This window comes from Amphiura filiformis, chromosome 4 (assembly GCF_039555335.1).
Source record: "Amphiura filiformis chromosome 4, Afil_fr2py, whole genome shotgun sequence".
Classification (NCBI taxonomy): domain Eukaryota; kingdom Metazoa; phylum Echinodermata; class Ophiuroidea; order Amphilepidida; family Amphiuridae; genus Amphiura; species Amphiura filiformis.
The window spans coordinates 67632554-67776732 of record NC_092631.1 but is presented as its reverse complement, the minus strand read 5'-3'; the positions used below and the strand labels follow the sequence as shown (position 1 = coordinate 67776732).

Genomic DNA, 144179 nt, shown 5'->3' with positions numbered 1-144179 from the left:
ACTTACCAAAACAAACTTTACATACCACAACCAGCAGACAACACAAGGGAAGGGAAGGTGCTCACGGAAAATATTAATTTTTATTTAGAGAAGAGAACATGATAATGCCAGTAATAAACTATTAAATAGTGTAAATAGTGTAAATAGCCTACCAGCTTGGTGTATACTATAAAAGGCGGAGAAAACTAACTTGAGGCCCTTGTGTTACTGTCACGGTATGGTTATACATGCTCTCAAAGCAGTGCATTTGGATCCAAATAATAATAGTAGTGACATAACTACAATCAACTGCTGAGAGTAGGAAGATCTGGATAACGTCAAAAGTGCTCATATTTCCAAGAAAGGGATTTTATCTTTTTCGAAAATCTGAAGTCTGGTGTATGAATATTTTCCAGTTCGGACAAGAAGAGCAGATTTGGATAAATAGTATGTTCCTGTAGATAGGAGTGTACTTCGCCAGGATATATGTGATGTGTCATGTCAAAAGGAGATACTTGGGCAGGATCGTAAATGGAGAATAGCCAAAAATCTGCCCGGGGTGATTTTTTAACAATTTGGGTTTGTTGCGAATTTGTGATCTTATTAATGTTTAAAATTATTGTCTGATAGTTTCAGACCGGAATGTAACTGGCATCTTGTATTTTTTGAGACATTTTTCAAGGTAATTCCTACTCTCAACATTGTCAATAATATTTTGTAAGGCCGATATCTCAATTTCCAATTTTACAATACCATAACTTACGAATTCAATATCTTCGCTTATGAATGTCCGATTTCATTGAGGAAAACGGCGGTGTGGAGCAAAATATCTCGATATTTAAGATATGTAAAAACCTCAAAATTTATAACATGCCCAAAAGTGTCTCCTTTTGACATGACACGTCACATATAGTTGTGACTGATGAAATCAAAACTCGACCGGCGCGGCGGTTGACCGCCGGTTCCGGGCTGTTCCGTCCGGTTGGAGCCGGTTTCTATTGTTCTGAGCAATGGAACGCGGTTCGACAACCGCCGAGTTTTGATTTCATCCCTAACAGGATATTACTGGAACTTGTGTTTATACTCTCTGTGGGTGAAGCTACGTAACTTTTACGGAATAATAATGTTGACATCTACAATCCATGCAGTTAGAAAGTATACTGCGCCAATAAAGTATCCTTACACTTGGAAAAATAATCACAATTTCCAAGCTGAACAATGTTGGGGTAAATTTGTTTTTTCAATAGATGCACTATCTAATCATGCACATTTTGACACCACATTGAATCCAATGTGACCTCAAGAAGCAAAGTTACAAGTATTTGATTAGACGCAGGTCCAGTTTTAAAAGTGACAAACTGGCCCATTCAAAACTCCACAGACTAGACATCTGGTTTGAGAGTGGTGAATGGCAATTTATGCGTTTGGCTTTAATTCAAAACAAAAGGAACAAAAGAAAACTGAAACAAAAGAACTGACAAATAAAATGAAAGTTATGAAAATTACAGAGAAGTAAAAACTGAAATAAAAACTGCTTTAAATAACGCTTTATTGAAGAAACTGTGTTGTCTCTTTGTTTCGCTTGTTGGAATCTTTTTGCACCTTGTATAGGCCAGTTTGTCACTTTTAAAATGGGACCGTCGTCTATTCAATTGCTTGTAACTTTACTTCTCGTGGTCACATTGGATTCAATGTGGTGTCAAAATGTGCATGATTAGATAGTGCATCTATTGAAAAAATAAATTTACCTCAATATTGTTCAGTTTTGAAATTGTGATTATTTTTCCAAGTGTAAGGATACTATATTGGCGCAGTATATATATAGGCAAACAACGTTTCAGCACCGACATGTCATTAGACCGTATTGGTAGTTGGATAAATGGATCGGTTTCAAGTTTTACGTATAGTATAACAAAATCTCCCTTCCCTTTCTCGTTTGTACTTGATTGACAAGCTCTGCAAATAAGCACGAGATGGGTGAAACTGTTGTTGTGGGACTTGGTTGAGAAACAGCATTCGCATAATAAAGCAGAGTGGAGGACAAATCCATTCGTCTATCGTTTTAATTTGGTGCTGTCATGCATACAGATATAGAATCTACTGTAGAATGATAGAGATGCTCAACTAGGAGAAAATGCTTCAAGGGATTCTGTACAAAATATTTTGTCTTAATCCATCATGATGCAGTCATGTCTACAGTAGAATTCATCTCGACCTTTGCAGGACTTAACCCCATTAAAAGCTATTAAACCAAGATAACACTCATTGAAACAGCTCAACTGATTAAATCGGATCTTCTCTGGCTGTGCACATGTGACTGTTTTCATGTGCGATATCGCAATAAAGTTTGTATTATAGCTTCAGTTGGGTAACCGATTATAAAGGAAACGAAAGGAAACAATGGTATGTGTACTTTTATTCACGAAATGAGACAATGGCGTGCTTTTTGTAAACCAGCATTCTTGAAAATGAGCAACATAATGATTGTTGACTTAACACGGTTTGGAAATTATTTCTTCATATTTTTGGTGTTATCTGTCGTTTACATATCCTTCCTAAAACACAAAAGTACGACCCTCTCCAAACACCTAAATTAGCTAAAAATTTAGGACATGTTACAAAACTATATTGTCTAGAATTTTAGAAGAGTACTTTTAATATTGGCCGGTTATTTTTCACACAGCGACGTTAACTAGGCAATGTACTATTAGAGTCACGCGGTAGCATGACCAGCAAGTTTTAAAAAAAACGACTGATAAAGAAGAATAAGAAGATGCACCGCGGGACTATATTAGAGTCACGCGGTAGCATGACCAGCAAGTTTTAAAAAAACGACTGATAAAGAAGAATAAGAAGATGCACCGCGGGACTATATTTACACGAAACAAAACGCTATTGTTCTATGATATTTTTCGCTGGGTACAAAATATATCTAAAACCATGCTAAATCGTATTTAATATCCAAAGTGTAATATTTTAATAACTCATTAATTCAAAAAGTTACACCAATCATACAGTCAATCCGATTGTTTGATAATAAATAAACATTCTTGCTTTATTTCACGCGGTATTTCATAGCCAAAATTAGTGGAAAATCATAGCTAATCATACTGATATCCACAATCTTTCGTCACTGCTACAGCCATACATGGCTGTCACTGTCGCACTACCTTTTGAGATTCACTTTCAAATATACCCTAGTATATTCCTGGATACCCTACATACAAATTCTGGATCCCATTCGCCAAAAAATCAAGTTTTTCGCAATTCTTTTATTCTTTCCGGACCACAGCATACATTCATATTAATAAATACTCCACTTTCACACGTCGTGATATCGGGTCGTCCCGTGGCGAAGCGGTTAAGGTCCTGGACTTCTAATCCATTTATGAATTTTTGCTCAGGTTCGAAACTTCCCACCACTTTTTTTTTTTATTGTTTTATTAACCAATTTATTGTCATAAATCAAGAATAACACCATCTCGAACATCCATTGCTATTATGATATTTTTTTTTTTTCATCAAACAAACATGTTTGATTTTTTATTCTCATTTAGGCCTAGGCCTACTTTCACCATCCAGATGCTTTCACCATGCCTGACTATCATGACATCTTCGTCATTTAAAACACATGTTCACAGTTCAATCTGAAATTATATTTGCAATAAATATTATAAATTGTCACAAATTAAAATCACAAACCGCGAAAGATCGCCAACAACTGCCGCTGAATATTGATATCCAACTAGATTTCACCGCAGGGCTATAAAGAACCACAAACCGCGACATTTGGATATCCAACTAGATAGCCCAGCAGGGCTACAAAGAATCACATACCACGAAATATGGTTATCCAACAGGCTTAAACTATAAATTAGCTCCCGATAGAGGGCAGGGCCTGATAAGGGAAATTAAAATCACAAACCGCGAAAGATCGCTGACAACCGCCGCTTAATAGGGATATCCAACTAGATTGCCCCGCAGGGCTACAAAGAACCACAAACCGCGAAATTTGCATATCCAACAAGATTGCCCGCAGTCTTATCGATTATAAAGAACCACAAACCGCGAAATATGGATATCCAACAAATTAAGACCACAAACCGCGAAAGATCGCCAACAACTGCCGTTAAATTTGGATATCCAACTAGATTGCCTCGCATGGCTATAAAGACCCACAAACCGCGAAATTTGGATATCCAACAAGCTTAAACTATAAATTAACTGCCGATAGAGGGCTTGATAAGGGAAATTAAAATCACAAACCGCGAAAAATCGCCGACAACCTCCGCTTAATAGGGATATCCAACTAGATTGCCCCGCAGGGCTAAAAGAACCAAAAACCGCGAAATATGGATATCCAACAAATTAAGACCACAAACCGCGATAAAATGAAATGAAACGAAGAGCCACAAACCGCGAAATTTGGATATGCAACTAGATTGCCCCACAGGGCTACAAAGAACCACAAACCACGAAATATGGATATCCAACAAGCTTAAACTATAAATTAGCTCCCGATAGAGGGCAGTGCTTGATAAGGGAAATTAAAACCACAAACCACGAAAGATCGCAGATAACCGCCGCTTACTAGGCATATCCAACTAGGTTGGCCCGCAGGGCTACAAAGAACCACAAACCGCGAAATTTGGATATCCAACTAGATTGCCCACAGGCCTATAGATTATAAAGAACCACAAACCGCGAAATATGGATATCCAATAAATTAAGACCACAAACCGCGATAAACGAAATGAAACGAAATGAAGAGCCACAAACCGCGAAATTTGTATTTGCAACTAGATTGCCCCAGGGCTACAAAGAACCACAAACCACGAAATATGGATATCCAACAAGCTTAAACTATAAATTAGCTCCCGATAGAGGGCAGTGCTTGATAAGGGAAATTAAAACCACAAACCACGAAAGATCGCAGATAACCGCCGCTTAATAGGCATATCCAACTAGGTTGGCCCGCAGGGCTACAAAGAACCACAAACCGCGAAATTTGGATAGCCAAGTGGATTGCCCCGCAGGGCTATAAAGAACCACAAACATTCAAACACGATTATCTTGCCCAGTCGGGGCATTTAGACGTTTCCGTAGTATAGGCTTAAATATATGCGCATTTACCAGTTCCAACTTGGAAGTAAATCGGACTTACTCTCCGTATCTCTCTGGCATTGTCAACATTGGGTGTGTGTTGTTCATATTTACATTTTCTGTACATATTTACGTTGCCTTGAATAATTAAAGTATATTAAAATATATATTGATCATTGTGTACGTCTCAGTCACGCGTGACGAGCAAGTTTTAAGAATAAACGACTGATAATGTTTTGTTTAATTATTTATTGTCATAAATCATGAACAGCAACTTCAAACATCTATTTTTCGTTTTATGGAGCACTTTGTAACCTGATGACTTTCCAAGCTTGGAGCTGCTTGGTTACATTCATAAAAAGAAAAGAAATCTACCAAAAAACGTTGACAACGTAAAGAAATCAGCAAGTTTAAAAAACCCACCTCGGCTCACTTTTTGAAACTTGGTCCCATTTTGAATACCAACAGCAAATCAGTGTTTTTATTTTATTTCAACAGAATACAGCGTTTCCAACAAGATTACAAGCCTACTACACTTCTGGAAATGTTTTAAATTTATATAATATGATGAAGTTTAAATCAATACCTTTTACAAATGGGACCAAGTTTCAAAAAGTGAGCCGAGGTGGGCTTTTTTAAACTTGCTGATTTCTTTATGTTGTCAACTTTTTTTGGTAGATTACCTATAACATTAACTAAAACACCAAAGTACGAATATTTCCAAACATCTAAATTAGCTACAAATTTAGGACATGTTAAAAAGCTATCTGTTTAGAAGAGTACTTTTAATATTGGCCGGTTATTTTTCACACAGCGACGTTAACTAGTCATATCCCCATACTTTTAACGTAGGGCTATTTGTAGAGGTCATGCGTCAATGGGAAAGAGCACTGTGTATTGTGTATAGGAAAACGGACAGTAACTGCAGTATGTAGCTATCCATGTCACCATTATTATTTTCATTTGATCACATATCAATGTCTATGGTGCACATAAAGCTGTCTGTGGGTATGAATAATTGCTATCCTCGCCGTCACCTCGGACTGCTATAATCTATAGAGGTTATCCATGTTCTATAAGCTGCATATCCTATCAACGACTGCTATACCTTGTTTAGGACATTCTAAAGAAGTACCTGCATGTGCAACCATGACTGTTTCAAAATAGCCCGCCAAAGTCATGCAGATAACTCCGAGGTCGTGCATTGAATTAGTTTGAATGAGGAATACTACGGGAACCAGTGCCTTTTGTTAGAAGTCACACATGAGTGAAGTGGATAACCTCTATATAAGACCGACTGATTAAAAAGTTTGCGTCTGACGTCAGGACAAACGGTTGTTTGATGTGATCATTTATTATTTTTTCTTACAAAATATTATATAATGTTCAATTCTAGACCTGAATTATACCAACAGCTATCACACTAATAAACTGTATAATATACATTTATTCATCTTTTTCTGCCTTTTTGGGGTAATTTTTATTCTATAAACTGTACATTTGTGTGTAAATTGAGGGCGCTATTTACATATATTTTAAATCTAAATTAGCCAAATAATATGAGTTATTCCTTACATTTAATAATCAAAGGTTTTTTGAAAATTCCCTTGTAATTTGTCAGTCTTTTTGCTGATGTTCTAATACAATTGTACAAGTGTCTACCCCTTGTAGGGATGCAAACAAGATTTAAACTAAATAGCGCCATCATTGTTCAACTTTTCTTTAAAATGACTCCGTTTTACATGCTATCAAACAACCGTGCGGCGAGATTGTTACTGACCTACGCAGTACGATATTTTCGGTCTTGTTGACAGCACAGGCAGGACGTCATACGCAAAGTAGTCTTTTTTAATTCGGTCTGAAATTATAGCACACTAGGTTAACCATGGTGCGATAATCAAAAAATATATATTAGACGTTCTTTTATCCTACATTTCTATGTCAGATTTTGTCTTTATTGGATTGTTTTCACGTTTGGCGTTTGCTCGCTGATGAATGTATGTTACGGCGTTCTGATTTAGCAAAGCCCTGATATTCCATTCAACGAATCTGGCCCTGATATTCCATTCAACGAATCTGACCTGAATACTTGCGGTAATGCCGAAAATGACTCAGCAGTGCTTTCCTGTCTTTAATATAATTTTTCTTCTACGGGGATCGAACTAGGTATCTGCTGGACCATGCAGTGTCAAATACCTTAACCACTGGGCCACGCACGCTGCTCTCTAGCGTAATGCTGGTTTCATACTTTCTGCCGCTTGCTGCTGAGTGGCGTGACGCTTCATCATGCCGCATGTACTTGTCTGCAAGCGGAGTGGCAGCGGCATGACTCTGAAGGCCACTCTTGCCGCTTAGCACTGCTCCAAAATCGTATTTTGTTCTCATACGTCAGAGCGGCACCGCTCCGAGTTGACTTGAATTCAACACGATGCTGCCGCTTGGGCAAAGCGGAGGAATGATTGATATCGGTTTGCCGCTGGTCGCCGCTAGCGTTTCCGGTGCGACTGCGCAGTGTAGCAAAACCATCTTCAGAGCGGCAAGCGGCAGGGAAGTATGAAACCAGCATTAGCGTTGATCATGTTGATTGACAGGTTTTGATCAGTGAATGCTGGCTATAATGTTGAAATATTCACTTGAAAATGAAAGTTCCAGGACAAGGCCCTCAATTATCGATACCACTCGTACGGTCATGAATAGAAAGTATAGACAAACGAACTAAACAAAAACATCAACAATATACAAAGTGTGACATGCATCTAGGGGGCATCGGCGCACCTTCTTCCTCAGTCTTGGGCTTTCCTCCAGTTTCCCCTGTTAAATAAGGGTGGCATAAAGGCGAAATCGGAACTTTTGGTTTTCCCACGGTATCCATCTCCCTGTCAAAAAGGAGCCGGAGCGGCACGTATGAGCATCAGGGCATTTCCCCCCTTATTCTTGGGCTTTGCCACCAGTTGTTCCCTGTTAATAAGGGGCGGTACAAAGCAAGCATCGAGGCATTTGCACTTCAGTCTTGGGTTTCTTTCCCCGTTGCCCCTCTCCTGTCAGGGCCGGATTTACCATTGGGCCAGATTCTTGAAAAAATAAAATGAACTCTAATAGCCTCTAATTAATTATGCAGAGTAAAATTAGCAAAATGCTTAACGTAATATACTTCTATTTTACTTGTACTACATAATGTACCAAGTCTGAGCTAGATAGTCCTTATAGATACTTAGCAAATTAACTTTGCACAATTGGGAGTATGTAATTAAATCTTTGACCTCCCTTTCAGTTTTCTGCTCCGCTAAATTGGAGTCAACAGAGCAAAACGCCGCCAACGGCGACGAAGTGGTCAATTACGAAAATTGTCTATATCAATTACAAAAATAGTCTATAGCTCTTTGATAAAAGTGTTATTCATATTTCAAATATCAAAACACGCAAACCATGTGTGTTGAATCCATTATTTTGTCTTAATTACTCAAATAATATTCTACAAATGTCCTAATCCTTGCACATACATAATTAAGCAACATTTATATATAAATATGTCTATTACCGTTGGAGGATTAAAGGCTCTAGCTAGCTGGAAAATAAAAGGAGAGAAGGCAGACAGAGTAGAATAGTAAATGACCGGGACATAATAGTAAAATGATGGGTTTAAAGCCATATTATAACATTTCCATAAGAAATAGAATTGTATTTTTTGGGGTATAAAATGTTAGTTTTCACTTTCAATTTGAGCCCAAACAGACGAGGCAACACAAAGAAAATCGCTATCGCATATGTCGCCAATGAGAGCCTCTCATTCGAATGCGAGTCGTGTCGATTGTTTTGATATGCCACGACTGCCCGCACGCCATGTACGTACTGTGTTATGCACATCGTGTCCCGGCATTGTGTTCGCGTTCGACTAATATTTCCATCGTAATAATAAAGCGTCTTACAAAAGTGGGCTAAAAAGCACAAAAGGTCCAAAGTTCTTAACTATCGTCCTCGTCCTGTGGGGAGGGGGCATAAGAGGGGCAATATTTATTGGGGCGCAGCTACCCCCTTTCCCCCACCATATTGGCTATGCCACTGTGCTATTCTTTAGGCAGGTTATTAAACGAGTGAGGAGATGTGATGGAAGATCAAGAAGCCCTCACATGCTCGGGATGTTTTTGCGATATACGTCGCATTACCGGTTCTCCAGCTATGTAGCGATTTTCAGTTGTTCGGTACGAGCTTCTATTCTTTCTGCATCATTGATCAACTTTGTTCGCAGCGGAATACGCTTCGGTAAACTGCGTCTGCCGCAACGGTAGAACGTCCGCAGACGTCGGAATATAACTGCCTTTATAGGCCATTGTATAACTAGTTTTTTTTACCAATCCATCCGCCGGGTGGAATCAACGAGTCAAACTGAGCGCAAAGAAAGTTAAAAACTAAAGTGATTGCCTCTAATGAAGATTTACGTTTATTGTCCACCTCGGTCATTTTTCTTTCAAGAGATGGTATGAAAAATTAATAGATTGGTTCCGACATCGGTTTGTTATAAGCAAAAGTACTACATGGTGCATTTTGATAACTATTAGATCTTTCAATATGCTCTATCATACTCTGGTATTCACTGCTCTCAGAAACGTTAATGTGAATGAAATTCCTCTGAATTGTATCCATATCTTCATAATCTTCCGAATCACGCAAGTTCTTGATTCCTCTAATTCCATTGTTGACACCGTCTTTGGATAGGTTTGAGGCGTGGGAGGAAGATTGATCATCATGCGATTTTGGTTGACCGATTTACTGGTTACTCTATAACTTGTGTGAGAAGCTTCAGACCGTTCCTTGTCCATGTTGTGGCTAGGACAACCATTGGATCCGGGAGTTGCGTTCTCAGCAGTGTAGCTGACTTGATGTTGTTTCTTACTACCGGAACACTTACTTTTTGCTACTACTATTAACCAATACAACATCGCAATGATGACCAGAAGACACAACACTCCAAGGATTGGAAGAATGATTTTCCATTGGTCAAAGTCTTCGTTTGATAATTAGATTTTGACATGGCATCAGATGGTGCGCTGGCCGTTTCTGTCTGAATCACGAAGAGTTTCGCGCGTGCAACTCTCTCTTGTCCATCAACCGATACAACACACGAAATTGTGGCGTTGTTGTCCATGATATCTACTTTCCGCACGCTAAGCCGTTTTGTAGAAATCCGATTGATTAAGAATTTATCAGACGTGGTTTGCGGAGTTATTTCCGTATCGCAATAAAACCACTTGTATTTGTAACTGCTCCTGTACGTACTTCCTTCGCATGTAAACGTCACCATATCTCCCACAACAACCTTTGCTATCACAGGCTTCAAAGTCACTACAAATGGAGGAACATAGATTCCAGTGGATGAACCGAAAGTCTTAACAATCAATACGTTCTTCTCAAAGTTAGTTCCGAGAAGGTTCTTACTGCTACATATGATCTCCATCCCGTTATCACTTGCTGTTATATTACTTAAAATAAGCATTGAAACCGAGTTACCGTCGTATGCAATTGTTTTATTTCTTGCAACCAAGGCTGGAACAGACGTCCATGACAGATCGTCCGACTTAGGTTTAGCATCTACAGAGCACATATAAACAGCCTCGCCACCTTCAATAATTTCTTTATTTTCAATCGACAACAAAATCTTTGGAGCGTTCAACTTGCATCGTCTATTAATCTGCTCGGAGCCAGAGGTGTAATTTGATATACACACATAATCGGATGAAGATGGTATCGCAATATCTAAATAAGCTTCAGTAAATTGGTTGAATTGTGTATTCGGAACTAATCTACCTTTAGAAGATATCCAATAAAGACGTACTGGGGGATAGGCGGTTTCCGATCGGCATTTCAACGTAACCAATTTTGCGTCACTCGGATTCGAATCAATGGTGCATTGTGGATACAACTGGTCGTCTGGTGGGTATTGTACGTGAAGGATCGACGGGCGCGATTCTGCCTGGATGTCATTTAGCGCAGAAACAAGGACACATTGATATGATTTGCTATCATCAATTGATACACGCGAGATTTGCAATGAGAAATAATCTTCATTCAAAAGAGGATAAGAAATATCCAACCGAATAACGTTGTCTGTCCGTAACTTCATGATGAACCCGTGTAGAGTTCGCAATTGGTATGTCGTCTGCTAACCACATTAGTTTCCCGCCATTTGCAAACCAGTTGTCGCCTCGCTCATCAATAGCAGGCCCGTGGCACTGGAAGTCCACAATAGATCCAACTTGAGGTGAGATATTGAATGCTTCGAGGCTCAGATTCCTAGTGGATACAGGGTAATAACTTGCGGAAAATAGGAATGGAAACAGCCAGATGAATGAAGAACGGTACATCATCGTTAATGCTGATTAGGTCGATCAACAAAAATATCAGAGCGATTGAAAACAACTTGAAGACTTGAAGTTATCATTACCGTATGGTTGCACCTGACGCTTTAGAAGTGAAAATGAATTGAGAGCAAAGTTGTTTGTTTAAATATATTAAAGATGAAATTAAAAGTTGTGATCGTAGCTGATTTGGGGATTTTCGAAACCTATATCCCTGGGTTTATATTGTTCTACATAATATGAAAGTATAAAGTTACTTCATGGCGTGTTTCGATGCAGGTTACACAGGCCTATTAGATGTCAATGTTTTAGTAAACAAGCGTGATACATACAGGGAAGTATCAACGAGGAACCGAGTAGTGATACAGTAATCAGTCAGTTTTATGTGCGAAATTAAATACATTAAAGTAATAATTAACTTTGGCTAGTTATTTTCTCTTATGTACAAGGTGTCCCCAAAAAGGTACATGTAGAAAATGAACCACATTTTGTGATGGTATAATATAACAGTGTGATTTATTTCAGATATTATTTATTGAGCCTTCTTGTAATTGTCTGCTAAATTTCAACTCCGTATCTTAAGAGCAACTTAACATATGAACGTAAGATGACAGGTGTGTCTAGAGTGGCTAACACAATCACACCTTTGGTTTGATATTTTTTCTTTCATTACTTTTTCTTTTTCTCTTTATTTTTTCTTGGTTGAACTTATTGCACAAAATAAACATAATACAAATATGAGGCCTTCTAGACTCTTGTTGGTAACTGTTACGAGTCGTTAATGACTCGAGGCCATAAACACCCAAGTAGAGGTCGGGTCATTTGAGGTAATTGAGGTATTGCGTAATCCCCTCATGACGTCAGCATTTGTCTATTACGTAATGGTTAGGAGATGATGTAATCGTTGTTTTGAGCATAAATTTATTTGTTTGTGTGGTTGCTAGGATACACCCTATCCTCATTTGGCATAGTGATAGAATTGAATTAAATTTGTTCATTCACTTTTTATTTTTGAAAATATTAGTGTGCTTTTTTTCTTGTGTCTTTTTTGCCTGTGACATTACGATTTATCAGTTAAAACATCATTTTCACTGGTTGACAATAATACCTCAAATACCTCAAATGACCCTACCTCTACTCACCCATTTTCCAAATTCACTTCAGAATCCACAACAAAATACACAAAGTTAACAATATCTGAATCTTTTAATCAAAAGAAAACTATGATTTAACAATAACTTGTGAGTGGACATAAATACATACAATCGGTTAGAATCAATCAAATACACGATATGTTTGATAATGTTACTTAGCCAGCAGCCTTCTTCTACTTATCGATTTCAAAGTCCTAATGAATACTCTGATTCACTAGTCCTGCGAAGATCACTGTTCAGCGAAGTCCACTGAAGGCTTATATAATCCTTTGCATAAAACCCTCGCGCGCAGTTGACTATCTCCAAAATGGTGCTACCTTTCACACAATTTCTTTAGGAAAACAGGCTCCCTGCTTCCTTATCCGCTCTGTTTCAACTAATATTGACAGATGTGTTGTTTCAACGTCAACTTGAACTGCTTCTGAAAATCAGTGCTGTGAATACTGGTGAAGCAGGTGAACTTGCTATCTCTGAAAAGTTTGGACAGAACTTTCTGTAATAGCCAACCATACCATTCCTATAATTATAAGAATCTTATGAGTGCTTTCTTGTGTACAGGTGGGGAGTGTTGCTCAATTGCTTCAACTTTGGCTTTGATAGGCTTCACCTGACCTTGACCTACACCACATCCCAAGCATGTGACTGTGGCATGGCAAAACTTACTTTTTACCAGATTGATTGTCAATAATTGTACTTCAGACAGCTTCTTAAACAATTGATGGAGTTGTTCCATGTGTTGTCCCCAAGTGTGACTATAAACAATCAAATGAATACCTGAGTGGAAAAAGGGCCCAACTCCATCAAAGAGTTTTTGAGATATTAAGAAAAAAAATGTAATATTTGGAAAAGTTTTATGGGCAGAATGTTTTCATCTTCAGGGGACCTTTAATACATGAACATACAATATTACATACATTCAAAATTATATATGATGTTTCCATGGCAACGGTACATGTCTTAATACGAGCTGGAGTTCGGCACTTCTTCCACTAATATGTAAGAGGTCCCAAAATCATGGTCCATATTATATGATTATTATAAATATGATATTGATAATAATAATTTACTGCATTGTACAAATCGTAAAGATAAACACAACTGATGTTTCTCTCTCTCTCTGCCCCATCAGTCGCTGTATATTGGCAAGTTGATCTTACTTAACTGACCATAACTAAATGGTGATGGTAATGGCATTGGTATCAGTGTCATATCAACTTGTCATAACACTGGTGTTATTGGAGTCTGGTACATAGGTGGTGGTAATGGCTACTGAGAAGTAGGCCTAAGGGGTTTATCTGGATGGGGAGGAGGACAAAGAGAGACCTGCCTGGGATGACGTAAACACAGATGGCCCCTCATATGTAGGTCTATCTTTGTTCTCCAAGACCACCAGAAGATCCACCATGCCCAGTCTTGCCAACAAGCCTGGTTCTCTGATTGGACAATTGCCGCCACCTGACCAGATTCCCTAAATGCCAGTTTTAAGCGTATAAGATGGGCACAAGAGGAGAGAGTAGTCAGTTGTGTGTATGCCACCATTGAGTGAACATCCAAGTCATCGATATATCTACTCTGTAACACTTATACCAGAAAAGAAGGATATCAGAGATCCAGTACCAAATGCAGCTATTTCGACTCTGTGTGTTTTAGTTTATACCTGGGACTGTGACGACCAGAACCCTATGTGGTAACCATTATACCTCATTGGGGGCTGGCGTACAAATATACTGCAAGTGTCAGTTCCGTAAGCAGATATGTTATAAATATCTACAGAAATTGGGTAATTATCCATTAATTACACAAGTAATATTTAGCAAAGAAATTTATTGTAGTGAAAAGCAGATTTCATGGATTAACAAAAAATTAATTCGTTTTTAACCCAATATTTGTGGAAGAAGGGCCCAACTCCATGGAGTTGGGCCTTTCTTCCATGAAAACTATGTACGTGTACGTGGAAGATTTTAGTTGATTTTTACACACAAGGAAGAACAATCTGTTGGCAATAAAATCTTTATTTTTGTAAAGAATTGGAGTTGGGCCCTTCTTCCACTCAGGTATTCAAATCATCTATATACTCTTCACAGCCCTCTATATCTGCTTCAATTTGGTTTAGCATTCTCTGAAAAGTTGCGGGTGCATTTTTGAAACCGAATGGCATAATTTTGTACTGGTAAAGACGTTCAGCAATTTATTGATACTTCGGAATGATATTAATTGGAAGTCAACGAATAATAAATAACCTTAGGTACGATGTTGACACCACCATCATATCAAGAACAACAACTAAACTTCAAGACCTAATAAACAGGGTAAAGGAAGCTTGTGCAAGAGTATGGGCTGTTCCTTAATGTCAAAGAGACAAAGGTCGCGATTTGTGGAGGGAAAGCAGCCCAGCAGTTAAAGGCTGATGGAGAGGACATAGATGTGTTTAACACTTTCAACCTTCTTGGATTGCTCATTGTTGACGGAGGAGGCAGCGGTCAAGAATTCACCTTTTCGGTAATCCCATATACCCTGTGCGAGTACACCTGAGAACTCGTCATTTTACGTCACGCCGTTCTGCGTCGATGCGCACATCGTTTATCGAACATCGTTACTGCGCATTGCAAGTCGGCGTGACGTAAAATGACGAATTCTCAGGTGTACTCGCAAAGGGTTATGGGATTTACCGAAAAGGTGAATTGAAAGACGACTGGTCATTGCTAGTCTCGATCCCTAGCCGGTTTGTGCTCCTTCGTCAATAAACAAGCCGTCTACATGGTTTAGCGACAAACTCTAAAAACACGTCCTTTTTGGATTGGCCCGAACTGAAAACGGAATTTGTCAGTGTTTTATCAGCTGTCAATCAACAGTGATTGATTGACAGCATTGTGGTGATAAAATTCCACACATGCACGCGAGTACGCGCTGTGTTTTTTCTGGCATGAAAGGTGATGTCACCCTAGTCTAGTCCTATCATTCTGTTACACTTTGCAGCTTGCGGTTTCAGTTTCGCTACAAATCTGTGCGTATAGAGGTCAGATTCTTGTTAAACAAGTCACGTCCTAATTACGTACTCACGTGGTTCTTTTATATGGAAATTCATAAGCCAATCTGCGAATGTTATTTCGAGGCTGTCGGTTGTTTAGTGACGAAGGAGCACAAAATTAACGGGTCAGTCAGTTGCTTGTTTTTCTGTCTGTTTGGTTTAGGGGCGCACCATTAGATTTCCAGGGGGGCATGGGAGTTTTTGAAAAAAAAACTTTGCCCACTAGTGAGAAAAAAAAAAAAACTTTGCCCACTAGTGAGATGAAAAAAAAAAATTTTGCCTCACTGATGAGTAAAAAAAAAATTCCCCACCCAACTTTGTATAAAATGTACATTAAAATTGAAAAAAATAACTTCCCCGCCGAAGGCGGCGAAAAAAAATTTTTTTGTGCTCTTGGAGGCGAAAAAAAAAATTCCGCCGCCTTTGGCGGCGAAAAAAAAAAAATTCTGCCTGACCCAAACTCCCATGCCCCCCCCTGAGAATCTAATGGTGCGTCACTTAGTTTGTCTGCTCAGGTGCACATATTTTGCATCTATTGTTCCAGTGCCCTTTTATATTGTTCACTATGATTCTTGTTGTCATACTGCAGTTACTGTTCATTTTCCTATACATAAAATTGACGTACCGTGCCCGCTCCTACCCTCGGGGGGCTGAAGGAAATTCAATTTTGCCGCCCCTTCCTCAACAAGCCCGAAAAGGTTGCCCCAATTTTTTTTCGGTGGTTTGAAAAAGAGAACAGCAAAAAAAAAAATAATAATAGGATTATAAGCGCTAGCGCCCTAAAAGCAACACATTTTGATGTATACAGGGTGTAACAATAAAATTTGTACAATTTTGAAAATAGAATGACACAAGTATGCCGCTTATTTTTGGTTTGATATTTATATGTCTATCAAGATAATTTCTTTAGCCACACGGTAAGCTTTATTCCAATGGTATACAAGTGAAGATATGGCCAATTATGTAACCTAGTTTTAAAACCGCTTGGGCCAATTTTGTCTATAAAGTGAACCATGGACCAGTTGGACGGTGCTCTTATGATAGGTAGTTTTAAACAATGGGGTGTTAGAGAAATGATTACATAATAGAATATCACCTTGCGTTTTTGAAAGTCACAACTAAGCACTGATATAACAACCTCATTTACTAGACATCGTGGCTGCAGCTCAACTACTTCAACCCCAATTCACGTCGGAAGAGCGTATTTTTATGGTTGTGACATTCGGTATAGCCCATGGAGTCAAGCAGAGACCGTAAGATTGTTTATAGCTCATTTTCCAAACTCATGTCTTCCATCAAGGCATACAATTACATACATGTATAACATGTTTGACATTTTAACACTTTTTCCACGCAAATCATTTGTCCCTGCCTCTGAGTAATATTGAGCTTTGCCTGACTTTGGTCGAATGTTATTAATAAATTAAATATTATGTTTACAGGGAAATGCTTCTCAACATTTATGTGATTTTGTCTCATAGGGGCGGAACAGGTTCTGTCCACTTACTCAGTTCATGTTGGTAAAACAGCAACAGTAATGAATTTTGGTCGAACTTGGTCGAAATATTGTAGTAAGTAAAATGTGTAGCTGGTTTTGCCAAACAAAAATCCAAAATGTTTATTTAATGAACAACCCTGATGAATCTATTTAATGAATATACTTACAACAATTCATCATATTTTTTATATAACATTACTGACAGGAACACTAACGATATCCACGTGGTCACTCTGTCAGCAGTCCCATCATGCAGTTATTGTTAACTACATGTATGCACACAACACAGGGGCACTCACAATACGCAATTGACCCCTACTGGTAGCGCTGTATTGTAGATATAGGAGATGAACTAGTTAGCATCATATATGAAAAAGTATAAAACCTATGATTTTAGTACATGTACTTGCTCGTTCTTTCAATTACTTATTCTTTTCCAAATATCTGAATTTTCAACCCGGTACAAGCTTTAATAACGGGGACCATACATTTGTATGAGAAAGAAATATACCATCTATATCCAAACTCCCGTGTTATTAAATGCACATTTTGCTGTCTTGGTCGAATTTGCAAGAGGGGCGTCACGAAACCGTAATAGGTACAAATTTAGTACTTTCTATCAATCAAGTATGGATTATTCTCTACATGTCAATCTTTAAATCATTAGCATAGTCCTTATAATAACGGGGACCGCCTTGATGAGTAAATGACAGCAAACCAGTGAAAAATACCCCAAAACTCAGTCAGTGGATCTCCGCCCGCACATGTCAATAGCGTCATTATCCATTACTGGTCGAATACGATAGGATTTCAGTCTTAGGCGCCTTAACACGGCTACCCAATAGGCCCGGGGTTTGAACTTAGTCTCCGGTCGAGGCAGGTGGTTGAATTCGACAGGCGATCATGCAAGGAGACTTTAAGACTTGAAACAGCCACTGTCATTGATTGGTTAGGCATAGGCCTAGTTTAGGGTTAGGATGAGGGTTAGAGTTAGGGTTAGGATTAGGGTTATGAATAGGCTTAGGGTTAGCTTACACAAAATAATTACTTGAAGGTTGTACCCCCCCCCAAAAAAAGTAACTTGTTGAATCAAAAGCTAGAGGGCTGCAGACAGGTTCAAAGACCTATGAGAGCGCTATCAGAAAACCTTCTATTTATTATTAACCGAAATCTTATCGTGTTCGACCAGTAATGATACAGAGAAGATCATGCTAGGCCCACATAGCGGGTCCTTTCTCTCCTCTTTGTTTCATTTTGATCGTTTTAATTAGGCCTACTAATCATGTGTTCATAGGATTCTAATGTAACAAATTATCCACTTGTCAAAGCTCTTTTTTCTTTCCTTTCCCAGTTTTCGAGATAATCGCAATTTTAGGAAAGAAATCCCTATTCAATGCTGTATTATATGCAAACTTCAATTTGATGTTTCTCCTAAACCGAATGTATTTCACCCTTGAAAATCTGCGATCACGTGGGTGTTGTCATGGAAATTGATATAATTGAAACTGGCATTGACCCTTTTTCAACACTGGAATGCGCTCCATACAAGCCCTGCAATTTTCGAGTTCAGAACAAATATTTGAACAAAATTTTGCACAAAATGTTCATTTTATACGCATGAAGGTGAAAATGGGAATTTTAGAAATTTTAAAAAGTTCAAATTTGTTTTAATATTTTTTAAAAATTATTTCTTTAGCATTCTGAAAATTGAGATTATCTTGATTGATAATCGATTACTGATAATCGATTATTGATAATCGATAATCGATCATTGATTTTCGATAATCAATTATTGATTGACACCTCCATACAAATAGCCAGTAGGCCTACGTAAGGAAAAGGCATGATTTGAAAATCACCCCAATCATTTTTAATGCTATTTGAATAGCGGGCCCAATCATGATTGATATTGATAATTGATTATTGATAATCGATTATTGATTATCGATTATTGATTATCGATTATTGATTATCAATTATTGATTATTGATTGACACCTCCATACAATCACCCCCATCCACATCATTTTTAATGCTATTTGAATAGTAGACCTAACCTTGATTGATATTGATTATATTGCCTGAATATTGATTATCGATTATCAATCGATCCATCATCGATAACAGATAAACACTGGTTGCCAAAATGCAAACAAGATCATGCTGACCGGCATAGCCATCTTCTTCCATTCCTGTCGCCGCATTACTGGTCGAATACCATAGGATTTCAGTCTTAGGCGCCTTAACACGGCTACCCAATAGGCCCGGGGTTTGAACTTAGTCTCCGGTCGAGGCAGGTAGTTGAATTCGACAGGCGATCATGCAAGCATACTGCAGTTACTGTCCGTTTTCCTATACACAATACACAGTGCTCTCACCATTGTCGCGTGACCTCTACAAATGATGTATGTTGGGAGAATGGACACTTGCCTAGTTAACATCACTGTGTGAAAAATAACCAGCCAATATTTTATTTATTCTCCAAAACTTCTAGCAAATATATTTCTCTAACATGACCTAAAATTACAGCTAGGTTAGATGTTCAGAAATGGTCGCACTTTTGTAAAATATGAGTGAGGGCAAGGCATAGCTAGCCAACTCCCCGTGTTAATTGAATGGAGATTTGACCGAAAATATTGGTATCGGACCGCTCACTTCTGAAGGATGCCACAAAAAACGGTAAAATCTACATTTAAATTATTCTAAATAGGTTCTAGAAAATAAAGTTTTGTAACATGTCCTAAATTTTTAGCTAATTTAGGTGTTTGGAGAGGGTCGTACTTTTGTGTTTTAGGAAGGATATGTAAACGACAGATAACACCAAAAATATGAAGAAATTATTTCCAAACCGTGTTAAGTCAACAATCATTATGTTGCTCATTTTCAAGAATGCTGGTTTACAAAAAGCACGCCATTGTCTCATTTCGTGAACAATAGTACACATACCATTGTTTCCTTTCGTTTCCTTTATAATCGGTTACCCAACTGAAGCTATAATACAAACTTTATTGCGATATCGCACATGAAAACAGTCACATGTGCACAGCCAGAGAAGATCCGATTTAATCAGTTGAGCTGTTTCAATGAGTGTTATCTTGGTTTAATAGCTTTTAATGGGGTTAAGTCCTGCAAAGGTCGAGATGAATTCTACTGTAGACATGACTGCATCATGGGAGACTTTAAGACTTGAAACAGCCACTGTCATTGATTGGTTAGGCTTAGTTTAGGGTTAGGATGAGGGTTAGAGTTAGGGTTAGGATTAGGGTTATGAATAGGCTTAGGGTTAGCTTACACAAAATAATTACTTGAAAGTTGTACACCGCCCCCCCCCCAAAAAAAGTAACTTGTTGAATCAAAAGCTAGAGGGCTGCAGACAGGTTTAAAGACCTATGAGAGTGCTATCTATTTATTATTAACCGAAATCTTATCGTGTTCGACCAGTAATGCGATTGGATTAGTCGACCGTAGCGGACAATTCGATCATTGGATTAATATTATCACGTGGTAATAAATTTGCATTGGACAATGGATTACTATAATGGTTTAGTATTGCATATTTCGGTTATCTTCACTAAGCGGGTTTATGGCTGGAAAGGTCACGGTGAATTTGCCGTGGACATAACTGCACTATGCGATGTGATGTTTTCGGTCATTCGTACTCTCTAAACCTAAAAGAGTGAAATAACACTCTTTTATGGATAGCCTATCGCTCCAGTGTAGTGAATTTTTAATTCATTGCCCTCCACTCATTTTAGAGTAACTTTCATGTTTTTCACTCAATTTTCACTCTTTTATTTCACATCACTGTAGTGATCACTATATAGGTAATCTTTTAAAGTGAACATCTCTCCTTTTTTGGATATCGATATGATGTTCCGCTCTCAGGGCATCACTCCATATCAATTTCTAAGCGCTCTTTAAGGTGGTACTACACCCCTTGTTAAATATGTGAATATTTTTGCATTTTTCTCAAAAAATAATAACACACTGGTAACAAAAGTTATGAATAATTATTGTAGGGCAAGGAATCCAGTTACTACACTGGAATTTCAGTGTAGACTGACTAGACTCAAGACCAAGACAAGCGGTTATTTATGATAAGAAAAGAGGTACCGCTAGAATGTACCTCATTTTTAGTAGTACATGTAGTAAGAGTATGAACCACTAGTATTTTCTCTAATGCAGGGGCCACATTGTACATACGCCCTCTGTCTTATACCTGGCATCAGAGAAAATTCATTGATCAAGGATGGCGTGAGCTTTAGCCTCAGTCGTTGCTCTTGTAGCAAGTATCGAATTCTATTGAACTGCATAATATTATTCAAACAGCTCTTTGAATAAGACCATAATGTTAGAACACAGAGTAAAATCAGGTTGTCCAAATTTTATATTGTAATATATATAGCACCCAGCAATTGAGTAACACTTTTCCTGTTGAGATATTAGTTGCTTAACCAGTAGAAATGCAAAAAGCAAAATTAAAAATTGAATATCTTTACATTTTTCATAAAACAAAATTATTACAGAATTAATAACCATTGATTGTACTCAACCTATGTGGGATCCAAATTATGTCACTCGACAAATACCGGTATACGTGCAAAGGTGCAAAGTGCTTTATAAAATTAAGATTTGATTGGTTCAAACAGCTGTCAATCATATTCGCCAGCGAAGTGTTACGTGTAATCCGATTATCACTATGTCAACTGGATCACGCTTTTGAGTTCTGCACCACGATCGAAATGATCGCAACACAATGTCTATGGCATGTACTACCAATTCCAAAAGGTGCGTGATCCAGTTACCATAGAGTTACGTAACCACTTCGCTGGCGAAATGTCACTACATATATCGGGCATACTTTTGTTTTGGAAGTAGGCCTATCTAGCCTATTTTCATCACATTTACAAAAACATAAAATATCCTGGGTTTGTTTTGTTCAATCATAGACTGTAAAAGGTTCAACCATAGACCGTGAAGAGATGGACGGTCGTCTAGATCGTAATTCTACAGAAATTTCACATTATGCTGAGACCATGTACGTCTCGCTCGCACCTGTTGGATTAGCGTGTTTGAAAGAAGCGGCATTCAATCGAAGTATATACCACAGAGAACCTATTCTTGAGATGGCACTCTATTCACGTGGTTTCTTTTCCAACGCTAAAAGATCACGAATTTTGGTGGTTTACAAATGAAAAGTGTCCGCACTATCGATTGATTACGTAACTGTTATGAATAATTTATTAGGTTTTTCAATGCAATCGCCTCGGCCCATTAATACATATTATCTGTATTATCAAAGTACTTGGAATAGCAATCCGGTGAGTTCACTGAACTACGCCCTAATACTGATGGAGTTTTAATGGCGTTAATCCTCTCCATACACAGATGAACAAATACAATAGATGAAGGTCAACACGTATGACCTCCTATGTGACATGTTATACGTGATGTACAAAAACCTGAATATCATGTATTCGTTTGTGCATATGAACTACACGTTTGCGTTGCTAAATATTACTCATTATATATTATGACAAATATTGGTATTATGACAATACGGTATATACATTGTATATAAAACGACTAATAGATCCTGCTATCATGGCGTCAGGTCAATGTTCATTAGACGTTCGCTTTTCGTATCTCTTTCCTTGTTGGAAAGGTATAACGTTGAGGAGATAGGAACATGTACCGTCATCCGGGACCTACTCTGTCATGTTTGGCTGAGTAACGGTACATGAACACGGTCTTTTGTGCCTATGTAAATTAGTCATTGTGTAAAGCTGTGTTTATACCCATTGGTTGCTCATCATCAGACTGAATCATTGTCGTTAACTGCACAAGTTATGTGTGCAATTCTAGAGAACGTTGACCGACAGAGGGTGTCAATATAGGCCTACGTGTCGCTTTTGAAAAACAGCGATTCATGCGCATGCTCAGCAGGCAAATACGACGGCGATTTAGTACACTGATCATGCGTGCGATTCAGATTTCTGCAAAAGCGATTGAGTATAAATGCATCTTTAGAAATGACTGGCGATTGTGTGTTCTCAAGTGGGTTTTATCATGTTAATTAGTGACCTGACACATATTTGTATTGGTTCGATCAAGCATTGATTTTTTGTACTGGATCGTTCAAGCATCTCCAACAAATTTTTCAATGTAAGTGCCTCTGGCCCTAGTGGAAGTAAAAACGGATACTATGGCCAGAGTTCTAGGGCTAATGTTCATCATATCCCGTATGTTTCTTAAAATTCACTCATATTTGAGACAAATTGCTGTGCCCATTTTATAGGTACACAGGTAGATCCGTGATGTTTTTTATTTTCATTTCTTTTTAATGAACGAATTAAGGTTTTCCACTGCACGGGGGCCACAAGAGTGATACTAATTTTAATGCTTTATTTTCAAAACGAATACGTGTTCCCGGTTGGCTCTATAGCGATTTCACAGAAAGGTATTTCTAGTACAATGCAGCGTCGGACTCTAGCTGAGAGCGTAGCCTAAGTCATTATAGACTCCAATAATGGCTCTCCATACACAAATGAACAAACACAAAGGAGGGTAGTCTCCTCCGTGGCCTGCTTGATTTCGATAGAGCGAAACCAAATTGGCTGCGGAGGAGACGGGTAATTTTGCCATGCAAATGAGCTGAGTGTCGTAGCCCTGTATATACATTGTCTGTGACACAGTTACGACTGTAATGTAAATTCTGTTGTCACAAAACAATTATAGTAAAAAACGCTTATTTGCTGCAGTTTAAGTTAATTAAATAAATACATATATTCACCGTTTCGATTTATCTAACACTACCTGTTACTCTGGCATTGGATGAGTTTCAATTTGCGTTACATAAGCCTTGGTCTCAACGTCATGCTTGCACGGATGCTCAGAGCACAACATTCCATTCGATGGCAGGTTTGAAGACTATCTTGTCTTTGTGTTCAGGCGAGACGATCATAGCTTCAAAGGATATGCTGCAGATGGCCGTCCATGTATGATGGCATGCACACCACTCTTCGCCATACATACATTCTCCCAGCCACATTTCCCTAACATAATATGGAATTAAAAAGAAAAACTTTGTATATTGTCAGAGGCACCGGCGGGGCTCGAACCCACGCTGCTGCACTGCGCTGCTCTCATATATACCATAACACCAGCGCCTTAGACCGCTCGGCCACGAAGACTTGGTTGATGTCATCGTGAAAATTTAAACATATAATATTAATAAATCGCAACTTCATTACTTCAACATACCATGTGACAAGCAAAGACATAAAACGTATCATATTTTGGAATTTTATCTGCTTAAAACATTAAGAACACTATGCAGTAAAAATCAGATATTTTCAAAAAATGTTGGCAGACTTCAAAAAATGATTTTTCTTAATACTTTGTGTGTGGATGCACCTTGGGTCAGAGTCTACAGGAGTGACAGTCATATCGCCTCTAAACCCTTGGTTGCCATGACAACAGCGAAAATGTCAATTTGCCCAATTTTCAGCATTTTCAACATTTTCCCATGTAGCAAAATGTAGAAATGTCAGGTCAGATTTCAGGATGAAGGAAATAATGTTCAGTACCCTTCTTTTATACAGTGAATAAGATATCCTTCCTCTCTATAAAAATCATGTAAACACAAACAAATCATTTTCAGAAGTGGGTGAAACCATTATGTAAAATAGGGGTGTTTTTCATTATTTTCGGCCATGCCAAAACTTGTGTTGGAAAAATTGATGTAACCCCCAAAGTAACACTTTTCTCACAATTATCTGTTCAGGGTAGGTAGATAAGATGTTGGTCTAGTAATATCATGAAAAAAAAGTTTTGGTAAATTTCATACGTGGGAGCAGTGTTGCCAGAAAAATGGCACAATTTTCAGTTTTTTAATTTAATATATTATGAAAAATAAGGGCTTTTATCCACCTAGGGGATGATGATGCATTTTTATGATATTAGTATGAAGACATTACCAACTGTAGTGCATGAGTATCAAGTATTTCTACCTAAGTGTTGCCAGAAACCTCACTTTTTTGACGCTTGAGATTTTATTTCAAATGGAAAATGCTGATTTTAACAGACAACTCTCTTGTTAATTTTATGCAACACTCTAGTATTGTTATTTGGATTAAGTGCATGGTGTGACATGATTTGCATTGGTTTCAACACCAGTGTTGCCAGTAGCGTTGCCTTTTCAGGTGCTGTTATAAAGTAATTTTCATACGTGGGAGCAGTGTTGCCAGGAAGATTGCACAATTTTCAGGTTTTTAATTTAATATATTATGAAAAATAAGGCTTTTATCCACCTAGGGGATGATGATGCATTTTTATGGTATTAGTATGAAGACATTACCATCGGTAGTGCATGAGTATCAAGTATTTCTGCCTAAGTGTTGCCAGAAGCCTCACTTTTTTGACGTTTGAGATTGTATTGATGATGGAAAATACTGATTTTAACAGACAACTCTCTTGTTAATTTTATGCAACACTCCAGTATTGTGATTTGGATTAAGTGCATGGTGTGACATGACTTGCATTGGTTTCAACACCAGTGTTGCCAGTAGCTTTGCCTTTTCAGGTGCTGTTATAAAGAAACAGCGAAACCAGTGTTGCTAGTAACATTGTCTATTCAAGTCAGTTTACAGGATAATGACACTCTTACTGATAAACTTACAGAAAAGGAGGTTAACAGCACTGGTATACATAGTATACCCAATTGTTTCAAACCGTGAAGTATAGCGGGCCCTGGTCTGCTATTATTAACATGTCAACAACAGTATTGCCAGAAAACTCACTTTTGTATTATTGAGGTTAAATTTACTGTTTAAATTAAGTGTAGCATACCTTACTTTGCTCACTGTGATTTCAACACCTGTGTTGCTAGTAACATTTTCAGCTATTTTGAAACAATTGAGAAAGCTACAGAAGAATTTAAAGAGGTAACATGGTTAGCTATGTCTGTTGCAGTTCATACACTAGATATGATGCAGCAGGGTACCCTTTTTCATCTCATTTGATGACTCACATTACGGAAGATACAAGATTGCCAACTGACATTTACAGACATAGTGCTTAAAAACATTACATGTTTTGAAATTGTTCAAAACGTTGTTTGTAACTAAACAGGAACAACCTTCCACAAAGCTTTCAATTTTCTTGATATACTGACGATTAGGTGTCGATGTTGATGTATATACATATTTCCTTAAGTTTTGAAACAGTTTGCTTGATCAGACTCTTGGTTTTTACAAGTTTACAAATATTACACGGAAAAACAGTGGCAGGATCGACGGGAATTATATAAATAAACATTGTTATTCATCAGGTTCGCCTTCTCAAATAATAAAGGAGACAAGAAGAAAAAATGATCCCGCCTGGGAATTGAATCCAGGACCTCGAGGTTACGAGACCTTCACCCTAACCGCTTGGCCACAAGAGCTTCATGATTAGGCTGGTTGAAATTCGAACTCATCGGGTTCGCCGTCGCAAATAAACTGACACGATTACTAGTAACACTGGTGTTGAAATCACGGCGAGCAAAGTAAAGTATACTACACTTAATTTAAACAGTAAATTTAATCTCAATAATACAAAAGTGGGTTTTCTAGCAATAAAGTTGTTGACATGTGAATAATAGCAGTTCAGGACCCGCTATACTTCACGCTATACTTCATTGAATAGAAAATGTTACTAGTAAAACTGGTTTCGCTGTTTCTTTATAACAGCACCTGAAAAGGCAAAGCTACTGGCAACACTGGTGTTGAAACCAATGCAAATCATGTCACACCATGCACTTAATCCAAATCACAATACTAGAGTGTTGCATAAAATTAACAAGAGAGTTAGTTGTCTGTTAAAATCAGAATTTTCCATTGTAAATAAAATATCAAACGTCAAAAAAGCGAGGTTTCTGGCCATATTTAGGCAGAAATACTTGATACTCATGCACTACAGTTGGTAATGTCTTCATACTAATATCATACAAATGCATCATGATCTCTAGGTGGATAAAAGCCCTTTTTTCATAATATTTTAAATAAAAAAACTGAAAATTATGCAATTTTTCTGGCAACACTGCTCGCACGTATGAAAATTACTTTATAACAGCACCTGAAAAGGCAGCGCTACTGGCAACACTGGTGTTGAATCCAATGCAAATCATGTCACACCAAGCACTTAATCCAAATAACAATACTAGAGTGTTGCATAAAATTAACAAGAGAGTTGTCTGTTAAAATCAGCATTTTCCATTGTAAATAAAATCTCAAACGTCAAAAAAGTGAGGTTTCTGGCAACACTTAGGCAGAAATACTTGATAGTCATGCACTACAGTTGGTAATGTCTTCATACTAATATCATAAAAATGCATCATCATCCCCTAGGTGGATAAAAGCCCTTATTTTTCATAATATATTGAATTAAAAAACTGAAAATTGTGCCATTTTCCTGGCAACACTGCTCCCACGTATGAAAATTACTTTATAACAGCACCTGAAAAGGCAACGATACTGGCAACACTGGTGTTGAATCCAATGCAAATCATGTCACACCAAGCACTTAATCCAAATAACAATACTAGAGTGTTGCATAAAATTAACAAGAGAGTTGTCTGTTAAAATCAGCATTTTCCATTGTAAATAAAATCTCAAACGCCAAAAAAGTTAGGTTTCTGGCAACACTTAGGCAGAAATACTTGATAGTCATGCACTACAGTTGGTAATGTCTTCATACTAATATCATAAAATGCATCATCATCCCTAGGTGGATAAAAGCCCTTATTTTTCATAATATATTAAATTAAAAACTGAAAATTGTGCCATTTTCCTGGCAACACTGCTCCCACGTATGAAATTTACCAAAACTTTTTTTTCATGATATTATTAGACCAACATCTTATCTACTTACCCTGAGCAGATGATTGTGAGAAAAGTGTTACTTTGGGTTTTACATCAATTTTCCCAACACAAGTTTTGGCATGGCTGAAAATAATGAAAAACACCCTATTTTACATAATGGTTTCACCCACTTCTGAAAATGATTTGTTTGTGTTTACATGATTTTTATAGAGAGGACGGATATCTTATTCACTGTATAAAAGAAGGGTACTGAACATTATTTCCTTCATCCTGAAATCTGACCCGATATTTCTACATTTTGCTACATGGGAAAATGCTGAAAATGCTGAAAATTGGGCAAATTTACATTTTGGCGGTTGCCATGGCAACCAAAGGTGCAGAGGCGACATGAATGTCATTCCTGTTGACTTTGACCCAAGGTGCATCCATGCACAAAGTTTGAAGAAAAATCATTTTTTGAAGTCTGCCAACACTTATTTGATTTATACAGCAGACCAGTCTTAATGTGTATTATAATAGAGCTACCATTATTTATATTGTTGAATTCTCAAGCGCATAGAGACAATTAATACGGGCGGCATATGATACATACACAATACATAAAATCGATTTTGATTTCGGCACGGTGCCCTGCTGTGGTTTCCCGCAAGTTGGCGGAAGTCGTATTACGAACTGCATCCGAACTCCATTTTGAAGTAAATGCTTTTGACAAGGCATTGGATTGTTCCAGTTTGCATCCAAAATCCGCATTAGACCCCTAATTTTATTTACGAAATCAAAAGATTAGATTATCATAACAACAAAGCGTTAATCTTTTGTGGGGTCTAATGTAAAATTTACATAAAAAATTTACCGTTTTACAGAATTTATTTTCACTTAATTCCAAAAAAATGGCGTATATAAGATTGAAATAAATTCTCTACCTTCTCTTCAATTTTGACGCAAGTTGTTATCAAAAATTGTTATAATAGATGTATAGTTAATATTCATATATTCCATTACCTATCTCATGGTACAGTTTTTACACAGAAAATATTTATTTGAAAAACCTGCCACTCGGCTTTACCCGGAAAGGTCACAGGGCTGCCGTGACCTGTGCAATAATTACAATTAAAATTTTTCTTATTCTAACAGCAAGCGTTTCTAAAATGCAGTATGGCGAAATGTGGTGTAGATGGCATGTACTACAGCTCAACTTACCGTACTTTGCCTAACCAGACAGTCCATGCCAAAATTGTTACTACACCTTTACATTTCATCGAATCTCTTTTTGATGTCTGTCATTTTGAACATCACACTTGAAAGATGTATGCTATGTAGAAACTTTATTTTGCAATTTCATAATTTGCATATTATAGCATATTTGCAAGAAAAACATGAAAATCAATAAATACCTATATTTTTCACAATTTCAATATTTTATTAGAAATTAAGCATGTAGGCCGTTTGTTATGACTTGATGAATAAAACTGTTAAAACAGATTTTGATATTTTTGCTTATTTTTCCTTTTTTGCCCCAAAATGTGTAAAAATCAACATTTTTGGATGACCTATATTTTCTTTGAATATTTATCAAATTTCTTAATTTAGGTATAATACAGTGCAGAAAAAGATGTCAAAAAATCTGTTAAAACAGATTTCCAATAAATTGTTCCATTTTCCATTTTGGGTTAAATACTCAATTTTCATGCGCGGGATATTTGAAACATAAAATGAAAACATGTCCATTGCACTTTTTCCTCGAGATGTACTATAATATCAAGGTTACGATATATTATAATCCCTTATTATCTTCCCTGATCCATCAGATACCTATTGTTATGAATGATCAATGAAAAGGTTCAGAACTGGGCTACTAATGGTCTGTAAAGTATCTATAGTTATTTTCATGACTTTGTCAACTCAAAAATCATGCAAGGTCGAATGTAGGAAAAGTATGATCAGTTGAGCTGTACCAATTCCAAAAGGTGCGTGATCCAGTTACCATAGAGTTACGTAACCACTTCGCTGGCGAATTGTCACTACATATCGGGCTACACCACATTTCGCCATAATATATTCTAGAAACGCTTGCTGTTGGAATAAGAAAAATTTTAATTGTAATTATTGCACAGGTCACGGCGACCCTGTGACCTTTCCGGAAAAAGCCGAGTGGCAGATTTTTCAAATAAATATTTTCTGTGTAAAAACTGTACCATCAGATAGGTAATGGATAATATGAATATTAACTGTACATCTATCACAACAATTTTTGATAACAACTTGCGTCACAATTGATCTAGTATAGAAGGTAGAGAATTTATTTCAATCTTATATACGCCATTTTTTTTTGGAATTAAGTGAAAATTAATTCTGTAAAACTGCATTTTTTATGTAATTTTCACATTAGACCCGACAAATGATTACCGTTTTGTTGTTATGATAATCTAATCTTTTGATTTTGTAAATAAAATTAGGGTCTAATGTGGATTTAGGATGCAAACTGGAACAATCCAATGCCTTGTCAAAATCATTTGCTTCAAAATGGAGTTCGGATGCACTTCGTAATACAACTTCCGCCACTGCGGGAAACCACATGCACAGCAGAGCACATGGCCGATATCAAAATCGATTTTATGTATTGTGTATGTAGGCCTATTCATAGGACCCTCGTATTAATTGTCTCTATGCGCTTGAGAATTCAACAATATAAATAATGGTAGCTTTATTATAATACACATTAATGTTTTAAGCAGATAAAATTCCAAAATATGATGCAGTAATGAAGTTGCGATTTATTAATATTATAGGTATAAATTTTCACGATGACACTATCAAGTTCTTCGTGGTCGAGCGGTCTAAGGCGCTGGACGTATGGTATACGTGATACTAGCCAAAGCCGTGAGTTCGAATCCCGCCTCTGCCGAACTTTAAAAGAATTAAAATTAAAATTTTACTTTTTAAAAATTTCATATTGGGGAAATGTGACTGGGAGAATTTATGTATGGCGTGGAGTGGTGTGATATCGGGCAAGGGGGTGACACTAGATTCACGGTTGTTCTATTAAGCACGCAAAGCAATGACAAATCCCGCTGGTTTGCTTGGTAGAAAATGAGTCCAGTTATCGATCGGTTATGTTCGACCCCTCGATCATGTTAATTACGGTTGACAAATAAAGTCGCCATTCAGTTTGCGAACTTTGTCTGTTCAATGCGAGTACCAAGCTTGAAAGTGCGCCCGCTATGAGAGCTGAGACCACTGACCTCTGCACCCGTAATGACGGACTGGTATTTCCATTAGGCACCAGAGATAATGTTTTTATTGAAAGTCTACTAATTTGAGAAGGGAATGACTTTTTGCAATAGCAATGTCGAAATTAGGACTTGCTGTCAATAATGCGATGGAAATTCGAGACAAATTTAAGGTATGATATACAAGTAGTATTTCAAGTAAAAAAAACTTTTACACCACATATCTGACCGATCAGAAATGAAGACTACTTAATCCCTTATTCATAGGTCTATCACTAAACGTTGTTATGGGAATTACGTAACCAATGTCCTTGAATATTTTAAGATCTACGGCTGTTTTGACATAATATAATGACACTGCCTCATTTCAAATATATAGTTTTAGTTTTGGTTTTGGTTTTGGTCACGTGGTTTCCTATTGTCCTGCCTAACCACTTGAATCATAAGATATCGAACTCATTGTTTCTACCTTTTGTTTAAAACCGAATATTTGTGTCAGTCAGTTTCGGTTTTGGTTTCAGTTTCTTATAAGTGGTGTGGATCGCAAAATTATTTGATTTGAAGTTACCTACTCTAAGTATACAGAAGAAATGTTTAAATTTCGCAGTGCAATATTCACGAGCAGAGAAGTCGAACAAAGCAGTCTACATTTGAAAGCATTGATTTAGTTTGAAAGCATTGACTTGAGACTACGAATTAGCCTAAGCTGATTTCACTGTGAAAATATATAGACCATCGAAATATTTCCACAGACATTACAATTCAGTATCGAAGTTACGTAATGTTACCAGGGGCGTAAATCCATTTTTGAAAGTGGGGGGGACACAATGAAAATTATTAGTAATTGATACTTCAGCGCGACAGCGCCGCGCCTTCGCGACGTAGGGGGGTGTCTGAGGGGGGATGTGCCCCCCTCAGAAGTAAGAAACTTGTGCAAAATGAAGACCTAATTGAAGCCATTTGGTGGACCATTTTGGCACTATTATTGTGTAAAATTTTAGCTTGAAACAGCTGAAAAATTGTGAAATGACGGCCTAATAAGCGATTTGTGGACAAGTCTTCACTCAAACAGAAGCGAAAGCGACCACTTGTTTATGTATACGCAGGGGGGTGTCTGAGGGGGGATGTTCCCCTCTGAGAAGTAAGAAACTTTTGCAAAATGAAGACCTAATTGAAGCCATTTGGTGGACCATTTTGACACTATTATTGTGTAAAATTTTAGCTTGAAACAGCTGAAAAACTGTGAAATGAGGGCCTAACTTGTGGACAAGTCTTCACTAAAACAGAAGCGAAAGGGACCACTTGTTTATGTATACGCAGGGGGGTGTATGAGGGGGGATGTTCCGCCCTCAGACGTTGGAAAATTTTGCAAAATGAAGGTCCAATTGAAGTCATTTGGTGCATAATTTTTACACTGTTATCATAAAACAAACAAAAAAGGACCGAACTCAATTTGCAAAATTTTACTTGAGATTTGAGATTCGGAATTATTACTAAAGCATGCATGGATTGATGTTGAAGTCAGCATTGAGTCCGTCTTAAAACTGACTTTGGTGATAAAATGTCACGGGCCCTGCATATCGACGGGCCCGCAGTACAGGCTTTTGGGCAGTGGACCCGCCTTCAAGCAATTTGCCCAAAATAATCACAAGCCTATAATTTATACGATCGACCCAGCTGTGCGGATTTTTAGGTATGGACAGTGATACTGATGGGGGCCTACTCAATTACGTGCAATTTAACATTTTTTCTTCTCTTTTTCTCTTCTCTTTTTCTCCCTTTCTCCCTTTCTCTTCTCTCCTTTCCCTTTTTTTTTTTTGGGGGTGGGGACCAAAATGTGGGGGACATTTGATATTGTGTCCCCCCACTTTGAAAAGTGAGGGGACGTGTCCCCTGTCCCCCACCCGATTTACGCCCTTGAATGTTACTATGTCAACGGGATCACGCGCTAGAGTAATGAACCACGATCGAAATGATCACCACATAAAGTATATGGCACTCGAAGGCATACCAAAGTAGCGTGATCCGGTAACCAAGAGAATTACGTAACCACTTCGATGCTGAATAGGCACTTGACAGATTATGACTTCAGTGATATAAACACTATTGTACACCATTCTATTTATGTGCATGTCGCATGACGGAAGATCAATATCATAGAAAGCTGGTTTAAACTAACTTTTATTCAATTTATTTATTAGAGAATAGAGAGAGAGATAGATATAGAAGAGATCGCCAGGGAAAGAGGGTATGTGTGTGTGAGGGGGCGGGGGTAAGGGCAGGGAGAAAGAGAAACAGAGGGGAGAGAGCATTGGAAGTGGGAAGGGAAGGAGGGGAGAGGGGGCTCAAGAGTGGAGTGGAATAATAGGGAAGAGTCGATATCGAGTGTGGGGAGGGGGAGGGAGGAGGTTATATATAGGTGGCGGAGGAACATAGGTAAGAGGTATGGGTTGTGCTTTCCGGGGAATAATCTAATTCATAATCAAATCATCTACATCATCATGCATCGTTTATATTTCAGACAAATAAACAAAACACCCCCACCCCCACCCCTCAATATATGCACATGATGTATATGCATAACTTATCAAACGAATCTCGGAACTCGGCTGTAATTTTATGGTGTCATGGAAGTGTGCCAGCTACGGCAGAGAACATCAAAAGTCGTCCGCGTTGATAGATATCGATAATGAAAATGTTAGCACAATAGGCTATTATATACGGTTATAGGCCATTATACTTTTGATTATATATACCCTCTTGTGTCCTCCTAGCACAATAGTGTTATGATTGCATACCAGTTCATCTCCACATTTTAATCCCTTGATTTTTGGTTTCTGAACAATAGAGAAACCAAAACTATATATTTGAAATGAGGGATTGTGATACTCGATTATATATCTTTGGGAATTAACATTTCTTTTAAATGCAGACCAATGGTGTATGCTTGAAATGAATCTGATATATTTATTGGAATTGAATTCTACATGTAGCCAGGGACGGCCACGCTGGCACCATCTATAGCTTCAGTCGGCGGAGCTCTGCACTACAGACAATAAAAAGGCACGTAAATGTCACATTTTATAAACTTCATACATTTTATATCACCCCCATTCAGTTAGCAACCTGGACAACCGATTCTTTAGAAATGCTTAGTCGCGCTGAAAGTCGATCGATACATGTTAAAATCAGCACAATTCAGAGATACACCTTTTTGCTATGAAATTAATTTTCTCGGTCAAATATAAAGCAATATTTTTTTTTTCTTCAGTAATGTCAGTTAAAAACTTGGTGCTTGGATATACATTTTTTTTACAAATCCTGGTGTTAAAATTAAGCATCAAATTGTGTCTTTTAGTGTGATATTTTTGATTTTTATAGGCCTTCAGTTCGCCCGCGAGCTTTTTACGGAATTCATTTTTTAGCGTCTCAAACTAATATAGTTTGCTAAAGAAAGATATTTCCCACCTCTGTAAAGCACATCGTGTGGGTCTATATATTATAGTTTTGTTAGAATTTCCGTTTTTATTTTACCCTTCATACTCCGAAAATGTCTAACTCAGTTCTTTTTATCTCGAGAGCAACCAGCAGAAATAGTCGATATTTCCTTTGTTGTTTATCCAGGTCAATTTTCCATTGAAAGCAAATTGCCCGACCAGCGATTTGGTAGCCCAAATCCCCAATTGAGTGTTCTGGTTAAACATGATCAGTAGGAGCGCTATAGGCCTGGGAATTTCTTTGCTATATTGAAGTTCTAGCAACACTGTAGCCATGCCGGTATTCCTATTAAACCCAGGGATATCGATCCACAATGCTAGTATTACCCTTAGATTTCACTCGTTGATTTTGAAAAATGGTCAGCCGGCAGTAAAAATGGTGAAATGAAAACGCAAATTCTGACAAAACTATGATATATCGCTCACGGTGATGTGCGTTAGAAAGTTGGGGAAAATCCTTCATTAGCGAACTATCTTACTTTGAAAAGCTAAAAGGTTGATTCAAAAAAAGGCTCGCGGGTAGAGTTTAAGCCTATCAAAATCGAAAATCTTACACTAAAACGACTAAATTTCACGCCTAAGTTTAACACTAGAATTTGAAAAAAAAAATACAGTATCAAGCACTACAATTTTTCCTGACATTTACTGAAAAAATGAAAATGATTGCTTTTCATTTGGCCGAGAAAATTAATTTTACATCGAAAAGGTGTAACTAAAAATTTAGCTCATTTCAACACCAAATTCGATCGTTTGTATTGCCTCATTAAATGACTGAGTGAGCCTTGCCAAACAAAAGAATCGGTTGTCCAGGATGCTAACTGCATTGTTGTATAAAGAAATCGTGTACAAAATAATTATACCAGCTTATACCTGGTCGAATCCAACGAAAAGTGTACACGGCATGTTCAGGGCCATAACTTAAAAGTATAATCAATTGGCATTCGTTTTTATATTGTGTTTATTCGCCTTGATCATACGCTTCGCACCATATATAATAAGACCCCCTTCTGTGAAAAACTTAGACACAGAGACCCCAAAACATGCTATTTTACCCATTTTTTCAAAATATTTCTTAAAGTATTTTTAAAAACATCTAAATCAGTTATGAAAAGAAGTCATTGGATTGAATCTAAATTGATTTTCTGAAAGGTGTGTATTCAAAGATTGCCTGTTCAATTTTTCACATATTTGTACATAATTATGATTTTTTTTGTGATAATTTTTTGAGTGGTATTTTTTTACATTACCTACGAATACAATTTTTCATAGCACTAGATATAGCCTATCTTTAAAAAATGGAAATCACTAATAAATGCGCAATTGATACAAGCTTTGATATGTCCAATACTGAAATGCATTGCATTCGGACATCTTTATTATTGTGTTTAGCTGCCAGAAATTCTAAATGGCACAAAGGTAGGTTTGGTAAAAAATATGCATTACCTCCGAACACATGTTAAAAGCTGTGTCATTTCCACAAAGTGAGAGAATAGTAAACAGTAGTTAAGCAATAGGCGCAGGGTAATACACTCTTTATTTCTACCAAGTTTCAATAGCCTGCGTTTAAATATTTCTGAGATGTCAACAATAAAAGCAAGTATTCGTAGGTAAATTTCGGTAACCGAATGTTACCTGCGAATACAATTTGACATCATGACAGTATTGTGAAACACCGCCATTCATGCCAATGCCCATATTGATACATAACGAAGGCCTGTGTGTTTGCTATCAAATCATATGTCAATGAAAGTTGGGAATTCACATACATGCCCACCATGCAAAAGTGAATACGGCTTAATTGTTGAAAAATATGTACTGAAATAGACGACGGTCTGCTCATTTGAAAGAAAAATCAGATTCAAAGAAGATTAGAAGGGATAAATACTTGGATTTGTCAACTGTCATGTGTGCTTCATTTTAAATGTTTACCGACCTTCTGGTTTCTGAGTAATTTGTGTCCAAATTGATTTATTCGAAGGTAACTTTTGACGTTTTCGCTAAGGTTACCTACGAATACCATGGAAAAACGACTGTTCTCGTTGTTTCATGATCTAGACAACACAGTGATGGACCCTGGTATAAAGCTAATTGTAGTTGCCCTCAAACGAAAGGTCACAAGACGTAACTGACTCCAAGATGGACTTCACAAGTCTGCAATAACGGTTTTAAGCGATTTGTGTGCAATTAAGCAAATTAAAGTCACTTTAGTGCCTTTGTTTCTTACTTCAATCCTCTTTCAACCGCTGTGAACCGACATTATTAATACATGATAGGGTCTAAAGTATCAATAAACGCACATAAAGAAAATAATACATTGTCATAAGTGCTTTATAAAATGAAGTTTTGATTGCGATATCCACCAAAAGTCTAATTCTTACCTACAAATACTGAAATGTTACTTACGAATACAGCATAATACATGACATGTGTAATGAAGTGTCCCTACCAATGGAAATTAATTGTCAAAAACTTTAAGCGGTACCCCAGGACACTATTATTACCCATATACGGATTCATTCAACAATTATTTATAATGTAAAATTGCTGATTAACTACTTGTATATCAAAATGAAGTGGTCAAAATCTTGCTAAAAGCATCAATTTTTTTTTAAATCTAAGGTAATAGCATTTATTCATTTGGACGTACCATCTGAAAGAGATCTAAAACTACCATTTTATTAATTCATTACCATAATAGCAAAATTTAAACCTCTAAACTCAATATAGATATTGTTAAATCGCTCATGTTACCTACGAATACCCGGGTTTCTTCACCTTTTCATTGTATAAAGCGTTAGGTGTATGCGTATAATTCCTAATATTCTTGAAAACATATATCCTACTCGTTCTTATACAATGTGTAAATTGATTCATACTCATTTGATAAATAAAATACAGAAACTGACCTAAACTTCATTTTCAAAAATAAACTAGCATAAATTGACTAAGATCATATTGATCGCATTTTAAAATAAAACAAATATTTTCTGGCTGAGCTAGCATTTTCCTGACACCCTGTGGTCTACATTACACGAAAAAAGCGTATGGGAATATTCCATTTGTTTTAGGTTGATTAGTATTGCGATAGTGAAAGCATCCTAGTGGTATTCGTAGGTAACATTGGGTTTTGATATCACATTTACTATCACACGTCCTGGATTTATTTTTCAAGATTAGTAATGGCACTTTTGGTTCCTATAAGGCCAATATGTCATCAATCAATGGGCAAAAGGAAAAAATTGTGGAGACATTTTTATTTCGGACTTTTATTTTTGGCCCGTGGACATTTTTGGTTGGATTCGACCACCTATATACAGAACGGTGATTTATGCATCAATTAAACATGCCTGTACGCTTCCACTGGTTCGAACAAGATCCGTCTGCATGCCATGACTAGCGCCAGCTATACGAGCTGAGGCCAAATTTAAATAACAATACGCTATTTAAATGACAGTGCAGCCTCATGCTAATTAGGAAGTGCCTCTTCCGATCAATTATTCCATGATATCGGGCCGGGTATCGGGCATACTTTTGTTTTGGAAGTAGGCCTATCTAGCCTATTTTCACCACATTTACAAAAAACATAAAATATCCCGGGTTTGTTTTGTTCAATCATAGACTGTAAAAGGTTCAATGCACTGTCACAATAGTTTTAGAAGTTATGTGAAAGTTATAATCAGTGATTAAAACTCCGGGCCGCAGGTTATTATTTGGGGTGGTCTCTTACAAATATTTTACTACACTCGGTTTCAGAGAAGAACAGCAGTCTCTTGCTCAGATTGAGGCGAGCGCCCTGTTAATGAGCGACATACGCGGAGAGCATTGAATGCACCGACCAACATTTTGACGCGTAGGCCTAATCGACCAATCAGATTACCGCGTCTGTTGTTATGATTGTCAGACTATTGAATCAGCCAATCAGAACCCCACTTCGACATCAAGAAAAATAATGTTGAGTGTGGACATGATTTACGAAATAGGAGATACAGATGGATCGGATCTGGAATGGAATTATAAAAACCAAACAAAAATAAAGAAATCTGAATCAAACATAAAAATCAAACTTACAGTTTGGACTTTATTTCGCAATGTTGTATTGAACTTTGTTACTAAATGTTAAGCATCTAAAATCATTTGTAAACCTACCTTTATTCTTTGCTCTTGGTAATGATCATTAGCCCCTGGTGAACATAAACAATGGATAGACATAACAGGTACCAGTATTTACTTATATATGAATATATCTTTGATCTGATGACTTTTCCTCATGTGTATTTATGCTGACACGGCTGAGAGAAAATAATAATTATTATCGAAAGGTAAATGACGTATTCAATCACGATATGAGCTATTGCGAAATTGCAATTCCGTAATGAAAGGCAATTAATTCAAGCTGGATATAATCTTTTTTCGTCTTGGTAAGCTGAATATCAAGCGATATCGGGACCAAACTTTTACTGAGATATTGAGTTTTTGTGTGTGTGAGCAATCCATACATGGACATTCAAAAGTGGTATTATAGTCCTATTGCAAACTACTGTTTTATCGTAAAAAGTTTTCTCCAAGTAATAGTTATTCCACGAGTGGCCTTTTATGGGTGGTATAAAATATTATGGAGGGCGGTAAATATTGTCAGTCTTGGGTAATTCAAGATTTTCAAGGTCAACGATTGTACAGGGGTCAAAATTGTGGACAGTCACATATTTAAGACAGCTGTGTACTCTCAGACATGCATGTATAGTAAAAGTGCAATAACTTTGTAATTATTCACGCAAGACATATATATACAAGTATCATACCTATTTTTAAAAGCAAGACATCATTGAATCTTAATATAAATACAGATTTGGTGTAAAAACAACAATTATGAAGAAAATGGCAAAAAGTGAATTTTTGGGGTACATCATAACAAACAAAAAAGACATGTCAATTTGTAAGCCCTCTTTTTTAAAATTCATAGTTCATTGAATTTACAACCGTATGACAAAACTGGCGAAAATATTAACTTTTTGCACAAGATTTGCAATTTAAAGAGAATTGACCATTGCTCATTCTAGTGACGTTAGTATATGGAGAATATATTAAAGTGGGCTCTTTCATTTATAGACATAAAATTTGAAAAAACATTGTAAGGAACACTTGAGGTTTTGACTTTAAAACCTACATTTTATCAAAAATGTGCTTGGATAGGTAGTTTTCAACGGATTTTCTACATTCGCCTTGCTATAACATTGAATTGCGTTATCAGTTGACCTAGTGACGAAAAGTGTTTTTAGGTGGGAGTGTTAGCTTTCGTTTGATATAAAAAATTCTGATTGGATGAAGGGAAAACTTGAGGTTTCGACAAAAACCAATCAAAGAGGCCCATTTTTCAGCTAGAAGCGCCACAGCTCTTACCTTTACATTGCTATGCACTCAACCGTGTAGTGTAATCAAAGACTGTGGTGGAGACATTCACTGCTTGTTCTCTGCTTGGAAGCTCTTGGACGAAAATGTGTGCTCAGGTGTATCGAGATGGAAACTGTGCGCATGATGGTTTATAAGAGAATCGTTTTTGTATAGAACCCTTTCCATATGCGGAGCGATTAACAAATAGGGTGCAACTCTACTAGTCTTATTACAAGACTGCCCTACCCCAACCCTAAACCCTAACCCTAAACTCCGTAAATGAGGACTGGACTAGCAAGTTGTATCCTATTCGGTAAAACATTTTGAGTTTTTCTCTTGATCTTGAGGCTCCATTTTTTTATATTGGCCTTAATTTTTTGGGATATTGACCATATTAGGCATCAAAATCAACTTTTTTTAAAATCCACAAACGCTTATCTGCACAAAATAATGCCTAAAATCTGAAATGGACCAAAATATAAAAACAAATGAGAAAAAGGTTTCTTGATTCGAGTTTGCTTTTTACGTTGAGCATAATAAATATTGATTGAGTTATCGTGTACCAAAATCGTCATTTCGCCGCGAGAAAATGGACATTGAAATAATGGCCGTTGAACTCCTTCAGAACGCTAGAGACCATCCTCTATTGTTATATGCATATTAGTGTTAAAAGTCGATCGACGTTGAAATCAGCACAATTCAGAGATACACCTTTATGCTTGGAAATTAATTTTCTCTGTCAAATAAAGAGATCTAAGAAAAGCCTATCACGAGAAACGCCCAACCTGAAAACCGCGAAATATAGTATAGTTTTGTCAGAATATCCGTTTTGATTTCACCTTTTTTCACTTCAGAGTTGCGACTGCCAAAATGTCCAACTCAAGTTGTGTTCACACAGTCGGATTTAAGTCACTTAATACCGGTGATAAGTCACTAATACTGGTTATAAGTCACTTATTACCGGTAATAACTCACTTATATCCGACTTCATTCAGTACTTCATTTCTAATTATAACCAGCAGAAATAATCGATATTTCTATTGTGGCTTGCAAAATCATCCATCCATGTGTACAGTCGCAGTTGATTTTGACAAAATAGGTAATCGGAATTGAAAATGGTGCAATCAAAACCAAAATTCTGACAAAACTATGATATAATAGCCCCATATAATGTGCTTAAGAAAGTTGGGCAATATCATTTATTAATGAATTATGTTACTTTGAAAAGCAAAAACATTGACCCTAAAAAAGCTCATGGGGCAAGTTAAAGCTTGTGAAAATCGACAAGCTTACCACCAATGACCACTAGAAGCCTACATTTCACACCTAAATTTAACACCCGGGTTTTAAAAATATACAGTACCAAGAATTATAGCTTTTTTCTTACATTTACCGAAGAAATGAAAATTAATGCTTTTCATTTGACCAAGAAAATTAATTATGAAGTGAAAAGGTGCAACTAAACATTTTGCTAATTTCAACACCGAATTCGATCGTTTCCAGTGCCTAATTAAGTGACTGAGTGGGTCTTGTATAACAATAGCCATATACTTACTAGCGTTATGAGTGATTAAGTGAAATGCATTTATTAACCTATATTACTAAATTATGCACGGACTCGCACTCCGCGTACTCGCGCAGTGCTTTCGGACGCGTTCATTTTTCTTGCAGGTTGGTGCACTTATATCTGCTCGCATTTTTCATCATTTTAGTGACAATCTTGTTATAAAATAACAAAAATCACGGCAGTGTATGAAATAGGTTAATGCGTATCACTTGTTGCTCGAGAAATGCATACATCCATGTGCCGCATTCAATCTCTCAGTACGCGTGCATCATTTTAAACAATATCTCGAATAACAGGTGTAGGTGATTCGCATTTATTATTATTTTCAAAAGCGCGCATGATTGGTCGAGAGCCGGGCATGCCCCGCCCGGATGTATGATCGCGGGTGTGGATCGCGGGGTAGGTAAAATGAAGGAAAATCACGTTTTTTCCTTTGTTTTATTCGTTTGTTTGCTTGTTTGTGTGGTGGTTTTTTTAAATTAAATTATTGTGATGAAATAAGAATCACCCAATATTCTGGTAAGTAAGGGGCCCTCTGATAATAAAACAACCGTTTAGTCATGAAAATATAATTATGAATTCACCCCGAAATTACTATACTGCAAGAAACTGGTCGCAAAAATCATATGAACGGGTGCATATAGACGAATCCAACGAGCCAAGTCATGGTCAGGATTTGGTCGGCCATTATTGGGTCCCCGCATGCACCAAACTGGTGTTGTGAGTGCCCAATTGGGTGGCTTAAACCCGCTTAAAATTCGATGTTAGATTCTTTTGTGTTGTAAATTGTCATCATTCTTTTGTCTACGTGTAACACGGGTGATAGAATGCAGTTTAAAATACCCTCAAAGGCCGCATCATTGCACATTTTAGGTGAGATAGAACCGACGGGGACCCAGCTAATAGCTGCCATTGAGGTGTAGGAATGCGTGAAATTGGATTCGTCTATATGGTAGAGGGTGTCGGATAACTTGAATTCAAGTAGTAAATGCTGCAAGGTTCACATGGACAACATTAATTTGTTGACTCGATGTCGGCGCTACGCGCCTCTTCACACCTCGGCGCTACGCGCCTCTGCTGTTTGGACATCGCGATCCGAGGGAACTGATCAAGTTCTAGTGAATGGACGCATATATGAGGGAGGATGTCGGACAACATTTTGACAAAATTCTTCAAGTAGGGGAGTGCTGCAAGGTTGACGTGAACCTTTATGAACCGTGCAACACAAGTAAACACCTGAGTATAAGACAGTCGATACAAGTAGGCATATAATAAGATGGTTGTAACATATCTATCATTCCTTTAATATCAAGTACAAATAATTCTGAAGATTTGACGAGCCATTATTGCATTCATTAACTTTCGACAAAACAAACGCTCAGATCGTTTTTCTTTCATTTTGCATTTATATGTATTTATTTTAATGAGAGTATACCCAGCAAACGCAAAACGTTTTCGACATCATTCGCAAAAGGTTATAAAAAGGTTGTCAGAAAACGTTTAAATGCCGGGTTACCGGTATATAAAGGGTATCAAACGTTTTCATAACATTAACATTTTTTGATAACCTACAGCAAATATTTTAACATAAATGTTATCTATTCTAAGTGTTGACAAAATATTTGGCAAAAAAGGTTTGCAAGAAATAGTTTACAATAACATTTTGGAACATTTTACAAATATTATTGTAGTGTGTTTTCATACAAATGTTTTAAAACGTTTTCGTGACCTTTATATAACCTGACATTTTAATGTTATTGAAACGTTTTTACCTAAACCAAAACCCGGGCCAAAACCCAAATTATAACTTGTTTTAAACGTTTTTAAAACGTTTTTATGTTTGCTGGGATACTGTCTTCATTCGGAATTATTTAGAACAATCTTTTGCACAGCAAAGTCTCGTAAAGTAAACGTTCGCGTCTCTTGGTTTCTTTTCACACAGCTAATAATCAGGCACATCATTGCAAATTCGAAGAAATGTTGAGCAATAGTAATTATCAATTCAACCATGCACGGTAAATATCAGCAAATTGATGCATGGCCCTTGAGTCCTGTGGAAACGTCATTGGTATAAGCGAATCGCACGATAATCAGATATTAGACAGTGTTTCTCCATTTGAAATAGGTTTTTTTCTCAGATTATATCTGTTATCATGGTTAAGATTTGAATTTAGTGTCTCGTTGTAAAATCATCCCACTGCAACAGTATTTCATAAGCATGTATAAAAGTCAGTGAGTGTATTGGTAAAACCGTATAGGTCTACTCGTACGTTAATTCTGCTGTCCTCCTCCACGGGACTGAAGAAGTGCTGCCAATGCGCCCGTGTTATGGGTTGCTTTCAACTTGCAGACATAAGGAAGATCTGTATCCCATGCGCATGGTATGTCGTTCCATATAGGGCCGTTTGTAGAACTGTTTATAAAGACAACACAGTCTTCATTACCACTATTGTCGGGCTGATTCGGGCCCCAGACATTATAGTCATTCTCTGTACCGTCACTCCAAACGAACGTGCCTTCGGTAGTCTTGTCGTTGAAACCAAGTAGAATTGAATTTGATGGATTTTGATCTGTACGAGTGTAGGTACAGGTGACCTGCGAAGTTTTGATCAGGGAGCTCTGCCATAACTGCAAGACGAAATCAAGTTCTGCATCGCTATGAATAGAGACTAAATGTCCCTGAGCTGAATGGATGAATAATTCTTGACAGTGTGCCTCGGCGTTATCCCAAGTCTTAGCAGCTCCAAAGAATCGGTAGCAGTTGCCTTGAAATCGACTCCAAAACACTGGACATTCGTGTTCGATGGAATGTTGAACTTGGGCCATAGCCACAGCGAAGAAAGCGAGCAAAGCGATGGCAGACTTCATGTTTGTGTTGTTACGTATCTGGCTCAAAAGTGACACGATCAATGCGAGGTTTCTTTTTATACCGAACTTTTTTTCTATTTTTAGTGAAGACACGGGGGTAACCTTTTCAGTATGTGGTGCCGGGGATGTGTGTTTGAAGTGGAGTTCCAAGAAATCATACAACGATAAGTCTAAGTCAGTAGTGTACTGATTTGTCCTCATTTGTCCTCAGTGGCGTAGCGTGGGTCATCACATGTGGGGGGAGGGGCACCGACCATGATAGGGGTCACACCCCGTTTTTCGGCAATTTTCCTGTGGGATTGTTAAAAATTTCTGATCTATTGGGGGCACGTGCCCACCCCCCCCCCCCGTGCTCCTATGACGCTACGCCACTGTTTGTCTTCATGAGCCGGACGCACCACCACAGTCCGCAGGCCTACGACAGGATATTGGGCTATTCCAGAAAATAGATGCACACCCCTATAGAGGAGTTTGGATATCCGGACTTTTGTCCAGTCGTGACTGTAATCTAGCAGAAAAATAGTTGAAAATCAGAAATCCTCAATTTGAGAGCTCATTTTCAACATTTCCGTGATTTGTCCTTCGTTTGATTGGATTTCCAAGCTTTTTCCAGTAACATTGGCAACTGGAATTCCAGGCGTTTTCAGAAAGCAGACTTGGAAATCCGGACATCATTTCTTTGATTGAAAAGTTACTCCTCTATAGGGGTGTGCACCTATTTTCTGGAATAGCCCATATTCAATACATCTGTATATATCAATTTGCTTTCCCAGCAAGTATACGAGGGGTATCAAAAGTTTTAGAAATCGCCCAGAAGTGCACATGACAGAGCTATATCAATGAAATTTTGTCAGTGCAATCACTGGTCCTTATGTACACTATGGTGCAAAAATGGTCTCATAAGTATGTTTACTTTTTTTTTACAGGCGACGCTAGATGCTAATAACCTGCTGCCCCAGTTACTGCGCATAAACTGCAAGATTGAGAAAATTGAGGCAAGCAGCGTTATTAAGATCCTGCATTTGAAGGGTTGCAGTGCCTAGAAAATCGATGATGAAATGAAAGTTATCTTCGGTGGTAATTTTCGGTGGTTGCTTTTTGGAAAATGAATTTTTATTTCATCACAGATTTTTTGGGCACTGTAACCCTTAAATGGAACTTAATCATGTTACAGGGTGTATCAAAATGATTGGTACCCATCAATTTTGATCTTCATTGAAAAGCCTGTTTCTTCCAAATACAACAGTGGATACTCTTGAAATGTCCAGAATGTATAGTTTATGACTTGTTTTACAATTAATCTGCAAATTATTTTGATCTTATGTTGAATTTGGACGTGTCAGACTCATACATCATCAACGAAAACTGATGGGTACCAATCATTTTGATACAGCTTGTACATGCCTCAATGTTCTCCAGTTTGCTGGTTATGCGGTTACATAGGCAGGTACTGACATCTAGCGCCTGTAAAAAAGTAAACATACTTATGAGGCCATTTTGCATCATAGTGTACATAAGGACCAGTGATTGCACTGACAAAATTTCATTGATATAGCTCTGTCACTTCTTGGCGATTTCTAAAACTTTTTGATACCCCCTCGTACGTATGTGTGTCACCCCCGTGTAAGCCAAGTGGTGTTTACTGAACAGGTTGATGTAATAGCAACATGCATATGAGTCATGTTTTGTCAGTTATTATTTATTTTTGCTGATTAATATTATCGAATCAGGTGAGTGTAACATAGCTACCCTTGGGGAAAACTCCTTCCCGAAATAAAGGCCCATTCAGTGATTTGCTCATCCGGACGATCGTACAAATCATCAAAATTCTGATTGTGGTACCTTTGTCATTGTCATAGATGTTTTGCATTGTTAGGCCTACCCCTATATATATGACGTACGGCCTAAACGTTGACCTTGTCATTCTCGAATTGCACAAGCGTGACACTTCACCCGAATCTTACTTGTACCACCTAAAGAGGATTAGCACAAAATACAGAGAACCTAAAAATATGATGTTCTCTGCCGCACTATGATGTTACTAATTATGGAAATCATACAACCTTTTCCATATCAATTATATGGGCCCCTGGACGGGGCATTCAGAAGTCATAATTATTATCAGCATTATTGAATCAAAGTTGTAATGTACATAGAACGATGAAGTTGTTATCATTTGGTGCGAAATACAATGATTTAATTCCATGGATTTCGCAAGTTCATAATTATTTGCTTCATCGGTGGTTTTCAACATGTTTAAAGGCGTTTTCAAATGCGCCCTATGGATGGCCGGTAGCTTCTAAAGACGCGATAATACGCCTAACCTTACGCGTCCATGATGCAATCTTAGACGTCCAAGATGAAATGTTGGACGTCTAAGGATTTCATGGTAGATTTAAAATCGACGAATCACACAGCCAGAAATCATAAGCAGCCAATAATCTTAAGGGGTACTACACCCATTGAATTTTTATTGCACTTTTTTTAGGCGTTGGACTGTGAATCCAAGGGTCCCGGGTTCGATATCTGAGTGGGTCCGCTTGAGCTCGGTTGGCTCTTTGTGTCCTTGAGCAAGGCACTTCACTCTACTTGCTTAGTGTTTCGGAGGGCACTTTAAGCCGTCGGTCCGGTGTACATGTATTTTCTCACATTAATGCAGTGTGCACGTTAACGAACGTCACAGGCTATTCGAAAAGAGCAGGAGATCATCCCGGTACTGTTGACTGTACATGTACTTCAAAATACACTCATCTACTCTAGGTTCCAGAGTAAAAGTACAGCTTGTCTGTACGCAGTGCGATATAATACTCATGCATATGAGGGAGGCACTAATAAGGAAGAAGAAGGTCTTTTTGTGATCTTTCTAGTAATTTGCGATACCGACCATAGCACTAATTTTGATATAAAATTGGATCGATTGGGCCCATATTAAAAGGGCATTTATTGTCCATTTCAGGTTTATAATGGACTCGAGCTCCAGTCATGTTTTCTTTCCGGAGATGGTATGAAAAATTAATAAATTGGTTCCGACATCGGCTTGTTATAAGCAAAAGTATTACATGGTGCATTTTGATAACTATTAGATCTTTCAATATGCTCTATCACACTCTGGTATTCACTGCTTTCAGAAACGTTAATATGAATGAAATTCCTCTGAATTGTATCCATATCTTCATAATCTTCCGAATCACGCAAGTTCTTGATTCCTCTCATTCCATTGTTGACACTGTCTTTTGGAAAGGTTTGAGGCGTTGGAGGAAGATTGATCATCATGCGATTTTGGTTGACCGATTTACTGGTTACTCTATAACTTGTACGAGGAGCTTCAGGCCGTTCCTTGTCCATGTTGTGGCTAGGACAGCCATTGGATCCGGGAGTTGCGTTCTCAGCAGTGTAGCTGACTTGATGTTGTTTGTTACTGCTGGAACACTTACTTTTTGCTACTAGTATTAACCAATACAACATCGCAATGATGACCAGAAGACACAACACTCCAAGGATTGGAAGAATGATTTTCCATTGATCAAAGTCTTCGTTTGGATAATTAGATGCTGACATGGCATCAGATGGTACGCTGACAGTTTCTGTCTGAATCACGAAGAGTTTTGCACGTGCAACTCTTTCTTGTCCATCAACCGATACAACACACGAAGATTGTGGCGTTATTGTCCATGATATCTACTTTTCGCACGCTAAGCCGATTTGTAGAAATCCGATTGATTAAGAATTTATCAGACGTGGTTTGCGGAGTTATTTCCGTCTCGCAGTAAAACCACTTGTATTTGTAACTGCTCCTGTATGTACTTCCTTAGCTTTCCTTCGCATGTAAATGATACCCATGCGCGGATTTAGAGGGGGGCACAGCCGGCCCGTGCCCCCCCTTTTGGCAGATCAAATAAAATAAAAAAGAAAAGAAAAGAAAGAGAAGGGAAGGAAGGAAAGAAAAGAGGAAAAGAAAAGAAAGGGAAAAAGAAAAGAAAAGAAAGAAAAAAGAAAACGGAACAACGTAAAAAGAAAGAAAGAAAGAAAGAAAATCTTCGGGCCTATAGCCTAATAAATCTGTAGTGAGTATCATACACCGGGGTGGCATCTCTCCATGCGCGGATTCAGAGTGCGGCGCCCCCTTCCTCCCCCCCAAAAAAAAAGAGGAAAAGAGAGAAGAGAAGAAAGAAAAAAAGGAGAAAAAGGAGAAAAGGAGAAGAGAAAAGGAGAAGGGAAAAGTTAAATTGCACGTAATTAATTAGTAGGCCCATGCCCAAATAAACCGCACAATAGCTCACAGTCTGGTCTATCAGAAGTCGGCCCTATAATACTAGTAGGCCTATATAGGCCTGATTCTTTTAGGCAGTGCTTGTTGATTACTGCTGGCCCGTCGATGATGCAGGGCCCGTCACATTTTGTCACCATAGTCAGTATTAATACGGACTCTATGCTGACTCGGGCCCTGTTTTGTTTTAAAAAGCAATGATATACTCTCGTATAGTGTAAAACTGATGCACCAAATGACTTCAATTGGACCTTCATTTTGCAAAATTTCCCAATTTCGGAGGGGGAACATCAGACACCCCCTGCCTATATAAACAACTGCCCGTTTTCGCTTCTGGATTTCACACCCAGCACCATAGGCGTAGATCCGGGAGGGGGATGGGGGATTTATCCCCCCCCCAATATTTTGCCAGGGGGGATGGTCCACACAATCATCTCCCCCCCCCCAATGTTGACACCTGAATATGGGTTTCTGACCAAATTAACCTCATATTTGCCCATTTTAGCCCCAAAAGTGCAAATTTTTGAGCGCATTTATTCCACTTTTGCACCATATTTCATCAGTTTAGCTTAAAAATAGCAAATTTTTTGTACCATAACCTTATTCTGTCGCCAAAAGGTGCTGGATTCACTATACTTTAAGATGTTTTTTCCCCCACCCCCCCATGTCAAAAAGAAATCTACCCAGCACTCTGAATTTGTACAATAACAGTGAAAAAGGTGACTTCAATTGGCCTGTCATTTCGCAAATTTTATAGTTTCGGCTTTTTCAAACTCAAATTTTACACAATAATAGTGCCAAAATGGTCCACCAAATGGCTTCAATTAGGACACCCCCCTGCCCGTGTCGCGCAACGTTATGGGTAGGCCCTATACATAAAGCAATCAATTATACAAAAGAGGTCAAAACTTGTCCATGAATGGCTTCAATTCTGGGCCGTCTTTTTGCAAATTTTAGGCTTTTTTCAAACTAAAATTTTACACAATAATAGTGACAAAATGGTCCACCAAATGGCTTCAATTGGGTCTTCATTTTCCAAAAGTTTCTCATTTCTGAGAGGGGCACATCCCCCTCAGACACCCCCCTGCGTCGCGCAAGCGCTCCGCGGCCATTTATTACATTTTATAATTTTCAGGTGTACCCCCCTTTTGCGAAATCCTGGATCCGCCCCTGATGATACCATATCTCCCACAACAACCTTTGCTATCTCAGGCTTCAAAGTCACTACAAATGGAGGAACATAGATTCCAGTGGATGAACCGAAAGTCTTAACAATCAATACTTTCTTCTCAAAGTTTGTTCCGAGAAGGTTCTTACTGCTACATATGATCTCCGTCCCGTTATCACTTGCTGTTATATTACTTAAAATAAGCATTGAAACCGAGTTACCGTCGTATGCAATTGTTATATTTCTTGCAACCAAGGCTGGAACAGACGTCCATGACAGATCATCAGACTTAGGTTTAGCATCTACAGAGCACATATAAACAGCCTCACCACCTTCAATAATTTCTTTATTTTCAATTGACAACAAAATCTTTGGAGCGTTCAACTTGCATCGTCTATTAATCTGCTCGGAGCCAGATGTGTAATTTGAAACACACACATAATCCGAGGAAGATGGTATCGCAATATCTAAATAAGCTTCAGTAAATTGGTTGAATTGTGTATTCGGAACTAATCTACCTTTAGAAGATATCCAATAAAGACGTACTGGGCGCTAGGCGGTTTCCGATCGGCATTTCAATGTAACCAATTTTGCGTCACTCGGATTCGAATCAATGGTGCATTGTGGATACAACTGATCGTCTGGTGGATATTGTACGTGAAGGATCGACGGGCGCGATTCTGCCTGGATGTCATTTAGCGCAGAAACAAGGACACATTGATATGACTTGCTATCATCAATAGATACACGTGAGATTTGCAATGAGAAATAATCTTCATTCAAAGGAGATAAGAAATATCCAACCGAATAACGTTGCCTGTCCGTAACTTCATGATGAACCCGTGTAGAGTTCGCAATTGATATGTCGTCTGCTAACCACATAAGTTTCCCGCCATTTGCAAACCATGCAGTTGTCGCCTCGCTCATCAATAGCAGGCCCGTGGCACTGGAAGTCCACAATAGATCCAACTTGAGGTGAGATATTGAATGCTTCAAGGCTGAGATTCCTAGTGGATACAGGGTAATAACTTGCGGAAAATAGGAATGGAAACAGCCAGATGAATGAAGAACGGCAGATCATTGTTAACCAACACAAATCTCAGAGCTATTGAAAACAACTTGGAAGACTTCAAGTTATGGTTGCACCTGTCGCTTTAGAAGTGAAAATGAATTGAGAGCAAAGTTGTTTGTTTAAATATATTAAAGATGAAATTAAAAGTTGTGATCGTAGCTGATTTCCGAAACCTATATCCCTGGGTTTATATTGTTCTACAAGTAATAGTTATTCCACGAGTGGCCTTCAGGCCACGAGTGGAATAACTTACTTGTTCCAGCCCAGAGTGATACATGGCAAAAGAGACCACTGTCTGGCCAACACATGTTATTTATTACACTAAATGCTGTATGTTGACAATCTATGTTTACAAACATGCTGAGGTCATGGTTGTGTCCTCAAAGTATGGAACCCTTGTTGTGAGGTTACATAATGTTGTCTGGAAAATTTTAATTGAAAACAAGGACCACTCTCTGGGCACACCTGTTTATGAGGATGGTACAAGTAGTCTACCATGTCATGTGTTATGTCTGGAGCAGGTCATCTCTTTGGGTGGGTCTGTTTACTTATTGAAGTATATACTAGAGGGTGCGACAAGTAATCTCCCATGTGACTCCTTATGTCTGGAGTGAAACATGGGAGTGATACATGGTTTTGACTCCACTCCTCAGGAGTGGTACTAGGCAATAAAATCACCAAGTATGGTACAAAATATGAAAGTATAAAGTTACTTAATGGCGTGTTTCGATGCAGGTTACACAAGCCTATTGGATGTCAATGTTTTAGTAAACAAGCGTGATACATACAGGGAAGTATCAATGAGGAACCGAGTAGTGATACAGTAATCAGTCAATTTTGTGTGCGAAATTAAATACACTAAAGTACAATAAACTTTGGTTAGTTATTTTTCTTATGTACAAGGTTTCCCATAACAAAATTACGAGTTGTTAATGACTCAAGGCCAAAAACACATTTACCCAAATTCACTTCAAACTGCACAACAAAACACACGGTTTAATTAAATTAACAATATCTGAATCTTAGCTGCAAGGAAGAACCAGCCATCCTACGAGAGGAAATTGAAAGTGCTGTTAAAAAGATGTCAGATGGCAAAGCCCCGGGATATGATAATATCACAGCTGAAGAACTCAAAGCAGCTGGGAGCGTAGGGATCGAAATCCTACATATGCTGTGCACCAAAATATGGGACAGCGAAATCTTCCCAGATGACTGGGGGAGGGCTATCATCACACCAATTTACAAGAAGAAAGACAAGCTTGATTGCGGCAACTACCGAGGGATCAGCTTGCTTAGCCATGCATGCAAAGTAATTACACTTATTCTACAACGACGAATCATGAAAAGAACTGAAGAAATTCTATCAGAGTCCCAAGCAGGATTTAGACCAGGACGTTCAACCATAGACCAACTCTTCACCCTCAGGCAAATAGTTGAGAAGCATCTTGAAATGAGGAAGGCCCTTTTCTGTTGCTACATCGACTTCGAAAAAGCCTTCGACTCAGTGTGGCAGGAAGGACTTTGGAAGGCACTTGGCTTCTTTGGTTTCCCAAACAAAATCACCTGTCTCCTGAAAGCCCTCTACAATAAATCTGCAAGTACTGTCAGAGTAAATGGGGAACTAACAGACTGGTTTACAACCCTGGTTGGAGTTCGCCAAGGATGTGTAATCTCACCCCAACGTTTTAACATCCTACTGGAGATGACTATGGTGTATGCCCTGCACGATACCAACATAGGAGTAAACATCCAAGGATAAGTGGTGAACAACTTACGATTTGCAGACGACATTGCACTAATTGCTAACAGTGAAGAAGACCTCCAGACACTGGTTAGCCTCATTCATCAAAGCAGCTCAGCTTTTGGACTCAAAATAAATATCGCTAAAACAGAAGTCCAGGCCATATGCAAAGAAGACACCCATCTGAACATCACAATTGACAATACCCAGCTTCTGCAGGTAGAGGAGTTCACATACCTGGGAGGAAAGATCACCCAAAAGGATCCTGCTCAGAAGATATTAAACTTCGAATAGGCAAAGCCCTAGGAGCTGTGCAGAGACTACAGAGTATCTGGAGTGCTAAGGACATCCAAACCAACACCAAGATTGAGCTTTACAAGGTCCTTGTTTTGTCAATATTGCTATACGGAGCAGAAACCTGGACATTGAAAAGAGAGGATGAGAATCGACTGCTCACTTTCGAGATGATGTACCTTAGGAAGATAATGGGAGTAACACGGAGAGACAGGATCCGAAACACCATCATCCGCAAAACCCTGGGTGTTGAATTTTCCATCTTGGACAGAATAATCCGGAAGAGACTGCATTATTTTGGCCACGTCCAGAGAATGCCTCCCTCACGCCTTCCAAAGATGGCCTTTGAATGTCACATCCAGGGAGTCAGACCTAGAGGAAGACCGCCAAAGAGGTGGAGAGACTGCCTACTAGCTGACTGCAAAAGAACCGACCTAAACTCCATAGTAAATGCCAGCCGTACAGCAGATGACAGAACAGTTTGGCGGGACATTAGATGCGGATGCCACCACTCAACCCCCAGTTGGAGTGAACGGCATAGGTCAAGGTAGGTCAAGGTCATCTGAATCTTAAAAGAAAAGTATGATTTAACAATAATCTTGTGAGTGAACATAAATACATACAATCAGTCAGTATCAATCAAATACACTCTATGTTTGATAATGTTACTTAGCCAGCAGTCGTCTTCTTGTTGTTGATTTAAAAAATATGGGACAGCGAAATCTTCCCAGATGACTGGGGGAGGGCTATCATCACACCAATTTACAAGAAGAAAGACAAGCTTGATTGCGGCAACTACCGAGGGATCAGCTTGCTTAGCCATGCATGCAAAGTAATTACACTTATTCTACAACGACGAATCATGAAAAGAACTGAAGAAATTCTATCAGAGTCCCAAGCAGGATTTAGACCAGGACGTTCAACCATAGACCAACTCTTCACCCTCAGGCAAATAGTTGAGAAGCATCTTGAAATGAGGAAGGCCCTTTTCTGTTGCTACATCGACTTCGAAAAAGCCTTCGACTCAGTGTGGCAGGAAGGACTTTGGAAGGCACTTGGCTTCTTTGGTTTCCCAAAGATGGCCTTTGAATGTCACATCCAGGGAGTCAGACCTAGAGGAAGACCGCCAAAGAGGTGGAGAGACTGCCTACTAGCTGACTGCAAAAGAACCGACCTAAACTCCATAGTAAATGCCAGCCGTACAGCAGATGACAGAACAGTTTGGCGGGACATTAGTGATGCGGATGCCACCACTCAACCCCCAGTTGGAGTGAACGGCATAGGTCAAGGTAGGTCAAGGTCATCTGAATCTTAAAAGAAAAGTATGATTTAACAATAATCTTGTGAGTGAACATAAATACATACAATCAGTCAGTATCAATCAAATACACTCTATGTTTGATAATGTTACTTAGCCAGCAGTCGTCTTCTTGTTGTTGATTTAAAAAATCCTGATGAATATTCTGATTAATTTGTCCTGCAAATGTCACTGTTCAGCGAAGTCCACTGAAGACTTTTATATTATTTGCATAAAATCCTCGCACAGTTGACTATCTGCAAAATGGTGCTATTGCACCTTTCACGCAATTTCTTCAGGAAAACAGGCCTGCTTCTTTATCCGCTCTGTTTCCATGGTTTCCACTAATATTGACAGATATGTTGTTTCATAAACCAGACTTCAGCAAGTCGACAGAAGAATATATATTCCTTTCTTGGAACAGGTACGCACTGGTACGTATTCTAGATTTTCTCCGATATTACTAGTACATTGACTACATTAGATATATCTGGTTCGCTATTTGCTTTTTGAAGGCAAATGGACTGTTAGCACATTAACTAGCCTCAACAACACTGTAAGCTGTCTATAATTGTGTTTACATGTTCGTATATACCAAACACAGAAAATCCCACGATATTAATAGACCTTTTCAAATCAAGATCGAAAAATATCGGAAAACCGCAGTATTTATTCAGTAAGCTAGGGGGTCAAATTGGTGCACAATGAATCAAGCGGAATCACGTACCCTTTTGAGTGAAAATACAAAGTCAACATGAGTCATAACAGAGAAATATTTTCTAAAGGTATTGAACTAACACTTCCACTATTTGGTACTTTACAATATGACAGTAAGTGAAAGAAAAATGTAAGTGTTTGTCGTCTGCGGCACATTTTATTTGGTCTTCGCGTGGTCTTCGCAATCTAAATATCAATCTCTTGCACAAGCCATACCCAACGCTTGACCATGTCTTTCACGCAGATTTGTGTTCAGACGTAATAGTTGCGCTTGCGTCAATGTCGATGACCCGGAATTGTAAACGGGTCATCCTGGGACAGATAATATACAAGCAGAATTGCTAAAAGAGAGTGATTTGGAAGGAGTTACCATCATCCATAGAATGTGTAATAATACGCGGAGAAGCAAATATGGCCAGAAGATAACAAAACAGCAGGCCCATTCCATGTCAACTCCAGGGATGTGCACCGCAGCACCTCTTCAATTTTTTTTTCTTTTTCTGTGTGGTGGTAGATATTGATGAGAAAGTAAAATCCTGAAAATTTGAGCTTCATACTCCATTTCGTTTTCCCGTGGCATCAATTTGAAATTTAGGGGGTCAGCGTAAAAATGTGTCGCAACGCGAAAGACGACGTTTGTAGTTCCATATATGTATAAAGGCAACCCTTTAAAACTTTGAAAAGTATGTATCCTGGGGTACTTTTTGGTGTAGAATTCAAATCTGCTATCAGTCTGAGAAAACTTGTAACTCCTTTACTTTAAAAGATATAGGGCCCTCAAAATGCAACTTCGTCCAACCAGGACCAACTTTGGGGGGTCAGAACTCCAAAAGTAAAAATAATTTTAGCGTCAATTTTTGGCCAGTCAGAGCCCTTTGGTAGGACATTACTCTTATCCAATATTGAGCATATTAGAATCCATTTAGCTGAGATATTACCCATGGAAACCATTTTTTTTACATTTTGACCTCCCTGAAAACCAATGTCAGACAATTTGCCCCACCATCAACTTCAGGTATGTTGAAGATATGTTCTTGGACAACATTTCTGAGAGATATTGGCTTTGGGTCTTGATGGCTTCAACACATCAGTAAGGTTTGCCTACTCCATAGAGTTGTACACATTTTTGATTTTGCATGTATAATGATTTCATGTACAACTCTATGGAGAAGGCAAACCTTACTAATGTGTTGAAGCCATCAAGAACCAAAGACATTGGCATTTCTCAACATTGAGAGGGGTGAGAGTTTTCCGTTATTTACACGCAAGCGTTCCAAGACTTTTTTCGATGATTGTAGGAAGGTAACACCAGTGAATGTGCCAAAAATCGTACAATATCTCTCATCTTCCATACCAGCAAGGTATTGCTTCATATCATTGCCGAACGAATTGGGAACCACTATAAAGAGAGTTACCATCAGAACAGACAGGTTTCAAGAAAGGAAGAGGAACGAGAAATCAAAATCGGCAACCTGAGGAGTGAGGAGCCTAATGGAGAAAAACATGGAGTTCCAGCAACCTCTATTTCTCTGCTTTAGACTATTCCAAGGACTTTGATTGTGTCCAACATGGAAAGTTATGGAGCATCAAGACGGAAATGGGAGTCTCCGCACATGTGGTGGACTTTATAAGATAGTAATATGAGAGCTGAGTGTCGATACTCAGACTGGTTTACAATGGGACATGTCAGGGATGTATTTTTAACATCTATGCAGAATTTATTATGAGATTTGCACTTGATAGATACTTCGGAATGGTATCAATTGGAGGTAGACGAATGAACCTTCGGTACACTGATGACGCCACCTTCATAGCAAGAACAATAACTGAACTTAAAGACCTAATGGGGTACAGGAAGCTTATAAGGAGTATGGAATGTTCCTTAATGTCAAAAAGACAAAGGTTATGACTTGTGGAGGGAAAGCAGACCAGCAGTTATAGGCTGATGGAGAGGACATAAAGGGTTAACAATTCCAACTTTCTTGGATTGCTCATTGTTAAAGGCTTAATGTACGATTTCCTTCAAATTTTAAATTTGTCATTATATACTCAAAATGCTGAAATAATACTAGTAATAATGATCAGGATTGGTGTCTGTCCATTTTGAGCTGAAATAACGAGGTAACGTGAAAGAAACACTGCTTTTTATTTTGACAGTTTAACACGCAGTTCTATGGGTGGACATAAAGTCATAATTTCTTGAATTATGACTTTATGTCGAACTTTGCTCTGTTTACCTACAAACACAACAAATTTGGCTGATTCCAGTTAGGTGCAAGTTGTGACATGTGTAAACATTACAAATATGCAAATCAGGTTTGAAAAAATTAACCAAATTCATATTATAAGATCGTACATTATGACTTTAACGAAGGATCCAGCGGTCAAGAAATTAAGAGACGTCTGGACATGGCTATTCTCGGTCCCAGATGATTCGAGACCACTTGGCATCTGACGTCATTGCCCGGCAGTATGCGCGCGTACTATGGCAATTTCAATTGTTCTTTGCCCTTCAGTGTGCGTACGCATCGTAGTCTGCTAAGGGCACGTGCATTTTAAATCGCCCGCCACATTTCATAGTACAGGAAAGCCATTGAACAGTGTAGCGGCTCGTTCGAGCATATCGATAGACGAGTCCCTCGCCTTTGTTGATAAACAGTGATGTCAAGTGGTCTATAAACAAACTCTAAGAACACGTCCTTTCTAATTGGCCCGAACTGAACACGGAATTTGTCCGTGTTTCATCAGCTGTCAATCAACAATGATTGATTGATTGCATTGTGGCGATACGATTCCACACATGCACGCGAATACGCGCTGTTGTTCTTCGGGCATGAAAGGTGATATCAGAGGATTGGCACCTCCGTGGCTGACTGGCTGCCACCCTAGTCTAGTCCTATCATCCTGTTGCACTTTGCTGCTTGCGGTTTCAGATTCGCTACATATCTGTGCGTATAGAGGTCAGACTCTTGTTAAACATTAAGTCACGTCCTAATTACGCACGTGGTTCTTCGCCAATTAAAAACATTTTTATATGAAATTCGTTAACCAATCAGCGATTGTTATTTCGAGGCTGTCGCCAGACGGTTTGTTTAGTGACAAAGGAGCACAAACTGGCTATGACCGAGACTAGGCCATGGCAAGAACATATGCTATTGCTCTTACCGACATTTGGAAATAGGAGTTTCCAGAGCAACCACAATTAGCACCATGCCAAAGAGTACAAAAAGTCCCAAAATTTCAGAATTTCAGGTTTTTTATGGGTTTTTCTTCAAAAAATGTCTACATTTTGGAAAGAAAGTCCACTTTTCACAAAATCGCCCCCCCTTGGGAAAATGGTCCACTTTTTCAAAATCAGCACCCCCAAACAAAATCCTGCGTACGAGCCTGGAACCATGAATGCCCTGGTCTTTTCAATTACTTCATGGCTCTGAAACATGGTCGGTAGGGCAGACAGATCCAAGATCCAAGCCTTTTAAATGTGGTGCTTGAGAAAGATACTGAGAATTTCCTCGAAAATCAAAAAACAAATTCATTTGTCAGAAGTCAACTTGGTGAGCAGGTCAAATGTTCAGTGTGCCAGAAGATTGATCGCAACAAATTGCAGTGCTTTGGTCACATTTCAAGAAGACATGGCGACAACTTGGAGAAGATCAAGTTGGTCAAGTTGAAGGACTTCGCAGAAGAGGCAGACAAAAGCTTCGTTGGATAGGTGGAAACAGGGAATCCACTGGGCTACCCCTTACGAATGCTTACCGTCTTGCATTGGACAGGCAGAGTTGGAGCAGCATCATGAAAAGGGTCACAACGGGTGAGTCATGCCCCATAGGACGACGCGATGATGATGAAGAAGAACAAGAGCAGTTTATCCAGTGGCGGCAGCAGGATTTTTTTGGGGGGGATGGGGAAAAGTGAATTTCGGGGGGCAAAATCGACCAATTTTGCGCAAAATTGCCGCAAAAGTGGAAATTTACGTAATTTTGGGGTTTTGCCTCAAAAATTGTTCACTTGATTCTTGTCATCTTTGAAGGTTTTATACTTCTGACTACTTTGATATTGGTGGTATTTGGCTATAGAACTTTACCTACTTGTGTCTGTATTTAATGTATGTATTTGATTTGTTTCCCCGCATCAATTTGTTCGCGTATATTCAAGGCCCTTACCCACTTTTGACATCGTGAAAATAGATGGAAAGACCACTTGTTGGTTGTTTAAATCCTTTGTCAGTATGTGTGTTGTGCGGGTGAGTCGGAGAGAGGGTGTGTGTACGTGGGTCGGTTGATGGTGGACCATGGATCTTGTTCTGACTTTTACCCCCCGAATATTTTTTTTTCTAACACTTTCACTGGGATTACTGAAGGGGCCTTTAATTGCGAGATTGTAACTGTAGCTAAGAGAGATGTAACTCTCTGACCATCCAGAACTATAAAATAAAATTGTAGAGTGCGCCTTGCACGAGAAGATCGATTCATGGCCTACCACTGCTACCTGGCCAAACTATAATCTCAAAATGTGTTGGAACATTTGCTCTGTACACAACAATCTTAATACATTACCAAGTGTATTTCTATCAATAATCATTAACTTTTTTCTATAAATAACCTCAAATCATCTCCTTTTTTGTTTTTCAAATCCTTAAATATGCACATACTATCAGTACTCTTTTATCACATTTCTTTTCAACATGATAAATGTGCGTTGTCATCAAGAGTAATAATTGACATCTGTCATACCTCCGATACCTGTACTTGAACATTAATACTTGTTTTAATAAAGATGGCATAGATTACGTATTTTTTAAGTTTTGGTTTCTGTAAAACAATACTTTTGTTTCTGGTTTTGTTTTTTCTCTATTGTTAAGTCCTAGAATCCTAAAATTGATTGGCATGTTCAATTCATGAGTACCAGAACATGTGAAACCCCTTTTGTTTTGACGAGTAAGGCACCACATTCAATTTGGTCCTATAGAACTATCGGTGCCCGGTTAGGTATCGACGATTCTTAACATTACTCCCTGGAGATATAATAAATTGTATCAAGCATAATAATTAAGAGTTGCATAGTGTTATTGTTTTTCATTTAAATAAAAAACAAATGCACTATACAAATATTCCGGGTAAGATAAAAAGTGCCATCGGTACCTCTTCGGGTACCGCTAGCGCTATAGGACCAAAAAATATGTTGTGCCTAAGTGAGTGGCATATTCTGGCATTTGATTGGTCAGTTGTCAGTTGTGGTGCAATCAAGAAACTACAATCAAAACTATTTACAATAGCGATGTTCAAGCAGGATATGAGACTTAATAATTCTGGAAAAGCTTGAAAAGGACAATTGTATTAATAATTCTCTTTTAAGGATGGACTAGCCGTCGTTTTATCTTTTCTGTTTCGGTTTTGGTTTCAGTTTTCGGATTCGGATCTCATTGTTATTTTGAAGTGTTAGCATGGTACGTTTGAACAATCCTTTTATTCTAGTCTTTTGTTGCCTACTGAAAAGTTGAACGAAGATAATTTCTGTTTTCGGTTTCGGGAGATATGTTAATTTCTGACATGAAAACGTGAGATGAGAGGGTTGATGCTAATCTAGACAAAAGAAGTGTCTAAATTTTACGCTCGTAAATTCGCGATAAATTGTACGGCTGCAATTGACTTGCGTTGGGTGTATAGGTACTTCCGTCTAGGCGGGAGTGGCTCGTGAAAATAGCCCAGCGTAGTATATACACTAACCAGTGTTGCCAAGAATTACGTATACTTATTCGTGCAATCGCGCAAAAATCGGTCATTTGATTATGTACAGATGAAACGGCGAAATATTTTCGTCCCAAATACACCTTAAAAGTTGCGTGTGTGGTAATATGCAACACCAAAGAAGTGCGTTGAAGTGAAACTAATTGGATTTCTTTCATTGGAATTGGTAATCTGATAATTGCTTCAGGCAAAATTGCCAGACTCAAATCTATTTTAAATGTATATGTTTTGATGAGTAAGTAAGCGACAATTTCTTTCATTTGATTGGTCAGTTACGGTGCGATTGACTAAAATCAATACTATAGTTACAATAGCATTGTTCAAACAAGAATAGACTTAATGATACTTGAAAACAGAAAATGTGAAAAGCCCAATTGTATAAATATAATTATATTTAAAGGAGTTGATTATTCACTTACACCATACATTTTAGTATGTGTAAGTGCACCTTCACCACAACAATCTTAATACGTTACCTAGTGTATTTCTACTAATATATACATTAACCTTTTTCTTTACCTCAAATCATCACTTTTTTTGTTTTTTAAATCCTTAGCGACAGTACAACTGTACGTATTCATGGTATTGTAAAAAATAATATTAACACTTTTTGCTTAGATACGTGTTTTCTTTATTTCTACCGAGTTTACAGCTCTCGGCCCTTTCACTCTTTATCAATATGATATATGCATTGTTAAGTTTAACAATTGCCATCTCTGACACTTCACTGACACTTATACTTCTTTAACCAGTGTTAACATTATTTTACTTTAATTTGATTTGTTTTAATAAAGATTATATAAGCTTCTGTGCCATAGGCAAATTCTTTTATTTGATTGGTTAGTGGTGGTGCAATCCTCTCAAAAACTAGAATCAATGCTAGTTACAATAGCGATGTTCAAGCATGACAAGACTTAGTGATTCTGGAAAACTTGAAAAAGCTCACTGTGTTACATAATTTTCTTTAATACCATATCCTCTATGCCCTCTTATATACAATTTTGTAAATGAGAACTATCGTATTATGCCTGTTGTTCAGAATATTATGGTCATAAGAATTTATAATTTGGTAAAACCAAAATACGATCAAAATTCTCCGCTTTCCCAGCCACTCCGGGACCTTTTCATTCGTCCTAATCCGGGCAAATTATCGAATCTGGAACAGTACCGGATCTGGAACAGCATTATCAAATCTGATAAAGTTTGTTTAATTTTATACACTATTTGAGATCTTGAAAGTTTTTTAGCTTGTTTTGGACAATGTACATTGCCAGATTTCTATTGCTGTTGCCCCCAGAGGTATACTGCTGCCCAGCTACTTCATTGCTACTCTAGAGTACCTGTGTGTGCATTTTAGAGTACACACATAGGAATCACACGTACAGTACACACACTGGTACTTGATTGGTACTGCGCTGCTACGTAAGAGTAAAGCAGAAGTAGCTGGGCAGCAGTGTACCTTTGGGGTCGGCTGCAAAGGATAGTGTATGCCTCACATCAATAGGGATGTTTTAACATTTTGTACTGAGTTCAATATACTGATTACGGTTGCTCTAACATTTTGTACTGAGTTCAATATACTGATTAAAATAATAGGATCAGGGCCTATGTAATCAATTAAAATTTAATATGCAGTGTATTTTGATTCTTTTGTTACATAATTATATGATTAATCTTAAAACCACTGTATGTTTTTATTTTTATTTTCGTCTAAATTTGGTATGAAATCTGATTTCCAAAGTATAGTTGCTATGCATTATGAGATTCACTAGTACCAGATCAGGTACAGGAGTATCATATACGGTGCCAGTTCCAGATGCGGTATATTACCAGGACTCTTCAAAGCCAAAACATTTTCAGAAGTCCATAAAACCGATTCTTTATCTTCTGATGTTGTGCATATGCATACGTTAGAGTACGAGTTTTTACAATTACCATTCCACTCATCATTCCAAGACGTGCTATCTAGGAATGCTATCTTTCTGCTCTCACCTGTAACCCCTGTGGTATACCCCTGCATCACACATTGGCTGTTTTGGCAGTAACAATCGTCAGAAAACCACCCGTCATAATAGCCACAGTCATTTTCCGTTTGACATCCTGTGTTCGGTATGACGCAATTGAACACTGAATTCATTGCACTACCTTGAACCATAAATGTTGGGTTTGTTTTTTCATTTGGATTGTTATTGTTATTGCACGGATAACCCAGGAATCCTTGGTAATATGATCTCAAGTTAACTATAATCATACTTTTGGGTAATGTTCGGTTCCCGCATACTTGAATGACAGTAAGTACCAAATTGGTGTGAATTATATAAATAACTATATTAAAAGGAGTTGTTTTTCCACTTACACCATACATTTTAGTATGTGTAAGTGCACCCTTCACCACAATAATCTTAATACTAGTACAAGATCAGGTACAGGAGTATCATATACGGTGCCAGTTCCAGATGCGGTATATTACCAGGACTCTTCAAAGCCAAAACATTTTCGGAAGTCCACACGACCGATTCTTTCTCTTCTGGTGTTGTGCATATGCATACGTTAGAGTACGAGTTTTTACAATTACCATTCCACTCATCATCACAAGACGTGCTATCTAGGAATGCTATCTTTCTGCTCTCACCTGTAACCCCTGTGGTATACCCCTGCTTCACACATTGGCTGTTTTGGCAGTAACAATCGTCAGAAAACCACCCATCATAATAGTCACAGTCATTTTCCGTTTGACATCCTGTGTTCGGTATGACGCAATTGAACACTGGATTCGTTGCGCTACCTTGAACCAGAAATGCCGGGTTTGTTTTTTCATTTGGGTTGATATGGTTATAGCACGGATAACTCAGGAATCCTTGGTAGTACGATCTCAAGTTAACTACTTTTGGGTAATGTTCGGTTCCCGCATATACTTGGATGACAGTAACTGCCAAATTGGTGTGAATTGTAAAAGGGGTTGTTTTTCCACTTACACCATACATTTTAGTATGTGTAAGTGCACCCTTCACCACAATAATCTTAATACATTACCAAGTGTATTTCTACTAATATATACATTAACCTTTTTCTTACCTCCAATCATCACTTTTTATTTTATCCTTAACGACAGTACAACTATACGTATAATTATTGTAAAGAATAGTATTAAAACTTTTGAAATCTGAATTTCAAAGTATAGTTGCAATGCATTATGAGATTCACTAGTACCAGATCAGGTACAGGAGTATCATATACGGTGCCAGTTCCAGATGCGGTATATTACCAGGACTCTTCAAAGCCAAAACATTTTCGGAAGTCCACACGACCGATTCTTTCTCTTCTGGTGTTGTGCATATGCATACGTTAGAGTACGAGTTTTTACAATTACCATTCCACTCATCATCCTAAGACGTGCTATCTAGAAATGCTATCTTCCTGCTCTCACCTGTAACCCCAGTAGAATACCCCTGCTTCACACATTGACTGTTTTGGCAGTAACAATCGTCAGAAACCACCCATCATAATAGCCACAATCATTTTCCGTTTGACATCCTGTATTTGGTATGACGTAATTGAACACGGGATTCGTTGCACTACCTTGAACCAGAAATGTCGGGTTTGTTTTTTCATTTGGGTTGTTATTGTTATTGCACGGATAGCCCAGGAATCCTTGGTAGTACGATCTCAAGTTGACTACTTTTGGGTAATGTTCGGTTCCCGCATACTTGGATGACAGTAACTGCCAAATTGGTGTGAATTGTAAAAGGGGTTGTTTTTACACTTACACCATACATTTTAGTATGTGTAAGTGCACCCTTCACCACAATAATCAATGTCGGGTTTGTTTTTTCATTAGGGTTGATAAGGTTATAGCACGGATAACCCAGGAATCCTTGGTATAGTACGATCTCAAGTTGACTACTTTTGGGTAATGTTCGGTTCCCGCATACTTGAATGACAGTAACTGACAAATTGGTGTCAATTGTAAAACCTAAAAGGGGTTGTTTTTCCACTTACACCATACATTTTAGTATGTGTAAGTGCACCCTTCAGCACAATAATCTTAATACATGACCAAGTGTATTTCTACTAATATATACATTAACCTTTTTCTTTACCTCAAATCATCACTTTTTTTATCCTTAACGACAGTACAACTATACGTATATTGTAAAGAACAATATTAAAACTTTTGAAATCTGAATTTCAAAGTATAGTTGCAATGCATTATGAGATTCACTAGTACCAGATCAGGTACAGGAGTATCATATACGGTGCCAGTTCCAGATGCGGTATATTACCAGGACTCTTCAAAGCCAAAACATTTTCGGAAGTCCACACGACCGATTCTTTCTCTTCTGGTGTTGTGCATATGCATACGTTAGAGTATGAGTTTTTACAATTACCATTCCACTCATCATCCCAAGACGTGCTATCTAGGAATGCGATCTTCCTGCTCTCACCTGTAACCCCAGTGGTATACCCCTGCTTCACACATTGGCTGTTTTGGCAGTAACAATCGTCAGAAAACCACCCATCATAATAGCCACAGTCATTTTCCGTTTGACATCCTGTGTTCGGTATGACGCAATTGAACACTGGATTCGTTGCACTACCTTGAACCAGAAATGTCGGGTTTGTTTTTTCATTTGGGTTGATATGGTTATAGCACGGATAACCCAGGAATCCTTGGTAGTACGATCTCAAGTTGACTACTTTTGGGTAATGTTCGGTTCCTGCATACTTGAATGACAGTAACTGCCAAATTGGTGTAAATTTGTAAGATATTGGTTCATCTGATTCTTCAGCCTCACCTAAGAACCGAGCTATTGTTGCATCACTGAGATCTTTATATAGCTGCGTTCTAGTTTTCGTAGACCCACCGCGTGCAACAAACCGTGTTTCAATGTTAAAGGATGACACTGAAGCTATTTCTTCTCTGGTAACTCCGCGGCATATAGACAAATTTAGCTTTGCAAAAACACCAGTTGAAAGAGCAGCGCATGCTTTTGTGGAATAGTCGTGTTCGTCGTACGACGCTGATGATTCAGAAAACGCGTGCTGTGATACAGACGATCCGTAAGATGCGTGTGTCACAAAGTGCGAGCCGAAGAGTTTCAAAAAATTGTCATACGCAATCCATCCGGATGGCAACGATGGCATCTCGATTGAAGAGGGCAAGTTTTCGAACGATGAAACAATGTGCTGTTCCAAGTCCATGGTAGGTAAACATGATTGTTCAAGATATTCTTCCTTTGTTTTAGACAAATCGGTATATGTCATACCCTTTATGTTCCTTTGTTTTCCACTGACTCCTTTAGTCGTGGCATCAAGCGTAAAACCAAAGGAGAAGATTGAGACCGAGATTGAAGATTCTGTTGAAAGACTTTTATAGAATGATGCCGTGTCTTTGAAATATGTTCTGAAGCTATCTACTATTCCGTCTCTTTTTTCACCGATACAATTTTTAGGAAGGCGTTCAAAGAGTTGGTATCCTCCGAGCAGGTTGTCGCCTTGTAAGTCATGCTTCGGTATGTAGAAACTTTGTCCAATAACTGCATTGGATATGTTGGAACCGAACGCGATTGACCATCCACTTACTGTAAAAATAACGAAAACGTTAAAAACGATGAAGAAAATCATTTTTTCTACCGGATCTTGACACCGAAATGATATGGAGAATAAACTACTTTTACAGTTGTTCCCAGGCCGCAGATGTTCCAAACTTAACTGCTACAAGTAGCTGTCTACGAAGTAGTCCTAGTTGGTGGAAACAAAACAAACTAAAGCATATGTCACGCCTAGATCCGCCGGGGAATAGTAGGCCTATGCATGCAAACTGCATTTTGTTTGACGAAACGAAACGAATGTATACCTTGTCTGTAGTAATGGAAAGATATTCAATTTCGTCGAATGATACTTCGACGAAATTGTATAGCTTCCCAGTACTACAGTAAACATGGTCAGTGTATAACAATTTCATTTTGTAGTCCTTTCGTAGAAGCCATCAATGACATGTATTTTATGGTATTCAAATCGCTGCCTCCCATGGCCGTAACTAAAGCTTATTGTGCTCACAGAGCTCGACCATAAGCCATAATGGGCTATTCATTTAAAATCCACACTACCCCTGTGGAAGATTTTGGAAATATCTGCCACAGAGGAGTATAATTTCAAATGGAATTAACACATTAGCAGTTCCATTTCAAACTCATCATCCCTCTGCGGAAGATTCAGGTTGAATCTTTCTCAGAGGGTGTATGAAATACAAATGGAGCTGCCATATGTTCTCATTCCATTTGAAATTCATACTCCCCCTGTGGCAGATATTTACAAAATCTTCCACAGAGGTAGTGTGGATTTTAAATGGAATATCCCAATGGTAACCTATATACACTGGCTAATGTCGATGCATGTCTGCAAGTGGCGTCACTGAGCTATATTATTTGTGGCAGAAATGACATTTTGAAGGTATTTGGTCTCAGACCGGAAATTACCAAAGTGACCTTTCAATTATTATATGAACCTAGACTAGACACTGGCTATAGTAAATGCTAATATCCATGCCACTTTGCTATTTATTCTGTGCAATTCGTAGAAGAAGCATTTTGAAGGGAAAATCACTTTTTTGCAATGAGCTTTGGATGACCTTTGAACTCGAGTTGCATTTCAAACTTATTCATTGCATCTCTACAGGCATACTGAATTATACGGCCTAGCGCACACAAGAATACTGTTTGGGCGCGCTACAGTTTTACTAAATCAAATTTAAGTTATTTCCTCATATTCAATACGTCTTCTTAGTGATTAAAGGTGCGTACTCTTTTAAATTATGCAAGAAGCAAATCTTTTGACAATTCTAATCACTCGCTTGCGTTCAATGAAAATATAATCTATTGGTACAGGGTGTCCCAAAAAAAAGAGGCCCCGCATTGCAGCCTCTTTTTCTCTTATTTCTGAAAGGTTGATTAAATGTATTTTGGTATGTAAATAAACCTTTAATCATTAGCTTTAATAAACCAAAACAATTATTTCAATCGGCTCACAACTTTTGAAGATATGCCCTTTTGAATAAAAGTACCCGTTTTTCACTCTGTCCACGGATAGCAAACAGAGTGGTTGGGATGGCTTATGCTGTGGAGTGGCCTGCACGATCACCAGACATCACAGCACTTGATTTGTTTCCTTTGTGGCAAAATCCAAGACTAAATGCATTCGCAAGTATCCGGCGCACAAGGATGGTACGCAACGCAATTGCTTCAATGAAGACCAGGGCTGAAACCTGTATTCGCCAAGGAGGCAACCAGGTATATGGCAGAGCAGCACAGTAAACTCACTTCAGAAGAACCAAAGACAAATCAAACAGCCTTTTAGGGCTACCTTTTATCCTAAAAAGAGAAATGACTTATGTTGTAAAAAAACCAAGAAAGCAAGAAACAACAAAGTAAGAAAGTAAGAAACATAATAAAACAAAAAGGCATAAAAATATAAGTAGTTGCAAGTAAAGCAAAAGAAGTCCCATTCGGCATCCATTTTACCCACAAATTAATGACACTATTAACAAAATCCATTGCCCATAAACCCACCGGTAAAGCCTATTCCATAAATGTGACCCGTTACAGCAAAAGGTACCTTAAGTCGGGAGCTACATATGCCTTATTTTGCTAGTAACAAATGCATTCTAAACCAATCATTAATCCTATTGTTGTAGAGGATAATAAGCTTGTACCTGTCTATAGAACTGTTTGTTATACAGCTCTAGTCTTTATTTGATATGGCTAATCCCTGTTCAAGTGGCATAAGTGGTGGGTTACAAAAGCATTGTATTGTATTTGTATAGGTATGTATGAACCTCGTTGACTTGTAGATGATTTGAAATGACCGCCACTTCAGATTGTCATTATTGTTTGATATTTTCTGCTAACATTGGGGAAAAAGAGACACTTGTAGCAGCCGACATAAGGTACCTTTCGCTGTAACGGGTCACAAATAAAGTTATTTTATAAAGTTATCATTGAGGAATGTTTGATATTCATGCATGGTATGTGTACTCCTTTTCAATCTTTGAAGTAGCCAAACCTTCTCCGTGGACAGAGTGAAAATCAGGTACATTTCTTTAAAAGAACATATCTTCAAAAGTTGTGAGCCGATTGATATAATTGTTTTGGTTTATTAAAGCTAACGACTCAAGGTTTCTTTACATACCAAAATATATTTGATCAACCTTTCAGAAATAGGAGAAAAAGAGGGTGCAATGAGGGGCCTCTTTTTTTTGGGACACCCTGTATATGCCTCATTTCCACAGTATAAAAATGGTTTCTGCTTTGAGATAATGCCACAAAGTAGTACATTAATTTTAGTTTGTGGTGTCAATTACATAAAAATGTTTGAAATACATATGAATATTTTTTTATTATTTCAACCCATCTCCATTGAATCTATAAGGCAGAGTTGGGCGCAAGACCACCCTCTTATATAGCGCTCGCGCTGTGGTACATGTAGTTCTGGCATTGGGCGGAAAGGCTGCATAGTGAGCAACACTGTGCTGAGTGTAGCTAAGTGTGAAAGGCATTTGGCGACTTTTTCTAAACCACTGAACTGGAAAACTGCACAATGTGTCCCATAGAATGATTCTTTATGGGTTATGTTCACATCTGTGGCACGCAATGGTTCTAGTGGTCAACTTTGGTCAAAATTGACCAAATCATGAAATATAACGGAATAAAGCTCATAATTCCTCACTGTAATCCATACACTAAGTTCTGTAGTCTCTTACTCGAAGGATAAATAAAATGGTTCATTTGCTGACTGACAGAAGAAGAACGCGATAAAACAGACCCTTAATGCTGCACGTTGAATAAGAACATAAATAACATGAAGTTGGAAGTGTGAAGTGTGGAAAGCATGAAGTGTGAAGTGTGGAAAGCATGAAGTGTGAAGTGTGGAAAGCATGAAGTGTGAAGTGTGGAAATGAAGTGTGGAAACGATCGTCGAAACTAATGTTACAGGCGGTCCCGGATTTACTCCCGGCGTAATTCCAAAATGGGGTGTGTGGGTGGGATGTCATTGTGTGTAAGTAGGCGGTGTTGACAGGGCCGGATTTACCATTGGGCCACATGGGCCCGGGCCCAGGGCCCCCAAAATTTGAGGGCCCCAATTTGGCCATGTGCATGTTTCTTTTTAGCCCCAAAACATGATGTTTTAGACCAAAATATGCTAAAATTGCCAAATTTTGCGCGCTTCGCATAACCAAATTCGCCTTCATTTCAGGCAAAAATGGTCTGAAATTGTAATTTTTTCTCTCGCTTCGCGCACAAATGTCCTAGTAGAATGATCTTATAGTAGGTTCCCTATTTATAAGCCAAAACTTGGCCACTTGAGTGCACATGCCTTCCTCACGGTGAGTTTGGGGCCTCCGAATTTTGACCTGGCCCAAAAAGGTAAATCCGGCCCTGGGTGTTGAAAAGTGATAGCATTATTAATGTGTTGCGTATGTCCATGCCACCATCTATATTTTCTGTTTAAGATCAACCATAATCTCCTGTTGAATTTCATCGTCTTTCAGATGAATGTTAATCCACAAAATGACAAGTAATTGTTTAAAAGGTCCGCTGAATTGCCCATATAATTTCCAAGTAGGCCTTTCATTAGCTTGTTCTTTATCCATACCCTGGTTGATGCATTTCTGGTATTTTTCATTCCTGATCGCTTTAGTTTGTTCGAAGCCCAATTGCTGGTACAATTCCTGATATGCGGCATTGTTTCTAAACTCGTCACCAGACATCTCTCCGTCAAATGATTCAGATTCTACTTCATCATTGTATTCAGAATCCTCAGATACTGATCCTCCATATTCATCATCAGCCTCAGAATATTCTGACTCGGGATTGTCTCCTTGAGAATGATTGTCTCCTTGAGAATCTCATCTTTTTTCAGATTCCTCAACAGTATGTACACTTTCTTTGTGTCGCCTCAGGTTGAACTGGCGATCAAACATTTTGTCGCATAAGGAGCAAGCATTATAGCATATGATACCTGGCAGCAAATAAAGCTCATGTTGACTCTTTGAAAGTTCGGGACTAAATGATTAGAAACACGAGAAAATAAAATATTCATAGTCTCTTTTGGTTCCTTCCAATTTTGCTGCTCATTTGATGCTCAGCCTGCTCATATTATTGCTCATTCTGATAATTTTATGCTCATTTTGGTGCTCATTCTGCTCATTTGATGCTCATTTTGTTACACATCTTGCTCATTTTGGTGCTCATTCTGCACATTTGATGCTCATTTTGTTACACATCTTGCTCATTTTGGCTATCTTCTTGCTCAATTTAGGCTATCTTCAGTAGATAGCAGCATAACAGGTGTTATCTTCGTAATTTAAGCTATCTTCAGTAGATAGCAGCATAATAGGTGTTATCTTCGTTATTTAAGCTATCTTCAGGAGATAGCAGCATAGTGATAGGTGTTATCTTCGTAATATAAGCTATCTTCAGTAGATAGCAGCATAATCGGTGTTATCTTCGTAATTTAAGCTATCTTCAGTAGATAGCAGTATAATAGGAGTTATCTTCGTAATTTAAGCTATCTTCAGTAGATAGCAGCATAACAGGTGTTATCTTCGTAATTTAAGCTATCTTCAGTAGATAGCAGCATAATAGGCGTCATCTTCGTAATTTAAGCTATCTTCAGTAGATAACAGTATAATAGGAGTTATCTTTGTGATTTAAGCTATCTTCAGTAGATAGCAGTATAATAGGTGTTATCTTCGTAATTTAAGCTATCTTCAGTAGATAGCAGCATAACAGGTGTTATCTTCGTAATTTAAGCTATCTTCAGTAGATAGCAGCATGGTAGGTGTTATCTTTGTGATTTAAGCTATCTTCAGTAGATAGCAGCATGGTAGGTGTTATCTTTGTGATTTAAGCTATCCTCAGTAGATAGCAGCATAGTGATAGGTGTTATCCTCGTAATTTAAGCTATCTTCAGTAGATAGCAGCATAACAGGTGTTATCCTCGTAATTTAAGCTATCTTCAGTAGATAGCAGCATAACAGGCGTTATCTTCGTAATTTAAGCTGTCTTCAGTAGATAGCAGCATGATAGGCGTTATCTTCGTAATTTAAGCTATCTTCAGTAGATAGCAGCATAACAGGTGTTATCTTTGTGATTTAAGCTATCTTCAGTAGATAGCAGCATAATAGGTGTTATCTTTGTGATTTAAGCTATCTTCAGTAGATAGCAGCATAATAGGCGTTATCTTCGTAATTTAAGCTATCTTCAGTAGATAGCAGCATGGTAGGTGTTATCTTCGTAATTTAAGCTATCTTCAGTAGATAGCAGCATAATAGGTGTTATCTTCGTAATTTAAGCTATCTTCAGTAGATAGCAGCATAACAGGTGTTATCTTCGTAATTTAAGCTATCTTCAGTAGATAGCAGCATAATAGGCGTTATCTTCGTAATTTAAGCTATCTTCAGTAGATAGCAGCATAATAGGTGTTATCTTCGTAATTTAAGCTATCTTCAGTAGATAGCAGCATAATAGGTGTTATCTTCGTAATTTAAGCTATCTTCAGTAGATAGCAGCATAGTGATAGGTTTATCTTCGTAATTTAAGCTATCTTCAGTAGATAGCAGCATAGTGATAGGTGTTATCTTCGTTATTTAAGCTATCTTCAGTAGATAGCAGCATAATAGGTGTTATCTTCGTAATTTAAGCTATCTTCAGTAGATAGCAGCATAACAGGTGTTATCTTTGTGATTTAAGCTATCTTCAGTAGATAGCAGCATAATAGGTGTTATCTTCGTAATTTAAGCTATCTTCAGTAGATAGCAGCATAATAGGTGTTATCTTCGTAATTTAAGCTATCTTCAGTAGATAGCAGCATAACAGGTGTTATCTTTGTGATTTAAGCTATCTTCAGTAGATAGCAGCATAATAGGTGTTATCTTTGTGATTTAAGCTATCTTCAGTAGATAGCAGCATAATAGGCGTTATCTTCGTAATTTAAGCTATCTTCAGTAGATAGCAGCATAACAGGTGTTATCTTCGTAATTTAAGCTATCTTCAGTAGATAGCAGCATGATAGGCGTTATCTTCGTAATTTAAGCTATCTTCAGTAGATATAGCAGTATAATAGGTGTTATCTTTGTAATTTAAGCCATCTTCAGTAGATAGCAGCATAATAGGTGTTATCTTCGTAATTTAAGCTATCTTCAGTAGATAGCAGCATAGTGATAGGTGTTATCTTCGTTATTTAAGCTATCCTCAGTAGATAGCAGCATGGTAGGTGTTATCTTCGTAATTTAAGCTATCTTCAGTAGATATAGCAGTATAATAGGTGTTATCTTTGTAATTTAAGCCATCTTCAGTAGATAGCAGCATAACAGGTGTTATCTTCGTAATTTAAGCTATCTTCAGTAGATAGCAGCATGATAGGCGTTATCTTCGTAATTTAAGCTATCTTCAGTAGATATAGCAGTATAATAGGTGTTATCTTTGTAATTTAAGCCATCTTCAGTAGATAGCAGCATAACAGGTGTTATCTTCGTAATTTAAGCTATCTTCAGTAGATAGCAGCATGATAGGCGTTATCTTCGTAATTTAAGCTATCTTCAGTAGATATAGCAGTATAATAGGTGTTATCTTTGTAATTTAAGCCATCTTCAGTAGATAGCAGCATAATAGGTGTTATCTTCGTAATTTAAGCTATCTTCAGTAGATAGCAGCATAGTGATAGGTGTTATCTTCGTTATTTAAGCTATCCTCAGTAGATAGCAGCATGGTAGGTGTTATCTTCGTAATTTAAGCTATCTTCAGTAGATATAGCAGTATAATAGGTGTTATCTTTGTAATTTAAGCCATCTTCAGTAGATAGCAGCATAACAGGTGTTATCTTCGAAATTTAAGCTATCTTCAGTAGATAGCAGCATAGTGATAGGTGTTATCTTCGTAATTTAAGCTATCTTCAGTAGATAGCAGCATAACAGGTGTTATCTTCGTAATTTAAGCTATCTTCAGTAGATATAGCAGTATAATAGGTGTTATCTTTGTAATTTAAGCCATCTTCAGTAGATAGCAGCATAATCGGTGTTATCTTCGTAATTTAAGCTATCTTCAGTAGATAGCAGCATGATAGGCGTTATCTTCGTAATTTAAGCTATCTTCAGTAGATAGCAGTATAACAGGTGTTATCTTCGTAATTTAAGCTATCTTCAGTAGATAGCAGCATAACAGGTGTTATCTTCGTAATTTAAGCTATCTTCAGTAGATAGCAGCATGATAGGCGTTATCTTCGTAATTTAAGCTATCTTCAGTAGATAGCAGTATAACAGGTGTTATCTTCGTAATTTAAGCTATCTTCAGTAGATAGCAGCATGGTAGGTACGGTGTTATCTTCGTAATTTAAGCTATCTTCAGTAGATAGCAGCATGATAGGCGTTATCTTCGTAATTTAAGCTATCTTCAGTAGATAGCAGTATAACAGGTGTTATCTTCGTAATTTAAGCTGTCTTCAGTAGATAGCAGCATGGTAGGTGTTATCTTTGTGATTTAAGCCATCTTCAGTAGATAGCAGCATGGTAGGTGTTATATCTTCAGTATATAGCAGCATGATAGGTGCTATCTTCGTAATATTTATTTTCCAATAAAATTATTTCTTATTTAATATGCATTGTATACTTTGAATTTTGCATTGATAAATCCTGTATTTTCTCTACTTACAAGGCTTGTTTGTCTTTGTTCCTTTTTTCCTAATGTATTAAATTTTGTTTTGCTTATCGTAAAATTGAAACGTTACTATTGGGTGCCACAACATCACGCTGTGCGTTTGGTGGCATCCTCATCCTCTGTTTCTCATACTTTTGTCATATAATTAAAAATGTTCCGCACTATTTTATATTATTTTGTATTATGTTAACATGTATTTTGAATGGATGAAATAAACTGAACTGAATATAGGCTATCTTCAGTAGATAGCAGCATGATAGGTGTTATCTTCGTAATATAGGGTATCTTCAGTAGATAGCAGCATAGTGATAAGTGTTATCTTCGTAATTTAAGTTATCTTCAGTAGATAGCAGCATGGTAGGTGTTATCCTCGTAATATAAGCTATCTTCTGCAGATAGCAGCATAGTAATAGGCGTTATCTTCGTAATTTAAGCTATCTTCAGTAGATAGTAGCATGGTAGGCGTTATCTTCGTAATTTAAGTTATTTTCAGTAGATAGCAGCGTAATAGGTGTTATCTTAGTAATAAAAGCTATCTTCATCAGACAGTAGATAACAGTATTATAATAATAAGCGAGTATACTACCTTCATAATTTGTAGATAATTAATATGTTCTTCGTAATTTAAGCTACTAGTATCTTAAATAGATAGCAGCATAGTGATATGTATTATCTTCGTAATTTAAGCTATCTTCAGTAGATAGCAGCATGGTAGGTGTTATCTTCGTAATTTAAGCAATCTTCAGTAGATAGCAGCATAGTGATAGGTGTTATCCTCGTAATTTAAGCTATCTTCAGTAGATAGCAGCATAGTGATAGGTGTTATCTTCGTAATTTAAGCTATCTTCAGTAGATAGCAGCATGATAGGCGTTATCTTCGTAATTTAAGCTATCTTCAGTAGATAGCAGTATAATAGGAGTTATCTTCGTAATTTAAGCTATCCTCAGTAGATAGCAGCATGATAGGTGTTATCTTCGTAATTTAAGCTATCTTCAGTAGATAGCAGCATGATAGGCGTTATCTTCGTAATTTAAGCTATCTTCAGTAGATAGCAGCATGGTAGGTGTTATCTTTGTGATTTAAGCTATCTTCAGTAGATAGCAGTATAATAGGTGTTATCTTCGTAATTTAAGCTATCTTCAGTAGATAGCAGCATAATAGGTGTTATCTTCGTTATTTAAGCTATCTTCAGTAGATAGCAGCATGATAGGCGTTATCTTCGTAATTTAAGCTATCTTCAGTAGATAGCAGCATGATAGGCGTTATCTTCGTAATTTAAGCTATCTTCAGTAGATAGCAGCATAATAGGTGTTATCTTCGTAATTTAAGCTATCTTCAGTAGATAGCAGCATAGTGATAGGTGTTATCTTCGTAATTTAAGCTATCTTCAGTAGATAGCAGTATAATAGGTGTTATCTTCGTAATTTAAGCTATCTTCAGTAGATAGCAGCATGATAGGCGTTATCTTCGTAATTTAAGCTATCTTCAGTAGATAGCAGCATGGTAGGTGTTATCTTTGTGATTTAAGCTATCTTCAGTAGATAGCAGCATGATAGGTGCTATCTTCGTAATTTAAGCTATCTTCAGTAGATAGCAGTATAATAGGTGTTATCTTCGTAATTTAAGCTATCTTCAGTAGATAGCAGCATGATAGGCGTTATCTTCGTAATTTAAGCTATCTTCAGTAGATAGCAGTATAACAGGTGTTATCTTCGTAATTTAAGCTATCTTCAGTAGATAGCAGCATGGTAGGTGTTATCTTTGTGATTTAAGCTATCTTCAGTAGATAGCAGCATGGTAGGTGTTATATCTTCAGTATATAGCAGCATGATAGGTGCTATCTTCGTAATATTTATTTTCCAATTTATTTTTTGTATGTAACTCCAATATTGAATATCATTATCATTTGCTATATTTATCATTTACTTTGTAGGTACTATCATGACTATAGCCTTTTTAGAATTTCACATGTAAATGTTGGATTTAGGCCTCTGATTTGCTCATGCATACATGTTTTGTCTTCAAGGTTGTAGGCCTATATCCAATACTGTTACATTTACAATACATCTTTTTCATGTAATATTTTGGAAATTGCTTAAAATGACTTAATATTCTAGATATGTCTATGCCTACTGGTTATAAAATTATTTCTTATTTAATATGCATTGTATACTTTGAATTTTGCATTGATAAATCCTGTATTTTCTCTACTTACAAGGCTTGTTTGTCTTTGTTCCTTTTTTCCTAATGTATTAAATTTTGTTTTGCTTATCGTAAAATTGAAACGTTACTATTGGGTGCCACAACATCACGCTGTGCGTTTGGTGGCATCCTCATCCTCTGTTTCTCATACTTTTGTCATATAATTTAAAATGTTCCGCACTATTTTATATTATTTTGTATTATGTTAACATGTATTTTGAATGGATGAAATAAACTGAACTGAATATAGGCTATCTTCAGTAGATAGCAGCATAGTGATAAGTGTTATCTTCGCAATTAAGCTATCTTCAGTAAATAGCAGCATGATAGGTGTTATCTTCGATAGGGTATCTTCAGTAGATAGCAGCATAGTGATAAGTGTTATCTTCGTAATTTAAGTTATCTTCAGTAGATAGCAGCATGGTAGGTGTTATCCTCGTAATATAAGCTATCTTCTGCAGATAGCAGCATAGTAATAGGCGTTATCTTCGTAATTTAAGCTATCTTCAGTAGATAGTAGCATGGTAGGCGTTATCTTCGTAATTTAAGTTATTTTCAGTAGATAGCAGCGTAATAGGTGTTATCTTAGTAATAAAAGCTATCTTCATCAGACAGTAGATAACAGTATTATAATAATAAGCGAGTATACTACCTTCATAATTTGTAGATAATTAATGTGTTCTTCGTAATTTAAGCTACTAGTATCTTAAATAGATAGCAGCATAGTGATATGTATTATCTTCGTAATTTAAGCTATCTTCAGTAGATAGCAGCATGGTAGGTGTTATCTTCGTAATTTAAGCAATCTTCAGTAGATAGCAGCATAGTGATAGGTGTTATCCTCGTAATTTAAGCTATCTTCAGTAGATAGCAGCATAGTGATAGGTGTTATCTTCGTAATTTAACCTATCTTCAGTAAATAGCAGCATGATAGGTGTTATCTTTGTGATTTAAGCTATCTTCAGTAGATAGCAGCATCATAGGTGTTATCTTTGATTTAAGCTATCTTCAGTAGATAGCAGCATGATAGGTGTTATCTTCGTAATTTAAGCTATCTTCAGTAGATTGCCGCATGGTAGGTGTTATCTTCGTAATTTAAGCTATCTTCAGTAGATTGCAGCATGGTAGGTGTTATCTTCGTAATTTAAGCTATCTTCAGTAGATACCCAGCAAACACAAAACGTTTTCGACATCATTCGCAAAAGGTTATAAAAGGTTGTCAGAAAACGTTTAAATGTCGGGTTATATAAAGGGTATACTAAGGGTATAAAACGTTTTCATAACATTAAAAAACATTTTTGGATAATCTACTTCTCAGCAAACAAAGTATTTTACAGAAAACGTTTAAATGTCGGGTTATATAAAGGGTATAAAAACGTTTCAAAAACGTTATTGCAAATATTTTGTGAAAAAATATTTTGTGAAAAATGATTGCCCAAAATATTTGCAATAACGTTTTTGAAACGTTTTCATGACCTTTATATAACCCGACATTTAAATGTTATTAAAACGTTTTGAAAAAAAAAAATTTTAAGAACATTTCTGTGTTTACTGGATGCAAATATTTTAACATCATGTTATTTAAGTGTTGACAAAATATTTGGCCAAAAATGTTTGCAAAAATAGTTTACAATGACATTTCGAAAACATTTTAAAAATATTGTTGTAGTGTGTTTTCATGCAAAACGTTTTAAAACGTTTTCATGATCTTTATATAACCCGACATTTTAATGTTATTAAAACATTTTTACCTAAACCAAAAGCCAAAATATAACTTATTTTAAACATTTTTAAAACGTTTTTGTGTTTGCTGGGTAGCAGCATGGTAGGTGTTATCCTCGTAATCTAAGCTGCCGGTATCTTCAGTAGATTGCAGCATAATAGGTGTTATCTTCGTAATTTAAGCTATCTTCAGTAGATAGCAGCATAACAGGTGTTATCTTCGTAATTTAAGCTATCTTCAGTAGATAGCAGCATAACAGGTGTTATCTTCGAAATTTAAGCTATCCTCAGTAGATAGCAGCATGGTAGGTGTTATCTTCGTAATTTAAGCTATCCTCAGTAGATAGCGGCATAGTGATACCGGTAGGTGTTATCTTCGTAATTTAAGCTATCTTCAGTAGATAGCATCATGATAAGTGTTATCTTCATAATTTTAAGCTATCAGACAGTAGATAACAGTAGGCCTATTATAATAATAGGCGAGTACTAATTTAACGTATCTTCAGTAGATAGGCCTAAGCCTAACGAAATGATCCCGTTATCTTTATAATTTAAACTATCGTAAGTAGAAAGCAGCATTCTGATAGGTATTGTTTAAAAATGACAGTCCCTGTTCCCTGGTCAGTATACGCCTCTGATAATGATTGGTGTCATCTTCGAATAAATGTAAGCTATCTTCAGTAGATAGCAGCATAAGTAGCCTAACTGTGATTAGCAATATATTTTGTCATTTCAGCTGTAAGTAGGCCTAGAGTATAATTAATCGTTACTTGCTATATTCAGTAGATACGGTAACAGTAAGGAAAGGTGATCTTCGAATTTAATATCTTCAGTAGTAGATATTGCCTTACGGGTATAGAAGATATCACGTAGAAATGTAGATTTCAGTTGAAATGGAGAGGTTATGCTATTTCTATTATTTTGATGGTCTACGATTCTGCCCTGATTCTGCTCCTGTATGGAACATAGCGCCACCTTGTAATGACAATTTAGCTTATATTCATTGGAAACAGATGGCGCTATGACCAGCTGCACTGCAGAAAAGCACAGAAGTAGCGAGCAGGATTTGGTGGATAACAGGTGAGTTTTTTTGGTTTTTTCACTGAAGAAACAAAATTAGCACCAAATGGCCAGACTTCGCCAGATACGTTTTTATGCAATATATTATGCTTTTGAGCGTTTTCTTGGTGCCGGTTGTGTCGGGTTTGTCATGTGTATGACGCCTTTTGTACGTATATAGCCTACTAGGCCTACCATAGTCATGATATGCGCCTACTGTGATTTTTTTGGGGCGCCTATTGTAAAACAATGTAACACAACACTAAAGAAATATAGGCCCTAATTAGGCCTATAGGCCTTTAGAGATTTTTAAATTAAGACATACGAAAATAATCAGCATGTAAAACTATTGACAATTTAATTATGCCTGATTATATTGAATTTAAAGTGGAGTGACGCAGTATGGCATGACTCATTAATGTTCATGATGCGTGAAATGAATTATGGTGCCATGGATGTATTAGTGGTAGTGGCAATGCAAATCAATCTAAACCGTGCGTGCCAAAGCGGAAGTTGATAAACAAAATTCAAAGATTGGCAAAAAACACCAATGCACTGCACTGCAATCACAATATTATTGATACTGATTTTGCAACTGAGCTCAGTTAGTATTTACACTGCAACGAGCTCTGCAACGAATCATGTATGAAAATATACATAGTCATACTCACTGACAGTCTGTAACACTGATAAGCTTACACATACTATAGGATAGCTTAGGATCCAGGATACGTTTTGTGACTTTGAACTTGGAAGAACTGCTTAGTAGTGTATAATAAGGTAAGCCTATTAGCCTAATATTTTAAAGATTGTAGCCTAAATATAAGCTTCTTATAAAAAGACTTAGGCTTACCATGCAGTTCTAACAAACATGTCCAAAAATACTTAGATTAAAAGCATAGCGATATTATCTATCGATAGGGCCCCCTACTTCATCTGTATAAATGAATATTAGCCTATTTAGGTTAGGGGCATGGGGGGTGAGATTGCAACTTGGGTTCCCAAAATATTTGGCATAGGCCTACAGTCATTTTATAGCAGGTGCAAAAAAAGAAGAAAAAAAGGGGGGAGGGGTTGGTTTGAGGTTGCTTTTACTGAAAATCTCTGGGAAAAATATAGGGAGTTCGAACTAGTACAGTGTAATATGCATACCGTACTAGCTAGCCTATGTCATGAGCCAATTTAAGGGGGGGGGGGGCATTTTTATGGCAGGCTCACATCATGACATGATCCATTGATGGGGGATTATCATGCATGCCAGGAGGGGGAAATCTGGGGCATGCAAATTAATACGCATGATGCCATTTGAAAATCTTTCCACCTCCAAGCAGGATCAAAAATTGCCCTTAAATTTGGTGATTTGGGGCTAAAATATGACATTTGGGGGGCGGGGGTTGGTGATATTTGCCCAGAATGCTAAATGATCGAGGCAATTTTTGCTAAAGTTATAGGGCCTAATAATTTTGGCCCCAAATGTGGATTTTCGGTGATTTCCTGACTGGGAGGAATTTCCCCTAGACCCAAGTGAAGAATTACTTACATCCAGGGGTGGGGTATCTTGCAACTAGGGGCAAATGCCAATCAAATATTACCATTTTTTACCAGTGGTGGTGCCACGGGGGGGGGGGGGCAGATGGGGGAAAAGGCCCCCTAGTCAGAACCCTTTCCCCCAGTAAAATCCCCAAATTGTGAAAATGTCCACTTTTTGCAGCAATTTGCTGAAATACACCTTGCCTCGCCGCTACTGTTTTCTACCCTGCTTGGAAGTGGATGGGGTGGAGGTGAAGGGAAGCATGGTGGTTGTGGGGTGAGAATGCAAAATGTCAGAAATCACCATCCTCATATCCTCAGTAACATCCTCAGTGATCATATCCTCAGTTAATTTGGTGTATTTTTTAAAATAATTATTTAGCACCATATGTGTTAGGATTCAAGGTCCAAGTTTTGTTCTTTTCAGGGCAATTGGTTTTTCAAAACGGCAATATTTTTGGATGATTTTTGCTGAACCATGAAATGGTATCAGTCTATATTAGTGTATGTTAATTACTTACTTGCTAACCAGCCCTCGAATTAACCCAGGGCACCCATGGCATGGCATTTTGCCGTAGGTGCCCATCCCCACTGCCGTAATGCCCTCAACATATGTCCTTTACCCAAGGCAGTCACTTGCCGTGCCCTCTAATGAAGTTGCCATCGGTGCCCCAGCCCTGCCCCTTCATTATAAAATCATCTATCTATGTTTGTGTGTGTTTTCTTCACTTTTGAGGAATTGCCTTGGTACCCTACTACCCTTCTCAAATTTTCAACAGTTGCCATGATGCCCTCTTGAAATATTACAAATTGCCGTGCTGCCTTGCCTTTTCAGTGAAAATCCAAGGCTATTTTCAACTTGCCCTAAAAACGTTGCTGTGCCCCTTCAGATCCTTAATTCGATGGCTGTTGCTAACTTACGAACCATTTGGTCTGAAATGGACATATCTTTTAAAATGCCACGAAGGTATGAACTCCCAAGTGATGTCAAATGAAAAAGGAAGAAGTAAAGAATACTATAATGAAAATATTTTCCCACCCAGGGGTGGCACTCATAATAGGCCCTGGGTCAATATTCATATGGGACAATGGGTCCTTTTCATATCTCAAAGTGCCAAGAAGGTATGTACCCCGATTGGTGTCAAATGAAAGAGAACAAACTAACAGATATTATAAACATAATAATACCACCGGGGGTCACATTCCTCATAAGACATGGGTCAATATTCATATTTTGTGTCCTTTTCCATATCTCGAAGTCCCAAGAAGATATGCGACCCAGAGTGGTGTCAAATGAAAAAGAAAAAATTAAAGAATGGAATGAAAGTAATTTTCCTTCCGGGGGTGACACTCCTCGATAGACCACAGGGTCAATATTCATATTGTGGGTCCTTTTCATATCTTGAAATGTCAAGAAGATATGACTCCCCTCCTGAGTGGGGTCAAATGAAAAAGATAAAAAGTACAGAATATAATAAAAATAATTTCCCCACCGGGGTGCTACTCCTCATAAGACTCTGGTAAATATTCCTACTTTGGGTCTCTATCTCGAAATGCCAAGAAGATGTGACCCCGGGTGACAGTGGTATACCACAGTACTGCCGAAGCCACATGGTTCAGCTATGGTGCGGTAACCACTCTAGTTCAAATTAACCCACATGAAAAACCTACCAATACTGATTACTCCTACTAAGGAGTATGTTGTGAAAACCAGACCTATGGGCAGCATACTTATATGTCATTTTAGAGCTGTATCATTTAAAACATGTTTAATCATATCAATCTTGACTGGATTATGTGTGTGATTGACATAGCCTGCAATAATGGTAGCAGAAATGTAAACATGTACTTTGACATTCCATCATAAATAATGCAAATTCCAGTAACACAATGTGTAACCATCAAAGATAATACCGTATTATGTCCTACTGGTCCTACTTACTAATATTAGACTGTTTTCAAGTTTCTGCATCATTCTGAACTATTCTGTCAAATATTTTACACAATTATTTGTGAAATCTGTCAACAACAAAAAAGTATACAGTTTCAATCCTTTGTCATAAATGTTTACTATTTTATGCAAAATGATGTATGGCCATCAGCTTTGGGTAGCAACCAATATGTAGGGTTAGCATTAAGTATTGAAAGTCGAAGGTAATTTTCACCCCCAGAACTGGCATGAAAACCAAATATGGTGGGTGAAAATAAAATTTTGGGGTACACCCCGTCAGTCCGAAACCCTGTCAGTCCGAACCACCGCTAGTCCAAATTTTAAGCTTACCTAACCCTAACCCTAACTCTAAACTTAACCCCAACCCTAACCCTAAACATAACCCTAACCCTAAAGCTTAACCCTAACCCTGACCATTACATTCTTTGCCTCAACTATTGCAATATTAACATCGCACGTTATAGTCGTGCGATGCACTCTTTTCATGTGCATTCACCTGTATAGGAACGACCTTGTGCACAGAAAATAGGGAAAGGATTTAGCATAACAAAGGAACAAGCTCTGAGATCCAGCGTGAAAGTCATGGAGCGTGAAATTGCTTATTTACATAACAAGGCCTAGCATTTTTTAGAGCCAACGCCCTTAATATCAGAATAGTTGATCACAGGATTGCCATGCCTAAACCTAACACTAATCCTAATCCTAAAAAAGCTTACCTAACTCTAACCCTAACGCTGACTCTAAACTTAATCCCAACCCTAAACCTAACCCTAACCCTAACCCTAAACCTAACACTAACCTAATCCTAAAAATGCGGGCTAGCGGTGGTTCGGACTGACAGTGTTTCGGACTGACGGGGAGACCCCAAATTTTGGAGGTGAAAAATATTGTTGAGATGAAGTGACCATTTTTTTATCATTTTATATAACTGCTACTAAGTGAATGACTGAATGAACAGATTTTGCCAATCACCCACAGAATTTTGTCTCACAAAGTTGCTCATAAATATTGCTCACTCCAGAGTCTAGAACTAACTGCAGTTCCAAAATTCATGAGTGAAAAAGTTTGATAATGTGCTTTTGGGGAGTGATTCACCCCCAAACCTGAGTTAATGCCATCCCTGCCAATATGTGTGATGTGGGTGGAATAGTTACGCGATTGGGTGGCATGGTTTGTAGTAGATAGTAGATACTGTATACAAGATGTTCCTGTTCAAGATTTATAACTCTGTGGTCTTTCCCTGTCTTATTTCTGACTAAAAAACTCCTTTTGTAATTAAGAAAAAATTGATAAAAATGGATAAGTTGGTTTTTGCCTCTGAACTCGGCTACATTTGGACCTGGCACACCCCCTCCTTGTATAATTGACAGGACAGAAAAACAGAATCTAAATTTGTGTTTCAATCTTTTTCTATGTATTCTAAGCAGCTAGATGTAAGCTGTGACCAAAAAGAGATCTGGTTTTCTCTGCACTCAAGATGATGGGAGATGATGTGACACCAGATGATCAAACCAATAGAGATATCTTAACAGGTAATATATATAATTTATTTACAGGTCTATAAATTCATTCATTTTTGTCTCGCCTGAACTTTGTTCAGGATGGGACTTAGTAATCACTATTTCTGTCTGTCTGTGTGTGTGGATGTGGGGGGGGGTGTGGAGGGTGTGTGTGTGGATGTATGTGTGTCCGTCCGGAGCTGTATCTGGGGAACCGTAAGACTTACGGCGACGCTACTTGGTGGGAGGAAGGGTATCCAAGTTTGCTCCGTAACCGTATGTTTTTGGGGAAAAATATGCAAATCAACATAGCTAATTTGCATAATTTATGCGAAAATCAGCGCAAATTGATAGCGGAGTTTGTGGACAGACTATCTCAAGATCCGTCAGGCGCATGGTAACGAAACCTGGTGGCAGCTATGATACACATCTGCTGATCACCTGATTAGTTTTTCGGCGAAAAGTATGCGCATTTAGTTGTTAATTTGCATAATTTATGCGAACGATTCTACAAATATGGTTGGAAATCTGAAGAAATCCGCCTTGTGGAGCTGTATCTGGGGGATTCGTAAGATCCCTAAGCCCTATGATGATGAAACGTGGTAGGGGGTAGTATGACCAGAGGATCTCAACCCGATTCGATTTTCAGCGCAAAATATGGTAATGAAGTACCTAATTTGCATAATTTATGCATAAAATGCAAAAACCTATTTTCTCGGAGACTAGGGGTCGCACGTTCTTCAAACTTGGTGGGTGGGTGCATCTTCACCCCAGACAGAACAAGTTTGTATTGGTTATGCGTCAAGGTCACCCAAGGTCATCCAGGGGTCATCTGAGGTCAAATGACTAAAAACTGTCGTATGGGCACGAAACTTGGTGGGTACGGTCAACATAATGTGGTAGGGGGTAGTATGACCAGAGGATGCACACTAGTACCCCCCCCCCCCATGTGGCCCCTCCCACATACTCAAAGTTGAGGGGGGGGTCAAAAATTTAATGAAATATTGTTTTTATATTGCGCATTACATATATCAATTTCGGTCATGTAGGCCAAAGCATTAGGCCAAAAAAAGACTTTGAAGAATGTCTCTCATGTACAAAAGTATAGGAAACTGAACATTTAAAACCACCTTTTTAGGGTGAAGGAAGCATTAAAAAAAAATGTCTAAAACGGGTTTTTATGTCAAAAATGTCTCTGTTGGGGTGCTACATCGAGTCAAATGTTCGGAAGATTATTTCGGGGTCATCTGAGGTCACCCAGGGGTCATCTGAGGTCAAATTACTAAAACTGTCGATGGGCATGAAACTTGGTGGGTACAATCAACATTTAGAGTCAAATGTTCGGAAGATTATTTCAGGGTCATCTGAGGTCACCCAGGGGTCATCTAAGGTCAAATTACTAAAACTGTCGTATGGGCATGAAACTTGGTGGGTACAATCAACATTTAGAGTCAAATGTTCGGAAGATTATTTCGGGGTCATCCGAGGTCACCCAGGGGTCATCTAAGGTCAAACTACTAAAAACTGTCGTATGGGCATGAAATTTGGTGGGTACAGTCAACATTTAGAGTCAAAGTTTCAGAAGGTAATTTCGGGGTCATCCAAGGTCACACAGGGGTCATCTGAGGTCACATTACTAAAAACTGTCATATGGGCATGAAACTTGGTGGGTACAGTCAACATTTAGAGTCAAAGTTTCGGAAGGTAATTTAGGGGTCATCCAAGGTCACCCAGGGGTCATCTGAGGTCAAATTACTAAAAACTGTCATATGAGCATGACACTTAGTGGTTACAGTCAACATTAAGAGTGAAATTTTTGGAAGGGTATTTCGGGGTCACCCAGAGGTCATCTGAGGTCAAATTACTAAAAACTGTAGTATGGGCATGAAACTTGGTGGGTACAGTCAACATTTAGAGCCAAATTTTTGGAAGGTCATTTTTGGGTCATCCAAGGTCACCCAGGGGTCATCTGAGGTCAAATTACTTGAAACTGTTATATGGGCATGAAACTTGGTGGGTACAGTCAACATTTAGAGTCATATTTTGTGGAAAGTCATTTCGGGGTCATCCAAGGTCACTCAGGGGTCATCTGAGTTCACATTACTAAAAACTGTCGTATGGGCATGACACTAAGTGGTCACTGTCAACATTAAGAGTCAAATTTTTGGAAGGGCATTTCGGGGTCACTCAGGGGTCATCTGAGGTCAAATTACTAAAACTGTTGTATGGGCATGAAACTTGGTGGGTACAGTCAACATTTAGAGCCAATTTTTGGAAGGTCATTTTGGGATCATCGAAGGTCATCCATGGGAATGACAACTGGTGGTTACAGTCAACCTTTAAAGTCAAATTTTTGGAAGGTCATTTCAGGAACATCTGAGGTCACCCATGGGTCATCTGTGGTCAAATTTCTAAAACTGTCACAGGGGCATGAAACTTGGTGGGTACAGTCATCATTTAGAGCCAAATTTTTGGACAGTCATTGCAAGGTCATCTGAGGTCACTCAGAGGTCATCTGAAGTCAAATTACTAAAAACTGTTGTATGGGCATGAAACTTGGTGGGTACAGTCAACATTTAGAGTCAATTTTTGGAAGGTCATTTTGGGATCATCGAAGGTCATCCATGGGCATGACACCTGGTGGTTACAGTCAACATTTAAAGTCAAATTTTTTGCAGGTCATTTCAGGAACATCTGAGGTCACCCATGGGTCATCTGTGGTCAAATTTCTAAAAACTGTCACAGGGGCATGAAACTTGGTGGGTACAGTCATCATTTAGAGCCAAATTTTTGGACAGTCATTGCAAGGTCATCTGAGGTCACTCAGAGGTCATCTGAACTCAAATGACTAAAAACTGTTGTATGGGCATGACATGTACAGTCAACATTTAGAGCCCAATTTTTGGAAGGTCATTTTGGGGTCAGTAGGGGTCATCTAAGGTCACATTAGTAAAAATTGTCGGATGGGCATGAAACTTCGTGGGTACAGTCACCATCAGCCAGGTAATTGTGCCCAGCCGAGACCCACCAAAATTTAGGGATCAAAGGTCAAATTCCAATATTGGTCCAATCAAGCTCAAATTGAACAGGCAAATCGCCATGGGTTGTTGCAGGTTCATTTACTTCTACCAAAAGTAATCGTAAAAGCAGGCGATCGCGAAAGCAGGCGAGACTCGTGGTTCGAGAACCGCCTTGTTTATAGTTTTATTTTCTCACTTTAATATAGATTTCTATTTTTCTGAAGCCATCTGACCATTTCTCTACAAAAATGATGGATTTGTATCTATTATTATTAACATTTCTTTGGTTTGAAAAAGGATCCATACAATCAATTTCTGATCTTTATATGGGTCACAATCTTATTGAAGTCATTCAAAGAACTTGTGATTGAGTTTGATATTCCCAGTTATGACAGGAGGAAGTATAATTCCTAAAAACCAGGTTTGAAAAAATGAACCAATTTCATATTATAAGATTGTACATCAGTAAGATATGTGTTATGCAACCATGAAAAGTTGCAATTTGGTAGCTTTGAGACATGGCTGCTGAGTTGATGCCAGGAGTTGATGTACTTTACTTTGTTTGCTGCCCACTTTACAAGCCAGTAGTATGCCCTCAAGTTTGTGAACAGGTGTGTGTGAAATAAAGAAAACCAACGCAGCAGCCAGGATGTCACGAAATTACAAACTTGCGACTTAACGCTCATTTCATAAGTGGTACCAGTTTACATATTATTCAGGATGACATTTTTGAACATTATTTTAATTCTTTGTGTGATACAGGAAAGTTCCCAGGCATCATCATGCCTATTCAATTTTGCTCCTTTGTACTTGTATTTTGTAAACTCCATGATCCCAGCAGACACAAAATGTTCCACAGAAACATTTAAATGCTGGGTTATCAGGTTATTTAAAAGTGTATAAAATGCTTGGCTAGAAAAAGCATTTTTGAAAACCTAATTAAAACATCCTGATATAATTCTAAAGAGTTGATAAAATATTTTGCAAAATTATTTGCCAAAAATATCTTACAAAAACATTCTTACAACATTTGTGATACATACATGTATTTGTAGTGGTTTTTCAAATAGAAAACATTTTAAAAATGTTTTCACAACCTGACATTTAAATGTTATTGAAACATTTTGAATGTTATTAAAACATTTTACCAAAGCCAAAGCATGTTTATAAGATGTTTATGATGTTTTAAAAACATTTTTATGTTTGCTGGGATTGCCTGTCAAGAATATTTATTATTAACATTTATTTTTGCTCTTTTAGCGTTGGGTTCCAAGCCAAACACATTAATATATTCCTTTTGTGTTTAGGTCAATTAGCATTATACCGAGTTTTATACTGAGCACCTCCAGTGGCGGCGCCATGGGGGGCATAAGGGGGCAAATGTGCCCTAGTCAGAACTCTTGCCCCCCCTGTTGCCCCCCATTAAAAACCCAAAATCATGAAAATTGCCACTTTTTGCAGCAATTTTGCACAAAATTTATTGATTTTGCCCCCCCTCAATGCCCCCCGAAAAACATTCCTGGCGCCACCACTGAGCACCTCGCATTACCTCGCTAATCCACCTTCATCCACAATCCACATTTTAATTCTGTCACCTTCATTGGGTTGGTTCCACTGTGCTGTAAATGCAGGGTAACAACTTGAAGGTCACAAAAACTATATTTTTGACTCTCCCCACTAAATACATTGTATGTGGGTAGTGAATTGTCACCCTGCATTTACAGTGCAGTAGAAATGACCTGAAGAAGGTGAGAAGAGGACTAAAATGTGGGTGAAGGTGAAAGCGAGGTAATGCGAGGTGCGTGCTCGGTATAAACACGCTGTTTTTCAGTGTAAATCAATGGTCGAAAATTCGAAATATAACTCTCCATTATTGTACTGGGTATGGCACCCCAAATGTAGACATGCAGAGGCAACAGTGTTTGTGGGTGTTTGGTGTTTGCATTAAAATAAAACAAGTTTACAAACAAAATAACATTTTCCCATTTTGCCTTAGAACCTCCAACTATTGAGTCAGTAGGATTCTCAGCTCAGCAATTAGTGTCAAATACCAGGGTTTTGATTACCATGATTGCCCTGTGAGCCCATATATATATATGCTATGCTGCTGAGATCTGAAGTTCAATGCCAGATAGACTGAGAACTCAGTAGACTGTACTAGACTCTGTCACAGGACCGCAGCGGACTAAGACTATTTTAAACTGGGACAAAATGCTGCAGTCTGGGCCCTCACAGACTTAGCGGACGCAATGGGTGAGCCCAGCCCAGCCCCTGTACGCAGGGAGGCGGGTGTGGCCCCACCCCTCCCCCAAATGTGCAAAATTATCAGTCCCAAAATACCAAAATAATCAGGTGTTTTACGTTTTTTTGGTCAAAAAAGGTCAAAATTTGGGGGAGAAGTTCCACTTTCACAAAATTGGCCCTCCCTTCTTGAAAAAAGTACACTTTTTCAAAATCAGCACTCCCCCATACACATCCTGCGTTCGGGCCTGGTCCAGCCCAGCCCAGCCCAGCCCAGTCCAAAGGGCACCGAGTACAAAAACCTCTCTGGATAGTACACTATCAAAAGAGCACAAAAGTAAGAGGCTAGGACAGATGTGACACAGAATGGATGGACAAAATCAGGGCCGGAGTCCTGGCCATAGCAAGGAGCTGCCACAGCCAAAATACAAACCGGGGGGGGGGGGGAAGGTGGTGGGTCTTTTGGAGCTGCAAACCGGGTTGTGAACAAACTCAAAATCAAGGGTTGGCTTTTTGGTTGAAAATCGCCTGAAAAAACAGAAATGAGGAATGAGCAATTTTTGGGTCTTTTAGAGCTGAAATTATCAAAATCCAAATACCTGTATGGTCATTTGTGTTGAGTGCCCCCGAATACAAATATGTGCCAAAATTGGATTTAATAACATTTATGAAGAAAAACAACAAATTTCCCAAAAAGTAGGGCAACCCTCCCCTGCCACACTGCTTGCTACTGTCCTGGACAAAATACAGTGATGTTGGTTAGCTTCCGTGCGTGCCGGTTGGCTGAATGAGAAAATCCAAGTTTCCAAGCTGTTCACCGGCAAACCTCCAGCAGTTTAATTGGGCCTGTGTTAGAGTCTAGATTGTTAGCAAGCAGCTGTGACAGCTTAATGCATCAGTGTTGAAGCATAGGCCAAAGACATGAAGAAGACTTTGCAATTATATAGGTGGCTGGTAATTTTAGTAGGAAGTGAAGTACACAATCCATTTTTCATAGTATTGTCATCAGAACACAGACCTCGATCTTTTCTAGGGTCTGTGATCAGACCCCGGGATCAGACCATGTTTTTGTCTCAGGTATTTGGAATATGAGTAGGGATCCATATAGGACTTCATGTGTACAGGTGCTATGGTGTATGGTTGACTGTTGATACAATATTTTAGAACATGAAATCCCCGGATGAAATCCAGGGATGAAATAGGAACAGCTAGTACAGGACATGAGAACTAGTATTACCCTTGTTTGACTAGCTTCAGGTAAGTTCAACTGCTGTGTAGTACAGGGTGCTATATGGGTTTGGGATTTTGTTGCTACATTTTTAGTGGAACCAATGTTTTGGCATCCTTAAACCTGAAAGGATAAAAATTTGATTGGTTCCATTTTTTTCATTGCCCCCTGTGGTTCCCAAGAGGGGTCGAAGGTCACAGTGTGGCCAAAACTTAAAAATAGTTCCATCGTGCTGCATATCAAATTGTTCCTCTCATCACAGGGAATAAAAAAGTTACTTGTCATATTCTTATGCAGTACTTAGTTCAGGAGTTATAAGGTTGAATAGGTCAAATGTCAAAACTTTCTTACACAGGTCAAAATTTAAAATGGTCCGATTTCATCAAAACTGATGTCAAATTACTCCCTAACATAAGAAATCACAAACATATACTTAATTTACAATTTTGGTGCAATTTGTATTGTCATGCCCCCCGATTCCAAGCTTATACATTTTTCAAACAAATTATTTTCGTTTGTCGAGAGGAGTAATTTGAGACAAAACGCAATTTAATCGGTGCATTATAAAAATTTGGCCTATATGCATGAGATATTTGTCATTTGACCTAATTTACTCTGTAACTCTTGAACTATAAGCACCCTAGTGCAATATGACAAATTCTGACTTTCAATATTCCTAGCAATGAGAGGAACAATTAAGTTGAGGTAGACCCCTATATAAACAACATGGTAGAACAAATTTTACATTTTGGCCCCCAATATGACCTCCGACCTCTCATGGGAAGCTAAGGGGGCATAGAAAAAAGGAACCAATTCTAGTTTTATCATTTGAGGTGTAAGAATGCCAAAAATCAGCACAGTGGTTCCACAAATGTAGCAAGATAAAATGCTAACTCAAATATCACTACATAGCGCCCTGTACTAGTGAGCGAGCATCAACTTTGTGAAGACAAATTCAAAACAAAGGTCTGTCAGTGATTTGAGGCCAAAGAAAGGAAGTCATTGGTTGAGAGAAGCAGAAGCCCCTCATATAATGGGGGTCATTCGGTGAGACTGGGGGAGGGGAGTCACTGCACTGCGTAGGGATCAGTCTACCCCTGGCCTGAAAATAAATGCCTTATAATCCTTATTATGTGACACATTCTTCAGAGTTCAAATTGAAGTCTACTATTATATCAAGCATTTAATAGTGTTATCATATAAAATTAAATAAATGCATAAATTATGTTCAGGGTACGATAGAAAGAGCCATCAGTAATTAAAAGGGCATGGACAGAGCTATTTGCTGTAGAAGTGATGATGTAACAGGATTAATTACCATAGCAATAGGTTTAAACAATTTTTGAATATATCACCCTGCACTACAAGCAGGTTGCGCTCATCACCTGTATATGTCTGCAATCATTGATTGAATACAATACCACTCTTTTCAAAGATAAATCATTCTATAGAATTTATACAATACAGGCCTTTTCCCTTGTTTTGACATATATGTGGTTCAATACATTACATAGGTACCTGTGAACGTTGTAGCGCATGCGATATATTCAGAAAATGTATTCATCTAATTGCTATGGTAGTTAATCTGATTATTACCACTTCTAGGGTGAATAGATGGTGTGTTTAATGTTTTTTCTGTTTTTAGTCTTTAGTTTCAAGTGGCTTCTTAAAAGTGAATAAACATTACAAGTATGGAAGCAACCAACATGACCAGAGGCAACTTGTTAACTTCTCAATAATGCATGATTGGTCAAATTGAGAGAATGTGGCAAGCAGTTCGGCTTTTGGCAATTTGGATTATTAAATGGACAAAATGGTCCGATTTTGATCTGGGTTTCGGTGGTAGTTCCATACTTCAATGGTTTGACAGACCATTGATCTGTTGGCAGACTTGTTTTTTGCCCACATGTTAAATATCATTCAAGACAATTTATACAGGGTATGTCAGGATTTATTGGCATAACATTCTGTGCATGAACTAACTCAGTAAATAGATATCATTATGTTTACACAAACACAAAACATCTGAAATCCCTCAATGCCACTTGACAGAGAAAACCTTGAAAACTTTGGTGAAAGTGATGGACTTTAATAACTACTTTAGTATTATATTAATAATTATTATGAGGATAGGTGTGATGGTGTACAATGCATAATGCGGATTATATACTAGTAATTCAATCAAAAAGATTAATATTTCAATCTTTGGCCAATTGCACTGAGTTAGGGATAAATCATTTTTGACTGAATTTTCAGTTGAATGATTTCAATTTTTATTGTTTTATCAATCAAAACTCAAGAGGACGGTGATAATTCTCAAAATCTTTTAGTGAATATTCAGTAGCTAGGATTGATTTTCATTGTTAATTAAAACCTGAGAGGTATAATAGTCTCAGATTAAAACGTCATATGACATCTGACTGTGAAAACTAACATTTTGTGGAAAAGAATTACATGTTGTACAAATATTTCTTCCTAATGGAAATGTTACAACAATTGCTTTTAAAACTAGAGCGGTTCTCGGGTTGCGCGGTTTTCGGCATACGCGGTTGGTGTGTAAGGTTGTTGGGTGATGGTATGGTAGTGGTTGTGTTTAGATGTGAGTTTCTTTTCAGAACCCTGTATGGGCGAAGCCTGGATGGTGGATGGGGAGTGTGGGGTGATTAAAGAAGGAAATAATATGGAAATGTAATAGGCCGCTCGGCTGTGTAATGTTTATGTTTTACAAGATGCCCAGAGCACGGGTTGGGATATGGGATATCCCTCGTGGTGTCGAGTTCACAACAGGTGTTGGTATTGCTTTACCAAAACAACCCGAGCCGTGTGGTGGAAGTTCAGTTTGTATGTATAGACAGTTTCCTAGCAATATTGACTGTACCCACCAAGTTTCATGCCCATACGACAGATGTTAGTCATTTGACCTCAGATGACCCCTAAGTGACCATGGATTACCCCCAAAATGACCTTCCAAACATTTGACTCTTAATGTTGACTGTACTCACCAAATTTCATGCTGTTATGTCAGTTTTTAGTAATTTGACATCAGATGACCCCTGGGTGACCTCGGTTGACACCGAAACGACCTTCCAATAATTTGAATCTAAATGTTGACTATACCCACCAAGTTTCGAGCCCATATAACAGTTTTTAGTAATTTGACCTCAAATGCCCCTGGGTGACCTCGGATGACCTCGAAATGACCTTCCAAAAATTTTACTCTAAGTATTGACTATACCCACCAAGTTTCGTGCCATTATGACAGTTTGTTAGTCATTTGACCTCAGATGAACCCTGGGTGACCTTGGATGACCCCGAAATCTATTCAGCTCTACAAATACAACTGACCAAGTTTAGGCGATACACCATGTTGTTAAAACCCCTGTAGACCCTATATTAAATACTCGGCATCATCGCACATGTTGACTGCCAAACTTCATCACAACATAAACTTCGAAAACGATCCATTCATACTGTCCCATTTATTGATACCTTCTGTTTGTATCAATTGCCAGTGAGCAAAATACACGTGCTCTGTTCACTATACACAGCAAGGTATATAGGTAGCTATGTGCACGATATTACAACCTCTACCTTGCTGCATTTGATTTGCAGTTCTGACATCTGGCCTCACGCCGGTTTAACAACCAGGTCAGACCTTTGGAGCGGGGCTAGACAGGGATGACAAAATGCGGTGTCGTCATGAATAAATAAAATTTATTAAAACAAGGGTTGTCTGAGAAGAAAAAATGTGGAAAGGTGAAAAGCAAAATGAAAAAAAAGAGAAGAAAAACAGAAGGGAAAATGGGGAGAAAAGGGAGGAAATTATGATTTCCTTTCTCCATGCTCAAATTTAAATGTTGAGATTAAAGTTTTCATTTTTCGTTGGAAAGGGTGTGCCCGAGTGATTGCGTATTAAAACAAACGTTAACAAACAAAAACAAAATTCCCTGAATTGTTATGCCAAAATAAAAAAATTTAATCTTGTACATTTTTGGGTCTATGTAAAGTTTGGAAGGATTTTTGTTTCTTAAAAAAGAAAAAAAATCTGGGGTCATAATGAGTCAAAAGATGTCTTTTATACAGTAAATGAAGTAAAAATTATGATGCGCAGTGATTATGCCACGTTATTAAATTTCAAATCTTAATATTTTGTCTTTTTGTCAAAATTCAAAAAGTATTTAGTTTTGTTTAGTTGTGGCGTTAAAATACCCACACAATTAAGTTTCTGACGAAACAGTTCTTTCAGGGACACCCTGTATATAGCATGTTTGTACTACAGTATCGATTTTATTGAAGGTCACTGGTAAATAAACACTTGATAGTCTGTGCCTCGGGCCAGACTGTATGTGGCTATCAAGATGTTTGTTCGGATCGTCCGACACAAATTGGCTGTGTAGGAGACTAGGTATGTGCAAACAAATTAACGACTTTATAGCGGGCTCGAGTGTTTCCAAAAAGCAACACAAAAGCAAACAAAAAATACACCCATTGCCCGCTATTTACCGCATTTAAATGAACGACTCTAATCATGTACCGCATTTAAATGAACGACTCTAATCAGCTGCGGCAATTCCCCAATGGTGGATAGGCCTATACTATACACGTATTCTTATTCGTGCATTTGACGGACGTGGGTGTTTTTGTTTTGGTTAAATATCTCCTCTCCTGAACACATATTATTATAGAAAATCTATCTACTTCTTCATTCGATTACATACTATATACCCTGCAACTTTCAATCTATACAGTGGCTAGATAAACCCTTAAACGTGCGAACAAATATTGCAAAACAAAATTAAAGTATGGCTCTCCGCCTATGGCTCCGCCCATACAATGACAAGTAGATTTGAAATTAACCAGAGTATATTAAGACACCCCTATTTGTATAATGGTTGTGTCCTACCAAATCTGCTCAATTCACTGACAATTGAGTTGTTTTCAATCCCAACTTTTCAAGGCTAGTAATGATAATATCTTGAATACCTTTGCCAGCAAGGCCTGTCAGAGACTGCTGGGTCCAGTGAACTTCACAGTGTTGCCATGACATGTCAAAGCTGCACATTTGGGCTATTTTCAAATGGGTTGTGAAAAGAAAAGGTTACTGCACCGTATTAGAGCAGGGCTTTTGTACTACTTAATTTATGTGTGATATGTTTGTTTGTTTGTTTGTTTGTGATATGAACCGTTCGACGCAGTTTTGTGTTTTGTATTGGTACAGAGTGTCCCAGAATGATTTATACCGGGAAAGATGGAATTTTTTATGTATGAACCCCGGTGTATGAACGGCATTTCTATTGGTCATATTGTTTTGCATTTTAAGTTCTACATATATTTAGCTTTCTCAGATTTTTAGATTTTAAAATTCGACGTTTCTAGTAGAAGTTAGAGAGAATTGCGTAAAAAAAAAAAAAAAAAAAAAAAAAAAAAAAAACCTATTTTGAAAATCTGTAAAATTACTAACCGTTCAGCACAAAGTTATTTGGAAAATGTTATGCAGTATATTTGTTGTGTCTTGTTCTTACTTCTACTAAATAGTCGATATCTATCGTTTATTTATGATGTTACGAAGCAATCCTTGTATGGAATAAAAGGATTTGCTACACTTGAGTGACCTTAAACTATTCTTTCTTTGGCGGCAGTTTTGAAGCCAATTACTGCGGTGTGTGAGTTTCTTCATTTGAAATGCCAGCAGAGATGGATTTTTCATAAAAGTATAGAGAAGGTTCGTCCTTTGTGTCACAGCACGCATTTATGTCCACAGTATATTGGCAAACCCACAGCTATGTGACGAAGAAGATTAAAATTTACTGGGGCGGATGCTTGAGGAAGTTATATATATCCTCTGTAATAACGACATTTTTGGGTCAAAATTGGGGTAAAAATCACATAAAAAGTATGTTTTTCAACCTAAATATCGGATGTCATATTGAAATGTTTCACTTAATCCCATATCAAGAATTATTTTGCATTGTAAGCTCTACATGTGTGCCAAATTTGGCGTATTTCCTATAAAAGAATGTAGGATTTCTCCAATATATTGCACAGTGCGGCTGGACGATGGTGATAAAGGATCCATGTGTTATAATGCCTTTGCACTGTAAATTACACACATGCCGTTTTTGTCCATTTTCAGTAATAGCAATGTCACGCGAAAACAAATCAAGCTATTTCCATGAAAATCACAGAATAAGTAGGAGACATGTGTGGCATTGTATTGCATTTATTAAGATTAGATACACTGTTGACTATATATTTTTGATATTTTGTTCAAACCCGGTATAAATCATTCTGGGACACCTTGTACATTAAACCATATGGGTGAAAAATATTTTCACAGGCTTTTAAAGCCATAATGTGTGATTTACTCCATAACGAATTTCTACTTTTTGCATGATTGTAATGCCCAGTGGTATACTAAAATACCACATGAAAGACTAAAGCCTGAAGTGCTTTAATTACACTAAAATTAAAGTTTTTATATTAAATCCGGAGATCTCCAGTTTTATTCAAAGTTCATCGATCGAGTGATGGCTAAACACATCGTGTGTATGTGTATCATTGAATCAGTGATGTATAAGCGGTGTGCATATCGCTAATCTTACTAATCTGTTGTCTTGTTTGTACATCTAGAATTTAAAAGTGGTCCAGCCAAAAGTGGGGGTCTGGGGGTGAAACTCCCAGCGGGGTTTGAAGGGGTATAAGGGGTGAGGTCCCCTTAAAGCCTGAGTACTTTTGAAAATGAATGTACAATTTTAATGGTAAATTAATCCACCTTTTTCGTAATTGACCACTTTGTTATGTTGCCATTGGCCGCGTTTGGCTCTGCTAACTCCAATTATGTTAGCAAAGTGGAAAACTGAAAGCGAGGCCAAAGATGTAAATTTCATACTCCCAATTTATATATGCAAAGTTAATTTGCCAAGTAACTATAAGGACTATCTAACTGAGACTTGGTACATATGTAGTCAAAGCCCGGGGTCAAAGCACAATAGAAGTATATTGTGTGTAGCGTATTGCTAATTTTAATTTACATAATTAATTAGGGTTAATTTCTTGAAATTTTTTAAAATGAACTCTAATAGCCTCTAACTAATTATGCAGATTAAAATGAGCAAAATGCTAAACGTAATATACTGGGGAGACCAGGGCAAAGTGGACCAAATTTTTATTTGTCCAGCCCGAACAGGATTACAAAGCAAGGCAAGGCAAAACTTCTTTGACAATTTTCAGACCCCCCTCAGACCCCCCCTGTCCGAATAAGTTTTTTGGCCGGCACCTTCTCATTTTTTGGCCGATTTCAGTAAAAAAGGTGTCAAAATGTTCAGAAGTTCATCCTGCATCAAATAAGCTTGAGCCCTAATGAATCTGACACATCATGGTTGTATAACCCAGTACTATTTTCAGCTGATTTCCTCTTTTTTTATTCCTGAAATTTACGTGTTTTCAGCCCAATTTGAGCCATTTTACCCCAATTTGAAGAAAAATGATGTAAAAAATTTCAGATTGAAAATTTCAGACACGTGACTCATTCCCCTTGATCATGTCACATATAGGCATTGCGACAGGCTTTGTAAATTTTTTCATTGGTGCTCGATGAGTATCTTTAAAATCTTCATAAAAGAAAGTACAATGAATCAAAACAAAATCCTTTAAAGAGCAGCGGCGCGTAGGCTAATGCGCACATACTTATATGCACAGGTTCGTGAGACAAAACCTTTTTTGGGCCTAACTGTATCTCTAATCAGGTGTGCACATACTGTGCCTGTGGAGGTACTTAATTAACAGTGGGACTTTAAGGTAGAATATGCTGATTTACAAAGGGGCTTAGGGACCGTTCACAAACACTTGTAAGGGGGGGCCTGATGCAAAAAGGGGGGCTCTGAAAATTTTTGATCCTCCTAAGGGGGGGCCCTGAAAAAATTACCACAAATTTTCCTGGAAAAATTGAGTTTATATGCTTTTCTATGGGGTTGACCCATAATTTTCATGTCAAAAAGTGGGGGCCCTGAAATTTTCGAGGCCTGTAAAGGGGGGCCAGTAAAATTTTTCATGATAAATTTTTTTTGCATCAGGCCCCCCTCCCTTACAAGTGTTTGTGAACGGTCCCTTACTGCTAAGTAATTATACAATATACACATTAGAGGGTGACTAGACAATGTAATACATGAGAGCACACATTAAAAAACAATTTGACCAATTAAGTTTCAAGGCAAAAAGATAAAACATGCTCAAAGTATTTCCTATAAATTTCCAGAAAAATGACTCATATATTGTGGCAATTTGCACCTTAAAATTAGGGAAAATTGGGTGCATTTTTAGCAGTGTGTCATTTTTGCCATTGTTTACTGTGGCTTTGTGCCAATCACTGCACTGACAGCTTCTGGCAACACTGATATGCGGGGTAAGTTTTCACTCAATGGTAATGGTATGGGTATTTGCTTCAATTCAATTGCTTGACTTTAGTAAAGTGGTGTAATGCTGAAACCACTGACTCAATGGAGAGTGAATTCCACTCAAATATTGCTGTAAACTGTGCCACATGATATTATGTACTATAGAATGATTGGAACCATACAATCTGTTGAGACATTACTGGGATAAATATCTTGGATTATCATTTCTTAGATGTGTAGATCTGTATCTGTACTGAGTTTTACACCCAGGTTGTACACACAGGTTGTGATCAGGTAGGTTTTCTAAAAAGTCATGTTATTTAGTAATTTACTACAGTAGTAAAACTGGGACTGTGATGTGATGGCCTATATAATAGCTGTTTCATGTATACATGCATGCATGCATATATAACAAATAAGGTCCCCAACTTGTAGCTACTTGTCATTGATCCATTCATGAAATTTAGCCGAAATATCATCTTCAGGAGGACAAGACACAATGAGGCAGAATTCTGTCGGTCGGGGTTGGTGAATTTTGAAATATGTTTTGGACTTGATACTAGTGTTTAATTTTTTTCAAGGACATTTATAGGGGGATGTCATTTTTTTCGGAAGGAGGGTTATGAATATGTCAGTGACCGGAGTCAATTTTTTTGACCCCCTATCGCGGGCTATAATCTTTTTTTATAATCCTCCTATCGGGTCGAAAATTGTTATGGCCCCCTTTCTGCCTAACAGACTGAAGACACTAAGATGCACAGCACACAAAAAATTTAGTGTGAAGAAAGTGCATATTATACAATTTTGTTCACATTGCAAGTAAAGGCACATGGAGCGCGCTAAAATCGTGCATAACGTAAGATTGTGCTCACATTTTGATTGCAAGTTAAAAGAATGTGCATGCAGCACTCAAAAATTTTGCCAGCCCTTAATAATTTTATAACCCCCTATTTTGGTGTAAAAAAATTATGACCCCCCCTATTTTGATCTAAAAATTCTATGACCCCCAGTATATTCATGACCCCCCATTCCAAAGAAAATGACAGCCCCCCCCCTTATTGTTGAAGATATGAAAGAAAAAAACTCCAAACATTAAGTCATTTAGCTGTAATTGTAAAGAGAAATTTTGTTGACTTGGTTATTAATTCACTCCAAAGGTAATCTTTCACTCCAGGGATTACGTAACTTGGGACAGCCATATCTGGCCAATCAGGAGCCAGAATTCTAATCTGTGATGTGCCCCCGAGTCCCCGACTGATATGTCCTGTGATGTTACAGAGTGAAACCTGTATTGCCAAGATTAAGGGAGATGATCCAAGTCAAGTTTACCCAATTATCAGGCCCCACTCTCTCTCTCTCTCTCTCTCTTTCATGCGCACAGGCCAAACAAATATCCAAATTCCTGTCATTTGGGCATTTTCTGCCCCAAATAGTCTGTAATTAACATATTTTTACAGTGAATCCAGCCACAAATCTGCCAATTCCCCCTAAATTTGAATGCTTCTGCCGCCATTGCCTGGATTAATGCACTTTTTTTTACTGAAAACTGCATGTGATGATGTAAATCTGATTCACGTACTAGTACCCGCTGGAGCATGTCCAATTAAACGTAATTGGGTAAATTGGCATAGAATTCTACATTTTGAAACTTGAGAAAATAATGAATAATGAAAAAGTTATCTTAGTTTGTATTGTGGAAAATTTGTGACTGGGAAACTCAGAATTTACTTTGATCACATGGTTTGTGTTTTGATTGTACACACTGTGATTGTATACCAAGGCTGTTGTTTGGTAATCAAGGTTTTAATGAATGAAGAGGTGTGTCAAGGAAATACAGGATTCATTGATATTGTGGTGATTATGACAGTATAATTACAGCATCCCTCATTACAACAAAGTCAAGGTTAACTGAACAAAAAAGTGGCAAGATTAACGGATTTTGTGCAATTATTCAATAAAAAATATTGGATTTTTCAATCTGCTGCTGACTGCAGTTAGTTATGGGACAAATCTTTTTGGCTGAATATTGAGTCAAATGATTTTGACTTGAATATTTTACATCAAAAGAAGTGATTCTCAATCTTTTAGTGATTAAAGGTCAAGGAACAAATCTTTTCTGATTGAATATCCAGTCAAAATAATTGATTTTCATTGTTTTTCAATCTTTGCCAACTGTAGTTAGGGACTTGTAAATCCTTTCCTATTTAAAGATTGAAAATATTCACCATAAAAAGTTTGCAATCTCATTCCAACCATAATGCAACTGATTCCATTTTGGGGGGGCATGGAGGGCAAAGTGAATTTCAGGGGGGCAAAATTAAAAATTTTGCAAAATTGCTGCAAAAAGTGGAAATTTACGTAATTTTTTTTGGGGAGGCAAGAAAAATATTAGGGGAATTCCCCTTGCCCGCCCTCCCATAGCGAAGCCACTGCGTAGCGTATTGCAAAGGTGGAGGAGACTAAAGCCGTATTGACGAACACGAATGCGTTAAAAATGATGTATCCTACATTGTACATGTAGGTCCAGCACCCGGGGTACTCAGTACAAATGACCATACGGGACGTGCACGCAAACATGGGTAGCATTTTCAGCCTTCTGGTATATCAATGACCCCTTTTTCAAAGCCTATTTTGGTATAAAAAAAAATAATTTTTCAAAATTTTCTTAATTTTTTCGGAAAACAGCCCAATTTTTCTTTAATCTGGCCAAAATGTTCAAAATTTCCCCAAAATTTTGGTAAAATTTGTAAAAACTAAGACAATTTCAGGTAAATTCGGCCGAAAATTTTGACTTTTGGTATATCAATGGTTCAAATTTCTTGAAAAATTGGTATATTTATGGGTCTACTTCCAAAATCTCAGCGGCACGTCCCTACCAAAACCAAACTTGAGTACCCCCCCCCCTCCAGCATTGTAACCACTTGACTTGCTGTTATGAACTCTCACCCTCCTGATCATATTCATAAACATTCAATACTTGGTAGGCCTATATGTATACAAAAGCAGATGGTTGTAAAGTTTCAACAGGTCTATCTATCATGTCTGCAATATAATACAGTAATATGGCAAGATTGCCATGACTGAATAGAATGCTACAGGTCAAATTCTTGTCATCAATAGACATGATAGATAGTGTTGCTTGCTGGTTGGATGCCCATGTCATGTTGAATAGATAGCTGGGATAACGCACATACCATCAGCCTGATGATGATTGCCAGTCCTAAAGGGTGCATCGCGATCGGGTACTTGCAGAAGTACAGAAGTTACATGGGACTCACAAAAAAGTCAATAATTGCTGTAAATTAATACTGTTTAGCACAGGGGGAGGGGCTACGGGGCTAACTTTCAAAGCTTTCAAGGGAGGAATTTGATGAAAATATGCAAAAATTGTCTAAAAATTCAAATATCACAGGTGTGCAGCCAAACTAAACTGGTATATCAAATTTTCAAACTGAAATAAAAACCCAATTGTGATGTGATTTAGCTAAATGAGGCATTTGTTGCTAAATTTGTTGATTTCTGGAACTGTGTATTGTGTGTAAGTCCAATCATGCGCGTATTTTGGGGGGGGGATTTGGGGGCGCCAGCCCCCCGGGGTCAAAGTAGGGGGCGGCAAAAACGAATTAGCAAAGAAAAAAGGGCGCCAAAAATTGAAAAAGCATAAAAAAATTTGAAAAAAGGTTGCTTTTGGGACGCTAGCGCCTAAAAATTTTTTTTTTTTTTTTTTTTTTTTGCTCTTCACTTTTTCAAACGACCGTGAAAAAAATTGGGTCAACCTTTTCGGGCTGTTAAGGAAGGGCGGCAAAATTGTTTCTTCTTCAGCCCCGGGTTGGGGCGGCCACGGCACGCCACTGCCAATTGTGACAGAGTTTTCATCAAATCAAAAGAAAGCTCTGAAAATGACACATAACATGACATGCATTAGAAATTAAATCTTGAAAATTCCATATTTTTACATATATTTGAGTTTTAAAAAGAGCTGTAACTTTGGGAGTTTTACTCAAAGTTTAGCTAATGAATTCAGGGACTGCCTTTTGAGGAGAGCGAGAGCAATCGCTCTCTACTGCTCTCCTTAAATCTGATATAGGAGAGCTCTCCTTAGTTGACCATTCTCACAATTCTATTGTAAATGCTCTAAACAGCTCTCCCTGAAGGCTCCAGTAGAGCTGTTTAATGCTCTCCTGCAAATTCCAAAAGACAGTCCCTGTGAATTGGATGGAGCGCTGATCCCAAAATGCATGTCTTATTTACGTGGCTGTTGGAGAGTCTGAAAAGGAGCCCCTTGATGGCCGAACGTACCTGTACAAGTGGCACTTCCCTGGTACAACCAGAACCTGTAGGCCTACATGTTCTGGTGCCATTCATTGTGTGGAGCCACAGCTTTCTGGTCTTTAATAGTAGAAAAAACTGGATATTAAGGCTAATGAAAGTTGATTCTTAGTTTCCTATCACCCGCCCGCATCACCTTTTCAATTTGACCAAAACTTTCATTATTTTCATAAAAAAGTCAATTATCTGAAAATTGAGATGGAAATAATCAAAATTGAAACCCTCAAAATGTCTGACATCCCCTGCTGATCATAATCAGCCGTTTTTCTTAGTTGTAGGTGTAGAAGATGTAATAAATAATGTCAATTTAAGGATTACCTCATCATGTTTCTAGTGATTACATACAAAAATTGCACCCACGAATTGCACATTTCTTTTCATTTTAATAAAAACAAATTCAAATCTTTTCTCAATCTGTTGCAAAATGTCTGTAATGATGATCTAAGCATTAATACCTGTTTTGAGATGGTCTTTAATGAACAGTATAGACCTGTTATGAAAGTTTGACAATAATGAAATTTTCCAAAATAATTAATAATGAAATCATGACCTCATATTTCACTGAAAAAAATGTGATGGGAAACTAATCATTTCGTTTCATTAGCCTAACGGTGGAGCGGATCATGATCGATATTTTGTACCCAGAAAATATTAGTGGGTCAAAAGCAGATCCTGTAGTTTTTCAATAGTTTGAATTGGTGCAGTGTCCATGCACTAGCCAATGCAATATTGACAGAATGGCCTTATTATTCAGCATGGCAATTTTCAACACAATCACTGGACAGGCTGTATTGTTATCCATCAATGCTTATGGGAAACAGTTCTTGTGTATCCAATGGATATGTATAGAAATATTTGGCCAATATACCATTAAGCTCCTAAACACTATTTACAAGTTAAACACTTTCACTGAAGTTTAAATAATTTGCTTTCCTACTCATATATTGTGTGTTGTGTGTTATTTGGTCTATAAATAGCACAGGGCCAGGCTAACAGTACATGTACTTTAATGATTTATCAAACTAGCAAAGTCAGGTTGATGCTGTCCATTTGAACCCTTTTCTCTAAATATTTACATACAAATAAAAGTTATTAACATGATTAATGATGCTTGACTGAGGTAGGTAGTTTAAATCCATAGGTAGCATTCCAAACACAATTTCACAGCCAATTTTAATGTTGCAAGGAGGGGGTGGGAGTGGGGACAAAGATATCCCTCCAAATCCCAATATTTCCCTGGAAAGAGCTTCCTGGATTTCACATTTCCCGGCCTGGGGAGGGGGCTTTGGAAAGAGTGGTGCTTAACCGGGGGGGCAGCCAAGATTGACTGATTAAAAAATGTTCTTCTTCTTTTTTCTTTGAATCTAAAATTATTTATTTTCATGTGAAAATGTATATATATTTTTTTTTTCTGTAATGGGGCCAATGGAGCTAAAAAACGCATCTTGGCTCGGGAAAAAATAATTGCGTCCAACGTACAGGCAGTGTTGCCGTCATATTGTCTGTTTTGTTTACGCTTTTGGCTGTTGCCACATTGAATAATGTCGTCCACCGTCGTCTGGTGCTTAACAATATTGCCTAATTTTGAATTATGAAATATAATGTAAAGTCAAGTAAATGTCCCCTATATGAAAGCTAATTTCCGCTTTTAGTAAGAGTTTAAGTTTCTTCATCATCAAGTAAATGTCATTAAAAATTTAATGGATGACTGTTTCTTGATCATTAATTAGCCAATACTAGTCATGTGATAACTTTGTAATGAATCAAACCAACTGGGATTCATCCTGTGTTTGAAGATACTGTTTTTTCTTGCCTGAAAAAATAAACGTTTTTGTGGGAAGTTCTGGGAACATAGGCCTATTAAATCAAAATTTTCCTCCATTAAGGGCTGGGGTATGAACGTTTGGACAGTATTTATTTTGGGACATTAGAGCACATCAGACATATCGAATAGCATTCTGAATACGAAGAATGTCCTTCTGACATCAAATAATTTTGATTTTTTGAAATTCGCAATGTAATACACATTTTATGGCAAATCATTAAAAATTGATATTTTTGATATTTAACAGTACTCGAAGCAAATTTTATAAATCTGATGATTTATATTTTAAGTATATGTAGGTGGGATGAAAAGCCGACGATCAGTTGAAAATTTTGACCTTTCAGATTGAAGATATGGATTTTTTTCCCAAAACACCAAAATAAAAAAGGTCTTTTGGGAAAAAATCCATATCTTCTATATGAAAGGTCAAAATTTTCATTTGATCGTCGGCTTTTCCTCCCAGCTACATACACTTTAAGAATATATCATTAAATTTATTAAATTTACTTCGAGGACTGTTATATATCAAAAATTTGAAAAATATCAAATTTTTATAATTTGTCATAAAATTTGTATAATCGTGATTTTCAAAAAATGAAAATTATTTGATATCAGAAAGACATGCTTAGTATTCATAATGCAATTCGATAGGTCTGAGGTGCTCTCATGTCCCACAAAAATACTGTCGAAAACATAATAAACGCTCATTCTAGATCCCTTAAGATTGCCCAATTTCCCATCATTTCTTATGTATTACTTTTTTTAAAAGATAAAAGTTTCATTCCAAATGGTTCAAATTCCCTGGGAACATTGTTCCAGAGTTCCTACTTTTTCCAGGCATGTTACTCTTTCTGGATACACATTGTTTCCTGTTGTTTATATTTACTTGGTTAAACCATTTGTCAATGGTGGGGAACTACCATTACATTACAACTCAACCAGAGCTGCGTGTGCAATGTGAACTTTGATCTATAGGATCTAAGTGGGCAAAGGTTAAATAGAACAAGCTCCATCAGCTCCCAATATTTTGTTGTGAACAGTATTTTTCAACACCACCCATAGGACACTTTTACAGTTATGAAAATGGAAATTACATAAACAGATGTTACTCTGCAGTAAGGCAAGAAATAATTTTCCATCGGCTTGCAATTGTGAACACTAGTTTTCCTCCAGGCATGTTCCTGAACTTTTTAACTCTTTAAAAAAATTCAGGTGTAAACAAAAATAATCTTGAATGGGAATGACAGTTGCCAAACCTGTTACTTTGTAGCACAAGCAGGCAATTCTGAAAGATTTTCACTGATTTTTCAACGTCCTTCCACATACAATCCATTCATTATAAAGAAAGACATTGGTATGACTTTTTCACATTTAGCAACTGTGCATTTTGGCTCTAACCAATCTCATTTAGAATGGTCATGATATCAGTACGTGTTTCATTGCAGAAAAAAAGATGACTTTAAAGTTTAATATGACTTTGATATTCAGGTGAAAATGACTGGCAACCATGTGAAAAGGGCAGGCAGTTGTTGAATGCATTTGTGACTGATGAGCAATAATACAAATGTATAAAGTAGCTAAGAAAGTTGCCTTGATGATGCAGGGTGCAAGATAATTGCTATCATTAGAGAATATTAGCAGTGTTTATACAAGGAGGTGATTTGTTGATATCGCATGTGTACTACACTAGTTTACTACTAGTAAATAATGTTTACTGTGTGAAATATGCAGTGATGCAGTGTGCGAGTAAATGAAGGCTTGCTGATTGTTGTGTCATTGATGAGGTGAGTCTAAGCAGTTGTATTTCAATTTCGGCGAGAATGCGAGAATCGATTCTCGCAAACATTCTTGTACTTTGTGAATAGGTTTTCATGAATCAAAGTTGATTCTCGCAAACTTTTGTAGTTTACACAGAAGTACCATGGTCTGACCATCTTTACTTCAGTGGTAAAAACATGCACGTCTGACCAGTAAATAATGAATTTTTCAACTTCATACAGTAACCTTAACCACACAGAGGTGGTTTGGTGGGGGAGGAATTCCCCACTCTGTTCCAATGTAGGAACCCACAGTGTGAGATATTGTGAGATTGGGTGGGGTTAGGGTTCAATATGATCAGTATGACAGTTTTAGCTAGGTTGTGAGGGCCCGCCTGTTTACCTGGTTACAGCTGGGCAAAGAAGGGGGCACTTGCACATGCAGAAAAGTTTTGGGGACTCGCATATCACAGCACATATACGAAACATGTATTTTGTGCCCAAGGTGTGAATTATGTAGCTCATAGAGCAGACCCGAAATCTTTGTACATGTAGTTATTAATATTAGCTTATGGGGTGATACTTGGATATTATTAGGCTTCAAATTGAGACAGTTGAAACAAAGTAGTGCTCTAACCTGAAGTTGAACCCCAATGTTACTTGTTGTATACCATATGATGTATTTAGTGTGGCTCATTGTACAGGTTCATGGTCGGTTCATATTGTATACACCTGTGTGATGTGATGGTATTTGTGTCTGCAGTCTGACACATGTAGGCAACCAATTCAGACAGTATTATCCATATTTCCAGACACAATTTGTCATCTGTCACCAGATTGTGACAAAATGCAAATTGTTCCATGTTTGTGGGTTTTGAGTCACTGCAGAACACTTAGTGATGGATGTTGGGAGAAATTATTATGATACCTGGTGGAGGAAAATGTAAGTGTTGCACACTTGCAGTAAAAAGGTCCATAATATAATAAAGAAGTAGGCCTAAATGCAATTTTAATTAATTTTTTCACAAAAGGACACAAGTATGATTGTTGCATGTATTGTATTAAAAGGGCATTTCATGATCCACAGCCTCATCCCCCCACTTTTCTCAAAAAAAGTTGAGATTTCTATACCATTGGAAACCTCTGGCTACATGATGTTTATGTACCAAAAATTTCTTGCAGATTAATTCGTTTAGCAAAAATATCGTCATATGTGACATGATCAAGGGGAATGAGTCACATGTCGACCCTGGTCGAAAATGGGTTTCACACATATTTCTAATAAAGACAAGACATTTAGAGCTTTCAGAAACAGTCACTGAAAACCCCATGTTGATAGAACTTTTCTTTGGGAAGTTACGTCAATTTTAACACTTGTCAATATCTCAAAATCAATATTAGCGACATCCGACTCATTCCCCATGATCGTGTGATTATTTGAATTTTGTTCTGGTAATACCAGAACGAAATTACAACAGTGGCCTATGGAGCAGTGCAATACACATAATCATGCATAACTCTCAAACGCAAAAATCAGAATCAACTGAAATTTTGGGAATAAGCTTTTTACGCTGGTACCTACAACCTACTGAAAAATGTCATAAAAAGAGGACGCTAGGATCACAAAATCCTCCTTTAAGTAAAAGGTTCAAAAAGTGAAAAGCTTGACCTGGTTCTAAAATATAAAACTGGTTTCTGCATTTCTAAGCTTTTAACTCACTCCGTACATTTGGGCCTGCAACTGGAATTTGGGCTGTGCAATAATAATGACCCCCTAATGGTATGCCAAAAATGCTTCCCCCCTCAGCCTGCCAAAAATGACTTGCTCCTCAGCCTGCAAAAAAAATTCCCACTTTGCACATGCCAAATACTGTACATATGCTAGGCCTCCATGGCCTTCTGAAAGGTCATAACACATTAAGAGGACTGACCTCAGTCACAATCCATAGAGTGACATGATGACCTTCTATTTTCAAATCGCTAATTTATAGAATTACAAGACCTATGATGACAAAGAATTTGTTGTATGACCTAATTACCATGATTATTGCGATTTGTAAGTTATCAATTATCCCAATCTGGAAAATTGACCTTGCCAAATTACAACCAATGACCAAATCTATACTTAGTAAGGAATTAAAGGTACAGTCTATAATTTTATGTAAATCTATTTTGCCTATATGTGTTCAAATCAAAGTGCATGGTTATGGCACATAAAAATTTATATTAACTAGCGGGATACCCGAGCTTCGTGCGGGTCCCCGCTAGATAAGTAAATGGGAGCGTTCACTATAACAGGAAGAATTACTGAACAGGTAGAAACATTGAAAAGGCACATTTTATTTATCTAAATCTGTCTCTTCTTACATTTTCTTTTTTAGTTTCTTCTGCTTAATAATAGCTTGTGATTTTCCGTTTCCATATTATTTATTTATTTAACTCCGTTCCCATTATTTTCTAAATCTGTTACACATTTCCCTTTCAGCTTCTTTTTTATTTGCTGCTTGTGATTTCCCGTTTCCATGTTTTTTAAAAATTTAATTCTGTTCTCATTATTTTAGCTTCTTTTTTTCTTACATTTCCTGATTAGTTTCTTTTCTTCTTTGTTTCGTTCCCGTTTCATTTAGTTACTTTAACCCGGTGGCCTATTACTCGTACCTTTTTTGTCCTCATTTTAATTTAATTTTTCTTTATAATACCGCTTCATGTTGTTTACACAACACACATCTTTTTCTTGTATTTATTATGTCCTCTCATAGCGTGTCTGCGGATGTGTTCACCCGCTATCATAATCCCGTGACCCGTCCATGTACCTTTTTGTTCTTTACTTTTCCTTCTTTCCGTATTATCATGTCTACTGGTCTCTGGCTCGCAAGTCGCGTGGCTCTCGCCGCTTACACGCGCATTGGCGTAGTGCGACATTACGCCAGCTGGCGCCGACGCGCTTCCAGCCAGCTGCAGCGACGCGTAGGCTGACGACCGATTTTCATAACAAAAAACCCGTTTTTACCCATATTTTCACTGTTTTTGCAGCCAATTCTTGACCGTTTTCAACCAAATAAAGTGCATTACCGTCTCGGTATTTGGTGACATTTGGATCGAAACTGATGGAGCCTTTATACCCATACCCAGATAGATAGATAGATAGATAGATAGATAGATAGATAGATACAACATTAGCCTATTTATAGTAAGATGGAAAATTGTCACATAAAGTGGACATATTTGCCGAAGTGAAGTACCCTCTCCAACGCGTAATGCCCGGTTCATAGTCCACTTCGCGCACACAGATTTTCTTTATTAGGTTACAGGTTTCTGTGAAAAGGTCATTGCCTCGACCCTGCCTGCCAAGCAGCCAATCAGAAACTTTAATCGGGGGTGAATATTCGCTTGCATTGAACAAAATCCAACTCAAGCGAATTTATTGTGCGAAGCGGTTTTATCGTAAAATTCCGCCTCAAGGATAATCGTGGCGAAAAAGTTGCGGACTATGAACCGGGCATTCTACAGTCTTCATTTGAAGGCAGTAAAACAAGACTATAATCGAAGCGTGCCAAAAATATGAACAAAGTACGAAAGCCTGCTTGCTTGCAATTGGTAGTGCCTTGTTGGCATAATAGTACATTTAGGTCCATGCTGACACATACACACCACCCTTGTTGGCAGTTCTGAGAAAAAGAGAGCAGAGTTTGGCAATTGACCAAGGTCAAACTATCTGTGGTTTATTTCTACATTAAGTATGTTTTATGCAAATTAGCTCATTAATTATGCAAATATGCTAATTAGAGGGTGGGTTCACTATGATACATTAGAACATATTAGAAACACTTTGACCAAGTTTCAGGGCAAAAGTATGCAAAATAAAAGTACCCTGAACATTTATGCATTGATTTTTAGCAAAATATTGGCAAAATTACATATTAATGAGCCTTTCCAGTCCTTTTAGCTCATTAACTATATTGATTATTGACAAAAACATTAGGATACAACGAAAATATAAATTGATGTATTAAGCAGTATACAGACTTTTTATTATGCATTACAATATTATATACAATATATCACGTTATTTAATCTATTGCCATTCTATTTCCAGTAATGTTTAAGTTCTAACGAATGTTTGATGACGTAAAATCGATAATATATTTCTGCTAGATATTGTATGCAACATATTATCGATTTTTCGTCATCAAACATTCGTTAGAACTTAAACATTACTGGAAATAGAATGGCAATATATTAAATAACGTACATACAGTACATACAATATTGTACGTACAATACTCGGAGTCTGAAGCGCGCTTTATGGAACGTGTATGTCCAATTTGCTCCAAACAAAAGGCATATTGATCAATGTACTTTACCCTAGTCAATTAATCTGTTTAAAACATGCTCAAAGCATTTTCTAATTTCTAGAAAATGCATCCAATACCACCTTAACCTACCATATTCAATTCCTAATTTTAGGGCCATGGCAATTTGCCACTAGAGCAAGTCATGATATTTTGAGGTAATGCTTCCGTCAATTGCAAGCCCGGCTACCAGGGACCAGGGCACTGTAGACACAATACCCGGGACTGTCACCCTGAAATTACCAGAAAGTATGACCCGGTACCCGGGACTGTACCCGGGATGTACAATCAGTCGTCCCGGTAGCGGGGCCATGAAAATAGTTAAATTTTGGATTTGCTGATTAAAAACATTGAAAATTAATACAGCACTTTGAAACCCGGCTGGCATGGGCGGGGACAGTACCAGGGGTTTCACCCACAATTTGTGCCCCGGTACAATAGTACCCGGGGCATAGCGGGGATTATTACAATTGCCTTTGGTAATCTCCCCCGCTACGTCCCGGCTGTGCCCGGGTCCCTGGTAGCCGGGCTTGCAATTGACGGAAGCATAAGTGCTAATGGTGTTGAATACCAGTAGGCCTATATTTTGAAAGTCTTTAGGTGTATAGACTTTCATGTAGCATGGGCCATCAAATGAAGGGCACCATGCCTGAAAGAGGGGGTACTTGTAATTTTTTTGCAAGAAAAGGCTTGTTCAAAATTTTCACTTTGTTGGTAGATTGGTAGGGAGGCCTGGGGGAGGGGTCTTTGTTTTTGTTTAGGATACAGGGGTGAAAATAACTGGTACCTTAATTCTTACGCTGTCTGTATGTATTATCTTACAGTTTCTAGAGAATGTTTGCCTTTCCTCAAGCAAGGGGAGCTCATTAAAATAATTTTAGACCATTTATTCATCAGCCGCAGACCCATGGTGTACCTGTTTCTGTGGCAGAGTTCCGGGTGACTGATGTCACATTTAGGACACACATTGATTGGGGAATAAATGACATGATCTGTCTGCAGATAATGATGGCTATAGGGCCTGTCTTCTGCAGATACATACATGGACTTCCCTAAGTAGGCACACCCATTATCCTTTCTGTCAAGTTTCTAGTACTTACAATTCATATTACAAATTCATCTCGTCATTAAGGGTACATAACTGCATGACCTCACCACAAATTTGCTGGGGTGCATCATTGCCAATCCCAAAAAAAAAAGTCCATTTGATGTGTGTAAAAATATGAAAATCAGCCCTTTTTTGTAAGGAACATTCACAAAAGATCTACTTTTTGCATTAAAAACATTGAAATCAGCTTTAAAAAAAAAATGGATATTCACAAATAAGTCCATTTACCCCACCCCCCCTTTAAAATAAATCCTGGCTATATACTGGAAGGAAGCTCACTGGTTTTTCACTGTGGCTGGAAACAGGAGATAAATCAAGTGTTTTAACACTTTGATTCACCTCCTCCTCTTCTTTTATTATTTTCAAATATCTGCATATAAAATGATGTAAAACGGAGACAAACTTGAATGTCCCCTTAATAACATACCACCTCAAATACTGGGTGCCTCTAGGATTTGTCATGAGTGATACAGCTGTCTTCCTTTCTTTACATTGATTTAGATCAAATATGATTATTGGAACAGTATACTAAACTTCATATCTAAAGAAAACTACTATATCATTGTATCACTGTGAATGACAGGGACTTGCTGGGTAGTTTTAATTGCTATTTCGAAAGGATTTGGACCAAGCTTTCTGTAATTAATAGGATATACAGTGTACAGTATACACATCAAGCAATTTGAATTTCATCGATTGAGGACTGCAAGATTGTGAACACACAGATAGAGCATTGCTGTGAAGCGGTAGTGAATACTTGCATTTTGGAGGAAATTTTCATTTTGGATGAGTTTCATTGCATATTTGATAGCACGCTCTATGCGTTATTTGAGTGTTGCTGTCGACTAAAGAGCTGAAAACATCAGTAGGATTTTCTTAAAGTTCCTGAAGAATGTATATATGCAGCCATGGGTATGTACATGTTTTAAAGGAAATTAAAAGCAGGCTGCACAAAAGTGAGATGAGACTGTGGGACTCTGTACATGTTTTATATATACAAAATTGTGTGAATTAAGAAAACTCGAGGTTGTTATATGAGTTGCTTTAATCACTGCACTGGTTTTGTTGCACCCAGATGGCGATTATTAGAGGGACATTTGATTAGTGCAGTCAATGTGTGGATTTATAATGCAACTTGTCTACTGATACCTGAATCTGTTAAAATGCTTTAGAATTAAAAACAGCAAGTGTTGTTTTGTGTTTTTATGGATCATGTTTTAATCCTCATTCCTCAGACATACATGTAACCACATCACATGTGGCCTATAGTTATTTCCAACTGATGTCATCAAATGCTAAATTATCATACAGTTACTGAACATGTTCATCATGACTTTGAATGTTCATCATGACTGCAAAATTTGGGTTGGCATTCATTATTGAGGGTTCAGAACCAGAAAGCTGTAACACCAGCTCTCACAAAATGAGCATAAAGTTGCTTCCTTGCTTTGGTCTTCTAATATCAATATTTCCTCCACAATGTCTTTTGTTTTCTATTGAATTTTGTCATGATTAATGGACTGTATCTTCTATAGTGCCCTGGGGACTTTATGCTCATTTTGTGGGAGCAGGTGATTGTCAGTTGAGGCTTTCTGGCTCTCAATTTTCAATATGTGTAAAAGATAAAACAATTTCCCCAATTTCTTAAAATTTGGCCCGCAGAACAGGTTTATTTTTTGTTGCCTTGATGCAAAGGATGATGGTTGCTCAGATGCTGGTTGGACTAGAAAATAGAAATATAAATGTTCTCATACAGTTGTACATTTGTATTCATCTCTTTCTTTCTTTTTGTCTTTTGTCTTTTCAGGTGAAGACGACAAGACATCTCATCTGTGTAAGGAAGATGTGAATGGAAACAATAACGCATTGTCTTCATCATCTCCAGATCCAATATTATCATCAAATATCCCACCTGATGCCATCAACTCTACAGTAGTAGTCAACTCTGACAATATTGATAATGAACTTAGGCCTGTGAATGAGTCTAGGTCAAAGGTCATACAATCAGAAGAGGTCGGATCTGTGAATGATGACACTGATGCAAATGTTGTAGAGGAACAGAGTGAAGATTCAGTATCAGATGCTACACGTGAAGATGATATAGCTTGTGAAAGGAAAGAGGAAATTGCAAACAAAGTTGGAAGTAGTTTATTGCATGATGATCTTACAACTAAGACAGCTGCACAAGTGGACACAGATTCTGAAATCAGTGATATACATGTAGCAAATGCTACTAATAGTTCTAATGTTGCAGATGAGAAACAGGCCACAGGTGGATTAAATGAAAAGGTGTTAGATTGCCAAAGCGGAGTGGTGTTAGATTACAAAGGTGGTGTGAATGAAAACTACAACCACAACAATTGCACAGGGGAGGAGGATACATTGAATTTGAATGCTGACTGTGCTGTGACGGTAGTTGTGAATAAGAAACAAGACATTGAAATAGGAAATATCACACAACATACATCAATACCGTGTAAAGAAGATTTGGAAGTAGCTGAGATATTAGGGAATACATCTGATGACAAAGAAATACAGATTGGCCTTGACGATAATGTCACTGAAGCTGATGTTCTTGAAACTTTAGCAGAAATTGATGAGATTATTGATAATGCAGAGAAGGCATATTCCCTGTCATCAAATGAATCAGAAGAAAATCAAAGTTTGAAATCGGTAAATGAGATTGTTAAGGATCAAGAGACTGTCTATTGTGGAGATGAGATAGAGCAAATACAGAGTGATACAGAGGTTGAAATTCTCAAAACATTAACTGATTTTGATGAAATCCTAGAAGCTGCAGAAAAGGCAGATTCTTCATCAGAATCTGAAGAAATTCTTCAATCTGCTTCTTCTGCTTCTGCTGGAATACTCCTCAACGCTACAATTGTAACCAGACGAGGAGAATCAAAACTAAGTGGTGTAGAAAATTCTGTTTCTTTGTCAGAAAGCGAAAACGAAATGGGTCGTAGAAGCTTATCGTTTAAAAGAAAGACGCAGCACATGGTGTATACGCAAGATGAATTCCGGGAGCAATACACAAATATTGAAAGAGGCAAGAGTCTGGATTCATCATCCAAGCAAGATCTAAAAAGAGGTTTTCAGAGATTGAAGGCTGAGAGAGCAGGTAATAGGCCTCTGAGACACACTAGAAGCTTATCCACACCTGCAGTTGGGGAGTCGTACAGTGATGGACCATCACCAAGAAATAAAGCAGGAAGACCTATTAGCATGGTGGATCACGGCACAGATACGTCGGAATTCTTTAAAGATCACAACACACAAGCAAATCTCCGATTACGTGGCCATATTTCACCAAATGAAACCAACAATAATAAGAACATTGAAAGCAAGTCACCAACTCCACTTCAGATTGAGGTCAAGCCAGATTTGGAGATCAGGCCTCAGAAAGCACAAAATGTGAATGCAGAAAAACCTAAGTCTCCAACATCTGAGATGTCCCCTAGAAACAGCTCAGCTAATCAAGATCTTAGTATTACATCTGGATATGATATGAAAGTTGGTGTTACTAAACCAGGAGAATCTTCACCAACGAAGCAAAAGAGGATTAGTCTTAAGAATCATTTACAAAATGGTGGTGACATGATGAATGGTACATCTCCAAAGACTGTTAATAATGATATAAGGAAAACAGAAATAGCTATTGAACGTCAAATGATGGTGAAGCAAGCTATAAAAGGATCACCAGAGGACAGGCTGTCCCCAAGAGCTACTCTCCCCTCACCAACTCATCTCAATGGGTCAGTAGATATGAGAACTGATATATCTTCAAGAGCTACTCTCCCATCTACTCAGCAGTTAAGTGAATCATCAACTCCTCCAGCATCCATTCAACAAGCAGGTCCTTTCACGGTAACAACACGCATAGTAGATGGTGAGGAAGAACTCACTATTGGTAATATCCCCATGGAGACCCGTCCCCAATCCGCTCCTGTTATGCCATCACCAAGACCGCGTCACTTTGCTTGTATAGAGCCCGTAGGCCAACCTGTAGTGGGTCACCCACCACGGATGAGTCACATAGAACCTGTGTTGGTAAAGAGACCTGCTTCTCAACCAAGTCAGTCTATCAGTTCATCAGCTGCTTCATCAGATAGATTTGATGATGGTCCCGATACTCTCAGTGCAATGATGTCTGTTACTGTCACAGCATCTACAATGCCTGAATTACAAAAACCTCAAGTTACCAAGGTTACGAGTGATGAAACGGAACAGGCGCCACATGTGGCAGTAAATAACGGTGACATTGTTCCACAAGCAGAGCTTGTGGTTGAAGCTAAGAAGGAGTTGCCCATGGAAACGACTGATGGTACCATTGGCTCATTAACTGAAACAAAATCCACTTCTCCTGTGGTGTCCAATTCACCATCCCCAATCCCCGAATCAGCTAAGAGCACACGCAGATTTGTGTTTCCGTCCCTTGCAAGAGATGAGAGCATTGAGGTAACCACGGATGAAGAGGAGGATGAGCGTGGTATATATGATGCAAGCTTCAGGAATTCTGGCTGGATATATATTGGTGGGAATCAAGAGTTACAGATGATTACTGGACCAATGTCTCTAGAGCAGCAGCAGAAACTGAAGCGACAACAACAACCTGCAGGGACCAATTCAAACGGTAAGATTTTCTATTTTAATTACTATACTCTGATCAGCTCGTAATAGGTGGGACTCATAACATCATGGATTGATATAGAATTAGCCTTTTGCGATATGGCGGACACAATAGATGGCGCTGCACGAAGTGGGTAAAGGCTTTTGAATTTGCAGGGTTTTACCTAAATTGAATACTGCCCTCCTATTGTGTGCGCCATACTTCGAAAAGGCTAATGCATACACACATGCACATCTGGGGCAGCACCTACGTGAACTGCGCTTTGCATATTGTGTGAATGAATCTCGCTTTTGTCAATTTACGCAGGCGTAATTTGGGACTTTATTGACTCGCGCAGTAACAAAAACCGAATATTTCTCACCTATTACGAGCTGATCATAGTAAAGATAAAACTTTCTTAAATTATATACAGGCTGTATCCATGGTATCAAAATGAATGTTACCCATACAGTTTCTTGTGATTATCAGTAGATGAGACTGCCACATCTAATATACAACCTGGCCACCTAATTGGTAGAATAATGTTATAAAGGGTTTATACATTTTGATCAAAACTGATGGGTTCTAATCATTTTGATACAATCTGTAGTGTAATATCACGCCTGGAAACCAAAAGACTTCAGAAGCAAAATGTGACATACATGTATCCAGTAGTGGCTATCTTGTGTAATTTTATGTGTAATAATATTCTGTGGCAATGCGATACACTTACACTTACAGAACTGTCCTAACATAAGACACGTTGAAATAGTGATGTGTCCAATGCCTTTCCTGGATCCAAAAATGATATCAAATAAAACAAGATTTACATGTAAGACTAGTTTGGTGTAACATCAGTTGGACAAAGACACTGTGTTGTCATACCAAAAGCTCACATTAAAAGTGACCAATTGGGATATTCCAGTTTAAATCCATTCACTTGCTATGCAAGACATGATCTTAATCTCCCACACAGGTAACCCCATTTGAAATTCACATTGCCTGTGCTGAGCATAGGGGGTGTATGAATATCAACTGGAATAGCCCATTTAGGCTGTAAATGCTGATGATTGTATACCAATGTGATGGGAAATAGTCAATTGTTAAGAGTGGAAAGGATTGAACTGTAAGCCCTATGCTGATCCTAGAAATAGCCTCATTCCAGTGGCATAATTCAATGATCTCCATTGAAAAAGAACTCTGGCCTTACACATTGGCATGTTTAAGTTTTAGCAATCTGCAGTCACACCAAGCAGGCAGTCAACAGGGTTGCCAAACCTACATTGTCCCAATTGGGTGACTTTTGAAGATTTTTCTTGCGATTTTTGTCAATTTCTTGTCCCATATAAACCAATTGATAATAGAAAAAAAGGGCAATGTTGCGATTATTTGACTCACAATTTGGGCTGAAATTTTTTTCAACCCAGTCGGTCAAAAATGGCTGTACACCAGGCAGGGTTTACACCAATTTACCTAATTAGTAGATTTCCTATGATAGACGCCAATACTGGCCCATTATTTGGAAGCTCAGTGCTTGAATTTGTTATTTTTGGAGGGCTTTTATTTTTCAAGTTGTTTACTAAGTGCATAAATTCTACAAACTGTAGGCCTACAATCCATCAGCAGTTTGAGCTACTTGATCTTGATATGCATGGACATCATAAAAGTGGCAGCAGCAGATATATTTTGTTCTGAGGAGCTATAGACAAAATTAATTTGTCTTTTTTTTATTTATTATTTATTTATTTAAAGATTTAGGTATTATATTTTCAATGATTTTATTTGTTTATTTATTTATTTATTTATTTATTTATTTATTTATTTATTTTTTTTTATTTTTTTTTTATATTTTTTTTTTTTTATTTTTTTTATTTTTTTTGATTGATTGATTGATTGATTGATTGATTGATTGTTTTTTGTTTATGGGGGAATTTCCTCCAAATAGTCCACTTGCATGTGAAGAGTGGACTTACACTGTAACCCCCAGCAAAGTGGCCCTTTGGAATCGTTTCAGAACATTGTCAAAGAAAGTGCACCCTATGTTGTTGTTCACATTTTTTACTTTTTGAGCACATGTTGATGTTTATTTACATAAAAAAGGGAACATGGGGTCAGGCTACCTGTCACACATATTTCAGATTGACATTGGTGGGATGGAGGTTGGTGTAAAATCTGTGCAGCAAAGTGAATGGAGCACCTTTCAGTCCCTCAAATAAATGCATGCAAAAATGTGACCCTTTATAAGTCAAAAAGGTAAAATATGACATGAAACTGGAACAAATGCTCAATGAAAATCTACAATTGTTAAAGCTAAATATTGGGTTAATTTGGTCAAACACACATGCATTTGCATTCCAGGGGGACCACTCAAATGTTATAGTGCGCACATGCATGGCCAAATCTTTTTGAAACACCCAAGCGAATTTTACCCTATCAGGAAATTTAGCCCTTTAGTAAGGTAATTTACCCCCTAATGAGTTTTTGGCTAGTAAACATGCAACAAATGTACCCTTTTTGGACTCGTAATTTACCAAAAAAAAATTTGAAAAGTTACCATAAACAAGTTGTTCAGTTACAGAATACTACCCTTATTCTTGAAAATCAGTGTTTTTTTAGACCCTATAAATGTGTCACGTGCGTAACTTGCCTTGCCTAAAAAACACCCCTTTTTACTTGTTTTGTTGGTTTGTTGGTACGACTATTTATGTGAGTGCCCCCCCCCCCCGGATTTGCATAAGATTGTGGGATGATTGTATTGACCACCCCCATTGAATAATGCCCCCAGTATATGGGATCTATGCCTAAGGGGGCTATATGCCTAGAATCAAATCAAATATCAAATCAAACAATATACGTCTTGGTGTTTATCATTCCTGTGAACATTTCCCTTGCAAAAAAAAAATGAAAATAAAACCATGCAAACATTTCTATTTTATTAACTGAGAAGTTGTGACTCTGTAACACCTGTGTAAAGTCAATGGGGGATTTCCTCATATTTTCGTACTTGAAACCTACACTTACTAAGTAGATAACCAATATGATATTAAATGTGTAACTGACCTTCGCAAGGACTAATCAGTTATAGACCTGGAATGGCTTGAAAATATAGAGCCTAAAAATGCCTCGCATTTTGAAATGGATATTTTGTGTACCATTTGAAGAGCATTATGTATGTGTTGGATATCAGGGTGAGTACATGTAGTTGATTAAATTATTTTAAATTAATTAAAAATGAATTAGATTGGTTAATGAAACAACTCCACATTCTATGTGTGGAGTTGTTAGGTATATCTAGGTGACTGAAGTTTGTTGTTTTCAACTTGGTAGGCCTATGATAGTCATTCAGTCAGCAGTGGCGTAACTAGGGTTGGTAGCGCCCAGGGCAAGAAATAAAATTGGCGCCCCCACCCGAGAATATCTTAGACGCAGGGGTGTGGGAATGGCATCGGCATTATGATTTGGCGATTTGGCACCCCCTAGTGGTAGCGCCCGGGGCAAGTTGCCCCGCTAATTGCCCCTAGTTACGCCACTGTCAGTCAGTTTATCTATTACTAGAAATAGAAGTGGAAATGTGCTGTATTAATTAAATGGCCAATTCTACTTGAATAGTCCTTTGTTAAAAGTATGCTAATACTTACAGGGCATACCGGGGCTCCGAGCCAGGGGGCACCTGAAATATTGTTTGGCAAAATAAATTGTTGATCCGTATGATTGTATGGACCATCCCCCCTGGCAAAATATTGGGGGGGGGGGACATCCCCCCAGGATCTACGCCTATGCTCTTGGTTGGTATACAGTTTTATTCAATCAGTATCTGCAACTTGCAAACTTAAAGATTTTTTTTTAATTTGACCTTCTCATTACTCAATCACCACAATTTTTGTGGCGCCCTCTACGGAGGGGCCACAATATAGGCATTACTTTGTGAAAAGCTTCTAATTTCACTCTTGCTAGATTGACTTCGCAATTGTTTTGCTAAAATTATGCCCAGCTCAGAAATAAAACCACAATTTGCTTGGATTTTATTTTATTATTGTTTTCTGATATGCACAGGATAAAATGGTGAGCATATATACTTTGTTTAAAATACAAAATTAGGATTTATAAAACACCAAATAAATCCTGACCTTTGTATGCGTTCAACCAGTTTACCGTGTGCCTTAGAACCCGATAGACGGTGACATTTGACCATACACTAGGATCCACAACATGCTCATCTATCATGGGAACAGTTCTTAAACCCTAATACATTTGTACATTCATCCTTTGTACACAAACTCATACTCTGCAACTTGAGGTCAAATTTTGCACTATGATTATGTAATTGAGGTTATTGGACTATGCCATTGGGATGAGACTCTTGTGGTCCATAGTGATAAGATCTTAAACTGATGGCTTTTGTTTGCTAATTACCATAGAATCTAGCTACTACCTCCATGATTGGATTAAGTAAATAACTAAATCCTGTTATCTACCCAGCAATGTTTGCTCCATGCTCATCTATCATGGGAACAGTTCTTAAACCCTAATACATTTGTACATTCATCCTTTGTACACAAACTCATACTCTGCAACTTGAGGTCAAATTTTGCACTATGATTATGTAATTGAGGTTATTGGACTATGCCATTGGGATGAGACTCTTGTGGTCCATAGTGATAAGATCTTAAACTGATGGCTTTTGTTTGCTAATTACCATAGAATCTAGCTACTACCTCCATGATTGGATTAAGTAAATAACTAAATCCTGTTATCTACCCAGCAATGTTTGCTTAACAAACTACTAAATATGACAGAAAAGGCAAACAGACAGAAATTTAGAGTTTTAAATTAGAGAGTTGACAGGAAGTTGTAAGAGTTAAATTGTTATGGATATGATTGGTGTAAGCGCGAAAATGTTGAATGCCAGATCAAAGTCATCCGAGGTGAATTAAGTAATGTCAATCACAAATTGTTACAGGTCATTTGAGGTGGACTAACTTTATATTTGGATTGTCAGAACACCTTCCCCAATCAAACACATTTCTCTTGCATTTGATCATCTTCTACTCTTCCCTAGAAAAATCATTATAATACCAAATCTACACACCATGGAATTCACCATATCACGTCGAAGTTCACATTGGGCGCCACATTCCTTTTTTAAAGGAATTTTTATTAAAAACTAAATTAGAACTTAATTGCAATTTGTGTCAAGTTATATCAGAATAAATTAGAGGGATCACATCCGTGATATGAGCAACTTATGGGTAGGAGTATTACACAAGCACCAATGTGGGGGCCGGCTAGGCTAGCTGCAGGAAAACTGATCAATCCAGATATTTTTGGTCAAGTAAGAATATATTTCTATTTTGAATGGTAAACTAGCCGTGAATATGTGTAAACGATTAGTGGGAATGAAGGAAGTCTCTTTATTGGTACATGGCTCCTGCTGGCCACATGATCCTTCATCAAGGTGACACAGATATGTCCAAGATACTAAATTCAGAAAACGTCGTCAGTTGAACGGTTTTATCATGGTAATTATTATTAGATAATAATGTCAGGACATTTCTAATACAATAACATGGTGTCAAAGCATGTTCTCTAAGAATTAGGTTCTGAAGTCAAGTTTTAAATAGGCTTTAGACTTATTTTAATCCATATTTGATTGTTAAAGGTTTGGTTAGAGGACAGTACTAGACTTTTTATTTCATGTTTAACTACTTCTTTCTTCTTGCTTTTCTTTCCTTTCTTTCTATTTCTGTTTTTCATTTCTTCCGTTCATTGCTCTTTGGCATTTGTGTTTAAGCTTCTATGGTGATAGCTCAGAGAAGATATCTTGCCCTTCCCAGAATCCTTTGCAACATGATGCATCACCTCATTACATCAAATAACACTCTTGCTACTTTGTACAGGTTCCGTTTGTTTTCATTTGGAAAATAGAATAGCTAAACAAACAATTAGAAGTTTTTTCTGGCAGTTTACAAATGCTTCAATTTGATGCAAACCCGGACATCTGATTACCGAGTTATGAGCAATTTATCAATGGCTGTAAACAATATAAAACAAAAGAATTTTAACACTTTCTTTGCCAATATCTCAAAAACAATATTAGCGACATCCGACTCATTTCCCTTGATAGTGTCACATATTTTGTGCTCTGTTCATTGAAGTATCTTTTGTCATCACTATCTATATTGTACTAGAATAGCAAGAAAATCAGTACAGAAAATTGAAATGGGAGAAATGCATTTTGGGAAGTGTAAGATATGGTGAGCAGCTGATAGGAATCATAGGATCATCATTCTATAGACATTGATGTTTTGTAGTATTCCTATTAATATAGGAAGTAATTACTTAGGCAGTTGGTAATGTGTAGAGCCACTGATTATAATTGCATTAGCTCCATACTAATTGAATTGAATTGATTAATTCCCAATTCTAATTTGCTTTTTTTTTCATTTCTTTTCATTCTTCCTTGATTACTTACTGTAACAGTTTTTCATAAATTTCTTTCTTTTATTCTCTTTCTTTCTTTTTCCTTTTTTTTTTTTTTTTTTGTTCTTTATTTCTTTCATTTGTCTCTTCTTTTATTTGTTCATGTTGTACCTCACAAACCATTCAACTTGTTTTCTTATTTTAAGAAGCTACCAAACTTTAATTATAGGCATGCATTTCAGGATACATTTTCTTCTTGCAATATTTCAGCTTTGGCCAGTGGTAGCACCACGGGGGGCATGAGGGGGTAAATGCCCCCCAGTCCAGGCTTCCCGTTAGTGTGCGTCAAATTTGGACGCAAGTTCACATGGCTAATCATATTTTATGGTCCATTGTGGACGAGACAAAACTTCAAATTTTATCATTAATTGATGATAAAAATAAGAAATTTTTATTCTTTTATATTTTTAAGATTTAATAAAAGCCCCAAAATTTTGACCCACCTGCTGAGAATTGAAGTAAATTCTGCAATATTTGTAAATGCAACGTCAGGAAATCGTGCACTTTTTTCTTTTTTCCTAACGATTGTACAGCTGATGGGGGAAGTCCCGATTGATTTGTTTACAAGCAAGCACGTGCTGTTAATGTTTATTTAATTATTTATCACAACCTGACAATATTCAATTTTTAATATTTTAAGTTTATTTTCTCATAAATAATCTTGGTTTCCTTTATTAGTATTATTGTTACGATGAATAAAAGCAATTTTAAAGACAAAATCCAAATGATAACCCTTTTTCAGTATTATTTGTGGCAGCACGTGTTTTAGTTTTTGTGGCATCAACAATACGTTACTTTAAAAATAGAAATGCGAAGTGGAAGTACGAACGAAAATTGCTCAAGATTGACAGACTTTGCTCATGTTTTTGCACCTGTTTTTGACCACGCTTTGGACCAAAACTGACACAGAAATGAGAAAAATTATCATAGCGAATGGAGATGGAATATCACGCTTAAAATGCACTTTTATTTATTTTAACAATCAACATTTGATGAGGTGTAGACCCGTGAATGCGTGTGTATCGTCATAATCGTGAATTTCAGATGGACGCATTTAAAAATCTGTCTGGACGCAAGTTTTTGCAACCTCGTCAGCAAATTTGCGTCATTACGGACGCACATTTTAAAACCTTAACGGAACCCTGCCCCAGTCATAACTCTTGGCCCCTGTTTCCCCAGTAAAACCCAAAATTACGTTGATTTTGCCCCCTAAAATGCACTGTGCCCCTCAATGCCCCCGAAAAAATGTCTGGCACTGCCACTGGCTTTGGCCTTTTATAATTAGAGAGACTTGACTCTCAGGTAGTGCATGCACAATGCACACCATAATGTGAACTCATAACAAAGGCAATCAGGCATGCAACCCTAGGTTATGTTAACTGTTGATTCACCTGTCCTGTGTAATCTATAATGCCAAATATAAAGTTGGCAATGTTTGATCAGAATGACAAGTTATTGAACCGATCTCAATATCTCCCACACATTGGAGATCTGTGGGGTAGGTGTCCCCAGCATCCCACCCCCACAGTTCCCCATTGCCCTTTCCTGGCCAAGCCCACACAGATCAGTAGGCCTCACAAATGTTTGGTCTAATTAAAATAAAAAGCAAAAATAAAACATGACCTTCTCTGTAATATTCTGTAGGACGCAAAAAGATGTAGGTCCCTATTTGTACTGAGCAGAATACTTTGTACTGAGTACCCACCCCCCTCCATCGGGGCTAGCTGCATACTGATCACAGACCCACTTGTAGTGTACTGACTTACAAGTGCCTCATTTGAGATCAAAATAGAGATACTTTTAACATAATTGTCATGTTCTGGGAGCTTTCAGAATAAATGCCATGGATACATTAGCAAACAAGCTATGCTCCAGTAACACTACATAATGAGGATATCTCATGTTCATTTATTTATCTATAATATGACACAACAAGCAACTAGATCTGGTTACAGATCTGGACCTAGCCGGGCCGGAAATGTCAGTCTTAACTTAAAGTTTGACCTTTGACCGGCTATTATGGACATCTCACACCATTAATGGTGCATCGCTGTAGCATGTAGGGGCTTAATCCGTCTTTAATAGGCTGAGATACAACTACTTTTCCGTAATTTTAAACATTTTTTTTGCAAATTTGACGTTTTGACCTCCTTAATGACCTTTGACCCTAATATAAAAAAACCCTCATATACACCGAGAAAATGCATTGTTACAGTTTAAATTTAAAAATCTACTATGCTTAGTTATGGAGATAAAAATTCTTGAAGTTACTTAGCTTAAAACCGGAAATGACGTCTAAATGACCTTTGACAAAAAAAATAAAAATACCGTGCATACATCGGGTAACACTAATGCATATATGAAATTTATGTCACTCTGGTCTGATTACGTTTTGAGATATAAAAAAATGAACATATTTGATGATTTTTGTTTTTTTTTCGGAAGCGACCCCTTAATGACCTTTGACCCCAAAACTTTGTGACACCCCAAAGACCCTGGTTGGTAGCAATGCATGTGTGCTAATGACAACACTCTGCTATGTAATTTGTAAAGACAGTGATTTTTTGAATATTTTTAGCTTTCAGACCGGAAATGACCCCTTAATGACCTTTGACCCAAATTCTGTGAATAATTTATAGGCACTGGATATAGCCGATGCATATGTGCAAGTGACGTCATTGTAGGATGTAACATGTAGGAGAAGAAGCATTTTGAAGATATTTGGTTTTATACCGAAATGACCCCTTAATGACCTTTTGACCCCAAATTTGTGAATATCCTATAGACACTGGATATAGCCGATGCATATGTGCAAGTGACGTCATTGTAGGATGTAACATGTAGGAGAAGAAGCATTTTGAAATGTGTTGCCAGAAGAAAGAAGAAGAAGAAGAAGAAAGATCCGATAGCATCACAAGACCTAGCCGGTGTCCCGGCTAGGTAATGAGGGTGTGACATAAAACACTCATTCTAATTGCTACTCATTTTGTGACAATGAAGACGTTGGTGTTGTATTCTCTTGAGACTTAATTAGGCCTACGTGTAGATACATACAACAAAATGCCATGAACATGATGAAGATGACTCAATCATGCCAAAAATATTTTATATACTTTAGTATTCAAGTCTTTATGGACTGCACATGTAGTTGGATGACTTTGACATGGGAGCTAGAGGAGGTTCACAGGATTCTGAGTTTTAAAAAATTACCAGTTTTGATACTTTTTCCATGATTTATGTGCTGTCAATACCATTTGATAAGAATTTCTTATAAGATATATTCCAAATTTGTTGATATGTTTGGAACTCTAGTTTTAGTAATAAAAAAATACTTAAAAAAGGAATGAGGCAGTCCCAAATTTTAGGGCAAGAAATAAAACTGAACACTTGGGAAGGGCCAATCAGAGATATAGTTTTTCTGGGATTATACCATCGAAATTCTCTCTTTGTGTGAAATGATAGTCCATCTTTACAGTACCATGTGTCACCAATATGTTTGAAAGCTCTTATTTCATCTTCTGGACTTCTCAAAATTTGGTGAGGAGGCCCTTAATATTTATTAATTTGTTGCAAATTTACTATTCTTGTGTAAAATTGCAATTGGAAAGGCTTTGGAGGACCCAAATATTTTTGTTATTTCTCCAAAGCCATACCCCTAGCTTGATGAAAGTGTTTGCAATGTGTTTATATTACGATAACCAAGAACTTTTTAACATGTCTTTTCATCACAACAATGTTAGAAACACAGGAGAAAGTAACATTATTATTTGAAAATCTCTAAAAATCGGTGAGGGCGGGGACGATATTACATATTATTTATTTTACTGTTCAAAGAGTCTTTACTCAACATCTTAATTCCCTCCCTTCAGAAGGAACCAAAAACACATGGCAGGTATGTGTCATGGACTGAAAGCTTGATTCTTAATTCAAGAAGGTGATTTATTTTTAAATCACACGTCCCAAATTAATCACACTAAATTATTTCAGACCTTATAATTAAAGCCATTGTAAGTTAGCATTTTTAGTGCTGTGGATATGACATGCATCTGCTTGGTTTGTGATGAATCAGTTGCCCTCTTTAACCTCACACTTAATGAGATGGTGTTGAAATTTAGGCTTTTTCTAGAAACTTCATTTTATTTCTCATCAGTCCTTAATTTCCTTTAAAATTCAAAAATATATGAACATTTTCATGACCATATTTGGAATCAGCATAACATGATATTAAAATGAGTACAAATAAGCCCAGTATTGGTTCAATGGTTCTTGAGATACAGCTCTTGGTATTTTGAGAAAATATCGCAAAACTTATATGTTGAAGTTTATGGTCAGCACGCAAAAGCATTAAATCTACCATAAATCAGCCATGCTAATTAACTTTCATTCCTTCTTCTTACTCATCAGTCGTTAAAGCACAGGTGGAATCCAAACCATCCAAGAAAAACAAGAAGAAAGTTGCAGAGAAGAAGAGTGATGATAGAGATGGAGATGAAGATGATGTGTTCTCCAGGGAGGATCCAGCCAGAGAGTCATCAGGGACGACTGCATCAGAAGAGGAGTTTAAGAAACAGTACCAGAGTGTGGCATTGAGAAGGATACAAAGAAAACAGACTATCATGGACTACCAGAGATTGTCGCAAATAGGTAAGAAAAACATGGGTTCAAGATAGAAATTAATATATTAGCCCATCCTGTGCCTAATAAAATTATCCTATAAGGCCACCTCTTGAGTCTCAAAGCTTGTGAGAAATTGAAAACCTAATTTATTTTTTTCTTATGTATCAGTACAGGCTTTGGGACAAGCATTTTGTGCAGAAAGTATCGTATCCAATAGTAGACAAATAAAGTCACTGCTACAAAATAATTCTTCTCTTTGTTTAAAAAAAAAAAAAAAAATGAATTTCTTGATTTTCAAAGAGGAATACGATTTTCCTAATGCGCGGGGCAGCTTTGAGACTTAAGATTTAATTAAGATGCCTAACATACTATTTTTCTTCTTGCAAATTTCGTTGGGTGCCGTTTTTGCATTTGCACCTAGCCCTGGCATGCACACATGACACATGTGCGTTTAAAGACGCTGAATTGGGCTATTCCAGAAAATAAACGACCACCCCCTGTAGAGAGCATTGGAATTCCAGACTTTTCTGCAGCTTATTTTGCGTGGAATTCCATACTTTTTTGCTCATGGTGTCTGAAAATTATAACAAAAAACATAACAGAAACTGCTGGAATTCCAGACTACATGTAATTTTGAAAATGTACTCTGAAATTCCAGGTTTTTCTTTAGATTTGCCCTCTATAGGGGGTGGTCATTTATTTTCTGGAATAGCCCAATGCACGTGTGACACAGCTGACTCAATGTGTAAACTTCACTGCCTCGTTAAGAATAAAAATAGTAAAGTTCCTGTAGTTTACTCATATAGGTTTGTTATTTGATAATCAAACCAAACTTTTCAACCATTTTGTGTCTGTATAATTCTTTTCATTTCAGCTCGTGAAAGGGAAGTGATAATAGAAAAACAAAATAACCTGTTTGGCTTCAGAATACAGTACAGTAAACCTGTGGTAGTCACAGATATTGATCAAGGTCAGTGTCATTTTTCTTTACCTCTGAAGTTGTCATTTTAATAATTAGTATTGTGCTGTGTAACTGGTAATTTTCACAAGGGGTTAATTTTCACACTTTTTGCAATTAATAGGAAATTGCAAATTTAAAACCCTGCAAAAATAGTTTTACCCACAGGTTTCATTATGTGGCTCTTTTAAACCGCAAAATTTTTTTAAAAAAACACACAAAATCTGTGGCATAGTATCATAGGGGCCGGGGGGGGGCAATTAGGAAAATTGCCACTCCAATCAGACCTGGTGCCCCCAATAGGATGACTCATGCCACACAACTGCACAATTTGTGCAGACCAGTTACAAATTAGGAAAAATTAACCGTGTGAAAATAACCTGTAATATAGGACTTTCCACGTGAACACCCATGACTGGATGCTTATACATAGGATCAGCACCAAACTTGTGTGAAGCAGTCCCAGGATATTTTACCTTGACTTAGTGTTTGTATTATTATCTTCTTTGTAATTCACATAATACAGACATAGATCTTTGCGCATCAGTCTGTTCACTGAATGACCTATGCGCATCAATCTTTTGAGGTTCACTGAATTTGAACATTGATAGCTTCAGTGTATTGGGCTAAGAAAAAGAAGCACTGGGTATACCCAGCAATCTGCCAAAGTGAACTGCAGTCGAGGAAAACAATGTCGGTGCACTTTGACTATCTTTTGGTAAATAATATCTGCCCCACTCCCCCAATTCAATGTTGGACAAAGCTATGTTGTCCTTGAGACCCCCCCCCCCAGGTTTGCAAGGCAGGGCAGGGGGAGGGTGGTATACAGGGTGGAGTCTCCTTGAGACCCTCCAGCATTGCAAGGTAGATGGTGGTATACAGGGCAGAGTCTCCTTGAGACCCTCCAGCATTGCAATGCAAGGGGGGAAGGTGGTATACAGGGCAGAGTCTTGTACTTCAAATTCATGACAGACTTGTATTATTCGCTGCTCTGCCCATACTATTGGTATAACACACATTTGAATTGTTTTGAGCTAGTGTACATTCTTTTGTTGCTGATTGTAGTTAAGGTGTGTGAATATATACAAAGCAATTTGACTATAAAATAGAGGGGATTTAAAATGGGTGGGTGAAGTAGGGTAACCGTCAAGGTCATTTCATCAGGGCAGAAGTGGTGATGGCTGCCTCGAACTTCTCATCAACAAAATCAATGCTCCACCATTCTATTGAATTTCCTTCGATTCCATAAAAAGAAGTTTTTAAGCTTGTTCTTGTTGAAATTTTCCAAAAGGGGAAAAATCACAAAATGTTCATTCAAAAAATCTTGTTCAGTGTGTGTGTGGTACTAAATGTGAAAAAACAAACAATCAAAAGCATTCAAATGTTCCTGGTCATCTGTTTTAGATAGATGGATTGCCTTGTCACAGCAAACACTTGTTGCAGAATTTGGGCTGTGTCCACAGTCCTCAGAACGAAGTAGTCTATTCCTACCTGGACTATAAATTTTTACACTAGAAATATTGAACAATTGTGTCTTCGACAATAAACCACTGTTAATTTAAAAAGGTCTCTAAATGATCAGCCCTCGAATTAAGGATCTGAAGGGGCACAGCAACTTTTTTAGGGCAAGTTGATAATTGCCTTGGATTGTCACTGAAAAAGCAAGACAGCACAGCAGTTTGTAATATTTCAAGAGGGCATCACAGCAACTGTTTAAAATTTGAGAAGGGCACCAAGGCAATTTCTCAAAAATGAAGAAAACACACAAACAAAAGTCTGATAGATGACTCGAGTGCTAACAGAATTCGAGGGCTGTAAATGATAAACAAATGTTGCAAAGAATTTTAATATGGAGAGGCAAAATGTAATTCAAGATTGGAGTACTAATTGGTAGGTAGAGGTTCATTACACTCACTACTAATTGGAACATACCCATGTAGCATGTAATATGTGTAATTCAATCATGCGCAAACACCGAGTTGTAAACAACTTTGTGATGGGTTAATTCATTTATTTGGAGAGATATGAGTGCATATGATTGTCAATTGTTTTCAAAAGGTGAATAGTTTTATTGATTTCTTTTTGGATAGACTTTTATAGCATGAATTTAGTTTGGGAAGATGTTGTGTGAGGTACAAACAAAAAACACAGCAACCAATCATATGCTGATGACAGCGCATTGATGAACATGTGGCATGTATGATTGTTGACACCAATCATGTACCATATTGTCTTACTTGATGCAGCATATTGAATGCTGTATCCACTGTCCACTGCATCATGGAAGTCAATCCTGGGGAGGGACATGGGACATGTGCCCTGACTTTTGGCAAAATGATCCTTTTTTTATATACAGGAGAAAGAAGACCCACACATCGCACACAAGCACAATTTAACATGAAATTACAATGGAAACATAACATGCATAGACAGATAAACCAGAGAAACCACTCTGGATATACCTGCCTGTGTGGTGACTAGGACTTGAACCCCAGACCTTTCATTTTTAGGTTGTCCGAAGGAAAAAACCTTATCGCATCACAAGTCATGTGTGTGTCAGTCAGTCAGTCTGTGTGTTCATGTATCTTTCTCTGAGACAGTAATACCTATTTATTCTCAAATATGTTTGTGTCTTTTTGTATGTTTCAGGTGGAGCAGCAGAAAAGGCAGGGTTAAAGGTCGGTGACATGGTGCTAAAGGTCAACGGGCAGAATGTAGTTCATTCAACTCATTCACAAGTAGTGAAGCTTGCTGCAGCAGGTATGTGCACAACAGGGTTGCCAAACCAGTGGCATAGCCAGTGGGGGGGGGGCAGGGGGGCCGGTGCCCCCTCCCGCTCGTCATGGCCGTCGGTTAATGTAAGGCCGTCGTTGGACTGAAGGCGTTGGTGAAAAAAAATTGGGTTAATAATAGACTATTTTATACCCAGGGTGACAGAAAAAAGGGGAGAATTATAAAAAAAAATGATGAAAAAATTGTGTGTTTTTATGTTGGTACTGCCTAATATCCTTTTTTTTTTTTTTTGCTCTTCACTTTTTCAAACCATGCAAAAAAAATTTGGGCCAACAAATCACAACTTCCGTCGGCAAAAAATATTTCCGTCTGTACATTTACAAGTTGTGCCCCCTCGGTTCCAAAATCCTGGCTACGCCACTGCCAAACCCGCCATTCAATAGCCTGATATGTGATAGTGGGGTCTTGTGGATACGGGGGCAGATTTGAGGTTCATTTCAGCCTTTTGGTATAACTGTGGGTAGCAGTTTCAGAGAGCTGACTTAGAGATGGGATGTTTATGTTCTTCATAATGGGTACAAATTTTCCAGAATTTGGCAAATTTGCCATAATTTTGAACATAACATTTGAACATTTTGGGGTCTCTTTTTGGTCAAATTTGATACATTTTTCGGGGTATGGTTTCAAAATCCCAGCTCGACATTGTAACTTTGAGATCCCTGGGATGTGACTAAGATAAAATGTGTCTTCCTTCATTCGCAAGAAGGGATCAAAGCAATCAACCACGACCATGGCCATTTTATCTTAGTCACAGACAAATGGTCCACTGCTGAAAACAACTTTGATCCTGAGGAGTGAGAGTGCATTCAAAACTCAGTTTTAAAACTGAATTCATTTTTTTGTTTAGACAAATTTTCCGCAACTTCAGAAGTTCAACTTAATTTTAGCCTGTTTTTGGTACTTTTTGCCCAATTTCACACACATTTTTAATAGTTTTTTTAGGAAAGTGCAGTCTCATGCCTGCATCAGCCTGGTTGGCAAAAGTGAGTAGAATTTTTGGATTTGTCACACAAAAATATTTTGCAAAACATTTTTTTAGAGAAAAGTGATTTGCAGAGATTTGTTCTGATCTTTTTTGTAGATGTACACATTCTCATAATGAAATAGTGTGCTATAAAACCCATCATAATTATATACCACTGACTGTGTCAAACACCAGAATTGGTGCATGCTATACAAAGCCAGCATGCTAGGGGCAGAATCATTCCAAATTTAGACCCATCACATTCCAATTGCTTGGTGAGACATACATTTATTTATATTAAAGCAAGTCTTTGTAGTCTCAAGAGCTATGATTGCTGTTTGTTATCAAGATTTTAACAGTATTGGAAAATTTTGCCAATAATTGCTCATCATAGTTGAGCACTTCCTGAATGACAATCTTCATGGTGATATATATGTGTTTGACATCAATATGGAAGTCATTACCCATGTGAATTGCTTCGTTCTGTGTAATCATGTCCAAGATTTGTGAATGGATATATTCACACGTAGTGGTAGATAAAATTTTTTTTAAAGAGTTCAGAATTGAAAGAGTATAGTATCTTCAGCATGGTGATGTTCTGATATTATCTTGTCTTCAATTGGGATAGTCTTTCTTGTTGATGATGATGTCATATGATTGACAGAATGACATCATAAATAGATTAATATTATTCAAATATGGATTATGTGGGTCTTTTTTATGCAAGAGAACTTTGCATTGTGTATATGGCATAAAGAGAAAATAGGTAATCCATGCATGGATCCAATTGTTTGATTTAAATGTGACACTTAACATGATTCAAGCTCAAACTAAGGATCTGGCACTGGGGGGGCAATTGCATATCAGTGGTTGGTGGGCAAGGATAAAACTTGTCACAGGGCCTATTTTTGACAAATTTTTAAAGCCTTGATGTTGACCTACTCCAATTCGGCCCATGATCAAGTTGCAGTTTGTTGTTAAATGGGCCAAAAACATGAAAAAGAGGCACCTGCATTGAGAGTGTAAGGGACATCAGTGTATTGTTTTACAATATTTTCAGGCATCTAAACTGTTAAAAGAAATGTCCACAAAATGTGAATACCATTCTAACTGATCAGATATACTTGATCATCCACTGTGCAGGTCCAGAGAAGCTGGTATTACTGGTAGGAACCAATGTTTGTAACACACTGAACCTAGAGGCAGTGAAACCAGTAATGACAGGCCATCTATGGAAGATGGGAGGATCCGGTGTATTCAGTACCTGGAAGAAGAGGTGGTTTGTCTTGAAACATGATAATGTACTATATTACTACAAAACAAAAGAGGTGAGTAGGAGCCTATGCAGTTGTAATGTGCTACTAAAATGGAGTTTGAACCAAAATATGACACCATAAAACAGGTTTACATATGCAAATATCTTGAAAACAAAACAACAAACACCAATTTTTCTTGAAACAAAACACCTCTTTTTCTGGAAAATTGTTGTTTGAAGACTCCTCAACATGGAATGCTCGTTAGGTTAGGGGTCTGAATGTGTCATGACAAAGTGACACATGTGACAGTGTCACATGTGCAGGTCCATGGAGCATTGTCATTGTCAATAATCCTAACTAACCACAGATATTGCCAACAAAACCTTTCGGAAAATTTGTGTAATAGAAGACTTTATGTAGTGAAAATATTGAACAAAACCTAGTTTTCAATGCGTACTTCGTACATGTAGTAGGCCTCTCCCAAAATGACTGTTGTAATTATCTGTGAAAATCAGTGGTGTATATAGCCAAGGGGGCAGCTCCCCCCCATCCCATAAAATTTCCCCCCTCTTGCCCCCTGTGGGATGCTGGCTGCCCTGATATGTAAGATTTAGCCCTTTTTTGTACTTTTTGCCTCTTTAAAAGTTGGCTCCAGCCTCCGTGCCTACCCTCTGAAAAAGTGCTGGCTACGCTATTGGTAAAAATGGGTGTTTCCTTGTTTGGAATTTGATTCAAAATGTTGATTTACCAAGTTAATATTGCCAAATGTGAGATTATAAAGACATCTTTTGAATGGAGTAAGTCATAATCAAGTGTTTTGTTACTATGGTTGGTGTCTGTCTGTGATTTATTTATATTGAATTGCATCCAGGCTGTTTGAATAAATTACATTATGACTTCAAGGATGATTTGGGCTGATGACTGGATCTGTAATCCTTGTAATCTTATCTTCCACCCCAGTTGATACAGAGGTTATTGCATTATATTGCTTTGTTTATTTATATTTGAATGCTAGATTCCAATAAGTAGGTTATTGAACACAATAATAAGGGCAAAAGGTCATCAGGCTATTCCAGTTGAAGTACATACACCTTTTATGGAAGACATGACCTTAATCTTCCACACATGGAGTGTGAATTCCAAATGGATTACCTGAATGGGTGACTCCATTTGAAATCTATACTCCCTGTGTGGGAGATTTATACAGGGGGTGTATGGATTTCAGCTGGAAGAACTCATTTGATGTCATCTGATCAGCTTCATCTCCAACTAGGCCAAAAGCTGCAAGAGGTCATCAGCCTCTGGCCATCTTGTATTTAAGAGTAGAGGAGGTATTGTTGGTCGAGGCAGCCAAAAAATTGATTTTCATTATCTAAATCAATATATTATTGAAAAATAATACTTTGATGTTTTGAAAAAGTTCATTCTACAAATCATATACTTTGAAAACTTGCTTGACTTATTGATGTTAATGAGTTATGTACATTTTACAAAAGTGTTGTTGTTTCAACCCTCTTTACAACATAACCCATGAACCATGTGACCTACAAAAGTATATCTGTGATATTTGAATTCTTCTACACGCTCGTAATGAAATGATCAATGAAATTTTTGGCAAAGCTCACTACCATTCACAAGATGCTGTGAACTACCAAATCGCAACAGTTTAAAATAGTTGCTAACCTTAAATCAATATGGTTGCATACACCTTAAAATATTGTCATTGGTGCAAATCATGTAATCTTTTCTAGGTTATCATGTGATTTTTGTATACTTTGAAGATAATTATTATTGATTTACCCACAAGATGACTGAAAATGATGTCATACTATGACCTCTATTGTGGAAATGAGATACAAGCCCCAATTTAATACGGAGCAAAAAATAACAAAGTTGACAACATGAAGTATGTTAGGTATCATTCATCAATAGCAAGCTTGGTTATTTTGCAAATTGGCAATAATAACTCATTTTTCAAAATTGCTTCCTAATTTGGCTTGGTTGGATCCCATCATATTTATATATCATAAAATGGCAGTTGTGTTCATTCAAATGAAATTTCCACTATAACATAACATCTTTATATGGTTTTCATCAACAATAGCTTTTGTTAAATATTGCAATACTGTGTGGATTTTGTGTCACCTGAATGAATGTTCATGGAAACAATAACCAGTTCAAATTCTGTCTTGTGTGTATGCATGAATGGATGTTAACAATTGCATAAAATGAAGTTCCCAGATCAAGAAAAATTACAAGAAACATCATCATTATAAGTTGTTTCAGATTATTGTTAGATAGACAGTGTGGATTACAATTTAAGTGGGCAAATATGATTATGTTATTAATAATTATACTTTAATATTTTGTTTAAATTGTCAGGATGCTGAACCTCTTGGTGCCATAGTTCTATGCAATTACACAGTAGTGAAAGCCAGGGATGTCGGCAAGCCTAACGCTTTCAAACTCACTAAACATAAAGCTAGAACATTCCACATGTACTCACAAACAGCAGAAGAAATGAATAGGTAAGTCGCATGATACACATAACCCTAACCCCAACTCCATGCAATCCCAACCCATACCCATACCCCAGTTTAAAACCAAGACAACCCAACACAGCCCTAACCCTAACTTAATGCTTTCAAACTCACAAAATACTTTCAAAATTATCACTTTGATGGGGGGTGAAGGGCATGCACGCACCTCTGAAACTATATGCTATTGTCCTATGCCCTTACCCCATTCTTTAACCTTAACTGAAATCCAAGGTTTTCACCCTAACTATATAACCTTAATTGAAACCAGGCATGAACATTTTCCTATGTAAACAGGAATGTAAACACATTTCTGCATTTGTATTTCTTTTTAGCCTGTTTTTGAGCATTTTTGCCATACCATATTTTATGCACTTTTTCCTGTTTTTCAGACTTTTCCTTTTTTTTTCATTGAAATGTATTCTCATGCCTGTGAAACCCAAGACTTTCAAACTTTTCAAACACAAAGCTATGTAATAGCACACTTACAAACAGTAGAAAATATAGGGCAAACTTAAACCCAAGCATGGACCCTAACTCTGTCAAACCATAGAAACACTTTGGTTAAATGCATCAAAACAATCAAGAATATTACAAATGTATGCCCTACTCACAGACAACAGAATATATAATGCTGTAGAAGTTCTGATGATAATAGCCTGAACTGTAACATAAACCATTCCTTTCACTGAGATCAGTCGTTTTTTCCCTTGAACAAGCTTTAGTTAAATACAAATTTATTATAGTTAAGCAAGTTAAGTTTAGTGTTTTCACATTTTATGTACAATTTGACTGTGCTCCAAAAGACATGGCCTTACTGAGCCCACTTATATCCACCTTGATGCAAAGTGTACTTAAGACTTGTGAAACAATCCACTCTTATGGAAATCCTCTGTGCAAGGATGTAAAGTGGAGTTTACAACTTAAAAAATTGTCCAAAATTGTTCACAAATTTTGCAAGTATTATATTTCATTGCTATATTTAGAATCAATATGAAAAATGCACATAGATTAATATTATAATGTGTTACATTTCAGTTGGGCCAAAGCTATAACAGACTCATCTCGTCCCAATAGTAGTATTGACATATGGCTTGATATCAGCACACATAATGTAAGCATACCAGCCCTGTCCATCAAGTATCCAGACTGTCACGGCATCCTCACCAAGATGGGAGGAAGAAGGAAGACATGGAAAAGGAGATATTGTGTCCTGAAAGATGCTTGCCTGTACTACTACAAAGACATTGATGCTCCTCAAGCATTAGGTAAGAGTAAAGGGGTAGAGGGACATCTCAGTAAGATGAAGAAAAATATAGAATAGACTTTTTGAATGAATATCTTGTCCTCAAGAATGCTTCCCTCTACTTAAGCAAAGATATTGGTCCTCCACAAGCATTGGATAAAAGGGAAATGGGGAGGGGAACATGGGTCGGGCTATCTCTCTAACATGGAAGAAAGATAGAAAGATTTTTTGGAGAAAATACTGTGTCCTGAAGACTGCTTCCCTCTACCATAGCAAGATATTGGTATTCCATAGACATTCCAGGAGTAGAGATGAGGGAAGGGTGGAGATGACCAAAAGTTGGCCAAAGAACATAGGCCTACATCTTGCTGTCATCATGAAGATGGTGGGAAGACTATCAGGAGACATTTACAATATTCAACATACCGTAATAAAACTCCTTAGAGATTTTTTTATTGTTGCAAATTGTGTGCTGCATGATGTTGAACTGCAGATAAGTGCTACAGTCTGTCCACATAGAAGTACAAACCAAATCTGTGGCATCGGGGTCGATGCTCTGCGTCACACGCATTGCGTGTTAAAAACTGCTACGCGTAAAAAGCGTGGTATGCTTGGCAAATACAAATGGTGCAGCATTTGGCGCGCCAAAGAAACATTTACACACGAATTGCACTGAAATAATTATTCTCATACCTTTCCGAGGTCTACTTTGTACTTCTGTGGACAGACAGTAGAGGCTGAAATAAAATATCTTGTCAATATAATGGATGAATCCTATTTTGTTGATACTACTTGAATACAATTCATTACAAACAGCATGTAAAATTACTAAGAAGTGTTTGCTGCTAGTTTGTTTAGTCTCCAAAACATGACCCATGTGGTGTGATATTTCTTATAATTCATGGTTATCATTTTGATAGGTGTGGCTCATTTCCATGGTTACAGTATCCAAGAGACAGAGATTGGCAGCAAGAAATATGCATTCATTTTGAAAGCTCCAGAAGAGAAGCTGAGGACATTCTATTTTATTGCTGACCATGAAACAGACAGAAAAAGGTAAGGGTCTAAATCTATAAAATGTGGTCTGGGAAAAATGTGGGCCCAAAACGTGTGTTTTTTGAGAGCAAGTGGGAGAGCGAGTTGGCGCAGCGGTTGTTCCCTCGCCTTGCACCACTGAGGTCCCAGGTTCAAGACCAGGCCGCGCCCAAGGCCTGTATGTGCACTTGGTTTATCCCGATCCATGCTCGCTCTTGCAGGTTTTCTCCGGAATCTCCGGTTTCCTTCTGCTTTCAAAATCAGTGATTAGAATTTAACCTTAACCTTTGTGTACCAAGAACGAACAAGGGTGCTGGGGACAGTGCCTTTTCAGTGGTTGCTCCTTACAAATGGAACTCAATCCCCCTAAATATCCGCAGTGCCCAAACTGTCACCGGGTTCAAATCCCTTCTCAAAACATACCTTTTCTCATGATGTTGCTTTTGTCTGTTTTGTTTTTGTTTTTCTGTGTTTCTGCGCTTTGTATCCTCTGGCATTAGGCGCATTATAAATGCCGTGTTACTTACTTACTTACTTACAGTAGGGCTGAAGGGTATAAAATTGCAAAGAGATCTTGAAGTTCTATTTTCATTGGTCATTCAGATGATTATGCCATGTAATTAACCAATCAGTGGCTCTGTAAAAAAGGCAGCAGTGTAACTCATCTCTGATAAAATCAATTCCCACAAGCCTGTCACTTATAAATGATACTGTGTTTTTTCCACAGGTGGGTTGCTGCATTCGCTTACTCCATAGGAAGATGGATCCAAACCAACACTGGGGACGACTCAGATGAAGAAGGAAATGAAATGTTGATATGATGTATCACAATCTGAAATAAAAACAATAGCTCAGCTCTCTGCTCACTTCACTTCACTTCACTTCAGATATCTGGTACAATGCTAAATCTAAATGGAAACAATAGAGTCCGCTCACTCAGATAGATCAGCTCAGATCAGTTTAGTTTACTACAGTTGCTGATATGATGAGTTGCCAGATTCTGAAATAGAAACAATAGTTCAGTTCAGTTCAGCTCGGCTCTCATCACTACTTGTCTGATACAATGCTGATATGATGTACTAAATGGAAACAATATGCGAGTTGAGTTCAATTCATGTCACTTTGCTGGTACAATGCTAATATGATGTATACTTGCTCCTGAAATGACACCGTTATCATGTCAACTCATTTCAATACAGTTTGGTACATTAATGCTGAATATGATGTACCAGATTCTAAAATGGAAACAATAGGACATCTGCTTATATTTTGATTTGGAAATAATGCAAATATGACGCTGGATCAGGTTCTAGCTGAAACAGAATGAAGGTGATTGAATTTTAAGCAAAGCATTTGTTGCATTATGTTTCACTACCTGGAGAGAATTGATCAAAAATTGAATTCCCTCCTGAGGTTGGTATCTGTCAATGAGTTGACCAGATCACAAGGATGTCATTATAGCTAGAGGCAGAACATAACACAAATGGGTCAATAAGTTGCATAAAAATGACCTTGTGTGGTATCACAGGAAGTGAGTTTTTCCTGAGGTAATTTGTGGTTAAATTACCGTCGATTTGGTTGAAAAAGGAGGTGAGACATGATCAAATCTCTCATGGTAACAAAACGTAATGGCACAAAACAATTAAAAAGGCATTTCGTAATCCACAGCATCATCCCCCCACTTTTCTCAAAAAAGTTGAGATTTTTATATCACTGGAAACCTCTGGCTACATAATGTTTATGTACAAAACATTTCTTGCAGATTAATTCGTTTAGCAAAGATATCGTGAAATTTGAATTTCGTTCTGGTATACCAGAACGGAATTAAACACATTGTCTATGGAGCAGTAAATACACATAATCATGCATAACTCGCAAACGGAAAATCGGAATCAACTGACATTTTGGGAATAAGCATTTTTCATGGATATATATTGATTAATGTCATAAAAAAAGGATGCTAGGATCACGAAATCACCCTTTAAATGTAACAATTTATGATAGAAATACATTAATGATAATGTACAACCATATTGCAACTCAGTCAGTGTCAAGACTGTAATTAAGATTTTTATCCTACTCGGAGGATTCACTGTAGGACTTGGTGCTTAAACTTGTGTAAGTTAAGAAAATGGACATAGGGAACAAACCAAAAGATCAGGATTAGAAGGCTGACCCCTCCCTCGTTGCATGGAATGTCATTTTGAAATTTGAAATGTACAATCACAATTTTACCCTGACCCCAGGTGAAAATATTTTTATTTATACAACATCATGGATCTTTGGGTGCTTTTTCTTTAGGAAACAAACAAAAGTTCAATAATATCCTATATAGAAAATAGAAAGTATTTTCATAAGAAGGAACTTTGGGGGAATTAAACTTGGAAGGAGGGGGTCAACATCCTGATGAAAGAAAATTTGTTTATTGGATATCATCAAACTTTTGGTTTGTTCCCTAAGTATGTCCAATGTAGTGTAGATACTGGTGTTTTACAGGTGAAGTTATATAGGTGATACTCAGCAAGGTGTTTTCACTGATGCTCTAGTGGCCTTCAAGCAGAGGATGGTATATATCCATGGTGTAAGATGTACATGAGTTAGACTAGTGTAAAGATTCCATTTTAAGGATTAAGCAGCTTACAGAATAAAGCTGTATATTCTTTTAATAGAAGATTTCTCTACTAGGCTAATTCCACAGAGTTTTACGTGAAGGATGAACCCAGAGGATGGTGCTCAAGAAAGGGCTGTTGCATAGCCTTATATAGGTGGCAGCAGGTGTTTTCACTCCTATATAGCGGAGGACAGTACTCATAATGCATAGGCCTACCCTATGAAGGTAGCAGTATTCACATGGGCTATTACATACAGCCCAATAGCAGCATATATGTTTTCACTGCTACTATCCTTTCAAGCGGAGGACAGTTCTAAAGCAGTGATAAAGCAGGTTTGGAATTCCAGAAATTCCACTGCATAAATACACCTAACTATGGAAAAGTGTCACTTCATATGGCTCATTATAACAAGACCTGATTCCTGAAAAAAATTGGAATTCAAAAAGTATTTTTGTTTTACCAAATGAAACAGCTAAATCCTAATCCTTTAGTTAGTTCTAACTGGCAATAAAAATTAAATTTTAATATTTTTGCAATTTGAGGGAAAATGGGCCAAATATTCTCCCACAGCTGTATACATCAATCAAGGTTGAATTTATGTATGATAAATTATATTTTAAGTAGGTTACATAAACAGGGAAGCAGTATTTCTTTTGCATAGAGCACACACTTGTGAATTGGGAGGGGCATAGTACTGTTTGCTGGCATAATTCAGTCGAAAAACATATCCCCACATACCTACTGCATATCAATTTGGGTATATTGGGTTCATAAGAACTGGAGTTGGCATGAATGTTTCACTAGGGAAGCAGACCGTGTTGAATTGTATTTGTCCCACTTATCATGCTTATATTCATATATGCAATTTCATCATAGGCCTATTATAGATCAATTATGTTCTATATTATTGTACCTTTTGCAAACAAAAGCTATACAGGGCAATAAGGGAACAGTTTTGTACGGAATATCTATGCAAGACCGTTGAACTTGTGTGAAGATGATACCTGAAGTAAGCTGAAATAAATCTGTGAATATGAAATAGTAAAAGTTGTCTTCCTGAATGAAGTAATACTAAGCATTTATTTAAATTGCTTACACAACAATTGAACAAATTTGCTAGTTTGCTGTGCAAGCTTGATGTCATGGTCATGATACCTACTAGAGCCCTTATCATGTCACGATAAAGGAGTATGTCAATGTTGTGGCCTATAGGCATCAAAAACAAGCTAACTGTTCTATGGGCCCCGAGTGACCCAGATGTTGAGTTTGGGGCATTTTTTTAAAACAGCGTTTTGGCCGAAGTGGATTGATTTTGCTTGACATTTTTTGAACAAAAATTCAGAAAAACACGTTTGCAAAAATTGTTCAAAATTTTCAGGCATGAGGATCTGTCAGGGTATGGTTGAATGAGTGCCTAATATGGAAAAGCACTCTTTAGGTATCATGCTTTCCTATTATACTTGTATCTATCAAAAATATGTACTATAGAAATACTTGTATTAATTTTGTACTTATTGTAATATTATTAATGGAACTGGTAAGTGTTCATATTATATATTGGTATATAGCATACATTTATTTTTTGTTTGAAATCATTATGGGACACTTCTCAGTCCAATTCTGAATATGCAACATGAGATCAAAATAAGAATCCATTGTGTAAGGAAATATTTAAGACATATAAAACATTTTGTGCTGATAATGAGATTTATAATGTGTGCATACCATCAGAACAAGGCGGAAACTAAAAGCAGCAACAGTTTTGGAAGATTTAACATGTTTTGGAAGTCAATTCCATTAATGTGGTGCTACAACTGTGAAAGACCCATCTGTGTCTTGATTTTGGTTCAACGAGTGATTTTGAGCACAAATCTTGGATAGATTGTAAGTTTTCGACAGTTCAGTTAAAATGTTAATGTTGGTTTCCACTGATTGACCAACAACCAGGATGCAGCATATTCAAGAAATTCAAAAGGTAGATTTTTTATTTTTAAAATATGCATCCACCCAAAATGACTTTGATAAGTGCCCTGGGCAGTTATTGGAATGAATATGGTACATGTAGACCAATTAAAAAGAAATGTGAAGCTATACATTTCCCTGAGAGATTTTGACTTGATAAATGTGCTACATGTTATAAATATTTAAATGATTATAACTATATGTTTTATGTATTCAAATTTTCTTTCTCAATATCTATGTAATGATCTATAATCACATTTACTATATGATGTTCATAGAACAAATGTTAATGTATCTTATAATAAAATACAATAAGTGATGGTAAATTGCCATGTATGTGTCGGTGCTT

General features: G+C 37.5%; 3 protein-coding genes across 3 annotated transcripts; 1 reads left to right on the top strand and 2 right to left on the bottom strand.

Moving 5' to 3' along the window:
* Positions 1-8458: 8458 nt before the first annotated feature.
* LOC140151266 (cell adhesion molecule-related/down-regulated by oncogenes-like) lies at positions 8459-11535 on the bottom strand. Its single transcript, XM_072173542.1, has one exon. The coding sequence runs from the start codon at positions 11198-11200 to the stop codon at positions 10004-10006; it is 1197 nt and encodes a 398-aa protein (XP_072029643.1). The 5' UTR covers positions 11201-11535; the 3' UTR covers positions 8459-10003.
* A 31425-nt stretch (positions 11536-42960) lies between these two features.
* On the bottom strand, positions 42961-44812 carry LOC140149912 (echinoidin-like). The gene has a single exon (XM_072171925.1). It carries the CDS (start codon positions 44725-44727, stop codon positions 43930-43932), a length of 798 nt encoding a protein of 265 aa, XP_072028026.1. The 5' UTR covers positions 44728-44812; the 3' UTR covers positions 42961-43929.
* Positions 44813-84433: 39621 nt separating this feature from the next.
* LOC140151265 (uncharacterized) lies at positions 84434-140321 on the top strand. Its single transcript, XM_072173541.1, has 10 exons — positions 84434-84538; positions 114566-117394; positions 128255-128494; positions 129342-129437; positions 132075-132185; positions 134326-134510; positions 136821-136966; positions 138014-138243; positions 139142-139277; positions 139984-140321. The coding sequence occupies exons 1-10, from the start codon at positions 84484-84486 to the stop codon at positions 140075-140077; spliced, it is 4122 nt and encodes a 1373-aa protein (XP_072029642.1). The 5' UTR covers positions 84434-84483; the 3' UTR covers positions 140078-140321.
* The last annotated feature ends 3858 nt before the right edge of the window (positions 140322-144179 follow it).

Coding starts and splice junctions, on each gene's coding strand:
- LOC140151266 (XM_072173542.1), bottom strand. CDS start 11,200: ATGAAGTTACGGACAGACAACGTTATTCGGTTGGATATTTCTTATCCT.
- LOC140149912 (XM_072171925.1), bottom strand. CDS start 44,727: ATGAGGACAAATCAGTACACTACTGACTTAGACTTATCGTTGTATGAT.
- LOC140151265 (XM_072173541.1), top strand. CDS start 84,484: ATGATGGGAGATGATGTGACACCAGATGATCAAACCAATAGAGATATC. Junction 129,438..132,074: donor AGTCACAGATATTGATCAAG/GTCAGTGTCATT, acceptor TGTATGTTTCAG/GTGGAGCAGCAGAAAAGGCA. Junction 134,511..136,820: donor ATTACTACAAAACAAAAGAG/GTGAGTAGGAGC, acceptor TTAAATTGTCAG/GATGCTGAACCTCTTGGTGC.